Below are 141,612 nucleotides of genomic sequence, written 5' to 3'. Positions count from 1 at the left end.
CGTCGTTCGTTCCCTTACAAGAAACGCCCTCTCGGGGTTTCTCAATTCTTCTTTCCTTCCCCGGGAAATTTCATATCATTTTCACGGTCGCTCATAAAAAAATATGAAACTTTCATCGCCCGCCTCTCTGTTTAAAATTATGAAACTTTTTATCACGCGTCTTTTATTTCCGCTTCTTTTAAGGGTTCAGATGTGAAATCCCTCTCTCTCTTTCTCCGCACTTTCGAGCCCTCGAAGCCGACTTGGCCGCAACATTTCCGCATCCGGCACCCCCTCGAATCGTCATCTACCCTTAAGCATCATCCCCGAAACTATTCGCCAATTTCTCGGCCGCAACCCTTCTCGGATCATCATCTACCCCCAAGCATCATCCCCGAAACTATTCGCCAATTTCTCGGTCGCAGCCCTTTCACATCCGACACCCTCTCGAATCGTCATCTACCCTTAAGCATCATCCCCGAAACCATTCGCCAATTTCTCGGCCGCAACCCTTTCACATCAGACACCCTCTCGGATCATCATCTACCCCCAAGCATCATCCCCGAAACTATTCGCCAATTTCTCGGTCGCAGCCCTTTCACATCCGACACCCTCTCGAATCGTCATCTACCCTTAAGCATCATCCCCGAAACCATTCGCCAATTTTAGGGAGTCCCTCAACGGAGTATCTATTTACAGAAGCTCACGTTGCCGAGGGTCGACAAGAGAGCTCACATGCAAACAAGACTTGCATTCCCATCGACAAGCCCACACGAGAGAGGGTGCATCGATCATGGGATTTTCCGCAGGTGCGGCGGAGAATCCGCATGCGGGCGACCTGCGGGCCGACTGCGAAATACCTGGCCCGCGCTGCGGCTGATGCACCTCCGAAACACGCAATGCCGATCCTCGATTTGTCGGTGATAAGTTGATAACGAGGGACCAGGGTGTGACGATAAGAGGGAAGGAGATGAAAACTGGGGATTTATGGTGGATTTATAGGGAGTTTATAGGGGCTTTATAGACTTTTTTTATAGGACACCGCGCACAGGAGAAGAGGGAGATGAGTTGATAGAAAGGGTGGGACTTGATTTATCTCAACAATTATGCAAACTAGGGTCGAACTCCGGATGGAAATTTATTTCATAGACCGCGGAGCATTTATTAAGGAAATGTCCATTGCCGACTATCCGTCGGGGTGACTTTAATGCAATCCTATTACCCTCCGTTCCATCCGTGAATTTTTCTTTTTCTAATCTCACCTTAAGGTGATACGAAAGTGTCATACATACCAAAAAGTCCAGATATTAATAAAATTTTTCTCCAAATTGGGGGTGTGCCATATCATTCGAGGCTTTGTCAGGAGATTATGGAGGCCCTAAGGAAGAACCCGCTCGTGAAATTTCATTTTTTTATTGTACGAGACAAGTGGGAGAATTTTTTTTATTGATGAAAATTGAAGTTTCACGTGCAGCGCCTGGCCCTCTGTAATCACGTGTTAAACCCTCGGATGATTCGGTGCATCCAGTTTGGGGAAAAGTTTTATAAAGATTTAAACTTTTTCTTACGTATATGTAAGACTTTCATGTCACTTTAGTCAATTCTGCAATTTAATATTTATTATAGATCGGAACTCTGTAAGAGGAGGTACCGCGGGTCGCGGAAGAGCGCGGGCGCGCCCTCCTACCGAGTCCCATCCGCGGTCCCGCCTTACCAGCGGTGCGTGCCAGTCGAACGGCGACGCCGCGGCAGACCCAGCGAGGAAGAGTGGAGCCCTGGAGAAGACCGGCGTCGTCGACCGGGACCGGAAGAAAATCCAGAAATCGGCACCTCCCCGATAAACCTAGCCCCCAAAGCGCCCGATCGGGACCAGAAGTCCAAGAGTACCTCAGAGAGCCGGAGGATAAATCTCGATCCTGGGATCAATCCAGGAGAAACTATCTCCACACCCTAAGATAATTCCAGGACAATTATCCGTTTTAACCGGCGGGATACCAGGGGTACTAGTTTTTCATCTCTGATCGAAGGATCAGCGAAGAACTGAAGGTTTTGCTTCGAAGAGGCGTCGAGGTCGCCGAGGCGGATTTATTTGTTTTCGATCTTCGTAAACATTGATCCGAGGGAGGGGAAGGATCGACAGAGGGAACTGGGCTCCTTGGTTGGTTACTCGCAGAAGCGAGTTCGCAGTGACCGAGTGAGGTGTGCGCGAATTACGAACTGTTCAGAGTTCCATCAACGAGGGACCATGGCGGCGGCGGTCTCGCTGAGGGCCTTCTTCTTGCCGAGCTTCCTGACGGTCGTTTTGGTCTGCGTCGGTGAGTCATACGTTACAGTCCTAGTTCTTAGGATTTTCCCCAATTTCTAATGATTTTCCTGAATTTTTTCTCAATTTTTTACGATTTTTTCCCGAATTTTTTCCCATCGCGAAGGCGCAGGGAGGTACGTCTTCGTAGTTTCTTTTTTTTTTTCTTTTAAGATCTGTCCGCGTTTACACGTGCGCTAAAAGACGTTTATGATCTGCGGATGCGGAATATCGTAATATATGCGGTAAGGATGATTTCCTGGTTTCCAAGGATTTGTTTATAGTGAACTATTTGGTACTCGTAATGTGCGGGGAAAACCTCGGGAAAAAAGGGAAATTATCCAAGCCTGGACCTCGATGCGGATTATTCCACAAGCTGGACGCGAAACGCGGGCCGGTCGTTTCCGCGTCCCGACCGTGACACCGCGTTAGGTTTTCCGCAAATTTCGGGCGGACAGTCCGCGCGGACACGGCCGCTATCGGCCATCTGAAATGTATCCAATCGGCCTGCGCTTTTTTCCGGAATAATTCCGCCGTTCCTTCCGGCCTTTTTAATCCGCACAGTCGAAATTCCTGGCCTCGCTTCTATTCGAGAGAGGTCCCCAATTAGAGGCGCTTCATTAAGCGATCTCGACGAAAGCGAGCTCGCCGATTTCGAATGGGAGTGGCTGAATCGTCCCAGCAGGACGAAGAAAAACCGTGCTCGAATGGAGAAAAGCGGGGGAAAATGAAATAAAGGAGAGAAAAAATAGAAACAGGGCCGGAAAAAATTGGGAAAGAGTCCGCTCGGCGACCTCTAATTGCTGACCCTCGACCTGGTGACGAGAATTTTCGGACTGCACCCCGTTGTGGTCCAAGGATGGGTTTCGATCCACCCCCTGACGGGCCGGGAACGTCAACGGATGACGTAGGAATATTAAACACCCACCCTCGTGTCCGCAGGGCTGCCCTATACAATTTTTCTGACCCTTCGCTATTCATTCTTCGAGCGCTCTTTGGGGGAAAAAGTTGAAAAATGTATATAAAAAATGATATTAAGTGGAATTGAATATTTTTAATTTGGAATGGGTGCTCCTTAAAATTCCTTCGATCATTGGTCGTTAATTTCTTGAGTCTTCCTTTGTGAAGAAAATTTGGAAACGTGTTAAAAGAGTGATACAAAATGGAATGGAATATGAACTTCCTGACTTTTGGGGAAATCCGTGGATTTGAAAATTTTCGGCCGCTGGATAGTTTGTGCAAACTTCGGAAGTAATGGCCATATTGTTGCATCTAGAGTTAATCGCGAAACGGGGTTCGGCATTTTGCTCGAGTTGGATGCACATGCAGAAAGGGTATTAGGTGCACTCCTACCGGCCAGGCAGTAAGCCCTGGAGAACAACAAGTAGTTATCAACGATGCCTAATTATTTTGGGCCGTCCCAGATAGGGGGATGAATTATGCAGACTCCGACCTAGAGTAGAGTGGGCTCGAAAATTCCGAGGGGGGAGAGACAACTAACCGGATACCAAGGAGGGCAAAAAGAGGCATTAAGTATGGAGGAAGGGAGAAAAAGCGAATCCAAGATGGCGGCCGGGGCTTGCGGGACGCAATGCGACTCTTCCGGCTGGAACGAAGATGCACTCGATGCGCTCGATGCACTTTGCGAGGAAAGATGCGACCAATTTTTTTTCCGCCTGGTAGCACCTGTACACTCAATATTTAATTTAAATACTGAGAAGTGAGGGTTTTATCGGTCCATCGAGCCTTGGAGAACTGCAGATGCACTTTCCTGGCGGCATCGATGCACTTACCCGGGATAGCCTCGTTAAATTTTATAAAAAAATATGCATTCGCCTGGTTCCATCCGGTCCCTCGATTTTTGATCCAAAAAACGCACGCGGGATTCAGGGGGGGGATGAAATTGCAGGGTGGTCCCACATCAGGGGGGAGCGAAATAAATAAATTGGGCGAGCGATGCATCATTCACTTTTCACTCCACCCTGAGGAAAGGGACCGGAAACGCGATGGCGTGTATACATAAATTAGATTGTTCTACGTCTTGCCACTTTTCATTTTCCTAGAAGCTTTTCCCTTAATCTGGGGATATATTAAATCCCGCCGAGTCCGCTTTCGGCGATTCGATTTAAGGGTCGCGTTATCACGGCGTTATCACGGGGTTATCACCGCATCTTTAATCGCCTGGGGTATTGCGCCGGGGAAATCGAAGGCGGCCCACTTCCGGTTTCATCCCGAGAATATGAACGCCCTCCTGGAGGACCGGACCCTCTCGGGCCATGAAACTAATTTATGGGCTGGACGCACTTATTAGCCGTAACGTCATGTGCGCCGACGCACCCGATGCATCCGATGCATCCGATGCACCGGTTGGACCAGGGATGCTGCATCTGCGTCGATGTCGTATCCGTCATTGTTTGTCTTCATTAACGTCAGGCTTCGATCGCCACCAGGAGGGCCGAAATAAAAATCCACCCGGGCGCGAATTAAGCCGACGCAGAAGTGATAATAAATAAATCCATAACCGTGATAAATAAATTTCTCAAAATTCGATATTCATCGCCGCGGTTTAATTCGATCGGTTTGTTTACCCGCCCGAAGTTCGGGGCTAATTGATTAAATAATTAATTGATTAATGGCCGACACGGAGTGCATTTTAAGGGCCCTACCCGCCCGGGGCAAACATGGCGGATGAATATTAATTGCATAAGCAAATCCATCAGGGGGAAATAATTTGTTTTACAAGTGATGCGGCTCTCGGATGGAAATTGGATAAATGGCTCGCTCGAGGAGAAACGAATGTTTAATATGGATTTTAAATGGTATCGGGATGTTAACTCTGCCAGGATTTTTATTCACTTCCCACCCTTCGTCGCACCCTCCCCTATGAACAATCTGACATGTCGATTTAATCACCGGGATAATTACTTGCTCCCGGGAATTATTTACATTTTTTATCATTATGCATATACGATGATAACATGTTTTACGAATATTCTGCCGTGTACTTAGTTACTAATTAATGGACTGAATTGACGAATGATTTTTCTATGTGGAGTAGTGACAGTTTAGGGGTAGAATTGACATGTCGGGTCACTGTCAATGTCGCCGATGATCGTCGCGATTATGGTCGGCGATCGGGGATTTAATGGGACTGTAAATCATGGGACGATGATCCTTCGAGCCAAACTCTCATTGGCCAGGACGAGAGCGTATCCTGCACGCCGGATACGGTGAATCATTTTCATGGTATCCCTCCACATGTCCCCGACAATCCCGAATCGTTAATTATCATTCGCGGCTTGATATCGAAACGATACATTTTCCTGCTATCACTCGGGCCCGCTGATAGCGAGAACGGACGCGCCTTCGTTTCCGCGGAAAATGGCCAGTATCGAGGGGGATGAAAATTTCGAGGATCGGACCGTGAAACTCGCGATCGGTTCCACGGAAACATTCAGATCCATGAAAACTCCGAGATTGTAGATCCATTGATCGGCGTGAAATTATATCCGGAATAGGGAAATCGCCTTTTTCGAATTTCAGTCGAGCCCCGGCGGTAAATGGCGACAGATGGCGGGCGTCAGAGAGGGCGGAATATCCGTACACACGGGGTGGGAAATTATTCAAGGGGTAAGGTGGAAGTTATTCCGCCGATGTGGGGGAGAGTTATGGTAATTCTCGTGGAAATAAACTTAACAAACCTAGCCGTGCTCCAGTTCGCGGAGCGGTCCCACTTTTTGCGGGAGAATCTCGCGATCGGAGTCGCCCCCTCGGTGGGCGGTGGGTGGGAATAAAAGGGCGGAAAATCAGGGGAAAATGATTTTTCGGGGGAAAATATCGGCCCGGTGATTCGTCCTCTCTCTCTCCCCGTGATTTCTCGCCGAGCACGTTCCCGTCTCACTTTTATTTCAATTTGCGAGTGCGGGGAAATCGATGGAAAATCATTCGTTTGGAAAACTTCGGGTGGGAGGGGGTGGCGATATATCAGGCCGGGCATACTCGGACGGTCGACCATTCGATATTGACCCATTTGCCTTAGAGTAATTTCCGTTTAATTTTCGTGCTTACGGAGGCGCGGAGGTCCCTTCGGCTAGATTTCCCGCGAAAGCTCCGAGCTCGGCGAAGCTCGGCCAAAGCTGGAGGAGCCCTGAAAGAGAGCCTCTAATTTCGCCCTTAGGAAGACCGTAACACTGGAATAACGAGGGTGCACTTAGCCAGTCTTCCGCAAGGCGGGTAAGGATCGGCATAATTATGTACAGAGGATTCAATTGCGCGTGGGGCTACCTCGAAGGGGGTGGAAACTCGTGCCCCCTCTCGCACCGATGTTTAACTCCGGCATAAGGGGGTGGAAAAAGTCATTTCTTGAACCTGCCCCCGATATTCGCTAATGTCCTGAAGGGCTGCTTTCGCTGCGGAATTTCCGCTGCATCCTAGATCACTCGAGCTTACAGTTTGACAGTTCTCGATAGGGGATGAAAGCTCGGTGGGGGGATTTCCTGCGTGAGCTGGGGAACTTTTTGCCCCTTCCGGGGGGAATTAGGTGAATGAATCGTCCTGGCAATACTCCACGACAATAATGGCCCCCCGCGAAGGAACCATCAATTTTCCAGAGGCCGCGACTCGAAATCGAAGCCTTCGAGCTTGCGAGTCACGTGGCCAATTCGCGAAAGCTCGAGCTTTCCCGAAATTGCCGAAAATTAAGACATGACGAATCCTCGAGGAAAGAATCGAGATGACCAGGGGCTAACGGGGCGATTCGTCCTGACCGAGATAAAAAAGCTCGGCAGAGAAGGAAAGCTCAAAAAAAGAGAGACAGAGACGGATTGCTCGCGAGAAAAAGCTCGGAATATCCCCTGGACCGCTCTTCATATTCAATATGTCTTCCCGGGAGTACATCTCTCCAGAATAAATTCGGGACGAAGTCAAATATCCCGCCATGGAAAAGTGGAGCAACTGCTTCGACTCTTTTCTATTCTTCGCCCCTTGTCTAATTAAATTTATTTCTACGGTGTAACTAAATTTCATTAATTACTTCATGCACCGTTAAAAGTGTTCGTTAAGCTCGTATGTACTTGTGTATTTTCTTTATAGGTGTGCTTCATGTAATTGTGACAGTTCCTTTTAACAGTGTACCCAGGTTACGAGGAGACACTCGGTGCATCGCTTGTACCTCGTTCCGCGGATTTTCGGTACACAATCAGTGTCGATAATTACCGATACGCGTAACCCGTTAAGATAACCGCGGTTATCGATACATATTCCGAGTATGTACTACCCGACCCAGTATTACTCGAGTATAGGCAGGTCAGGAGTGGAGTAATGGAGGCCTAATATAATAATCGAACACCGAAGCACCTGTCGGTAACTCATTGCAGGCGATGCACCTAGCACTATTGATTAGCCGATAATGCGGAGGAGCACGCCGAGATAATAAAAATTTCATTGAACCAAAGAAATATTGCTTATGGGGTGGTGGAATATTTTTCTTAGTGTACGTGCATAAAAATTCGTAAAAAAAAAAAAGAAAACCACTCGAGGTGCAGGATTTCTTAGGAACGACCGGGAGAGAAATTTCTCGTTAAGTAGAATGTAAATGCAAATACGGCAAAGTCGGAACTCGGCCCCGAACTTCGGCGTCTTCTTCGGGGTGGCCGGAAGTTCCGCCTCCTCCTCGTTTCCGGGGCTCACGTGTGGCGTAAAATATCATTTCCTGGCAGTTCGAAAGTCGGGGGAATTTTTGGAAGGTCCTGCGAAAGGACACACGGCGTACTTTGTCCTCGAAGAGGGGCGAAAGTTTAGCCCGACATCGGGGCACCTCCGCGGGGGGTAAACGCCCCAGGGGTGAAGATCAGAAATACGGAGTGAGAAATAAAATGTAAAATTGGAGGATGAAGAATTAAAAGTGGAACGCTAAAAGTGCATAATGACGAGTTAGAGAAAATGAAACGTGAAAAGTGGGAGGAAACGGGAACGAGGGGGACCAGGGTAGCTCGGTGGATGGTGACATGTCGCGAATTTTTACGACCCCCGCAGCCCTCCACCTAGACCCCAAGGGACTCTCCAGGGGTTCCTCGGGATTCCGTGAATTATTCCCGGGATCGCGTCCCGGTAATCGGGCGCCGCGGCATCCGGTGATAAAGAACCGTCCCCGATTCCCGAGGGACTTGGAAAAATGTCCCGGCTTTCTACTCCGGGCTCTTTACCTTAAAGGATCGAACTGTCACCCGAGGGGCCTCGGGATGATGAAAAATTAGCAGAGGGTCCTGAAAGTGAGTCGCGGGTCCCCTAGGAAATTTACCCCTACACATGTAAATTCCTCGACTCCACTGGCACGAGACCAGTCGCCGTAACATGAAATGACGCGACAGGGATGAAGTAAATTAGCTGAAATCAAACAAACAAAATTAATAAAATCGTTAATATATATATAAAAAATCATAAACGACGCTATATATATTTAGAAGACGATAAGAAGTACATATGTAAATGAAATGCGCGTAACGAAATTTCTTCACCTTTCAACCGGAATTTCCTGACCGCCCCTAAACGGGTCGCAGCGGCGCATTTCTTTTTCAACCCTTTCGACTGGGGGAAAAGCTCGAGGATTTTTCCACGAGGAAGTGGAAAGGCCGTTCGGCGATTAAAGCGTAAAACGCAATAACGGGGCAGACGTTAATGTACGAGGAGGGCTGGGTGTTTACGATTTTACTCCACCTCGGCCGGCCCTGCCACCCCTAACTGTGCCCTCTCAGCGACGTTTACAGGGTTCTTAAACCTCCCCGGTAAATTATTCCCGGTCAGTTTTCATCGGCTTTATCGCGTTTCACGCGGTTCTTCAGTATCCGCCGATAAATCCCACTCTGGACGTCCTTCTCCTAATTCTTATCGACCTCCCCCAGGTACAGTTTCGGGTGATAGAGCGAGCCATGCCTCACCCTTAACGCATCCCCCTCGAAGTGCTCAATTTTTAACGGCATTACAAATAAATCGCCATCCCCGAAAAACCGGCTGAAATGGAAATCATTTCGTAGTTGAATAAAAATTAATTTGGTAATAATTAAAACGCCACTGGAAGGGATTTTAATTGTTATCGAAAATTTCCTTCCGGTAATTAGAGGTTTCATAATTTTGCGGTCGATCGATGGTGGTCGTTTTTTGAGGGGGAGGTTTATCCTTGGGGTATTTCAGTTTCTTTTTTTACCGAGGACTTTCCAATCTACGATTATCCTGGAGGGGTGGCGATAAATTTCCTTTTGCCAGGAATTAACGCGTTAATCCACCATGCCCTGGCCATGGTGGTAGGTTCCAATCCGGAGTCCATCTTGCCGGTAAATCCTCCTTCGGGAAACCACCCCGTTCGTCTTTCCCTCTTTTTCCTGTTTTCACCCCCTTCGCTGACCCATGGCCTCCTTGACCGACCCGGTCGCCGTGTCACCCATGTAAATATCACCTGAATTTATCAGACAGGGCTATCCGTCACCATGATTAACGTGGCTTCCAAGGGAAATGGAGGAGGCCACCCCCTGCGGCGTTAACTGGGTTAGGGTGCAGCGGGTGCATTCATTGTCTGTCTTGAGCTCGACGAATTTCCGGGCCCGTCACTCCGCTGCCGAATTGCCCCTCCGGACTGAGACCTCGACCTACCGCAACGATCCCTCTCGATAAGATATTAGAAGAGGTTTCCGTTTCGTTTCTTCCCCTTCGTGTTCATAGACAGGAGGGAAAAGTCGTCGTTCTAAGACGATATGATAGGCACTAAGAAATTTTCTTACGTGTCACCTTAATTTTTCCATATTTTTCCCAGAGAGGGGAAGGATTATTCCAAGGCGCCGAGTTATTCGATCGTTCGGATTATTTTTACGGGGTGAAGGGGGGGTCCTCGAGACCTGCAAATATTTGCGGGGTCCCGGCTAACTCGCGACGTTCGACGGGGGAAAGGATCGCGTCGAGGCGGTTTTAACGAGGGAAGTTGGTCCGGCATGAAATTGCATCCCCGGTAGGTAATAACTGCAAAAGCTCGACCCCGTTGTTCCGGAAACTCGACCTCAGGAGGCCCGCTTCCGGTTAATCCTTCCTCCCAGGAGCGATCCTCTTGTACGGCGTAGCACCTGGTGCCGCACCTGCTAACGCACCTGCCGGCACTCACCCTTGAACTTGCCGGGTCCTCTTCGGATACATTTCTTTTTTTTTTCCCCCCCGTGAAACCCTCTTGGCATCGATACTTTTGACAAGTCTGAAAAATTATGAAACGCAACCCTGGATATCAGTGGTCACCTTTAAATTTGCTGATTACTCCTAAAGCAACGGTCTCAGCATCCAACCCCCTTCCTATAATCGAGAGGATTGCTCGATTCCTTATCACCACCCCATGAAACACCTCTGGGGGTGGATTTTCGAAGCCGAGGGAAATTAGGTTGCGAGTGTTTGCCCTGCCGGAAATGACGTCCCTGGTCATCGACACTCTCCGGGCCTCGCCTTGACCCGGTGTCGCCTTGCTTTTTGTGTGGAGGTGTGACACCACCACCCCCCCCCGCGAGCTTTCGTTTATCTTTCCGCATAAGAAAGTCGCGATTCCCCGGCGAACCCTTTCGGTTTTCGCCTTTTATTCCCTCGTGAAGTCGTCGAAAAGTGTCGCCTCGAGTTTTCTCACCCCCTGGGAGGCGAGACCCATCTCGGCGGAGCCTTGACACCCTTCGGGGCGACTCCACCCCCCCATTGGTTTCTATTTTGCTTTTCAAAATTTCATAGGTTTCATTCCTGGGGGGGGATTCTTCCTGAAATTGAAGATGATGGACATTTTTGGTTTGCTCCAGTTTATTCTCCCTGAGCGCGGAAATGATTGACACTTTTATTCCGCTCCGTTTTACTGGTCTGCTTGATTTCGGCTCAACTTTCGCCCCCCTTTGATCGTTCTCGCCCACCCTCTGTGACTTCCCCTAATTATCTAGAGTGCGTTCACTCGTTGGGGGTTGCGGGGGTGGAGGGAGGCTGGCATAATCGATCCTCTCAATTTCGGCTTGTCGGGTGCAATAGTTTCCCCTATCCTCATACGGGAATGCGGATCTGACACTCGGGGGTGAAACGCCCCCCTTTTGCATTAATAGTCACATTTGACCCTATTTCGGCGCGAACTTTCTTACGTCACGGTAGGGGAAGTTCACAGGTGAAGAAATTAAAGTGACAGAGAGAGGGAGAAACCGACATGCCGATCTTATGTACCATATTTTAGACATCCCAAATTTTTTTCCATCCGCTCCTCTTTATTCCCGGCCGTGGAAAAGCGGAATTTTCCCGAGGGCACGTCGAGGGTGCCTCGTCAGGAGTCGATATCTCTCCTCTCATCCTTGCTCCTTTGAATTTGCCCTACTCCGAGGTAAACATCTTGCGAGTCCTTCCTCCGGGTCTTTCGTCCCGGGACACCTTGTCGAGGATGACGTACGCCACCCCTTCTTGCCGTAATTCCACCCCCGGCTGTCGCCTCCCCGAAGGGCGGGCTAGAGCCTTGGATTTAATTACTTCCCACTTTCCCGTAGATCTTGCAGCACGCCTTGCCAACAGCTGGTGCTTCCTCTTCCCCGAGAGCCCCAAAAAAGACCCCGAAGAAGACCCCGAAAACCGTCTTTCCCGCGATATTTCACCCCCCCGCGAACACTTTCCAGGTGGGAAATAGGTTTGGAGGGCTGCCAGTGTCAGGGAAGAGCCACCCCCTTGACCCACCCCCTCGCAGAAATTCCCTAGGGACCGATCCGTGGACATCGGGATCACGTCATGGGAGATTAATAATAACTCGCACCTGTCACCTGCGATCCTTCGGGATGCTGCGCCGATCTCGGTGATTTATTAGCGTCTCTGGGACCACCCTTTGCCGCCACCCTCTTCAAGGTCCGGAACTCGAAGGGCTCCTTTCGGGACGCCTCGACTTATCGCTGGAAACGACCGATACCCCGCGGAGTCATCAATTTTAAATTCCAACTTGTCCAGCAATTCTTCCCGGTGAAATTCCTCGTTACGAAAGGCGAAAGAAGCGTTTCACTTTTCGTTTCGCCCCTACTATTCCGCTCTTGGCGTAAGATCCGCGTGGAAAAGGAGTTGCTCTCGCGTCCGTTTAATCCATGGGACGTTTACCTTTCTCAAGGGATCATTTAATCCGCGAATCGAGTCATCGAGTTCGCGGCTTAATGGGGGATTCTTTATCGCGGGCGTCATTGTCAGGCAAACTAACCGAGCCCTCCACCTCGCCGACTCGTGCTCGCACATAGAACGCGCCGGAATGCGCGAGCTCGAAGAAAGGCGAGGCGCGGGGGTGGAGGAGCTCGCTGAAAAATAGAGCAGCCGAGCCGTATCGCCTACGGCCGTTAAAATCCGCGCCCTCCTCTCGAGAGGGACGTCACTCGCACCTAACCTTCCGAATGTTGGCACTCGCGAGGGGTGGAAGCCTCCGAGTCTCTTCGGTGGTGAGACACCCCTTTCCGCGATCCCGCGATTTCGGCCCCGACCCTCTTAACGATTCGCGACCTTCCCCAACCCTGAAACCGGTGAGGGGGTCCCCTTCGAGGCCTTCTTCGAGATCTTTTCACCTTTATCGCCCCTCGATACCTCCGTAGGGGCGAGTTGCATCTTCTTCACCCTGATCTTTATTTCGGGGTGAATGAGAAATTTTTTGGATTTTTATTTCCTAAGCGGTGGAGTAGCGGAATAGTGGAACCGTACGCCGGAACGGGGACAAGGAGTCGTCGGGGGCTTAGCTGGGGGTGGCAACCCTTTGCGAAATGCGCGTTTCCGCGGAATGCACCCGATGCAGATCGGCTCTGCACATCTTGCGCCTTTGGCCGGGGGGTTTGGGTGGCCCGGCTTTGTTTGGATATTCAGGGGTGTCCTGGGGGTGTTGAGGGTGGCCCGGGGGTGACAGGGTGCGCGGCTCGCCGACACTGGGCCCAGTCAGCCGGGTGAAATGTAGTTGGCACGTAGTTCGGAAAGCTAAAAGACAGAATGCTAGATTAGCCCGCGGTCGGGGGCGCCGAGATCGGGGGTGCCCTTTTGAAGAGACCTCGCCCGGCGCTCTTGCTCTTGACACTCCTGAAATATTAGAGTGCGAGGGACGTCGGGTCCAGAGCAGAGGACCGGCCGAGAGTCGCGGCTTCGGCTGGGCCTCTGCCATTTTCCGAAATCACTCGATCTACCCCTTTCGCGATCGGCGATGTTAAAGGCTCTCCTGGAAGATCTTCAGGAAACCTTCCATCGATTTCCTCGATCGCCTTTGTTAACCCCCCGCCGGGGAATTCCCTCGATTTAAGAATGCAGAGAGATCTGCTCTCCATCTAGGACATGCATGCCATGTACGCACATGGAAGTACAGGAACCGTGATCTCTATACTCGACGCACCCCTGTACTTGGCAATGTCTCTTTACACGGAGGCGTCTTTCAGGGGGGTTAAATCTCCCCCTGGTCATAAAATCCCTCGTTTTACGGGATACATATATATAAAAGAAAAAAAAGGAATTAGAATTGATTCCTTAATTGAGAATTTCTCTGTCCTTCCCACTTCTTTTAGCTGATTTCCCGCGCTTTGATGCTCCCGCTTTGCGTGGGGGCCACTCGCCCTGAAAGCCTCCCGGTGTCTGGGATGTTTCTTTAAGGGGCCCGTTTATTCTGGCTGGTTTCTCCCTTTCGCTTCTTCTTACCTAGGCTTTCTTCCCTCGCTCTGAAAGACTGGTATATCCGGGCCGATCTCTGCCGCGCGAAAGACCGCCGAGAGTAATGCCGCGCGTTTCAGTACCATTAGGGGCGAATGCACATTCAGGCATTCGCCTCGTGGCACCAGGCTGACACCCATTCACCATTGTCGCCCTGAAAATCCCAACAATGCACCCACCACCGAGCCCTGTCGGCAGCTTCGTTACGAATGCGCCACTAAGTAACCCCCGTGTCTCAGAAATGTGCACTCGCTCTCCTGCATTTTGACACGACCGGCCGTAGAGCGCGTTAAAGCTTAGGGAAGTTTAAGTTGCCCATCTTCTGGGCAAACGATCCTGGAAATTTGGATTTTTCGACTCTAATGGGTTCTATGACGTTAGGAAAATTCAGAGCCTCCCAGAACCTCGAGAATGTCGAAATGGTTATCTTCGGAATTTTTTTATTTTTCTTTTAACAGCTCTGATTTTTATCGCGGTTGTCAGTGATAAGTGAAAAAGGCCCTTTTCAGGGCGAATTGAAAATAGAAATCCTACCCTAGGTAACGTCGCTTGGAATATTAATTTTATTATTGGAACGTTCTTATCAGGAGATTTCTATTAGGGAAATTTGTCGAAAGGTCGATCGTCAATGGAAGGTCGATCGATGCAAATGGCCGGGCCGAGTGGTCTAATTAAATTATTCACGGTTATTACTTACCAATAAGTAAGGGGGGGTCGAGGGTGAACTCCGGCTTGCATAAATCGATTCGACAACTGGCATCGCATTAATGCCAGAAAAACGCCTAATTGAGGGGTGCCTCCCCTTCGGGGAATTATTATCCGCGATTCGGTAAGAACTTCGGGTTGAGGAAATAGCTCTGACCGAGATATCGCGGGGGGTCGAAAATTCACCCCTAATTCCGAGTCAATCTACGAAGAAGAGTTATACAGAAATCGAGGTACTTATTAATAGGCAGGACATCCTTCGGGACTGAAATAAATCCACCGATTCTCTTCTAACCGAGCGGGAAATTAATTCAAGTGCTCCCATAAATTTAACCCTCCAAAAGTGGACCGGCAATTTTATCGGAAAAATGTATTTGCCGTATTTCCGGAAGAAAAAAAAAAATAAACATCTGGCCAGAAAAAATTCAAGGCTACTTTGTTTGCCTTTGCATCGATTTGCGTTTAAAATTGCAAGGGCATGGTATTGTTAGCGATAAAAAAAAAATTGCAAATTTCTCCCTTTTTTTTTTAAGGACTTTGACTTTCGATGTTTGCTTCCTTTGTGCACGTGTTTCTGGGTCATTTTTGGCACTCCCGGTAATTTTTGGCAGATGCAGTTTGAGAGGGAAGTATAGAGTCCCTGTTTTCCTAGGCGATCGGTCACGACGTGTTCACCCCCCGTCGTTGCACTTCCGTCGTTGCACTTCCGTCGTTGCACCCCCGTCGTTGCACCCCCGTCGGAACGTGTCCAGAATCGAGAGGCATCCCGAAGATTGCATCCCTCGGGAAAGTTTTCCTCTCATCGGTGGCAGGATGTTTCGGTCATTGCCAAGAGGGGGAGAAAAAAAGAGAGGAACAGTAGGAAGAGGGACAAGAAGAGCTTTATCCAACTCGGGGACGTATTTTTCATTAACCGGAGTCGGCCCTGTCGAGGCTCGACGGAACCCTCGAAAAAGGGAACCCTCGTCAACAGCAACTTCGATCAGGACTCAATACTGAATTTAAATCACCCCGAAATTCCCTAAAAAGAGGAAAAAGCGAATGACCCTCCATCTCCCCTAAAACTGAAACATTCTCTATTTTCACCTCACACAGTCAATAATCAACTGACGCGTTTCACTCCTCTCGATGAAATGTCTTAAGGCGATGGGAAATATCATTTTTCACACCGGAATTAAAAATATCTATAAGCAGATTTTTAAACCTCGACACTGTGCCTCCGCATTGACAATTTCAAAGTGTCTCGAAGACGGATTCGGTACGCCCAGCTCGGAGGAAAAGTTTCGAAATCTCGATTTTCCAACGTGACTCCACTTTCGGATCGCCTTAACCCGGGGATCCGGAGGACACGCGAGAAGTTTCCCTAGAAAAGGAGGATCGGGATCTTCGGGGCGACGTCCTAGGGGATTTTCCGAGTCGAAGCCCGTCTGCGTGCAGTTATCCCCTAATTATCAGGATTCCCGGATTCCCTTTGCCCCCCCCTCGTTGTCTCAGGGCCCGCGGAAGTAATTTTCCTCTTTCCTGGGAGCCTGGACGAAAGTCAAAGTTTGCCGGAGGGGTTGCACGAAAGGGTTGGTTTCGAGAGGCCTGCGGCGAGCAGAGATTAAATCGTACCGCAGCAAAGAGCTAATCTATCTCCCTCCCCCCCGTGCCACCCTCCCGGGTCCTATAGAAGTGCCCCCGCGAAGAGGGTGTCCCGGGGGAAGGGGCTCGTCGCGGATCGTGAATCCAGAATCGGGACCCGGAAGAGTGGCCCTTCTCTCTTGTGACGAATATTACTTCCCTAATTTATGAAATCCTCCCCGTCCCTCCCCCCACTTCAGTTGATGGCTCCTCGCGAAATATAATGAGAGTGTCCACTCGAGGACCCGACTGGGGCGATAATTAATAATCCGGTGATTAGCGGATGTTAATAAATTTCTCTGGAGTGAGATTCCTCCCTTAACCCCTTCATCTGGGGGTGGGGGGATAAAAAAATGTGGCGCCATCATGGTGGATGGCTTACTGGCCGTATAAAAGATAAAAGGAAAAAAAGGGATTACACCTTTTCGACTTTTGTTATGAAACGTTTAATTAACGTTTTTGGATTGGCCGAAATATGTCGGGCTCCTTTTTCACGTCCCCGCCAGGACGAAATTCCTGGACAAAGTCCTGTAGGAGAGATAATTCACAAAGTACACGAGGGCCCGTTCGTCTCCCAAGAGCGACCTGGATGAGCCCCCTCCCCCTAGGAGTTGCCGAGTAAGTGCATCCCCCCTGCACCCCCGCGGAAATTCAATTATCGGGCTTCACCTTCAACTACCGGACTTTGAAGCTTGATCCTGAAGAGACCTCGTCCTGGTCCCTCTCATAGGAATTTTCGTAGATTTTAACGCGAACCGAGTACTCGAATGAAATGATATGTTCGGGGTGCAGCGATGCACCTGCACGTGTACCCTCGAACTCGCCTGTAAGCACTTGCATAATTTATTTCCCACGGTGCACGGGTGCACCCGTGCAAGAAGTCTCGTCGGACTCTCTTCAGAAATCTGTTGTTCCTTTTATATTTCTATTAGACCTCTTCCGTATTTCTCATTTCCCCCTAACATTCGGTATCTCGGGGTGCATCCCCTGCACCCGGGCATGTCCGTACACCGCGCAGTTGCATAATTTCTTTTCCTGGGCCTATGCACTCGCCATGCCGGACATGGCATCAATCCATGTCCCGAAATGACATTGTTCCTTTAGCGAGGGGTTAGGGGGAGGAATTTATATGGACATCCCCAGTCGACTCCGCGGTGCACCGGAGTGCACCAAGTGCATTCACTGTTATCTGGGTCAGTTTGCCCAACCCAGCTGAGGCGTCGCCCATGCCTCCACCCCTTTCCGCCACCCCCTACCCACCTGGGCAAACCCTCGCTCAGGTCTCTCTTATTTTTCACCTCCTCTGTACGTCAATTTTCCCATTCCCGCCCTCTCTCTCTCTCTCTCTCTCTCTCCCTCTCTTTCTTTCCGTACCCCCGTCCTGATGGGACGGAGAATTTTTAACGCAGCTCTAAGGAGGAAGCGGGGCCGACTTCTTGCATCCCCTGGACCCTTAGGTCTTCCCCATTTTTCCCTCCCGCCCTCTTTCCATTTTTTATCACCGAGGGGGGGGACTGAGAAACGCCACGTCGTTTTAGTTGATCGCCCGGAAATTCCCGAATCGGGGCCCATCCCTCGGGAATCTCGACGATCGCCTTCCTTACCGCCGGGAACGTGTCGGGAATCGACGAGGTCCCTTAGAGATTCACGGGGAACCCCCAGTACGCCATTCCCGAGGGAAGGAGGCGTTTCCCGGATTTTCCCCGGCGATCGAAATCCCGCGATTTACTTATCTCCGCGGTTGGAAATCGTTTAGATTTTTTTATTACCTAGGATCCGCCATATCCCGAGGGAACGTCGTTTTTCCCTAATCCGGGAGCGATCGACTTAGTGTGCGATTTCCATATCTCGCTTTGCTGGAATTAAAATGCATTGTTTTAAGTGAAGGGGAGAATATATTGTCTCGGTTGGTTTTTGATTCGAGGGGGAACTGGCACTTTCGGGGGGTAGGTCGTGGAACAGCTGATCGGGAACGGCACTTCGAACCTGTCCGGAACCGCATCCTCGGCGTCTTCTACGGCAATTTCGCCCCCCCCCCAGGAAGTTCGGGCCGCGCCCGCCAAACCGCTTCTCGGATTCGCGCATAATCTGTCCGGAAGCTCCGTCGATCGTTCCCGCCGGGCTTCGTACGTGTCCCGAATATGTTCCCGGAGGTGCGCGTACCGGTCCCGGAAGCGTATCACCGCGCACGGCGGAACTTCCGGGACAGCTTCCATATGCAATTGGGGTAATACGTCCGCGACTTAAGGGGGTAGGGATTTACGTACCGCGCAGTCATCCCCTGATTACGAGCCACTCCCTGGGGGCGAATCCATGAGAAGTTTTTCGGTAAGAGCCGGAAGTCGCGCGTCACTTTAAATTTCCGGCATAATCTGTCCAGAGGGAACCGTGGACGTGTCCAGAATGCGTTTGGGGGTGTGTGTCGGGGGGGCACCCCCGCGGTACAGGTGCACAAAGGAGCTGGAAGGCACCCCTTACCGAGATCTCGAGTCACCCCGTACGGCCCGACCACAGGGGGCATGAGGGGGTGCATTCGGATGCAATCGCATGCATTTGGATGCATGGGGGGGGGTCTCGATAAGGGGCGCGAGTGCGCGCGACGTCCAGCTTGGGGGGGTTGCATCGCACCCCTGCATACTGATCGTACTCCGGATGCTGCGCGAAGGAGCACCCTCCACCCCCCAGGGGCGATCCGTCCCAGTAGGTGAAGATTCGTTGAAGTCAAGGGAAAGAGTCCCGATTCTGTGTCGCGACCCCCCCGGGGGCCGACACCCCCCAAGGACGGGGGCATCGTGCCGCCCCAAAAAAAAAAAAAGGTTGGCCCTTAATAGCGACAGCTTTGAAACGTGCCGGTAAGGTTAAGAGGCCGATGTAAGGGTGGGTATGTGTGTGCGTGTGTACGGTGGTACCGCGATATTGAAGTGGCCGAGGTGCATTCATGCATTGCCCCAGGGTTTAGATGCAGATTAGGCACGGCCGTGGCCCCGGGTGGCCTCTTCCCGGCTACCACAGCTGGGCGGGATCTTCACTCGACAATGTGCATGTACCCTACCGAGCACTCGTCGGTGCTTAGCCAGCTAATTATTCCTTTCCTTCCTCTGGTTCCGCGATTTAGGGGTGGCCCCCGTCTTTGCGAAGACCCGGTTCGAGCCCTTCGCCCGGAAGTTCGAGGTCGGTCCGCGAAGGTGATCGGGCCGAAAAGGAAAAGGACTCTCCTCGGCGGTGAAGTGCATTTTGCGAGTTCGGACCCCTTTGTATATAAGGGCGGGGGGATGATAAAAACGAAAATCTGACCCTGATACGACGTTCCCTCGATCTCGGCCTTTTCTAAGGAAAGCGGATGAATCGGCCACGGGGTGGAGGGAAGAAATTGCGAGGAGAAGGAAATGGACCGTGGAGAATGAAATCCCATCATTCGGGAGTGTTAATTTCTCCGGTGAGCTCCACCTTTCTCTCTCTCTCCCAGTTTTCCTCCTTTTGCCCTCTCTTCACGTCGGGGGAAATAAAAGGCTCCGGAGACAGACGTTCCGCGAAAGTAGACAGCGGATGGGAAAAGTAAGTGGGGCCGAAATCCGGCGCAAAGGGGGACGGGGGAGGGATGCATAAAATGCAGGGCGCGCAATGCGGCAGGTTAGAGGAAATGCACCCGATCGTGTCGCGAGTGCATTAGTCACGTGGGGCCGAGGTAAGGGTGCACATTTACCGGCATCGCCGCCGTCGTGGGAAACAGTTGAAAGGGTAAGGGAGACGGTAGAGAGAGAGTAATTCAAAAGGTTGTTACCGGAAGGGAGGCTGCTCAGGAAGAGAGAGAGAGGGCAGGATGCGCCCCGGAAGTCGGAAGGGTCGCGGAAGAAGTGCATCCACGGTACACTCCTGCACCCTCGGAAACCGACCCAAGGAGGAGGATGCACCGAAAGGGTTAAATCCTTGCAGGTTCCTCCCAGGATCCTTTCCGCGGTGCATCGCGCGACAGGATGCACGGGAGGGTGCATAGTGCAGCGAACTGCATTTCGACCTCGAACGTGTTAAAAAAAAAAAAAAAATGTTATTACACCGGTACAACCCTGCCAATAGTTTTTGTTTAATTATTATTTTTGGCGTATGAAAAATTCCTTGCAATACCTGTATTTAAGATCGGGGAAATAAATATCCGGCTTCTCGTGTAGTTTTTCCCTTTCAGCGGCTTTGCAGGGGGATTCCTCTTAATTGGAGGTAATTGAGAGGTATGATCTTAACTGGTTAAAGAGGGAAGAGAGGCCGGCGGGGATTGATTTATATTTTAAGGAGGCGGAAATTGCTCCGCCGGAAGTCGGGCTAGAAACACAGAGGGTGTAAATGGCTAGAAATTGGCGTGGTTACCATTCGAGGAGGTCCCGGATCGGGTATCGAATCTCTGGAGTCGATACCTCGGGAAATTGGAAAAGTCGCCCATCGGCGAACAGGAAAGGGCGGGGGAGGGGGCGGAACGTGAAAGAGGACGTTCTGGCAAAGGGGAACGAAAACGTTGTGCCGGAAGTGCAGCCTCCGAAAGCATCCCCGAGGCACGAGAAAGCAAGGCCGAGGTGACGGTCGACTCTTGACCGGATAGACTCTGACAGGTTGATATCCGGTTATCGGAGCAACCTCCTTTATACCCGAAGAATGCCCGCAAAAATTGGCCCAGTTCAGTCTTCAGCCTTCATTGTCTTCCTTGACTTTTTCGCTGTCTACGTTCTTCGAAAAAAAAAAAAAAAAAAAAGAAATCGGCCGATAAGAGACACTCGCGCTCCGCGTCTTCACTTATCATTCTTAAAGGACACTTTTCCCCAGGAAAATTCAGATATCGGTGGAAATCGGCTAGCCTAGGTTGGTTTTCAGACTCTCTTGACGTCTTCTGCAATGCTTAGAGAAAACAAGGCGACGATGCACTTTCAATCCGGCCGCGAAAGAAAATCAAGGTGCGATGGGGATTTTATCAGATGTTAAAAACGAGCCCATAATTTTTTTAAGTATCTGTCTCGTCATGTGTCTAAAAAAAAACCGTGAAATTTTGGGTAAGCGACAAATCGTAGCGTTTAATCGGCTGCACTGTGCAGGGAAAACGGCGCGACATCGGTGCACTTCCAATCCGGCCGCGAAAACCAATTAAGGTACGATGGGAGGGTATCGAATGTTGGGAAATCGTTTCCGGCCGGTTTGCGGAAGAAAATTGGAGGTCGATCGGCCGAAATCGCGGATCGATCGGCAGCGGGGATTGATTTGCGAGTACCACCGACACGTGGCGAACGTCGACAATCCCGGTTTCGTATCCACGATGTGCCCTCCACCTGGACGGGCCCTCGAGTCCCCTCGTTGCCCTCGCGACCTCGTTACCATTAAATCTGCGTGGATACGCCAGATAATTGAGAGCGTGACAATCGTCGACTTGTTTCCCGGTTAGCGATTACGAGGGTCCGTCGTTATCCCGCGATCTCTTTCATTATCACCGGGACTTGCATAGGATGCACCGGGGTGGAGGGTGCATCCTAGATGCCCGACTTTGGACGGCCGCGGAAAAATTTAATTCGCTTAAACGTTATTCGTTTGAAAAAATGTTAAACACAGTTTGTTCGATGTAGGTGGGAATATTTATTCTTAGCGGTGGAATTGTTCCCGCGGTGAGAGGAATGATTTATCGGCCATGTTGTCCTCTCCTGGAAGTGTAAATTTATTCTCCTTTCCGCGCGGACGGTGGATTCTCGTTCTCGCCCCGGTAGATTTTCCTTGGCTGCTTTTCTCTCCCTTATTCATGGGAAAAATGGTCTCGCTTGTTTCAGGTACCTCGTACGGTCTCAGCTGTTTCAAGTGCGGCCAGTACAACGACGGCGTCGGCAGCATAACCCCCTGCATCAATTACACCGCGCACATGCACCTGAAGGAGTGTCCGCCCTCGGCCGAGTGGTGCATCGTGAGTACCTTTCCTTTTCCTAAAAAAGTAGTTACAACGAACGAGGGACTTATTTCCCGACAGGAGAAACAATATTAAGGCGATATGAAAGGCGCTGGGAAATTAAATCGAGGCCGATCAATTAAAATCCATCGACGAGGGAGAAATAGAATGGAGGGGGGCAGTCAAAGGTCTTACGTCGGAGGGTGGATTTTTAAGCCAGCCAAAAAATATGCCCGGGCATTTGTCGAGCTCTCGAGAGTCCCTCGGGAACCGTCGAATGGCCCGGATCGATTTTCGGGGCCAATCTGAATTTGATTGGGAATTTACGATCTGACTTACGTGGGCCGAGACTGCTGTCGTCCTGAATTAACAACCTCGATGAGGTCGACTGTATGCACCGAGTGCATTAAATTGCACTCGGTGAATTTACCGTCTCCCCTGGGTCGAGCCTTTGTGCAGTCGGCCACTTCTGTCTTGTATTAAATAACGAGCTTTAAAATTGCACTCGGTCGTATAATTAATTCGACGTTAATTCCCGCTCTGAAAATATTTATAACGAGTATTATCTCACTCCAGGTATTATTAAACGGTTACGGACATTCCGAATTTCTTTGCCGTTCATTTTCACTCTAAAAATATTTACAATAAACACTTGGCGTCTCCGATTAATATTAACACGAGGGACAATTAATTCCTACGACATTCCTTTTTACACTTGCATTAAATACTACCGAAAATTACGCCCCGCGAATTACTCCGAGAATTCCCATCGGGCCGAATTCCAGTTTCGGTGCATATATATGCACCCCATGCACCATGCACCACGGTGCATGCGGATTGCATTATTGCACGCATCCAGTCCGGCAATGATGCACCCGGGGGCGCGTTATAATTTCCCGGAATTCATAGATCTGTAGTTTCAACTTCAATAAGGCAATATTACAAATGGCGACAGTTCTTGTGCCCCGGAAATGCATCGCCGGAAATGGGAGCGCATCCGATGCAATTGAACCGAAGAAATGTGTAATTACGTGTTTTTATTAGCTTTCGGGGAATCTCTGCTTCCCGGGGGAGGGTGCAAAGCGATTCGGGGCAGAATAGCCCCGCAGGGGACGGGGGTGGAAATTTAATGACGAAGGATTCCCTTCGAATTGAATGACCACCCTACTCGGCTCCGTCTTTCAGAAACCAGAGGCTTATCCAGCTCGATTTCCCATCTCCATAGAGATCGAACCGAACCGTGAAAACTTAATATTCGTTAGGGGTCAGCGAAAGAGAATTTCCAGCCGGAAAAGCGTGTAGATGGGAGCTGGGGGGCAAATAATAGAAATGGCCATTTAGAGGGCCGCCGAATTGCCGTTTCCACGCCAGAGAGCTCGCTCCGCTCCGAAAGGTCTCGCATTTATTTTTCCTACACCCCCGGAGTCTCTGAAAAAATGATTTCCTCAACAAGGATGAAAAGTCACCTCGTTAACCCCCCTCAACATTTTTCCCCCACGCAGAGGAATGCCCCAGAAAAAATTATTTCCTGAAATTTGGAGTGGATTTCGTCCACGCCTTGAAGCGAGCTAATAAATAACCCTTTGAAATCCAACGTCTTGAAAATAATTGTTCCCAAAAAGAGGCACCTCGGAGATCAATTTCGACTCGTCCGTGGAATTTCGTCAGCTCGGGATAATCCCCCAGAGATTGGGGGAAAATGTGCAGAGTCAGATTTTTTGGGAGTAAATTTTCCGTCCCAGTAACCTCGAATTTGTCTTTCTCTCTCGCGGAGATCTCCGAATTTCCTCCATTTTTCTGGGTCCTCTCGTGAGAGGGTAGATTTTCCGTAAAATGGGGCGCGTTACTTATTTCCCTTTTTTTTTTTTTTTCTATTCCTGCGTTCTATTTCGGTGTACGATTTTAATGCCGGCTTGAGGAGGGGTGTTGGTATCAATTCGGAAATCGATTCGCCGATAGGTCCGCTTTACGTGGCAGAAATGTCAAGACCTTCGAACGACAGGGCCGATATCCCTGGAACGTATGTGCATACGTGTACGAGAAACTACCCCATGATGTATGAGCAAACCGAGGGGGTCGTATTTTAAGGGTGCTTCCCCGAAAAGGATCGCCAACATCCGCGTCAGGATCGCTTTTACCTAGGTACACGTAGATCGGGAGGAAAGGGGGGCATAGAAAATCCACTTCCGTTTTACGGATATGTTCGAGGAGTTCCAACCCCTCCGAAGAAGGGGTGAGTTTCAGGACTCGGTCCCCGTAAATGCGTCGGGGTTAGATTTTCAATCCGTCCCCCAAATTAAAGAAGAGTTCATCGTCGCCAATAACAATTGAAATATGCAAAGAAAATTGCATGAAGAAAAAAACATGGGAATTACGGTGGGAGGAGGGAGAAATATAAGATGGATTTTCAGGGAATTAATTACCGCCCTTAATTTTGCCCTCTTCCTATTTAATTCTCTTTTAAATCTATTATCTCCCTTGGGGGTGAGTTTTGATTCGGCGGGGGCGTCGTAAATTTGGAAAATATTCTCGGAGGTATTCTCACCCTCGGCTTATATCCGGAAGTCTCTCGGGGAGGATTTGATATTCCCGGCGAGGAGGGGAGGGGAAGAAAACGGGGTAACTTTTCCGAGATCTTGCTCCGGGAAGCAACCCCTTCCCTGGGGTTAGACGAATGCACCGAGCGGAAAGTCGGATCTTCAGAGATCGAGGAAAGGGAAGGGTTGCGACGACAACAGACCGAGACAACCCCTCTCGACTCGGTGTTTGCCGGGAGGGGCGCTTAATGTAAATCTTCTTGCCTTAGGGGTGAGTTACCCCCTCTATATACACCCACGCACGTATTTTTCTATATACTTTCGTGGCCGCGTATCGCCGATTATTCGGCAGGACCTCGCCGGAGACAAACAACGGAAATGACGAACTCCCCGACAAGTTCGTCCCGAAACTACTCCCGGAAGTCCTGGAGGGATCCCTGGAACTTCGTCGAGTCTCCTCGAGATTGGGAGATTCTTGAAAACCACCCCGAAACGTATTTTCCCGTTTCATCGGAGTTCCTCTGATCCTCTGGAACTTTTGCACTAGAAATACAAGTCCAGTTGAAATAAAAATTCCGATTATTTCAAATGGATTACATTTTTTTAATATGCTCATATTGTTCTGGTTGGCGGTACCAGGTTGCGCGGCCATGACGTACTAAAATTAAGGGGAGTTTTTTTTTTTAACGGTGGAGGCGCCTCAAAGGGACATGGGGGGTGCATCCTTTTATCGAGAGATATCGCTTTAGTGCATCTTCCCAAAGAGTCCTGTATGGAGATACGTAAGGATGCACCTCGTACATAATGTACATATGAATTTATATTTTCTCCTTCAGTCCCTCGACGAACCGATTCCGAGAAAGGGAGGCAAAGGGGGCGGTGATAAGGCGGTAAAGGGGTTGCTCGAGGGGAAGGAAAAGGATATCTGCCTCCAATACACCGGGGGTCAATGCAAGGGATGCATTGTACATAGGTACTTCGGGGGATCTGGGGTTGAGATAAAAATTTGAATATGAACGCCCCGAAGAAGGGGATGGCCGGGTCATGAATGAGATTCCCCACCTCCGGGATTTTCGCCCAGAGGAAAATTCACTGTCGGGGTAAATGCGCGTGTTAGGGGGTAAGTGGACGGATCTTACTTGCTCGAGTATCCTGCTGTTGTACCTGGAGAAATAAAAATGTCAAGGGGGTGCGTTCTCAACCCCAGGTAAGGGAAATTCATTCGAGATGGGGTAAGAAAAATTTCTAATCCGGGCTGGGGCCTCATGGCGGATTTTTCATAATTACCCTTTAGTGATATTTCCTAATTCCACATTGTCCTGGAACTCTAGGGAGACTAATTATGCGAGGGGTTGTTATTTCGACTTTTTTTGGTGGGCCTCTTGAGGAATATCCCGGATTTTCGCGTTTCTCCATGCGCCGATCGATCCGTCTTTTCCAGGAGTTTGTCCGCTCCTTCGGGACAACCGCGGGCCTCCGGTTATCCGAAGGATTTCCAGGATGCTGGAAGTTCAGCCCGGGAATCTCTGGAACTCCGTGCAGAATCCTGTATGCGACTATCAGAGAGAGAGAGAGAGACCTACTTGGCAATGTGTGTAATACCATACGGATACGCCGGGCTGCGCAAAACCGCCGGATAAACTGCACCCTCTGTGCACTTAATGCTCAGTTTACGTAAACCCCGTGATTTTATTACGAGATGCAGATTCCTGACGAGGAATACGGAATTTCCCGAATTTTTAGAAAAATTAGTGAGAAAACTCTCGGTTTTATTTCAGTAATTTCATACATATCTCACAGAGGTGCAGATCACGTTTCGTTAAATAATGTCGAATTTTCTATTTTGGAAATCGAAAACCAGGAGAGGAAAATCTCTCTTCATGGCGGTGGATGTGATTTTAAGCTGCAGCTTACGAAATTTCCGTGCTTTTATCAGGAATCGAAATATTATAATGAATAATATATAATAATGCTGGATTTTCCTAGTTTTTTTTTTAATACATTTTTAATAAATGAGTGTTAGATTAATTTAAGGGGGTTGTAAATCCCGTACTTTCAAATGATGTCGAAATTCCCTGTTTAGGAAATAGAGGAAAAAAGAGGGACAGGGAAAAATCGCCCCTCTCGGTTTGCACGTATTTCGGAGTGCAAAGTGTGGAGTTGCATCCATTCGGATGTTTACCAAGGGGTGTGTTTTCGACCGGCGAGCCCGGGGGATGCACCCTCGGTTTCTTCCTTTTTATTCACGCATGATTAACGGCCATGATCGATCGGGTGGCGAATCGTTTCCCGTTTGTCAGGAGACTTCAATGGACGTCGAAGCGACAGAGATCGCGGGGAGAAAGAAAAAAGAGAGACGGAGCGCGTGGCTGTCGATCAGCTGTTCGGGAGGTTTAATTAAAAAATAAGAAGAAAACCGTGCAAAAACTCGGAAATGAAACGGAAAGAGGTGTAAACCGGCAAGAATTAGCGGGATAATTTCAGAACGATCGGCAGCATCCTCTCGAAGGTGCAGTTGGCAGAATAATTCTGAAAGGGGAAAGGAAATCAATTGAAAATGAAAGGAAACGAAAGGAAAGCAGAGGAAGTTGAAACGAAGAGGGAAGGGCTTGACAATTAGCGAGATTATTCGAAGACGGTCAACAACGGAGTCTTCAGGGTGGAATTTATCGACGGTTTAAGCCCGAAGAGACAAAGGAAAATAAGAGGAGATGAAAGGAAAGCACTCGAGAATGAAATGGAATAAGAGAGGAAAGCGCGCCAGGGGGAATCAGGGGGATTATTCCTCGCCGGTCAACAGGGGCTTCTTCAGGGTGGAATTTAAACGGCAGTCTAATCCAGAAGACAAAGAGTGGAGAATGAAACGAAGTACGAGGAAGTGAAATAAACCGAATAAGAGGAGAAGCAGGAAGATTTGGCGAGATTACTCCGAGACGATCAGGGACATCTTCAAGGTGCTATTAACCGATATTCCGATTATCACGAGGAAAAGGTAAAGCCGCGAAGTAAGAAAAATCGATGGAAGTCAAACCGGGGGAAGAAGGAAGAACGCGAAAATAAGTGGAGTTATCCGAAGAGAGTCAACGGGGTCCTCTTCGGGGTGCAGATTACCGTGCGCCCGAAGACAAAGGGTTGACAAGGGGACGAAGTAGGAAGAAAAAGAAAATCAGAAACAAAGGAAATAAAAGGGGAAACGGGCGAGCAAGAATCGGGGGGATTATTCCGAGAGACGGTCAACAGCGTCTTCCCCAGAGCGGAGTCTATCAACCCTCTAATCCCCGAAGACAAAGGGTGGAGATAAAGTGTGCTTAATTTAAAGAACCGCCCGATTATCCCGGAGAACGTACACGGTCCTGAATTATCGCAATTAGCAAGCAAGTTGGGCCCTCTAATTATCTATTGATAGCATTTAAATTACGGTCGAAATATCGAGGGGGTGATAAAGCAGCGTTGAATAAAAATCAGCCGGACAAGGGAACGGATACGGTGCGGAATTAGTGCGGTTTTACGAAGGGGTTAATGGACAGTCCGACTGTATTTGGCACTCTGAGCAGCTTTTTGCACAAGGGGCTTTCCACCCTCGGCCCCTTCCAGTCTCTCGCCTCCAAGAACACGCCTCCACCACCACCCCCTTGAGGAGGGGTGGAAACCGAAAAGCCAATTTCTCGACACGTAACGAATCGCCAGGGATGTTCTAGGAGCCCCGAAGGGGTGAAATCGAGTTTCGAATGATCGGCCTGTAAAACACCCCCGGAGCGCGATAAACAACCCCCCTGTCGCCCCTCGGAATTGAAATCTCTAATACATCGGCCCCAAATCCCCCTCCACATTTCATCCCCCTCCTGCCTGAAGTAAATGCACCGAAATAAAGCTGAAATATTCCCGGCGGTAATATATGTCGGGAGCATTTTTCCGGGAAACGTGGTGAGTTTTGTCACCGTGGGGGAGGGGGCTGGGGGGGGGAGGCTTTGATCCAAACTGCGAGATCGCGTGTGAGGGGATTGCGAACCTGAAAGTGCATTCTCAGGACGACCTGCACCGCCGATGCACTCTGTCGATCGCCCCTTATCTGCCTTATCGGCGATCAATCCCCCCCCCCACTCCCTGGAATAAAAGCCACCCCCTTTATTTTTCTCTCTATTTTACCTTTTCATCCCGGTCGTTATTAATCGCCGAGGATCCTTCTGCCTCCGAGCTGCGACTGCGGAATCATTATCGGCTTAGAATTCATCTACAGATATGTACATACCTACCTGTTATACATATACTTTCATATATTTATCTCCCCGATATATTTCCGCGTTTCGACAAAAGGCCACCCCCCGGTTATATACATTCAGCGATGCAACTTCCTTACTTGCCTTCATTTCTCCCCCACTTGTTACCCATTTCGAGCCCCCCCTCGGAGATCGGAGGATCCACCCTATCCCAATATCAATATCAATACATATATATAATAGATATATATCACATATATATGTACACTTTTTATCTCTCGGCAAGCCTCGTTTTGAATTTCTTTTTCCCTCATTAATGGGACTAATTGCAATTTTCGCGAGGGATCGCGATATCAGATCGCGGGGGTATCCGCCCCTCACCCCCTGCCGGTCGATCGGGGGAAGTGACGTACGACCTGAATTCCCACTTCCGCGACCGAGTTTCTTTTTTCCCTTTTTTTTTTTCCCTCCCCCCGCAACCGCGGCGTCCTCAAAGGAGAAATTACTTTCGTCGCGCGGCATAATTACGGGCGCGTCGGGGGGGTGAGGGAGGGAAGGGGGGCTTTTTACATTCTAAATGCCTTTTGTCGCGTTTTTTACTCCGCTATCTGTCGGCTCGTTTCATCCTCCTGCCCGACTTGCCCCTTGACTCGTTTCCCTGCCCGAACTTTGCATCACTGCCAAAAGCTCATCGATCGGCGTCCCTCCCCCTCCCCCTGGGTCCATCGGGGGTGGAAGAAAAATGGGAAAAATGCTCGGAAACGGGGGGAGGACGCCAAGTGGATCTTCGCTTCAATCAGCCAAAAAGCTCGCGCGGACGTTTCCGTTACCTGGTGCAACTTGGACTTCATTGCACCCCCCGATGCAAAGTGACGGCCTCGTAATTCTCTACTGGCTGAGGGGGTGGTCGATGAAGATGCACGTAAATTTCGGGGCGCGAAGGGCCGTCCTTCTTTCGGGGGGTCGGAGTTTCCGGAAGACCGCTATCCCTTTTCTATCGCCCCGCAAACTAATGTGTATACAGGGGGTGGAATTTAGGGGTGGCTTGGCATCCTCTCTGCTCGTTACAGCGCGAAACCACTGGCTCCCCAGGAGGCTCGAAAGCTCGTTTGCAAGTTCCCCCTCGAGGTAGCGGAAAACGTTGCATTCCCCCCCGCCACCCCTTCGCGGGGGGTCTCTGCTAAACTTGCCAAATTCCGCTCATTTTCTTTTTCCCCCGATTTTTATAATGTCTCCACCTGGTCCCCCTTTTTGCCGCGAGCTCGTTACCGCAAGATGGCGGATAATGGAGTATTCATCCCTTGGCCAGGGTTGCTCGCCTTCCCGGGGATGCAGACGTGCCCCCCCCGCACTCTCCTCATATCCCCCCAGGACATGGCCGCCGACGCAAACGCGAATCATTGATTACCGTCGAGAATCGAATGGCAAGTTCCGAGGCCTGGCACGCCACTCAATCAGCTTCATGAGCTTTAATCAAGTTTCTAATTAGGCCGGGCCCTCGCACCCCTTCATAATGGAGACCGACCCCTTTTACCCTTCACACCTGCCCTGAGAAAAAAGATTGGTTGACAGAACATATACATATATATATATAATTGCAAGAAATAATTATTTTGTTCGGAAGAAAAATTTACGTTGTTTGTGTAATTGAATTTTGTTGTCGCAATCCATATTTCTATGAGTCGGAAAATTTTTTTTTCTTATAGGGTGATCGAGATTTCTCGATACCGAAGGAATCGAAACTACACCCCCATGCTCCTTTGTTTACCCAATTTCCTATGAGATGGTTTTCAACACTCCACCCCTCTTTTGATTTGACACCCCAGGGGGTGGCGCGATACACCCCCAAGGTATAGGGCGCAGTTACGTCCCCTCGTAACTCCCTGCAGTAAAACTATGGATTTCCGGCAAATTGCACGCGGATTTACGAGTCCGAGGAACGAGCCTTCCCGAATCGCGGAATATTTCATCCCTCCTGGGTAACTCCACCCCCGTGAGAAGGGCTCGTGTTGAACGTGTAGATTCGACGACCCCTTGCGGCGATTATGAATTTCGAACCACTCTGGGGAAACGGAAACGTTGTCACGTTAATGGGTAAAGCGAAGACAAACGGAAATTGACTGCGTGAGAAACTGGAAGGAGCGTTTCACTTTTCGTTACGCCCCCTTTTCTTCACTGTAGACATGAGAACAGGTGGCGGAGGAACTTTTACGTGAAAAGTCGGTTTCCAGGGGGTGGTTTCACCCCGAAAACGGTAATCCTCCCTTAGATTGGCGGCATAATGCCGATATCTAAGGGCCACAGTCGCCGAGGCGACTTCATCCCCCATTTCGTGAGTTCCAGCCGTTTTCAACCCTTGCTTGGGGGGTTGTTTCACAGGGGGTGGGTCAGGGTCGGAGCTGGAAAGCCCGGCAAAGGACTTTTCCTCACAAAGCTGGACCCACCCCGAGATTCGCCATCATATTCTGCATTATGGAGAGGACCCCCACGTACGTTTCCAGCATTCGAGCACTGAAACGGGATTGGGAACGCGAAAGGAAGGCAAATCCAGCCGGGAATTGTAAAAAGAGCCCCTCTACCCGGTTTTTCACTTTGAACGCAGTTCGCCGTTCCTCTGTTTTCGCTGTTAAACGAGTCATAATTAATCGATCGGGGTTCGGGAATGCCCCCCACCCCCGCGCGACACTCCTCGTTAAAAGGCACTTTTCACGCCATTATTTCCCCTTTTTCTCTCCCGGCGGTTCATTATATTCGAATTCCCCCTTTCAGGGGGCAAGTCGAACGCGCGATTGTTCAATTCTCCGGAATCAAGTTCGGTTTTTACCCGATTTTATTAAACACCGAAAGTAATTGTCTCGGCCCTCCCTAAGAGCCATTCGATCGCCTCAAAATCAGCATTTCCATTTTTTACCATAATTAATTCATCGATTTACCGATTTTCCCAGCCTTCCGCGACGCCCCTCCAAAGGCCTCATTCCCATTTATTAATTCCCCCTTTTATCAAGGGTTCATAATCCGGGAATTTTTTCTATTGTTATCCAAGGAGGTACAAAAAACTATTGTCGAGTTTTCTCTGATAAGCCCCCACCTTCCGGGTTATCGCGGGTTAAAAAGGCATCGTCTAGATTCTCTCCTCGTCCCTGAAGGACGCGAGTCGCTCCCCTTCATCCCGCGGGACTCCTTGGCCCATCGAGCGTGGCATTAGCGACAATTAACGGCGCATACTAATTACGCACCTAGAATCTCAGGCCCCGATTGGGGGCAACGTTCCCGACGTTTTTCGCCAATTAGGCCCGACTCATCCCGCGGGATGCAGCGAGAGGTCCAGGGATGCTGCCACTGCGATAAGTGGAGTAAAACAGGAGGGAAAGGTGGGAAATAAAGAGAGAGAAAAATAGGGGAAAAACGAGGGGTTCGTCGCGTGTTTACTCCCGCCTCTCGGGGGGCCTTAACGAATGCCGGCGAGGGGGTACAGGGGTAACAAGAGAGGTAAAGGGGTAATAAGAAAGGTAAATCGGCAGAGGGATGACGGGGGCTAAGGGGGTCCCCAGAAACCGCAGGAAGGACTTCCACTTCGGGTGACAGAAATTTACAATTAATTGGAAAAAGGGGTAAACTGCATAAGTGCGAATAGGGGTCTTAACGAAATTAATCTAAAATTATGAATTATATCCCCCGAGGAAAGAACTCGTATGCCGGCCTATTTGAGAGAAAATCCTGGTTTACTTTGCGGGGTGGGGAGGCGCATATGGGAGGGGGGTTATTTCGGTACTTCGTGTTTGTCTTCAATTACGGAGTCGGCACTCGTGCCGCCCCAGGCGTCTACTTATTCCCGCTCGCGCGTGCGATTGCAAGTATTTTCGGGGGGGTGCAAGACCCTCTGGGGGTGGGGGAGTCGCGAACATCACCCCCCACGATTCGCTCGGCCGCTCGCAATTAATAGAGAACTAGTCCGGAACTGGTCCGTGCTCCGGAAATTAATGGATCGCCCTCTGACTAGCGGAAAAATGGAGTCTGGGGGGAGGCTTCGAAATATGACGTATAATGCCAGAAAAAGGTCAGCCCGGGAGTGGAAATTAATTTTGTTTGCCCCAGGCCGCGCGATGCCTCCCCGAACCCCCAAGGGTGCATGCGGTGCACAGCGGTGCATAGAACTGCATCGCGGGGGGTCCCGAAGTCGCGGAAAAGCTCGACCGAGAGATATCGAAGAGGGATTTTTTTCTTTCTTATCAATTGAACATAAGGATACTAGGTCGCAGGATTTCATTTTCATCCTGCACGTCTTTTCGAGACTCTTTGGGAAATTCCAGCGAAAAGGAGAAGAATTTCCAGGGATTATCGTCCACTTTTTAAGCAGATCGAAATTAATGAGCGTTGTAATTTTCATAATTTGTCGGAATTGATCAGACACTCTGTTGGTGATTGCGGCGAAATCCCGGGATTTTTTTTCGGGAAGTCTGAGAAGGGTGATATTTTTCTTATTTTTTGGGTAGGTTTTCTAAAAGTCATTTGAGCTTCGGGAACAATCGCTTGTCATTTTGTGTAAGTGCTATAAATAGGGTCGCGAGTTTGGAGTCGATTATTAAGATTCTCCGACGACCCAAGTTTAATTTGACACACTTGTAATTCGGAGTGGAGGAGTGTCCTTAATATTTCGAAAGCGTCGGTGAGGTCAATTCGAAGTGCGCCTTCCGGAGGATCAAAGGAAAATTAGATTTGCCTATCGGGCGTAATTGCGTTTCCGCTTCTGGGACCTGCTAATTCGAGTCTTCGCCGCTCATCGAGCTGGCACGTTTGACCATCTCGATATACATATACCAATACTGATAACGCGACATGGCCCGGCTTATCAGGCCATGTGGATCCACTCGCGGAGAAAGTAATTTGCTAATTTGATCGGCGAATTTCCAATAGTATCGGTAAATTGCGTCCCTCGCCCTCGGATTCGACCTAATCAGCTGATCGCTCTTATCGGTTTATCCTTATCCCGTCCAAGACGATTTTCATAAATTTTCATAAGATTGCATAAATCATGAAAGGTCGATTTTGCGAGAAAATCAAGGGGCACTCGCCTTTAATAGGAAATTCTCATAGCGAATTTTTGCGAAACGAAAAGTTGCAACACCGAGGAGAAACATTGAAGAATTCTAATTTTTCAACATGTTAAGCTTGTTCATATCGGGAATTTACGGCCAGGGATTGTTCTTCGTGGGATAAGAGATACAAGAGATTGCAGTAATTCCGAAATCTTTGAAAATTTCAGTCCGTAGGGATGAAACGGTTGCGCTTATCAGGAGTATACAGCGAGGGGTAATCTCGCGGGAAGTAAGCAAAATCACCGCAGTAGTGGTAAATCGCTCGGAATTTCGTTTTTTTAATTAACAAACTGGTATTCTTAACACGGATGAGGGATAATCCCTTCCTGGGCTCTTTCCGCCGAGTTAACTTTTCCGGGATTCGTCCACTTTTTCCAGGAACGACGACACGCGTCCTGACACAGGCTCCGGGAAACAATGGGGACAATTTCAATTGATATATATCTGGAATAGAATTCGGGTCGGCGTATCGGGCTTAATTTCTCGCCGATGTAGGCGCGAATCTTCCTGGCTGCCGTTCATTTGTCTTCATTATTCTCCTATTATGACGTCACGTCCGGGCCAACTTTGGGTTATCGGAAATTCCGCAGGTGAGGGATGCGAAAGAAGGGCGGATAAGCCTCGCATTTCCTTCCTGAAAATTTTTCTAATTCCCCTGAAAATTCTTCCGTTTCCTCTCGTTTCTATTATTTTTTTTTTGATTATTAAAATAAAATCGAAAATAAAATCGCTGCCGATTTTATTTTCTTTTAATTTCGGCTCGTCGGAGATGTACTCCTCGGATGAGAAATGCGGGATAGGAATAAAATTCCATTATGCCGTGGAATTCTTTCTGGAAATTATTTCCTATATTAATACAGTCTATCTTAGTATTTTATTGCAATATATTATAGCCCGTGTGCTTTGGATATTAATAAAGGAATGTCCAGGACTTCGAAGGAATCCACGGTGTGCCGTCTGGGAAACTGCCTCCCGGTTTGCCAATAATAACGGAATAACGGCGGTCACGTCGGTAAAACGGAGTAGAGGAACAGAGGGGATATCTCGTTAAGTCCAGCCGAGTCGTGGCTTCGGTCCTGATTCGTTTCTGTCCCGGAAACGTTGCCGGCCAGAAACGGATTGCACCCGATGCAATAGTCCGGGCCCTTTATCGTTTAACGTCGGACCTAGATCCGTTTCCCTGACTTTTATACCCTGACTTTCATCCTTCGGGATGCCGCCCGGAAGAATAGCCCCGGAAATCCGTCGCGGTCAAAGATTACCCCCGACTGGATTTCCGTTTCCCTTCCTGGAGGATTTTCCGCGGCCCTCTGCGCAGCGGATGACAAACGGGGGGAGTTTAATTCCGTCGGCTCACGCCCGGAATTTCGGAATCGCGGTCCTAGAGGCCACGTATACTTTTTTCGACCTCTGTACAGGTCTTGCACGCGTGCCAGTGTAAGTACTAGGACGTGTACCGCTCGTGTACGGAGGCTCCCATGTCGGAATTCCGGGCGAGCCTCGATCCGTTGCTCCACTTCCGGTCGTTAAGGGTGCAGTCGTTTCTCGACAGTGTTCGACCCTCGTTACCGTAAATCAATTATCTCTACTTTGGCCAGTGGGTCGGTAAGACTTTTCCATTACTCTTTCCACGCCTGTCCGTTTAACGCTCCCTCGTCCACCATTTTCCTGTTTTTGGTACGTTCTTGTTAGTTGACTCTTTATTTTCTTACTCGCCACTTTCTTTGTTCGCCATTTGTACGTAAGCCGGCGAACCACCTTTTTGTTCATCGATTTTACACTCACCGTTCCTTCACCACCTCTCAATTCTTCGTCTTCCCGTCCGCCATCTTGGAATCCCTCTTTTCGCCGCCACGTTCTCTTTCGGCATTTCCCGTTCTCCAAACCTCCCTCGGTAGGATTCGGTGCTCGGGAATAAATAGAAACGTGAAATGTTAACGGGGCCGAGGATTCTCCATTACCCGGAAACGAGGGATCCCCCGGAAAGGAGGGACGTCGATTTAAATTAAAAAATTCACCCCTCGTCGCGTCGACAAGATGGCCGCCGCGCGGCCGCCCTCGACACGTGGCCGCATCTCGGGAATAATTAACAAACGATTAATAATTCCCGGCCATGCGGTGGCGCCGAACAATCTTCTTTTTTTCCCCTTTCTCTCTTCCGCAGTGCACGGAGGCACGTTTTGTACGCGTTGCGAAAATTCGAGCGGGAGGGGCCTTTTATATCGGGGGAAATTCATCTTCCGGTGCCGCCTCGCATATCCACCCGGTCATTATCAATTTCGTCACGTTTTTCCGCCCGACGTGGACGATAATCCGTCTGTGTTTAAATTCACTGAAATTTCATTCTCATCGGGCTTTCTGCCCCGGGAAATTGTCGCCTCGATGTCCTCCCGGATATCTTTTGTGCGGATCCGCGCGTGATAAGCTTCTCTTATTATTTCCCCTCTCTTCCTCCACCCGATGAAATTTCAGAAATGTATGAAACCTTGCATACAATTAATTCCAGTCTATCTCAACTGAAGCTCTTCGAATTGACGAGATATTTCTTCGGTTCAATGAACATTTTTACCTCGGTTTGACGAATGACTTTCACGTGGCGTATTAATTGCTTCCTTCTTTATGTCATTATGCATATTTTAGAGATCGTTGTTCCGTTTAAATAAATACTTACATGTGGTCCTTTTTCGCCTTTTCCAGAAATACGTCAGCGAGGGCTCCACAGTGCGTGACTGCGTTCCATCGTGTGTGGAGAAAGGTAAATGCATCGGCTCTCTGCAACATTCAAAGGGAGGGCCCAACGGGTGGTGCAATTTTTATCCACCTCCGATAATTGCATGGAATTCCCCCCATTGATCGAAAGAGAAGCACTACCGCCTAGAGGGCCGTGCAACATTGAAACTCGGATGCAATCAGGGGAAGTCGCAAATGGGCTCTATAGTGTTGACCTCCCCCTGGCAAGGGGAGCTCATTTTTCACCTAAATTACGGATAATTTCTCACTTAGAAGAAATTTACATCCGCGCATTTCCCATCCCATTTATCCCATCACGGTCCCCCGACGTCCTGTCGGGCACCTGTCGAGGCGGGAATAAAATTGAATGAAAAATTAATAAAGAAAAAAAAATCAAGAACAAACAAACAGTACCCAAGAGGTATATTTTTAATCCAAAGAATAATGATCAGGCTCAAATAAATTCTGATAATTCCGAAGGGACGTAGCATCGGATGCATTGGATTACAATCGAGTCAATTGATAAAATATTTCTCTGGATCGATGAAGATTTTATTGAGGCGCGTCAAAGGAGTGGGAGTACGATAGGAGGTTAAAAAGAGATAGGAATAATTTTTTTGAGTAGGTCTTAGAGTCGGTACCGGAGAAGGAAGAGCGATCGGGTGCTTTTCATCCTCGATTCGGATCGATCCTCGAACTCGTAACATCCGGGGCCGTTCTTCACGACCGATTTACGTCGCATCCGAAGAGGAAGTACCGGAAGAGCCCCTCGGTCCCTCGGGATGGGCATTTAAAATCTCATCGTTCGAGTTCAGAGATCAAAGACGTCACGTGCGCTTTTCCTTTCGCTTTGAGTCTTCGGCCTTTCGGGGCGACATTGAGATGGCGGTTGAATCTCCCGAACGTAAGGATGATCCTCGAAGGAATCAAATTCCGCCGCCCCGAGAGTAAGGGTTGGGCCGGGAATAAATTAGGGACGGCCGAGAGATAGGGGGAGGAAAGTTTTCCTTTCCTTGCCGGTGAATTTATTAAACAGGAAACCTCGGTCCGAGGGAGGATGGATGGCGACCTCGGAGATATCTGCTTTCGCGAAAAAGGAGGGACCGATCTGACCGGCGACGCCGGCGTCGCCGCTGACGTCAGCTGGGCGAAAATTAATGGGAAATAGATCGGAGTCAGCCAGGACTTCCGACAAATTCTTGGCGACTTCACCCTGGAGACCTCTGTCCGAGGAGTTGTCGCGCTTCTTCTCGGCGTCTTCCTGGTCCATTGTCTCGAGAAGACAAGAGGGGCGTCCGAATTCTGGCTGACCAGAGCGCGATCACTTCCACTCGAGACTCCCTTGGATAGAAAAAGAATAAGAGTTTGATCGGAAGAAAAATTGAAAAAAAAAAAAAACACGTCTACTCCAGGAGATTCCCTTGTAGGGTGTTAAAAGTTACAAAACTTTATCCCACGCAAGAAATGCATTTTCTTTCCTTAACATTCTCGACGTTTAGCGGGCTGACCAGGTCGCGATTACTTCCACTTGCCCGGAGAAAAATGGAATGACAAGTTAATCCGATGTACAACGGTTAATCTTAGTTTAACGTTCATTGGGTAATCCCGGGAGTCTTCGATGGTCCAGGGTCAAGGAAGGAGGTTGAGGAGCCTAATAAAAATGAAGCGAGCCCTAGGATTTTTTTTTTAAACCTTCCACCAGGGAGTTCCTTTCTTGGTTGGCAGGGTCTTTTGAAAGAGTCCCTCGGGAATTCGGGGCGAATAGACAGTACCGCAGTCGGGGGCGTCAAAAGGAAGGGGTTTCCGGGATGCATCCGATGGAAATCTCGTTCGCCTTTCGAAGGCCCTCGCAGGGGGCAGGGGGGCAGGTGCGACAGGGGGTCCCCTTTCGGCACGGGCTTGTCACCGACTCGGGCACGACGCGATTGAAATGTCATCGATTTCTGGTTAAGCTCGTCCTGGGCCGCTCGCTCCCCTTGAACAAAGCGAGACGGAGTCGAAAAAAGAGCACGAGGGGATCGAAAAGGTTCGGCGGAATCTGCCCCGAGGCCTCTCCGATCCTCGTATGTCGCTCGTTCTCTCCTTTTCCCTGGCCTCGTCCTCTGTTTCGCCTTCTTTTGACGCTCTCATTTCTCCACGGGTCCCTTTCCATCCGCCGCGATGCTTTTTCTCCCTCTTTCAGCGATTCCCCGACTAATAAAACCAGCCGCGTTGGCTCTATTAAACGCGTCGCCATTCTTCGAGGTGTCTTCCTTCCTTTCGCTTTCGACCCATTTATTTACCCTTAATAAGTGGTCCCTGCGCGTACCATTTCTTCTTTCCATTTCCCTGTCTCTTAAGACTCTCACTTCTTCGTTTCATTGTGTCAGCCTTGATCGTTCCTGTAAATTAATCTTGAAAATTCGAGGAATCATTTTTTAAAAGTCCCGACTAAGATTATTCAATCGGGATGGATTAGTGACTATTATAGAGGGGAGGGAATCTTTCGTCGGTTGTCGTTGGCCGGCCCATTTTCTTGAATTTCCTGGATTTCTTGCAGATTCCTGGAGCACGAGGACGTACTGCTGCAAGCAGGACGGCTGCAACTCCGGACCAGATCTCTCGGCATCTTCCGGTAGCCTCTGGTCTCTTGCACTGACCCTGGTCCTCCTGGGCTTAGGACGTCGTGGCTAATACTTCGAAAAGCTTCCCCCGAGCCCCGAATCGTGCGAGGCCCGTCTTCTTCAGGGCGCGATCCTGGAGAGAGGGCTCTTCGGCTCGGGCCACCTCGAGGAACGGCGATCATCCCGGACATCCGTAGTGCAAGACAGAGAGGAGCGTCGAGTGCCCAGGGCCTCGTCGAGGCTGCATTCTAAAAGAGATAAACATTAGCGAGAATTATTGCAAGTAGTCTTTCAGGAGAGGAAAGGGAGGCTGCGCGAGGAGCGAGAGGGAGACGAGAGAAGGACCTCGAAGAGCCCCAACAATCGACCTCGGAGGTCCTTAAGACCCGAAACATAAAATGATAACGAGTAACGGACAATTTTTCCAGACACTTTCAAGGCGAGATTATTCCCTGATTGTGCAAGATTTCCCGATGAAAAATTGCCCGGTCTTGTCAATTGTTTCAGGAGAAGATAACCCGGCCATGGAATGATGTTGCAAAGGATTGCCTTATCACGGAGTAATTATTCAGATGTTGCTTGATTATGCAGTTAGACGAAAAAAAAAAAAGAAAGAAAGAATCCAGGGAAGGTGCGTCTCGTCTCTGTCTTCGCTCGCGCTGTCCCCTGTTCTTCTGTCCTCTTCTCCCCTCATGTTTCCCCCTTTTTCACAAAAGTGGTTTGCCTCGTTTCCGTCGAACCTCCGTAAGCGGAAACTCGCTGTAAATACGTATAAGGGACTGTTTCGAATTTGGCTGCGGCGCTCCTAGCGGGGAAAACCAGAAGCTAACGGCTCGAAGAAGCGGAAGAAGTAGGGAAAACGTAAAAGACAGACTTCAATGGCACGTAAGAATGGGTTATAAACGGGAAAGGAGAACGATCGGTCGCGTTGCTCGATCTTGCAGGGGGGACGAGAGGAAGAGCGAGCAAGGATGGAAAATAAATTAAATAATAACTAGCACACGAGAGGGAAGCGAGTCACCTCGAAGACTCTCGCGAAGAGTTCCACACATCGACGCGCCCATTGGCTAAGGCCTTGCGACGTATTTTTAACAGTAAACTTAACATGTCGAGAGTACCGACGTACAGATAATACTAAAGACGAAGATTACACCTATTATTATTACTACTATTAATACATCATTATTACTACCGCTAACGACTTAGTCACGGATTCTAACGACCGAGGGACGCGCGGATCGCCCCGAGCCGCTCGGGATAAAAAATATTCCCCGTTCCCGGAAACCGACGGAAATAATTTCTTCGCCCGATCGAACACTTTTCCTGATGGCAACAATGGTCAGAAAAAATATGGGAACTCTGTATAATTTTTTTCCCCGGTTGAAAAGCAAAGAGAATCGCGCCTCCGCGCGCGGCTTCAGTTTTCCGGTGGAATCGTATCGATGGATCGGTCGGGAAATATTTTTTTGTTTTTCCGGGCGAAATGGAAAACACTTCCATCTGCCAGTCACGTTTCGATCCGGTGGTGCAATTTATAATATTCGCGAGGGATATTTATTTGAATATTATAAATATTCCCACCGGACGCGGGGCTGGCCTCGGGTACGTCTCCTCGCGAAGAAAATCGCTTGATTAGGGTGATAACGTTATTTAATAAAGAAATATATTATATACATAGGCAGAACCAGTCGCAGGTATGTATTTACGGTTGTTGCGTGAAGAGATATAAATTACGTTGCGTGTAAATGCGTGGACGCGTTGAATTTTGGGACCTGAAGGGTCGCACACGAATGAGGGACTTTCAAGTCGAAATAGCTTGAGCCTAGGGCAAAGAAAATGGCGGATAATTATGAGAAGCTGTCGGATAAATCGGAAATAAGTGGCTGGAGCTAATTTGTCCTGGAAACGGCAGAGACAGGATGGAAAATGCCGATTAGGCATTAAGAGTCGGTTTAGGACGAGCCACGATTGACACTATCCAATAACTTCGGGACTAGATCGAGTATTCTCCACTTATGAGTAGTCGCGAAAGCCTTAGACCATTATTGGCTCCTTTATTCGTTTTCCGACACGCCGTCGAGAGTCGTTAACAAAGAGCGAGGACTCTGGTCCCCCCCAAAAATAGAGAAGAGTCAAGCCAAGCCGCGAAAATTCGAGAAAAATGGACCGATTAATTTTCATCTTACTGCAGAAAATTCCCAAATAATTGTCGATCGATTGTTTATCAACGAGGGAATTTTCCGGTTAGGTGAAAAGTGCAATTGCACGTTTTCCTGCAGATTCTCGGGGCCCTTTCCTTCCGGCGACTTTCGGTTCTCCGGATTCACTTTCGATGGAAGGACCTGGCGACCATCCCAGGACCTCACCTCGTCCTTCCAACCCGAATCTCCGAGATTTCCTGTAAAAAGGATCTTCGATCCATTCATCGAGACGCGATGGCCGAGGACTAATCATACAGGACTCAGAGGGTTGACAAGGGTTCCGCCATATTGGAAACAAAAGCCGACCGGTGTAAGGAAGATGAATAATTACAGGAAAAAAAAATAATAATTAAGCTTCCTGCGAGCGGAGACAAATCAAGTATCAGTAAAACCCGAGACACTCGTCCTGGGACTCAGAAAAAAAAATGAATAAGACAGAGAGGCACTGATATCTGAAACAAAAGAGAGAATTATTAGTCCATCGGTTCGGCTTAAATTAAAGGAAGGAAATTCGGGAAGAAGGCGTGCCTGAGAGTCCTGAAAGTCCTGAGCATCGTAATCGGGAATTGCGAGGTCCATCGCGACTCCTGCCTCTCTTTTAGCTCTCTTTCTCTCTCTCTCTCCTTTTTCTACGGAATAAAACAAGTAAAGTTAATTAAAATCACCGAGGGACTGCCAAAGCGTCGGTACCACCTTGGCCAAGAAGGTGGGAGGGAAGTTCTCCAGGGGAAGTAATACCGGATATATTCTCACTTAATCACGCTTCTTAGGGGATTATCCTTGCCAGAGTTATCCTCTCTCATAGGACCTGATTATCCTTAGGGTAGGAAGAAAGCCGCCCCAAGAGCCGCGTCCTCGTCGATGGTCCTCGTCGATTTTCAATTTCAAAAATCGAGGCCCCCTTCCGGAAGTCCTCTCGACTCGTCCTCGTCCTCGAAGGACCTCTTCAGAAATCGACCCCGTCGTCTACAAGGACTCGGCTCGGGGGCGATGGTTTTAATATCGACCCTCTCGCCCGTATATTAAATCCGCTGAATATATTATTAATTATAACATAGAGAAATGGGGTGCGAGGTTCTTAGCCATGTAAGCTGATCATGTCCGACGAGTTGTACATTTATAATAGAACATGCAATAAAGACGTAACATTAAACTTGAACCGATCGGAAGGCTCGTCCAGGAACTCTCCTTTATTTTATACGTAATGGAATTTAGGAGAAAAGACATTGTTCTCTAATTTTTTTGTGAAATTTCACGAATAACGTCCTTCTTTAACCAACATTTGAGAGCTTTATATAAACATATACATCAAATATGACTCTTTCATATCACCTTAATCCCTCGATTCGAGTTTCCCGGGAATTTTCGCAAGCCTCGGAGATGCGGTCGCGAATGAATTTTGCATTAATCCTGGCGACAATTAACGTTACGTTCCATAATTGGCGACTAGTACTTGAGCCCTCTGTTCCAGAACATGGAAACTCGGTAACGAGGCTGATTTACTGAAATCGATTAATTTATTTCCCCCGCTTAATAATCGCGAAAGGCGTCTATCCAGAGAACGCGGACAATTAGAATGCTTTTCGCAGACACCTCCGCAGGGATTATTATTTTCTTTTGCAATTGGAAAGACAGGTGTAACAGCGAAGGAGCCGAGAAGGAAGGATACGAACCCGTGGACAGTGTTAGGATATTTATTTTAGAATTTGTACGCTCTGTTGTCCGAAACGATTTCACAGAGCGTACCGATTCTTTAATAAGTGTCGGCTAACAATGAGCAACAATCCGCCCCGGAGTCGCCCGTCGGTACGTAGAAGCCCCAGTACTCTATTAAAGTAGTTAAATTAAATTAATTAACACATTTCCTGCCATATCCGCCGCTTGCGAAACTTGTTTAATGGCGACGCCCGACATAAAGGACGTGCCATTGACGTCACCGGCGACGCACGGTATATAAAAAAACGCACATTTACGTCACGAGCGGGTAAGTGACGATATGGAAAATAGGGTAAAAAGTTGGGTAAATTGTACCGGGTTTAGAAACATGCCAATGGAAATCTTCTTGGCAGGAGGTTTTAGTAAACTAATTCATGTTTCATTCACCTGTGACATTCTACATGCAATGTATACACGTGCAAGTAAATGCTATTTAACACGGTAGACATTGAAATAAAATATTCCTTACAGGATTTAATATGAGAGATATTTTCCTAGCAATTTCAAGGTGGTTAAATCGCGTTTCAAGTAAATTATTGAAAATCTGGCACGAGGATGAGACCATAGAATTATTGAAATTAACCCTTTGTAGTCATATATCTATTCTCGGCCACCAAAACACCTATGTATACATTTAGTACAAAGGGTTAAACATTGAAAGAGATCAATTGTTTTGCGATAAATTTCTGGTTTGTTACATCAAGTGGCATCCATTAGAGTAAATTGCGGAAAGTGGCTCGAGGATGTGACCACATGGAGTGGTACTTTCCTAGTTAAGTCAGACCCGGAGACACTTTGTCGGATCCGAGTAACGAACAAGCCCCCGACTTGTCAGAAATGACGGATCGCCCATTTCAGGGTAAAGTGGATAAACCGGCCTTCTCGAATTTCGCGTTAGGTAATCTCGCCCCTCGTTGGGTGAAGTGTTCCACCGAAGCGTCGCCGGATATATAGAAAACGTATCTCGAAAAGTGACGTCTAATAAATATGCTAATACCCGAGGCGAGGCGATCCAAGAGCGGCCTCCAAGAAACTCGGCAAACGGGACGTCGAAGTCGTTATTAACATTAAACCTACGGACGATTTATACCCCCATTACAAGTACCATTTAAAATGGTCTATTTGACCCGCCGATAGTAGGTTTAGTGTTAACACATTAGCGACCGCTGACGTGAATTCACGTCCATAATGAAACACGATACAAGTTCGCGGCGAGCAGTTTCAGAATGTCATTATTTTCCCCGGTACTCAGGTATTTGACCCGGCAAAAATTTGCCGCTCGCGAATGTGTTAACAGGTCCCGCGAGAGGATATAAATGCGAAACAATAGTTTTACCCCTCTGGGGGGCGGTTAATGCCGAAATGCGGGGAGATTAATTCCCATCGGACACGGAGCCGCGATATGAACGGCGGTGATTATCGTTAACGAAGGACTGGATTGATTTTTTTTTCGCGGCGCCGCTGCTCGGAGGTTTAACCGCCGGTTAATCCGCGGGTTAAACGTTAACTGACCGGAAAGAGTCCCCGGTGTCGCGTGCCGTGCCGGGAAATAATTAAAAGCGTCTCAAGCGGCGCAGAATGGCGGGCTTTCGGTGTTTCTGACGTTTTAACGATTGGCCGACTTTAATTTAACGCCGACTAGCAGCCGCGCAAAAGCCGAGGTGTTAACGCCGGAATGGATGGCGCACACTTGTTAAAAACCTAAACAGCTTGTTTCCGAAAGGGGCGGTCATATTCGGTGTAAAGGCTCGCCTTATTCCCAGAAACCGCAATAGGATCCTTATCACGGAGAGGGTATTTCTCTTCTGTCGGGGAATAAGCTCATCAATTGTCCCACACCTGGGAACCGCAATTTCCGGTCTTCGTGACGGCGATCGCTTTTCTAGTGTTAAGCATCTCCATTGTGTTTCTTCGAAATATCCTTTTTATATTCTGGGAATGACGGAGGGTGGAAACGTTCCTGGGGGTCTGCACCTGGAAACGGTGCATCCTTATGAATTATTTATGAACGCGGGAAGAGTGTTTGCGAAAGTCGAAGGGTTACTCAAAATAGAAAAGATTTCTTTCTCTCACCTTGGTGATTAACTTAGCTGAATTAATCCCATTGTTTGAGGCGGGGGACGTGATCTTCATGGGGTGATAAAGCTCCGTCGGATTCTCATCGTAAGGATATGTTTGTCCTACAAATGACGCTTTCATTCTCTTTATACAAGGTAGAGAGAGAGAGACATAATTGTATGCAACGTTTCTTCAAAATTATGACAATCGCCATTGAATTAATTCCAGTCAAATAATTATTCCTCGAGCTGACAAAATATTTCTTTGGTGTTATTCGAAGAAATGCCGCTTTTATTTTTTTCTTTTTTTTCTTTTCTGGGTACCAATCGACACGGCGAGGATATTTTCATGGAATATGCAGATGGGGAAGTAAATTCATCAATTGCGCCGTAAGCTCCAGTCAATATCGTCCATTTTTCATTGTTAAGAGGGCCCATTGTGTTCCTTGGGAATATCCAGTCTATATCCTGGGGATGACGAAGGGCTGCAGTCCGGGATCTCCATGCACCTGGGGACGATCTACACTCATGAATGATGCAGGAACGCTCGGGTCCGTTTGTTTATGCGAATTCCTGGATCGCAAAAGGTCTCCAAAGCTTTCGCACGGATCACCGGGCGGAATTATGCCGAGGGAGAAATAATAATTCCGGGCCGGAGGCGTCGAGCTTGCGGAAAAGTTTCCCGCCGTCGCGCCGAATGGGAAATATCCCCCCAGCTTATTAATGTGCTTACGATAAATTCAAGGAAAAGCTTTGGCCACGCGTCCCGCCGAAGTCGAAGCACAGAAAGCTGGGAGGAAAAGCTGCCGGGTTCCTGGGGGAGGTTTTCGCCGCCTTTCCCGAGCCGGCCGACCCGGTTACATTTATTCCTGGGGGTGGACATTTTTCACGGGCTTCCTTTCGGCGGGTGGGAAATTAAAATTGATCGTCGCTTTAATTCCCGTATACCGTGAAAAGCTCCTCTTCGGTCTCGTGCCGCAAGCAAGACTGTGCCTAAACCTGGAACATATAAATAAATTGGTAACAAGGGCTCCGAACATAGTGCAACGAGGTATTACCGAAGACTTACTCGTGGTGAATCTCTGTCCAAAATTAAGATGCTTACGGTACACAATTATTATTAATATTGCTCACAGGCAAACAGGACGTGGACGTTAAGCGCGAAATAAATCAAGAATAAAATCTCCGAACCCGAAGTATCGTCATTTATTAATTTCACCTAATTATTCGAGGATATTACCGGTGTCCGGTTAATATTTTACAATGTTCCGCCGATAGGACAGGCTGATAATAAATGCAACTCGCGGCTAGCAGGAAGCCTCGCCGCCAATTTCCTCTTATCAGGTGTCCGCCTTGTAACGTAGCCGGCGTTCTCCTCGTTAATCAGCCGAGATTATAAAGGAGGCTCGTCCCCGGCTTAATTGGCAGCGTACCAGGTGTGCCATGGTGAATTCATGAGACCGGGTGCCACCTGAAATATGAGGAAACAAGCCGCGGAGGAATTAAAGTACTCGAGAGGATGCTACCGAAAGTCCGAAAAGTGAAGAAGACGAAGAGCATCCAGTTTTTACGAAATTTATTCAGGTAAACATAGCGCCCTACAGTCGTATCGCGAGCTTCGCGATCGATGGAGTCTCCTGTACTTCGTTCTACTATATTTCCTGTCGGACTTCGCCCCAACTATATTCCCTGTCGGACTTCTCCCTAACTATATATCCAGTCAGACTTCGTAAACGACGCCTTGAAGAGGGGCAATCTCGGAATCGTCCTCCTGGCGAGTCTTCGTCAAGTCGTCGGAGTCCTCTTCTAGGAAATCCCGAGGGAGCGACGGGATCGGGATCGATAATCCGGGATTTAACGGCGAAGTTGAAAAACTCGGCGAGGCCGTGAAACGACTTCCACGTGGAGGCTCCTCGTCAGGGTTCGGCTCGACGGAAGAGAGCCTCCCCTGGGAAGAGTCCTTTCCCTGGACCATCGGGTCCCTGGGGACCTCAGGGACCCTAGGGAACCCAGGTCCGAGGCAGGGTCCGAGGACGTCGAGCGGAAGCGAGGTCACTCGCCGACCTTCCGCTCGACGAGTCGGAACGTCTCTTCCCTTTTTCTTTCCTTCCGGCCCGGTCGTCACCAAAAGTCATGCTCCGTGATCTTTGCTCGACATAATTTACTAGAAAAAAAGGGAAAAATCGGTGTACTGTACAATTAAGGCTGACTCCGCGGTCCTCCCCGAGTTCCTCGACGATGCGGTTTCAGCCGCGGCGCGGCTCGCGCGCTTTCCACCGGCTCCGGTGCACGTCTTCTTTACTAATTGGCCTGGAACAAAATAATTAAAAGTCGAGGTGCCTTTTATTAACTTACTAATGGATAAATGAGGATCATAAATTATATTATAATTTAGTTCACTTCCTGAAGGGTGTGGTAAGGATATTTTTCAGGGACCCCGAAGTACGTTCCATTGTTCTAATTCCGCCAAGGCGGAAATTTCAGGGACTGTTAAAGGAACTTCGGCACGTCCTTCATCCATTTATCGGTGGTTCACCGACCTTGGGCGAGTCTCCGCCACCTAGGAAAACGAGGCCCGTGGCACCGGCGTACGCTAGCAGCGTGTCGACGGCCTGCTGCGTCTCCAGGAGGATCCTGGCTTCGTTCATCCAGTCCCTAGCGATGCACCGAGGAGCACCTTCCAGGAGGTTCAAGTACCGTAGGGTCATCCTGAAGTCGCCACGGTCCATCCAGTATCTAGAAAAAGGGAGCAGCTGTTAGAGGCCGCGAGATTACAGGACAATCTCGGGTCTAAAACCGATCGCTGATCGATCGAGGTCGAGGATGCGACCAGCCGAGACGGCCCAACAATCTGGCTATACTCGATTTATTAGCGAGTTCGCGGTACCGACATCGGGGGGTAACGCGTCTGCAGTTACTTGCAGTTACTTGCAGCTACTTGCAGTAACCACGCTCGACTGGCTAACCGGTGAATGCGTCCAACTTCGGGCCAGGAAGTTCCCCAAAGTGCGGGGAACTTGCAGGCCGCTCCTTTCCGCCCTGAAGTCCGTGGAAATGGCTTGACCGCGGTGGGATTAACGATCGAGAGACCGACCTCGACGAGTTCCCCGGGATTTTTCCCTCTTCAGGGTACCCTGGGAGGTTCGCATCCCTCATTTCAGGGCGCGGAAGGGTTGGACGTTCCTCGGATCCGATGCCAGCCTGGGGCACGTCTCTGATGGAGAGCTAGATGTTCCCCAGATGTTCATAAGGGGTGGTGGGTGGTTAGGGAATTAAATGCCCCAAGATGGCGTGGACAGAAAGAAATGTGCGAGTCTGAGAGAAATCCCGGGAAAGTCTGGGAGGGTAACAGAAAGACGTGGGGAAAACCTCTGGGCGAGTGTCAGAAAGTACTCCAGGAAAAGTCGCAAAGGGTTCCGGCCGCGAGGCTCGCTGCCAGGTCGGGGAATTATTTCGCAAGGCTATTAAAATCCCGGCCAAGTTAACCGGGCATTATGTTCGTCGTGTACACCGGAAAGGCTGGCTCCGCAAAATTCCCGGCAATTGATTCGACCGATTGTTCGAGTCCCCGGGCAGGTCCACGGAGACGGCTGACGTTTCCCGTGGGTGTACATTTTGCCTACGTGGGAGTACGTCCCGGGGGGGTCCCGGGATCCAAGAATATATGCATGTACCGGTGCATATGCCGGGCCATCTATACCAGGTATATACGCAGGCATATAGATATATTCGAGAGGCATTCGCCATTCCTAGGCGCAGTTCCGAGGGGGATCCCTATTTGCCATGCTACTCTCGTTGACGAACCGACTCGGTCTTACTCCGTTGACTGGCAGTATTTCTCTCGAGCAAAATCTTAAGGAAATCACGGCGCCCCCAGCTCGTTCCCGCACATCTCGGAGCAGCCTCTGCAGGATCGAGAGATGGATTCTTCCCGAGCGGGAACGGAAATCCCGGGAAATCGGGGTTCTTACGAATTCCCTGGATTTCCCGGGTGGGACGGGACGCCTTATACCGGGTATGTAGGATCTTTATCCGAGATCGGAATTCCTCAAAACAGGAGACCCGGGAAGCGATTCAGGGGAGGATGCCAGGATTCCGCACGGAGAAGTCCTCCGACGCCCTCCTCGGTTAAAGTCCTGGCAAATGGTCGCCCTGACCCGCCGCGGAATGCGTTCCATCGCGGCCCTTCTTCGGGGAAGTCGCGCTCAAGTTTCGGAGTTCTTGCGGTCCCTGGGGAAGAGGCGAACAGGAAAGGAGGTCGCGAAGAGGCCTGACCTCGCTCTGTGGAGGATGTCGTAGGTGTTGAGGGCCTCCACGTCGATGGGCTCGTCGTCCAGCTCGCTCTTCGGTATCGGGCCGACCGCCTTGACCAGCAGGAAGCTTTGCAGATAGCTGAGGACGTAGATCGGCAAGGACGCCCCGGTCTCCGGAACGAGGGCCAGCCTCCTCGCCATGTTCTCTACCTGACAACAATGGCCTGGTCATCAGCCGGGAATTTATGGGGACTCGGAGGGACCCGAATCGCCTCGTAAACCCGCAATCATCACCTGGAGGAACCTCTCTCTGAGCGCGTCTTCGGGGAAGACTCCTCGCTTATACGCCTCTTCGGGGATGCCTTCGATGGTCGCGCGCACCAGCTCGTCTCCTTTCGCTGAAACGAGATGTTAGGGTGATATGAAAGGCGCCGAGCAATTTAATCGAGGTCGATTAATCAAAATCGGAAGGACCCATTCCCATGATACGAATCAGGATGAGTCTTTCTTCTCTCTACTTACGAGCAGCCTTGGAGACGGCGTTGATCTCCGGCTCGAGGGGCCTGATAGCCTTATCAGGCGTGGCACCAGGTGGGGCGACTTTGACAGCTCTTGCCAAAGCTTGACAGGCTGCCCAGAGCATTTGCGCGTCGCAGGCACTCCTCTCCTCGTCCAGCCTCGCTGCAAATGCGAATGCAAATTGCGGGGGATTTAAAGGCCATTGCGGGAACGCAAAGTTCGAGGTTAATCGGAACTCATTGGCGAGAGGTGCAAGGAACTTCGGTACTTCCGAGTTGTCCCGCGGTATCGTCCGCAAAATCCGAGCCTCGTGGACAAATTAACGAAATTACCCCCGGATCCCGAGGGCGAGGCTCGTTACGGGACCAACGGAGATCCCGAGGGTTCGAATCGCCGGGAAGTTAAATCCTCTACCGATTTCCGCGAGGCCACATCCACGGAATCGCGTTGGGTAATTCTCTCCGAGAAGCGCGAACAAAAGGAAAAAAGAAAGAAAATCATTTTTCCAACAGATAGACCGGAAAGCTCTGAAACGTTTTTTCTTCTCTTCTTTTTCATAATATTAATATATTATCCCCGTTTCATATTTAATGCCAATACTCGCAGCGACCCCAACGGAAACGTTTACGGAAATTGCGCGAATCATCGTTTATTATTTTGTGTCCAATAACAAAACGTCATGGAGTTTACCGAATTAATTCACAATTGTCCGTACTTTTAACCGGAAAATTGGGAATAATTATGAATGGAATCAGTACACGAATTGGTATGACAAAAGTGTTAAAAGGAAATCCGAAGCGAAGTCGAAGTTCCAGTTGGTAAAATCCGAGGTCGAATTTCGAAGGCGACTGGTAAAATTCTAAAGCACGGTAAAAAGCTCGGCTAGGTGAGTGCCCGGAAAGGGAAAGCCCCGTGATTCCAGGGGATTAACGAAATTACCGGTGATCCCCCGGGTGTCACCTGCGGCGTTCCAGCTGAGGTTAAATCAGGAAGGGACTAAACCCCGAAACCCGGAGAGCTTTCGACGGTAGCGTTTCACGGTTGGAGTGCAAGCTCACCCGACCCTGGATCCCTCTCCGGTATCTCGGACTCTCTCTTTCTATTTTTGCACCAAGCGACGCGTCACAAAAGGGATGGATCGCACCGCCGGAGAGAAGCGCAAATTGACTCGAAACCCGACGGCACGCAATTTCCGGGCTGACTGGAAAATCGTAGAGGGAGAAAGCGAGGAAGGAATAAAAATATGGGGCGTAAAAAAGAGCCGGATATAAAAAAGGCCTTCATAGAAAAAAAAAAAAAAAAAGGCAGCGCCGCAGGTCCCCTGCTCCTCCCACGTGGAATGAAGGCGACACGGAAGCGACACATCCAGTCGATATCTCTAATCGAAAGATAATATAAATATAAATATAAACCTCGTTCCCGTTTCGGACACTATATTCAGCTAAAGGAATCGCTTTTACCGCCGATTAAATGCCTCGCCACGATAAAGGGAGCTTGCGGCGTAACGCGATAACATTGGCCGTCTCGATTCTGCGAGGGGGAGCTTTTCTTAAAGGGTGGCGGACATCCGAGGCGAGTTCGAAATATCGGATGCCAAAGCTTGGGGGGGAAAAGATCGCGAAAGCTAGCGGGAACAACGACTCGCTCGGAAAGCCCCGCGTAAAAGGCGGGAAAAGCTCCCCGCGAGGCTTTTAGAAGAGTATCCATTTACGCGTGGCTACGTTCCCGGCGCGCGGCTTACTTGCCCTTCCGACACGTATAATTCGAATCGCCCGGGACCGCGAAAGCTCAACCGGGAGGAGCTTCAAAGCTTCCTTCCAGCCGGCTCGCAAGCGCCCAACTAATTAGCAAACACTCCCCCGCGGGAGCATTCCGTCGATACGCGCTTTTCTCTCATCCGCCTCCCACATTTTCCGCCCCTTTGGACCCCTGAATCGCTTTTAGACTCGCCACTCGTTTGAGCTTTCCGTTCCCACGGGTCCTCCTCGCGGTTTTCCGCCGAATTAGCGGTTTGTAACAGGATTCGCGGTTTATCGCCAAACTCGGGATTTTTTTTTTTCACCAAATCCGCGTGTTACGCAAAATTCCCGGTTTATCGGCAAACTCGCGATTTTTCACGAAATTCGCAATTTTTCGCCATGTTTTACATTCCACGGCAGTATGTCGCAAATTTCCGCTGTTTTCCGCATTTTTCATGGTTTTTATCCTTCAAGCCCGTTTGCGGTTTTTCGCGGTTCCCCTCTCGGCGCAGGCTCTCCCTCTGAAATGCCGCCACAAAGAGAAAGAGGGCCAAGGAGGAAACTCCGACTGTAATTTCTGTCTCCTGTAATCGGCACGGTTAACCGGCCGAGTGGAATAAAATTGGATACGTCTCTGGATAAGACGTAAAAAAGCGGCTCTTTCTCTCTCTCTTTTTCGAGGCTTTCCCACCTTCCGGTGGCCCCGTTATCATCGCCGGAAGCGGGCGAGCGAGTTCGAGACCGATAGCTTTTTGTCCGGAGAACAGTCGTCGAAAGTTTGGCCCTGGTCGATGGTTATACGACTGCTTTTCCGTTTCCGGTGGGGGCCGCACCCCCCGAGACCACCCCTCCCGGTAATTTTCGCGTTTTACTGCTTAACTTTTCCAGACCGCCAAAATGGCAGCCGGGGAAAACGGCGGGTGGCATTTTCAATTTCCGCAATCCACTTAGCGAGCCCGGTTTTCCGGACAATTGGCCATTGCCGATTTTACGAGACCTCCAATTTTCCCCGGAATTAACAGGAATTAGATTAAAGTCTCGAGGGAAGAGAAGGGAGGAGGTAGTAAACGGGTCCGCATAAAATTTCACAATTTCCTCGATTTTCCTAAAAAGTCATCCGAACGAGGCTACTGGCGTAAGGATGGAGGGTCTGTCTCTTCCGGGAAAACACGGGAAAATATCCACCCCACATGGGTGGGTTTCCCGGTGGGGAAAAGAGGCAAAGAGAGAAAAGAAGAAATGTCGATCGATTAATCGAGCTTTTTAATAACTCGCGTTGAAAGCGGTCCTCTGGGGCGCGACGGGCCTCTGGGCTGATACGAGCCATCGACGGGGCTCTCGAGTGAGATTCAATAACGACGGGAATTCAATAAGGAAGTCCTGGAGGGGGTGTTCGGCCAAAGAGGCCCGACGTGTCAAAGACGAGGCCAACAAAGTGGCGAAAGGGGCCACGAGGGAGAGATATCCCGTGGGATAAGGGGCGCCACCCCCTGACGCACCCTCCCCGTAAACAAGGATGACTCTCTGCCTACTTTATCCCCCAGGATCCGGATACGGGGTTTCGGCACGTCCCGGGAAAGCTCGTCAACGTTCCCCAAAGCTCCGAAAGCCAATCCGGGTCGTCGGGTAGATTCGTAATTTATTTCCGAGGTACATCCAACTAGTACGGCTAAAAGTATCACCCCTTTCCCTGGCGTTCGCATCCCCGAAAAAGCTCAGCTTTATTTCCTGATCATTTCCTAATCCGCGGAGACCCTTAAAGAGGCTATTGCGGTTCTTTCTTTCGTTTCTACGACATTAGTCGTTCCATATTGATAACAGGCACTTTTCCCATTATCTTCCAAACGGCTCGAGCGATTCCTTTTAATCGGGGAACAGATTGCCAATAAAAAAAGCAGTAAACATTCCCGTTTGTTTAATTTGATTGCGCAGGAAGTCGTCGTGCCGGGTTAAAGGACATCTCCTGGGAAGCGATTCCGGATATGCGGAAGTCCTTTGGGAACAATTACCGGGATTTCCGAACGGCCGAGTTTTGCGGGGCTCGCGCATAAGCCACCTTAATGACACCCGGAGAGGTGATAAACGTTGAAAGTTATAATTGCAATACTTGCTGCATACATTATTCCAGGTGCAGCCGCGGGACCGCGACCTATCAGTCCATCTCGGCCGACAACGCAGCAGTTATCCGTTTTAGTTAGCAGCCCCTAAACTGCGCTCGCCGCCCCCCGGTAGGGGTAGTTTCGCCCGGGTTCCGCTATTATTGCGCCGGATTTATTGCTAATGTTTTTCCCCGGCATAAAGGATCCGCTAATTTACAAACACAGCCGAGTTGTTAACAGCGGCCATCCGGGGGTGTTTCTCACCCCTCGGCGGTCCATCTTGCCCCCGTCGAGCTTCCCAGCTTTTCAGCATTTTACGAACTACCGGGTACCATTTGTTTCCTCCCTCTGTTATCATTTCTCTAGACAAGTGATATGAAAAGTGTCTCATCTCCCACTCACAGGAGAATGCACCCTTAACGGGCCCGCCAGCACCCCTTTTCTGAAGTTTTGCAGGTCGGAAATGCCAGAATGACTGATCTCTTCGGGTCCCAGGGATCCTCTTGCTTCCATTTTCCCCCTGGAGCCAATCGGCCGGAAATTCCGGTCGATGCTTAACCCTGGAAGTGCTCGTACGTTTCGCCCGATGCATTCCATACTTCCCGAAGTGAGTAGCAATCCTTGGTATATCATCTTCCCCTGGCGAAGAGCCTCCGAGTGAATAAGTCAGATCCAGTGGAGTTACTGCGGCGAAGGCCTGGATCGATCCTAGAACTTGAAGACGGCCTCTTCGGTGAAATTTCATCCCTTGTTTCTCGCACCGCCTGGTGGAAGGGAAAGAGAAAGAGCAAATGGCGCAACGGTTCCCCGCGAAATCCCGTGGCAATCCTTTCCTGGTCCTGGTGGGTCCCCGAGTCACCCCGACGACTCTTCGAGGTCTTCGGCATCAAAGGGCGCCGACGACCTATCGAATCCTGGCCGAGACTTCATTAAAAGTTGGCCTTTTCCTGAGCATCCTGGCTAATTGAGGGAACGCCGAGTTTACAGGAGCTCCTAGTGGCGCCTAATGAGCGTTTAAGCTTCCCCGAGGAGTAATCGAGTCCCCGAGGACGAAGGCTCGCCCGAATTAACCGGCCCCCTTCGTGGCGTTAATCCGGACTTAAAGCGTCCGCTGATCCTCGGTGGTCGAGGAGTCTCTTCAGGGTTCTATTCGGGATTCCCTTCCCCGGGAGCGGATTTTCTACTCGCCGGTTTTCCAGCCCCGTTGACCAGCTTTCGGAAAGTATACCTTTAACGGAGGAGCGTGTTCGGCGCCTTCGGCTTTGGAGACCGGAAACGTGACCACTTCATGCGGAGCTAAACCCATTACGAGCTCCTATCCTAAAACACCAGGTCCGGGTACTTCTCCTCCTCTTCGTGATAATCTTCCTCTTCATTTCCAAGCACCAGGAATTATTCCCGTCGAAGAAGTCCAACCCTCGCCGCGACGTTCCCGTCTTTAACAGCTCACCAATCGAACATGGCTCAACATTTATATCCCCAGATAGAGCACTTATTACAAAGCCTGCCCAAGGCATCCACGAAGGGCAAAACAGGATAACGCGCGTCTTGCACGATTAAAATCGTCTTCAAGGTAGTCTTCAGCTCCCATCCCGGAGGTCGGTCGCGTTTCCTCCACTACCAGGTCACCTTTGTCATCCGCAGGAGCAATTCGAGGTAGAAACCGGCGGTAAAGCCCCTTACCTAGGTCCTATTCCTTTAAAGACCCATACCGTGGAAATAAAAGAACGCCATGCTCACCCTTAAGAGCGGCGTCCAGTCCCCGCAGTCTGCCGACAATGGAGGCGAGCTGTAATTTCGACCTGCCGGTCTCCAGCTCCACTTGTTCGCTTACAGTCCTGTTGACGAGCCTCTGGTGTTCCCTGTCCTTCTGTTCGAGGATCTCCTTGAGGTGGTCCGCGTGAACCTGGGCCTGGATCCTGAGTTGCCTCCTCATCTCGTCGTCGAAGGCCTTCTGCTCCTCGAGGAACTGAAACAAGAAGATCCCCTGGTAATTAATCGAAACAAGGGCAAGGATACCCGGAAAGGTGCCTCCTGGTTCTTAAGAGGTCGCAGATACCCCCCAAGCCCGAAGAAATCCGAACCCCCAGGTCCTTGAAGGACCCTCTTCGGCTTCGCTGGCTACTCGGCGACCCGTTAACGCGGAATCGACGGTCCCTGGAGCGACGCCCGTTAACATGGCCCTGGCTGTAACGAAACTTTGATTAATTATCCGCGTTTAAGCCCGGCCTCGTTGCCAAGTGACCCAGGCCTCTCGGAGAGGGTTCTCTTGTCCATTTCCTCGGGGCAGGACACGAGGATGTATTTTGTGTGCCCAGGGCCTACATCGCTCCTCCAGCTCATACATTTCCCTGCTGGTGGCATGTCGTGCCACCGGCACCCTCGTCTCTCCTCGGCGATTAACGCACCCAAGCCTGCACCCTGGGCGAAATAAAAACGAATCGCGAACGTCGAAACGTCCCTCTTGAAATAAGAAATCCCCTGGCTTCGGTAAAATGGATGACGGATCTCCATGGAAAAATAGATCATCCACGCGATGACACCTCGCCGGAGAACTGGCGAGGGTGTTTCGCTTCATTTTTTTGTCTCTCCCTCTTCCTTTTCAAAAGTCCCTTCGTCTCGTCAGGAAACTCCACACGGGGAACACGAAAGCGTTCGCTCACTCGGCTCCGGAACTCGAAAGTTTCCTGAGCGCGCGTAAACGCGCCCCCGGTCCTTTTGTACTTTTGCACCCTCGAACACGGGGATGCCGGCCTTGTTCTTGCCCTCCTGTACATTTATGCCCTAGGGGTTCCGTGAGAAAAGAGAACACACACACCTGGAGACATAGCGAGATACTTTTCCTAATTTTATCCCCCATAAATAATAAATCCTTTAATAATAGCCGATCCCAGCCGAGGAAAGTTGCATCCCTGATGCATCTCATCGGGGCAGAAATATGTCGAGGTTCCTCTATCGATTCGGCTCGAAATGGCTGGCACTATCCGGTGACCCGGACCGCCAGGGTATTAATACGAAGGGACGTCCTATCGGAGAACAAATCGACATCCGTCGGGGGAAAAAAAAATCAAAAAGGAAAGAAATCGCGCCCCCGAGGTGTGTGAATTAAAAATCTGCTCGATCCCCGTCATCTCTTTCTCCCCCTCCCGCCCTGGATGGACCATCGATCCTCCGGTCGCTCTTCCGGAAATTGCACGCTCGATCGGCCGGGATTTCTTTTATTTTTCTCCCCCGGGATTTTTCGACACTGGATTACAGGCCGTTGCCCCGACAGATTAGCGTCCAATGGTCCGCGTCCCTATCAGTCTATTGAAACCATAAAACGATCTAAAACTATCGAGACGACACCCCTGCAATCTAAGGGCGCAATAAGGAAGGCAACCGCGGATTTGTCCCGACAGTTCCTGGGTCGGATGATATCACAGAGCGCATCCGCGCGCGGGCAATACCGCAGGCTAGTCTAAAGAGATAATATTGCCTCCCGCTAGCGAAATATTGGCGAGGGGCCAAATAGAAATAGATAAAAACCGGGCAGAAGAGGAATACGAGTCGAAAGGGGTGCGCATATAGGGTGAGAGTGAGACGGGGCAGCTATGTGCGGAGGATACGGGATACGCCGTATGCCGGCCGTGTAGGCATACATAATTCCTGGATGTATGTCGCATCTATGTGGTTCCCGGACGTCGAGTAGGGAGCACATTCTTATACATATGTGCGAGGTATACAAGCAGTCGGTTAGCCATGTGTGCAAGGCCTCGGTAGCGCACCTGGGAGCGACCATGACAGACCGAGTACATATACCCACCGCGTATTATTCGGCAGTCGTCACGGAGCTTTGGAGCTTTCGCGATTTTGTTCGGATATTCCTGTACGGATCCTAACTCTGCATGTACCGACGTAAACGGATTAACGTGACTGCGGACTTTAAGCCTCGAAGGGAGGCCAAGCTCGGCATTATGCAGGCCGAAATCTCTGCCGGGGCTCCAGCCAGCTCTCCATGTTCGTTAAGGCGATGCGAAAGTGGCGCCAAATAATTCCCGCATATAGAACTTTCCTCCAAACTTTGGACGTTTACAGAATTTTTGTTATAAATAGCAAATTGAAATTTCATGGGTGTAGGGACATTCCTCACAACCTCCGTATTTAGGCTGCAAAGTTTGAAGCGATTCGGAACGTCCAGTTAGGAGAAAAGTTGCCGCTCGATGGCTGATCGTTCGAACGCCTGGAAGCTCTTCTCGAAGAGTCTTCGAATAATCTCTCGTACCTTCCGATCGAATTCTTCCTGCAGGATGCGCTTCTCCTTGTTGACTTCTGTGCATATTAACGCCTCGATCTTCTCCTGGTCTCCCTCCTCGCCGGTCGCCTTCAGCGCTGCCTTTAGTTTAGCGTCCTCTATTGTCTGGAACAAAGCGGAGGAGGGGATCGATGAAACGTATCCACATGCGGAGGATTAACTCCAGAAAACTCGGGGAAGAAAAATAATGCAGCCCGGTGGATTGTTTCCGGCTAGTTGGAAAATGGGCCGCTGCCTAATACGGCGCTAATGTACTCCTAGGCTTTATGTGGCAGATCCCGATGCATACGCTAGCCTATGTACCGGTTCGGCATTGTTCCAATTTAAATGGGTTAATCTACTCGACGATCGGCGACTCTTACCTGAAGCCTGGCCACTTCCTTCTGGAGGGAGTTGATCTTGTTGTACGCGTAGAGGACGAACAGGTCCAACGCCTCCTCCCGAATCGCCATTTCCTTGTCGTGGACGTTGATTCCTGGGAAGAGAATTTGCAGTTCCTCGTTGAAGGTTTCCCTGGCAGACTCGACCTGCTTCCAGAATTTCTCCGTCACGTTGGCAGAGCGCATGTCGTCCTCGAATTTTTTTTTCGCGAGCTCTACGTCGTCCACTATCTTTTTGACGTTCCTCTTGGCCACGGTCTTCACCACCCCGGAAGCTTCGAATTTGGGGTCTTCGATCAAGTTGTACATCCGTTCCAGAGAGTCCATCGCGTCCTTGGCATTCTCCTCGGCACTCTTCAGGGAGTCCTTTACCTTTATCGAGGCGTCTTTTAGCCTGAACCAAGAAGGGGTTGATACAAACTCTAGATTAGTCTCAAAAAACTCAAACTGCATTAATTTCGTAGGAGAGAGGTTTACCTGGCCCAGACTCCACTTCCAATGTCGCTCGCTGCATGTTCCAAGATGGTAATGATGTCTTTATTGTAGTCTTGTATTGCACAACTAGCTTTGTTGTACGCTGTAATGGCTCTTGACGCTGCCTGACCACAATACCCCTCAAGCTCGACGAGATTGGCAGGCAATAATTCATCGGGTATGTTCTTCGGAGGGGGCAGTGGTTTCTCTGCCACTAAGGAGCGGAAGAAAACTCTGATCGATCATTGAAGCAGTTGAAGTATTAAAAAATTGACAGATACTCTGAATATAATTAGTACGATGAAGCACACTAACTTTCCTATGGAGTAATTATTTTTTTTCAAATCACTTTGCAGTTACGCACCAACTTCGATTTCGTCTCCTTTCTCCTTGCTTAACCGAATTTCTGCATAGGGTTCGTTAATGGGCGGCTGCTTTATGTCCACCAGTGGTTCAAATGCTGGTTTTGGTGCTATATCACACATGACGGCTTGTTATGCAATAGTTATTAACAATGGTTACAGCAAAAAGTTTGCAGAAGCAAGTAAAGATTAGATTGACTATAATGAGTGACTAACATTTCTCACAAGGATTACATATTGTCGTATAAAATTTGGTTGATAAACAAGTGGGGAGCAGAGAGGAAATTATTAAAGTAGGATATGAATTAATAAGAGAGGAAAAGAATGGATAACGGGATGGGGCTCACGTGTATAATCATGAATCAAAGTCATGCAGTCATCTTTCTTATAATTATGCTGACCTCCTTTCTCTTGTGTCTTTGGGAAGATGAAGTCCATTATCCTGCAGTTAAATAAATAATCTGGGTTAGTTGATTAATATTAAGTATTCCGTACTACAGACCGAGATACTCACGTTTCTTTCAATGACTCGAAGAAACTGCTTAGAAACTCGAGGTAAGTTGCCTCTTCTTGGAATATAATCCGAATAGCGTGGTCTGTACCAGGAACCCATTCTTCTAATGTTGCCCTAAAGTCTGGATTCTTCTTTGCAAAGGCTAATAATCCTAATGCACCAAGCGTCACGGCACTGATTGTCATCAAAGTACCAGTACCCCGTGTCTTCTCACTTTTGGATTTCCAAATGTCTTAGAGCTCATATGCAAACGGGCTTGTACGTCAAAGTATTGCATGCGATTCATTGACTTATTACAAGCATTTTTAATAATCATGCACTAATGTAATTCTCTTTTATTTTCATGTAGAAATAAATATAAAGTGGCAATCACAAATTCAATACAGTATCCATCGAGGATTAAACTCTTAGATTAAATACCTTTTCGGTGAGTCAGTTGAAAACTTAAGTCCAGAAAACCTGGACGTAAGTTTGGCTTCCTTGAAAAGCCTAAAACCAGGTACATTACTTTAGCAAGAAAAAGAATAAAATATAATCTACATTAACGGATTTATTGTCAAGCTTTCATTGTCATGAATTTATTGATCCAGAAGTTAGCTTTATCGTTCCTTATCTCCATGTGTCTGTCAAAGACAGATTAATGCTCAATATAGTCTACAGAGTACTTTGGAGCACAGCCCAAAAAGAGCACAGAGACATATATCTGTTACGCACAATAAACCCAAATCAAAATACCCCGCATCGAGCCGCCAATACAGTTCACTCGATACCCTCTTGTCTCACCTGCCTTCGGGTTCGCACTTGACACGAGCCCTCGTCTCATAGTACCTGGCCGTTAAGTAGAGCTTGGAATATCCGTGTTTCTTAACCTGCAAGCATAATCTCATTAAGCACGTCTGAAATTATGTAAGCGCCTATATTGAAGCCATCTTGTCACATTATGCCCACAACCTGCAGCTGACATTAATTTCAATAATATTCAATGACAACTGCCAAACCTTGTCGACAAACCATTGCGTAAACCTCTGACAATCGTCCCGTCATCCTGTGATGATCTCAATAATCTCAAAGTCGACATAATAAGACGAATTGAAGGAAATAAACGTCCCGTGTCTAAGAATGGCAGTTCACAACGCCAGTCGCCCCACGGTTTTCAGGTTAATATTAACCATGAAATCGTAGGGAGACATAACCAAGTCAAGGAGCGGTATTTAATAGAAGACTGGCACTTATTTTACATACCCGATTTAGACCGTTGCACGGAAATTTTAATCCAATTCGGAACATCTTTCGGGTGGCCGGTCGGACAGCCGAGGAAAAAGGGAACGACGGCACAAAACAGCTGGCCACCGACCGACGTGTCGACCGAAGGAACGCGCCCCGAAAAGAAGAATGTTGCGTATTGTTAGCGCCGTGATTCGAGGTAAATATCGACGTCAAGACGCTCGTATTTCCTCCGGTCGAGTGTTTTAAAACGCTGTTGAAGAAGTGGGCCTCGTCTCCATGCTCGGTGCGCGAAATCCGCGGGTAATTCGAGCGAAACGAGCTAGAGCGAGTTCTGCTTTGGAGGTTAGGCACGCCGAGGGCGGGCCGCCATCTTGGATCAGCTGAACAGCGGAATAGCGAATTCGCAATGGCCGCCAGATTTGAACGCCAATGCGTTCTTTACCTGACTCGATCGAATGATTTTGTTTGTCGAATGTGTCTGCACATAACAAGTGTCAAAGATTACACATAATTAGCCTCTTGCTTTAACTTTTCAGCGAGCAATGGCCGATTATTTGCAACAAGTTCTAATGCTTCGAAATCACTTATCGGTACCAACGTAGAGCAGACCCGGTCATTAGTAACATTTTCGCCAAGATTGTCGATGCAAGATGCTTGCAGATGGAGTAATCATGGAACATTATTGAGGTAAAATTTAGTTCTGTAGATTTTTCAACTCTTGCAACGGGATTAATACTAAATTGATTTCAGTGAACCATTGACGTCAAAGATTCTTTCATTGACAATGCCTACACCAACGTTATCGAGAACACTTACCAAGTTTTCCCTTCGGAAAGGGAAGAGGAAAGCAGTGAAACCTGTCATTAAAAGATTCTATAGACTAGACTGGTATCAATGATTATAGACATTTAGTATATCCGATATCGGAGAGGAGGTTAAGGAGGGGTTATTACAATTCATTATTTTTAGGGGCATTTGGATCCGTACAATGGCTGGACGGCACAAGCGTATGTGGTTAAAATCCAGAGATCGGAAACGACGTATGCGTAAACACGTTTTCACAAATGCTACGCAGTCCTGGTTGCTCGACAAAATGGTTACAAAGTTTTGGAAGAAGAGGAGGCACTATCCAGAGGATCCCTACGAGCCGTACCACTTGAGAGAAGAGTACCACAAAACAAGGAAATACCCTGCACCTATACCTGAGAAAGTTACGCCTTAGTGTCACAACTTGAGCATCGATACCTAACTTAAGAGAATACAATTATACAGTTATGCAGCTTCGAAACTCGTTCTCACAGACATTATTCTTTCTAACGAGTCACCCTCACTAAAATATTCCAATAACTAAATCAGCAGAAGTCTCACCTTGTGTCCCACCCCAAGAGTTAAATCTCCATCGTACCTCTGCCCACGAATCTATTAGCTAAGTGCAAAATTAATATTACATTTCCCCATTATCTCTTTTAACATTCACATTGGAAAATTAATAAATACACCCATTTATTACATATCGTCACACTTGGCGTTGGTGCTGGCGACTCGAATTTGGGGTCTAATTTCATCTGGAAAAATCGCGAAAAAATTCAGTCAACTGCTCCGGGCTGTTTTGGGGAAGTTGCCGAGGTCCGGGAAAAACCGGCTTGGGTGTATCGTGAAATTATTCCAGTTTTTTATCGCCGCGTAAACCCCTCCCCGCGGCACGCGAGAGTCGCGGAGTGCGAGTGTCCTCTCAGTCGACCCTCGTCTTTCCCGGTGCACGTGTCTCGTATCTTACCTTCTTTCCCTACGCCGATTTTTCGCCCCACGGCGGACTTTTTCCCTGTATTATCGCGTTATCGATACTCGACTTTACAGAGGAAGATGCCCTACAGGGGAAGACTTCGTCTGTTGGGTAGACTCTGCTCTGCCTCGAGGTCGACGCCGGCCAACAAGTCAAGACGTGCCGGCGTCGCGGCGCAATTAGCGGACTTCGAGGCGAGACGCTTCTCGACGAGTACGCCACTCGATATGAGGTGAGCTCAAACTCCTTCAAGTTTTATCAAGTTTTATGATCAATTTGACAGCTCCCAACTTGCCAAATCCGTCATGTATTAGTGACAGTTGAATATTCAAACCCCAGGACATCAATCCAGTGCCGTACGTACTTTGTCAATTAATTTATGTTTTTATTTACAGGCAGCGTATGAGGAAAAAGTTCTGTACTACGCAGAGCTGTTACAGGTGTTAAATAGAGAGCGAGATAATATCGGGTGGATTAAGTCTTCGGCGAGAGAAGCGAGAAATTAATTTGTATATTTATTATTGAAGAGGGTACTCGAAGGGAATTATTTTTTGAGTAACTTTACTATCGGGGTCCTATTTTAGAAATGGTAGATACATCCATTTCTTCTATTTAGAGGTCTGAAGTAGGCCTAGGGAGATACGAGCAAGAGAGAGATTTCTTAAATTATGGATGTGTATGTAGGATTAAAATTTCAACTTGGGCGTGTCTATTTTCTGAAGGCAGTTTTGGAGATTAGCTTGAGAGCGGGTATCTCTTATAGAGAAATTGCAATTGTTATTGAATGGACTGTGAAAATTACATTTTTTCTTTTGCAGGTTCGTACAGTTTGTCGGGAAAAATGGAGGTCCTCAGCATCTGGGGGTACAGCTCAAGCAAGGAGGAGACATCATCGCCGTGTCTGCGGTGGATTCAAGGATTCCGAATAATCTGAAGAAGTTCTTAGACGGTGGCGAGGAACTGCTGAAAAAAGCCAAACGGTAAAGCCTGTGGGGAAATACCTTAACTAATCTATCTCGGCTAGATATTATTTATCTGTATATTTATATGCATGAACGTGTAAACTGGACCCGTTTGCGGAACAGCCAGATTAGCGAATCACCCGGGCGTGTTCAAACGCGATAATGGTTTTTACATTATCTTTCGAAGATCTATTAACTATCTCCGGTTTAAAGGCCCCTCTTTACTGTCCCCAGGGACGACGATTTCGACCTGAGGAGTGCAGTCGAAAGGTTCGTGGCTAGTAGCCCTGGAAATGTTTTAAAAAATCCCCTGGCCTGCTGTTTATTAATTCTTTCATTTTCAAGACCTCTTAATCACAATTTTCAGTCTATTTAAAGCGATCGGGTACTTGATGTTATTGGCCAAGTTTACACAGCGTTATCGATATATGCTCTTTCGGAATAAGAAAAAAGAAAACTTAAGCACTTCTGGCATTATCGGCCAGCGCTCGTAATTTCTTCATTACCGCATGTTATGCTTTCAGTTTTTTCTGGTTTAATCGAGTGGCCTCGTATCGCCGGCAAGAACCAAACAATATCGCTAACTTTGAACATGCTAAACCTCCTGCAATCGAACGCTGATAAGTCACGCGTTATCGGATAGCAAATTAATAGAAACGTTGACCTTATCAGGAGCATTTCCTTCGACGAGGGATCGAATGCTCGATTTCGCGTTAACTCGACGTTCGATTGGCCGACGATTAACATTTTTTCCTCCTTTTTTTTTCGTTTATTTTTTTTTACAACTTATCCCCAGCATGACAATTAGAGAGACTGTTTCAGAAATATTTACCGGCGCTCGTTGGGAAAATAAAACTCTAATCGCGTATCGGTTAATGAATAGTCAAGAGAAACAATGCCCAATGAGGAAAGAAATCTGCGGGCTTATCGCGGCAATTCTCGGCGCTGATAAAAAAAAAAAAAAAGGAAAGAAACAGAAAAAAAAGAATTTTCCTTTGGAACCCTTTCATTTATGCGGAGGAAAAGAATTAATAAATTGTTGCTCGTTTGCAGGATTGTGGCTCAGGGCCGAAGCGTGACCAGAGAGGAAGATGTTCATTTTTTGGCCCCGATCACGCAGATGGACAAAGTCGCGTGTGTCGGTCTCAATTACGTCGGTCATTGCAAAGAGCAGAATAAAGAGCCTCCGACGAGTCCAATGATCTTCAGTAAATTCCCTAGCAACATTGTTGGCCCCACCGACGATGTAACATTGCCTACTATATCCGACGTAAGTTGGCTCGATTAAAAGTCCCGTAGAACTTATCGAACAATAATCCTGCCAGGTGGAGGAGAATATTTTGCAACATTTTTCCTTCTCTACTCTGTATTGTATCGTGACGAGTTTCATTTAATTTCCTACACGCAAGGTCTTCCATCGCCGTTCCCGTCGTAAATGCTTGTTGCGTAAAATCCTAGTTACGGAAAGTTGCGAAGGTATTATCAGCATAGTTGAAGTCACGTAAGCATTGTTGATGTTCGACGTGGCACTGAGAAAAGACCTCTCTTTTATTCGGGGAAAATTGTTTCCTTGAATAATGATTATTTGAGTGTTTCTATTTTCTTTTTTTTCTGAGTCAACGTCGAGGCTTACAGGATTCCGACATGAGGTTCACGGTTGAAGATGGTATTTTTAGGCGACTCTTTTCCCGCCCGGTTGCGCAACGAGATAATGAACTTTCGGCCTAATTTTAGCGCGACTCGGTACCGCGGTATATTTCTAATGTTTCTTTTAAGAGAGGGAAAATATTTGCAGTACTTTTGAGGCACTTAAAGGACACGATTGGTCTGGTCTTAATGCTCTTTGGTTTATTCCCCAGAAAGTCGACTGGGAAGCTGAACTTGCGATCGTTATTGGTAAAAAGTGCAAGGGCTTGGACAATCACGAGGCCGAGGATTGTATATTCGGATACACGGTGGCTCAAGATCTCTCGGCGAGGGACTGGCAGAGGAAAAATGGCGGCCAGTTTCTGCTGGGCAAGGCTATGGACACTTTCTGCCCACTGGGACCGGCTGTGGTTGCGAAAGAAGCGATTTGCGACGTTAATAATCTATCCGTTAAGACGTGGGTAAACGGAGATTTAAAGCAAAATGGGAATACGTCCGAGCTCGTCTTCAAGCCTCGCGACATTGTCGCCTACCTTTCTCAGTTGGTCTCGTTATACAAAATATATTTACGTATAGATGTATACAATTTGTATAAACATTTTATGTACCTTGCAGATTCTTCACACTGTTACCGGGTGATCTCATCCTGACGGGCACTCCTGCTGGAGTGGGATTTGCTCGGAAACCGCCGGAGTATTTAAAGGTAAGATGCCGAGGGCATCTAAAAGTAAGAATGTCTCTGGAAATAAATATGTTTAAATAATTTTAAACCTCTCTCCGCTCGTAGAAAGGAGACTGCCTGGTGACCGAGATCGAAAGTCTCGGCCGACTCACGAATAACATTCTTTGATCGAGCTGAGATGGACGAAGGCCGCTATTGAAACGCGCGTTCCGGCATGACTTGGATATGCCGGAGCCGAGGGTTGGTTCCTACTAATAAGTCGACAACGTTTACGATCTGATTTCTCGCAAAATGGAAATGCTAATACGACGGAAAAGCCTCGAGTCCTCAGCGAACAGCGACGACCCCGTGACGTGCCCTCGAAATGGATAAATGCCCGTTCCGAATGCGCAAATTATGACTACCGGCGAGCGAACGCAATTTTAGCAATAGTTTTCGATACTGTATTATTAAAAAGAACAATTTTACAATGTTTGTATCTCCACGAGGTGGTTCGGATCATTTTAAATGCCTGCGATCGTCTCCCTGGTATGGATAACGAACTAAACTTTTATAGTTTGTACGTGTATCAATTTTAAACGAACCGCGCCGACGCCATCTTGGACGCGTCGCCATTGGTGACGCCGTATCGAACCAAACGAATACATTAAATCTCGTCAAAAAAAAGGCCTTTTAACTCGTGCCAATTCGTTAATGACCGTGACCCGCTTCGAAATTTGTTATTTATACATGTTTTATTAACTTGTTTTAGTTTTTACGGATAAATACGTACCATTTGTAAGTGGCGCCCTCGGCAACGTCTGCGAGGAAGAACCGAACCATCTGCTGGAAATCTCTCCCATGGTAATCATGGACTTAGTTGGAAGAGAGAGGCTGCGAACTCTCTTGGGAACGTTGAAAGACAATCACTTTGACTAAAGAATCAATAAAAAAGAACCTCGAGACCGAATTTTTCAAGAGCGCTTCGATGATCAGAATTTATGGCCGCGGTGTGGAGGCGTCTTTGCGTGCGCGTATGTAGTACGTATAACGTTGTCATTATTAACATTTTGTTGCACTTTCACGTGTCACGATAACATCTAGCCTTTTGTGCTTATTCCACAGGGCGTGCGATCATTTTATTGGCAGGCCTCCTGAATCGCCGAAGGGGCATAAAAGGGAATGCAATACCATCGGACAAAGATTACCGGTAATAAGCAGATGGTAATGTCCTTTCCATCCCCTACACAATAGGGCGGAGTAAGGGTGGCTACTGGGCACCGACAAACAGAATTCAAATGGACCCAGCTAGACGCAATCGCGATTTTATCTAGACCTGTCAAGGGTGGCTTCCCCAGGTTGCTCTTACTCTGCCAACCCCGACACCCTAAGCCCCCTACTCTGCCTATAAATTCAGATTCAAATCCGGTACTGAACATTTTTTTTTGGTTTCATTTTCTCTTCCATTTCCAGGTCCAGCACTTCATTGGGAGGAAAGTCATGGCAAGGAGGTCTCGTTTTTCAAACTCCTTGGAAATGGGTATACCGAATTCGTTTTAAACTTTACAATGTGAATATGGCGACTACTAGGAAGGTCCCGACACCCATGAAATTTCCATTCTTTCTTGATTTCTTTATGGACATTTTAAAAACTTCTCATAAGGAATTAAATTTCACGGGTGTCAGGACGGATTTCATCGAATCAGGCGGCACTTTCAAATCATCATAATTGGCTCAATATCTGATGGTAACGTGAAACGCAGTCTGGGGAAATTTCATTTTCGAAATTGGGCTTCTTTTGTAAGTGCATGCCGTGTTAGGAAAGTCGCTCGATAGGAACTAATTTGCTGTTTGCGCGAAAGTGGCTCGACTGAGGTTCGAAACTGTTCTGGACTCATAACGCTTGTCGTCCGCCACGTGCCGAGGGATGTTATGTGCCACGTGGCGGCCAATCTAAATCTAATAACGCAAACAGCCGCACAATAATGCCTTGTACCCGAGGATGTTTGGGGACCGGAGGTAATTGGACACCATGTGAACTAATCGTTCCGAAGTGGTCCTCTAGAAGGTATCTCGTTTCGTTATCTGTCGATCCCAGGTCGATTCAGTGGGAAACTGGGGTCTCGATACCGCAGCCAGATATTAGAGAAAAATCATCCATTATGAGAATGTCCGACCGATGAAGGTTTCCTTGAAAGTAATTTCCAGGGGCCATTGTACTACCCGGTGTCGCTTAGAACTAAGGCCTCTCTCTTTAATTCTCAAAAATGTAAGTTTAATGTATATATTAATATACATCGAGGTGTGTGCGTGGTAGTGAGGTGGAAGAAGTTTCTCATATCGAGATACAATGGCGCGAAATCATCGAAATCCGTCGGTGAACGAAAGCTTCCAAGGCTTTTGCAGGGAAGCCCGCAAGTCTCGAGGTACTTATTTTCGCGAATAAGAAGTACCTTTTTGGGACTCGCGAGCTGCCTGGATATTTGGATGAACAATTTGACCGGTATCTCGAAGATCGATATCAAAATTCGTCCGGGCTTAGTCATGACGTGGAATCATTTCTCAGAGACGCAGACCTTGTCCAGAGAACATCCGGATTTCCCTCGGGAGATATTTCGGTTTTCGTATACTTTTGTGAAATGTCAGAATTCCCTCGGGTCGGCTTACGAAACGATCGAAATTATAACTATACTTTTCCCCACGCATACGACCGGGTCGAACTTTGCGACACGCGGAAGCCCCTTTTCGGGGACAAATTGGAAAATTCGAGCCGGGAAAACGGCGACTCTTGGAATCCTTCTTCCGGGTCGGAAAGCTCGACCCATTCGCATCGCGTCTATAGGTGGTAGTCTACAGGTGTGCTAAGATTATTTACATCTATTTATAATAACATTAGCTCTACAATTGCGCTACATCGTTTCGTTGGGCTCTTGGAAATAGTTATTTTTGTACATCGCAACGATATTTACAGGTATCATACAAGTCACACGTTACTCTCTACCTATCCGATATTAGTCTCTTACAGGGTAGGGTAGGAAGTTAAAATTTCGAAATCGAAAAATCCTCTCTCTAAAACTATGGAGTCTGTATTATTCGTTTATAAGCGATATGTCCGTCTAGTGGATCCTCCCTCGATCGACCCTTCCTTGCCCGTGATATCCGGGAGATAAAAAACCCTCCAAAATCTTCACCCCCCCGCCCCAAATAAAAAACTCCGGCTCAAACTCGAAGAGTATCCATCGAAGAGTTCTCCCCTTCGGATGAACAAAAAAGGGAGGACCCTTCGACCCGATACTCCCTATCAACAATTCGAAATGTACAATTACACGCTCTCCATGCAACCTCAGCCCGAATGTGCCCGAAAGAAAAGTAACCAAGAAAAAAAAAAAAAAAATAGGAGAATCAATCATTTGGATACTGAAATGCTAATCGATTCACCCGATCGCACTCAGGGCCTCGTTCGATAAAACTGTGCCGATATATGCAAATCCCCCTCGCAAACGCGACTCGATATGTATAATTCCGTATCTCGAATTTGCGCTTAACTTCCGTCCGGCCTGATGACGGTTAATTTTTTAATTTTTCAATGTCTCTCAAGAGATGTACTAATTTACATGGGCGTTCCTTAGGAACGCTTGCCGGGATTTCTTTCCCCCAGTTCCGGTGGATTGGGCCCCCCGGAACTGGGGGAAAGAAGAGAGAGAAAGAGAGAGAGAGAGATAGTCGGAGGACTTGGGCTAGGGATTTTCATTGAAATTCTCAATTTCAGGAACGCCGACACCTCGCAGAGATCTTTCTCTGGTCGCTGAAGAAGTCTTCTGGGCTCGAGGGTCACTTCCTCTTCCGGAAGCCTACATCTCGTGCTATTTCCCTGTCGAGGAGAGCAACGGACTTCCGGTGGCCGAGTAGCTCTGGCTGCAGGTCGGCAACATAAACGGATTCATGTTGAACGGCGATCCCATCATGTCCCCTAGCCCTGCAACATGGCCACTGTCAATTATACGTTAGTCAACGTCCTCTCTTTAATTTAATATTTGAACATCCGACGAGAGCACGGTAAACGGCCCTCATGAAGCAAGATCAGTTATTACAAAATTATCCCTTTAAAAATATTCGTATCGATTATTGTTTAATTGTCCCGTTTGTAATTATTTTATTATTTCTTAATAATTGATCTTTCATGTAGTAGCCGTATTTCATGGCTGAGCCTAGGGAAATGGCGTAAATTCAGCGGAATATTTATTATCTCTGTGCGTTAGTTGGCCAAGCGTCATACCTACTCTCTTTTTCTCGGTCTCTCGTCTCTCGGTGGGACGATTCCCTAAAGGTTTATCGCAGTGCATGGGACGGACGATTTAGCGGTTTTACTGAGCGGCTGTGGCGAGGTGGTGCTGTGTGGGCCAGTGCGGTGGGACTGAGGTGGTCGGTGGTCGGACTACGGGCGCGAATGCGCTCCCGTCCCCGGACGAATAGAAAATGCCATACTGTTCGTGCGCTAAAACGAAAAATCCACAAGGGGAAACCATAAGTGGGGGCGCATCCCGAGTCCCGAGGGAGGGAGTCCCGAGAGGCTCGGATCGGGGACCGGCGACTTGCGAAGCGCATGCGCGTGCCATGCTCGACGCAGTAATGGCGGCGATGGGGACGTAATCATGTTTCTTTTTATCTTCGACTAACGATAGGAACCGGAACCGACGGATCGGATGGAAGGTCTTGCGATTTTCACGGTTCTAGAACTACTTCATTTGATATTACATACCTCGGTATGGTACACTTATTTCAGGAGGGTTATTGGAAATTATATTTCCGGGGGGTGGACATTTTGGAGTACTTCAAAAAGTATACATCCTAGTATGTATCATTTTAGAGTACTTCGAAAAGTATATAAGCATGACACTTTGCAGAAGTACCCTTGGAATTAAATTTTGTGTTTCACGGTTCGAGGGTGGTATATACTCTGGGACGTACTTCGAGACTGCGAAGAATATAAAGGGTCGATTTCCACCTTTTTAAGGGCGAGAAACAGGGACGATAAGTGATTTAAGAAATACCCGCCTTAAGAACCGCACCAGGAACTCGAAAAATGGACTCTTCGAGGAGTACTCGAGTACTCGGGGGAACGAGGATATAAATTGTCGCAAGACCTTCCGGCCGATACGGCGGTTCTCTAGGGAATTCGGCAGAGCTCAGGACACCCCCCGGGGGCGGCTCTCGACTTACGCGAGGTGTAGAGGGTCGGACTCCCGGTGTAGGGGTTGGCGACGGAGTAGCTCCCGCTGGTGCTGTGGCTGTGGGGGGTGCTCGCGGAACTCCCGCAGTAGCCGCCCCCGGTCACGACGCCCCTCGGGCTCGCACTTCCGCTCTGCCGGTAGGCGTCGGCGCTGCCCCCGACGCTGCCCCCGGCCCCGGCGCCCGCGGGCGCCCCCGCGGTCACGGCGCCCCCGTCTAGAAATAGAAACCTGCCCGTAAGATCGACTCGTCAGTATCCGTCATCAAGATGGGGAGAGGCCTCGACCTAAGGGCTACCCGAAAACGCGGCGGACGAAACGCACCGGATGGTCCGAGATCATGGAATGACGTTCACGCGCATCGGACGGATGGACGTAGAATTTCTGACATTTAAGATGACACGACAGGCGCTGGGAAATCTCATCGAGGAAGATTAATTAAAATTCATATATACCCATTTCTGTAGCAACGTCATTTTGAATACTCAAGTGTTAACATAAGCTGGCGCGTCTCGTTACCGACATTTATATTTACGTTAAAGTCTTTTATAGTCTACTTTGAGAATTGTCCTTAAAGGAGAATTGTCACCTTAAAGGCGTCCGATCTGGTCTCGTCCGACACGCGTGAAACGAGGCGACGAAACAACCCCAGAAACTCGGGGAAGTTAGTAAAAAACCTAGGGGGCATTCACTCGTGAAATGGTGCGTTTTAAAAATCAATCAGCCGGAAGTCATCGCACTACGTAATGATAATTCGAGGGCGAAGAGAACCGCGAATAGGATAACAGAATTCCCTAGAAATGGTCGGAAATCCTAGAAACATCGTCGCGGGAAATTTAAGGGCACACGTCCCTCGTTACGAAATCGCGGGTGGTTATCGATAACGCGAAATCAATGGAGAAGTTTTTGTCAAAGGAGGACTTTACTGATTTTCGAGTGAATCGCCCCTGGGTGATAAAACAATCCCGCCTCGAGACTTTTGTTCGATCGCTCTGCTTCTTTTTTCGTTTTTGTATTTTTCTTTTTCTTTTGTTGTTCCTTTTGTTCTCGCAAGCTCACCGTCCGTCCACTTGGCAGCGCTGCCATTCTCCTGCACCGTCACTGCCAACTGGCCGGTGTAGGAGTTGAAGGCGGTAGCCGCCCCGGAAGTCGGGGGCGCCGGCGGATGTCCGGTCCCCGGACTCCTGGGGCCGCCGGAAATGCCGGCGTTCCCGCTCCTCGGCATGCTGTAGAGCGCCTCCGCCAAGTCCGCCGCCCTTTTCAGGATGATCTCCTTCGGCAGCTTCTCCGGGTCACCCGGGTGGCGCGGTATCAGCTTCTGGAGCCTCTGGAACCCGTAGTCGATCGTCGGCTCGTTCAGCGCTGAAAGCCGACCGTCTATCTTTAGCGTGACCATCGCCTACAGGGACACCGAGATTCATACACTTTTCCTCGGTACTTTTCCGAATTATCGCCACTTACAGACGTAGACGAATCTGCCTGGCGCGCCTTTGCAGAACTGCTTGCTTTTGTACGAGAGCGTCACCTCCACCACCCCCGGTATCTGTCGCGGGGGCGTTTGCACCCTTATTGCGTGCGCTGTTATCAGCTGGAAGAGTGATTAGTGAATACTTTCTCTGATTTTCAGAGGGATCGCCAAGAGACTTTCCACTTAATATCGGGGATTTACCTCGCTCCAGACCAACATCGTGCCGAAGACCACCTGGAGGCCGTCGAAGAAGTTGTCCCCGATGATGATGACGGTCGACCCGCCCGACGTCCACCCCTCGCTCGGGGATATCGCCTTAATGCAGGGAGTCGCCACAGGAAGTGGTGAGTAGAGACCTGGTGATAAAAGGAAATCCTCGATAAAAAAAAATCAACCCTCTGTAACGATCTCTCCATCCCCTTTGTTACACGTCTATATCGAGAGAATGGATTTAATGAGACCGAACTTAAAAAGAATGTCGGTACTTATGATTTGCCGTAATTGCATTAGGTGTAATCGATAAGAGTTGCTCGCTCGAGCGAAGAATTTCCGTTTTTCGCTCGGGGGGATGGGGATGAAAAAAAAAAGTGGAGCGAAATCGGCCGCCGTAACGGATCGAGGGGTGCTTCTCGAGGGTGGAGGGATATGGAAAATTATCTGAATATTCTGTTTATTCGGTTGAGGCCGAGTGGCAGATATATTTTCCGGGGTGGCAGCGAGCACGGCTCGCGGGGGTGGGAATCGCGAAGAAGGGGGCGAAACGGGTAGAGGGTAAACGACGAAGAGGAAGTACTCGAAGAGTGGAAGGCGCGAGAGGGAGAGGCACGGAATGCGCCGGAAAGGAGGAGAGAGAGAGATAGGCAGGAGGGGTGGAGAGGGAGCAAGACCAGGGAAGGGTTGTAACAAGAAGGAGAGGGCGATCGGGCCGCCAGTGTCTCTGCTTGGAATTTATAACCCAATGATATCATTTTGTACCCCGGCGAAGCCAAGCCACCCCCGGCAGCGCCAACCCTGCCAGAGCGGAGCCACGGCAGAGTGGCTGACATCATGGTATATTGCCCCCAGTGATCCTCAAACACTTCCTGTTTCCGGAAGTCAGCCGGGAATAAATCTCGGGGATTAACGAAGGACGAGCCACCCCTCCTGGGCCACCCCGGATTGAAGGATCTTCGATCAAGGATCGCGATCGGCCGCGGCTCTTCGGGGCTGATCGACTCGGTATATGAGAGGGAATTACTCGAGAGGGGGATTACCTCGGAATGATTTACTCATTAAATTTTGGGATACGTTATTGATATTTAGAAACGAAAATCCTCAGTTTACGGGCCGCCCCAAAATTTTGATGAATTATTAAAAGGAACTATACCACCGTGAACGTCGAAAAGATTACACATTTTTGACAATTTTCTTTCTCTTCAAGGTATCCTCGGTGGGGGGAAATGTCCAAATTCGCCGTTTCTAAAAATGATTAATACCGCGTTTAAAAATTATTAATACCGCAGCCTAGGAAGAGGGATTTAATGTCGAACTGTCATTCTTCAAGATTGGTTCGCCAAGATCGGGCATGGCCTTGGACAGGTCCAGGGTGTTTAACATGGCCAGAGGGAGGATCCGCGAAGGGAGTCGGCCGCGTTGGCAACCATCCTGGATAGAGAATTGTCGAGATGGCGAGGGGGTGGGTCGGGGGGTGCTTGAAAAGAGGGATTCAACGGAGGAGGCCGGAACAAGCGTACCAACCTGGAATAAATAAAATCCCCCGCGCCGGCGGATACTACCCCTTTCCGACCCCCTGCACCCCCTGGCCCGGAACATCCCCTGCCGGGGACGTCGGGGTAGCACTGCACCCTTCCGGCCCGATTCTTCGATCAGCCCGAGATCTCTTTTCGCGGCTAACTTCGTTTCGCGCGACAACCGCGGAATTCTCCCCGGGAAGAATTATTCCCCGTGGGAGGGCCGCCGAGTCGGGGGTTAGATTTCGGATTAAATCACCGGGAAAAGCGGGGGCTTAGCGAGGCGATCTTCGAGGAAATTCATTTAGAATTTTTACGCGCCTCCGGGACTCTTTACACGAATTAAGTACATGAATTAAGAGCGAGGAGTCATCTCCTATTTGGAATTTCAATGCAAAGTCGGGAATTTTTAATATAAATCATAAGAGCCATCCCTCGACGTACCTAAGCATCGTCCGGATTCATCCCTCGCGGAGATCCCGTCGACTTTTCTTTCTTTAGACAATTTTCCGGGAAATTCATTTACAATTGATCATTCCACCGGCAAGTGGGGATTGTTACAAAAAATTATACAAATCTTAGGGATTAACGCTAACCGCACCCCCTGCGAGGAGTTCGGCCTTGGCCCGTTTGCGGATTTTTACCCAGCCTCCCCATGAGCTCGGAACGATCGTCGGGATTTCCGGGCTCGGGATCGGCATTCCTGGAGGAAGGAGAACCTGGAGGAAGCTCTTAGAAAGCCTGGAAGAATCCTCGTCCGGATCGGGCCTCATTGGTATGCCCGTTCCGGCGTCGCGGGGGGTCTACTCGTCGCAGGGTGGCGTTACGAGCGAGAGGGTTGGTCGGACCTGGGGGATGAAGGGGCTCCCCGAGATAGCTTAAACTTAGCATTCACAAACCAGCGCTCCTGCTTCTCGGCCAGGAGAGGCAGGAAAGTCAGGAAAGTCAGGGCGAGGGGAGGAGGGCCAATTCCGAGGCCGGTGTCTTTACGCTCGGCGGCAGCCAACCAGACAAAAGGCCAGGAGGGTGCGGGATTGGGCGTTGCGGGGGATCCGAGGTCGAGAGGAACCCCGCCAGGGGAGGGAATGGAATGGCGGATCCTTCGTTTTTCCGCTCCCATTGATTTACATCTTGTCTTGGCTCCTGTAGCCGAGAGCCGAGGGGGGAGCGGCGATATCGGCCGTTTGTATGCGCGGCCAAAGCCAAACTTTGCTGAATAGCCCTATGACTCCTTGCCCCCCTTCTTGCCCCCCGGATCCCCTCTGGAAAGTATCCTCGAGGCCGGGGGACTCCTCGGGAAAGTCCTAACCACGACTGAGACAACACCCAGTCATTTTGTCCCGCGGGGTGATGCCGCGTTTTTTTTCTCTTTTTTTTTTTCTATCTTTCGACCCCGAGATAATGATGTGCGACGGGGTTCGACAGATTTTCACGTAATCGTAGAATTTTCGGAAATTTGTTTTGCCTCGTCAAGTGAGTAACGATCGTTAGAAGTTTATAACGCGAATTTCAGGTGTACCGAGGATTATATCTGTCGGGATAACGAACGGTGGGAGGGATTGGCCGGCTCCAGGATGGGCAACAGGGAGACCGCTTAAACTCGCATAACGCCGTCATAATCACCTCTGTAACGCGTCGCTCCGTCCGCGGTGCAGTACACCGTATAGTATTCTGCGAACACACCGGAAGGCACATTTGTAATGCTCTGATGACACTTGGACGCGATAGGCAAGTTTAAGCGGACGCGGTTTGGACAATTCGGGGAGCCCCTTCTCCGGGGTGCACTTCAGGGTACCCTTCAGGGTGCATTTCGGGACCGAGCTCTCGATAAAAATTTCCCCCTCCGTCCCCGAAAATGACTCTCGAGGTGTCCACTGATTCGATAAATCTCTTCTAAACAAAAGGAACAAACAATAATTACGCACTGTTGTACTCGCCAGGGTCGCTGGGGTCTAGCCTCTTCGCTCTTCGTCCGTGCTTGCTGTTGTTGTGGACGAACATGTTGTCCGAGACCGCCAACAGTGGGCCCTCCACGCCGACCTGGGTGGAGATGATCACCTGAAGGACAGAGGAGGACGTTTCACTTTCGCTGAGATTCGTAGGAGAATGAAAAATAGAGATCATTTGGGGAAGGTTTGCCTTCTAAGGGGTTTCAAAATGGCCGACGGGGGCGCGAGGCCTCGAAGAAAGGGGAGGAAAGTTTCCTGCCGATTCCTGGGCAACTTCCCTCCTCGCAAGGACACTTAGCCCAGGATCGCGGCTTGCAAAGTTGGACCGCGATCTCGTTCGGGAGCTGACTTCACCCTCCGGAGGGTTAATTCGCAACTTCGCCCCGGCCATCCCCGAAGAAATTCGTAAGTGCGATAAATATTTTAATTCCGGTCGCGCGGCGCCTCGGCCGCTTTTTCGGGCAATTTCTTTTTTAATTCTGCCTTTTGTTCCGGCCCACTCCTCGGCGGGGTGGGACGAAGACACGGAGGGGTTGTTACGCCGGATAAGGGATGAAACGAGGAGAGGGCGGTGGTAGCTGATGCCGTGCTGAGCTAATTGCTAGCCTCCTGGATTACAAGTCTCCTCGCGAGGGCTCTCAACTTTCTGCGGTTCCTAGTCGTCCTGGAACTCTTCCAGAGCATCTCCGAGGAAAGATTTGCCTATTTTAAGGGCCTACGAAATCGACATCCCGGACTTGATGGTTCGTCACGCTATCGCGTTCTTCCTTAAGATCTCCGTAATCACGTGCCAGAGGTTAAGATGAATTCAGTGCATCCGGTTTGGGGAAAATTTTTATATAATATTTTCATGTTTTGATACGTATAGAATGATCAGATATATATAGGCCTCGGCACCCGTGAACCTCCATGTTATAAGCAATATTTTAATTTCTAAAAATTCAAACCATTCCGTACACTCAGTTTGGAGGAAAGTTTCATAACTTTCCACGAGGCGGTACTTTCGTATCGCCTTAATTTTGGCCATTAATATATATTTTACGGTCGCGTCGCTCTCACCTGGAATCGCCTCATGTCCCGCGGGTTGCCGGCGTTCTTCAGGCAGTTCTGATTGCACTTCAGGAAGAACTTTAGGAAGAACCTGTAAGCAGAAAAGTGGAGTAACTCAGGGAGGTTTAGGGAGCCGACTAAGCGGTTGACAAGGTACTTAACACTCTTCCGGGAAAATTTAATTAGTAGGCGAACTCGGCCGAAAGCCTAGCGTGAATACTGCATCAGCCAATCGGAGCGCGGCTCGCTCGGCTCTATTATTCAGCATTTCTCTAGATTAAACCCACCTCCCTTACGTGTCTCCCGACCTTTAGGATCCTCCTAGAGCCGGGGACCGTGGGTGGCGCGAAGACCCCCTTAAATGTCACGAGGGAATAAAGGACCTCCAAGAGAATCACTGGAAATTTTCGGGAATATTTCCAATTGAATTTAATATCTACACATCCATTCACATGGAAGTTAACACTGTATCGATTAGAATGTATTGAACATACTTTAGTGTATATTGTACATACAATCCCGGAATACGTCTAATCGAGGAAAATAGTTTAAGGGGTTTCATCCCTTATTTCTTAGGAGTTTCCTGCCCGGCCGACTCCTCGCATCCAAGGGACCCTAGGCATTTCGGTTTCTAGGGAAACTCGGAAGTCCCTGGAAACCGAAGGAGTCGGGAAAATGTCGACGCTTTCCCGAGGGTGACACAGGGGCGAAGGTGGCCGAAGGGGTGGAGGGCGAGGGGGTGGCAGCCCTGCAGACGAGGCACTCCGAGCGGCGCGGCCGAAAAGCCGGCGGCTCAATTTTCATGAATTATGTAGAATATCGGGGGATATTGAATTCAGGGAATTTTTCGTAGTACCTAGATGTCGGCAGGGGGTGGCTCGGCGAGGGGTGGGCGGAAGCGGGGGGGCCGGTCGGCCGGATCTGCGGATCCAGGAGAATCGGGACGCGGAGGAGACGCGCAGGAAACAATCAGGAGGGCCGGATAGGCGAGACGAGCGGGATGGGGTGGCTCGCCCCTTTGAGAAGGGATGGTCGGTAGGCCTTCGATCCCGTGGGACGCCATTGTCATTCCCCAGTGGAATACGTCGCGACTCGATCCGGGACTCTATGGAAAAATCAACCGCCCCGTAACTTCGAGTCGATCTTCGATCGATCGGAGGATCGATCGGCCTACGGGGCCCTCTGCTCTCCCTTTACCTTCATTCTGGACAAAAACATTCCCGGGATGCCGGGAAACGCTTGATTTTACCCCCAAAATTATTAAAGTCGACCGTTTCCACTGGAGATCCGATTTACTTTTCAGAGGCTGACCACGTTAGAGAGTTTATACCGTCTTTTAGGCTCGAGAGGGGGGATGGGATTTTTATTCAATAATCGTCGACACGTATAATTGCATTTTCTTTCCTGCGTTCTCCTTCGCGATGATCACGATGGCGCGGAAAAATTTTTATTTCGGATGAGAAAAATATGAAATCCCCCTCTTGGTCTGACTCGTCGTCGACCGTTTCCCCTGGAGAACTCTACTCCGCGTCTGACCACCCTCGAGACCTTCCACTGCCCCGCTGCTGGAATAAATTCCAGGAATATTCGGGGCATATCGAATTATCATAATTTCTGTCGGGCCACTTCCGATACCGGAGGAAGGGTGCGTATCAATTTTCCAGTGAATTATTCTCACTTTAAAGACACTTCCGGTCGGATAAAGGGCGACTCGAGAGGCGGCGCAAGACGCGCCGGAGTTTCCTCGCAGTCGGGCGGATTTAATTTTGTTTACTCTCGAGCCGGCGTTAAGATGCTATCTGGATGCTGGATGGGTATTCAAAGCATTGTACCAACTTATCGGCGAGGTAGGATCTCGCCCCGGAAACGGAGCCGTCTACTTCTCGTAGGCGGCGAAGTACTCCGGCATCGCGCCGATAATGCCTCCATCGCAGCTGATAACAAGAGAGCAATGCTAATCAGCTGATCCGGGAGGCGCGGGAACCGATATCGACTTGCACCTATTCTTTCTTTTTTTATTCCCCCCCCCCCCCCCTTCCGACGAAATAATTCAGAAAGCTTCAAAGTCCCGCCCTCGTCGTCACGAAGTCCTCCCTTTGTCCCTTGCCATTTTATATCCTGGAATTAGGATAAGTCCCCGTGCATGAAGTCGTTCGAAGCGTTATCCTAAGAGTGCAAAGAGACTCTTCGATGAAGCGCCACCCATGGGGGGTCGAAATCCCCCCTCGGATCAGGGGGTGTAAGGGGATGATACACTAATCGCCGGTGACACCCCTTAGCTTCGCCCACTATTTTTCGCAGCTCCGTTTCTTCCATCCTCCCGCGAAGTATTGGCTGTTAGGACCTAATGGATTGCGTTACCGGCTTGATTCAAATGCGAGCCGGATTTCATTCCGCCATCCGAGATGGTGTCGGGGGCGTCGCTTTCCCGAAAGAGGGTGCCGGGGGTGTTAAACTCGATTCCGAATCTATTAGATTTTTCCTACGGAGAACGCCAGCCCGATACAGCCCGACGCGCGAGCAGAGCTTGAATTCCTTTGACGGAAAAAAAAGAAATAAAAATAAAAAGACAAAAAAAAAAGAATATGTTCACATCCAGGACATGGGAACGGATTAAACGGAACCGTCGCGAGAAATTTAACGGATAAACAGAGGATGAGGTGGACAGAGAGGGAGAGTAAAAAATAATGAAAACCACGTAAACGTCCCACCGTGGGTCCGAAATTCGGAGTGGGTGAAAAAAAATGGCAGCGGCCGGAATTTTGCGAAAAAAGTCCGGCGGGATTACCCGAGTGGATTTGAAAAAATCGGAGGGGTGCTTCTCAGCTGCTGGGGTTTATATATATATATATATAGAAAAAATGGAAAAAAAAATGGAGAACTCCCCGCCCTCCCGCGAATCCGTTAATTGGTACACCGGAGTACAAACAAACTGGCTTGGCGAGTGTCGACGATTTATTGGTAGGCCTGATTGAATTTATTCAACTTTGTTTGCCCTCGGCCGCGGCGGCCCTATGGCACCCCCCCATCTCCCCCGATATTTAGCTTTTTTAATCTACACACGCCGTTTATTTTTCTGATGCCGAAGCTATGGCTCGCGCAAGCGCTGGAAAAAGCCCGAAACAGCGACTCGCGTCTCGCTCCTCTGTGCACGGTTTCGTTTTATTTGATTTCATTCCACGGCGGAGGGCCAACCCCATTCGCTCCTGTATATGCGCCGAGGGATGATTTTGCAATCGGGCCGTTCAACCCCCGACCATCCCAGTCAATTTTCCTCTGTGTCAATTCGTTAGTGGCCGAGGAACGGGCCGAACGATTTGCCCAAAGCCGGAAAGTCGTCTCCTTAGATCGACCCTTAACGAGATACTGTTATCAATTTTCCTCGGGATATTTAATTAATTACAGAGCACCGAAATTGCGGTTTGTTAGGCTCAGAGAGAAAAAAGACAAAGGAAAGATTCATTGATCCCATGGAATTTTTCTTTGAACGGCATCGGAGAAATATTTCAGAGTTAATAAAAAAGGGGGTGGAACTTCCTAAATACACTTCCAAGGGTGAAGTCGAAGGGGGTGACACGTCCCGGATTGATTCCCGTAATTGCGCCAAATAGGGTGACACCATTCGCGTCGAGAGTCCATCTCGAGGGCGAATCCTTAATCGCGTTTCCAGGACCTTTTTACAGCGTCCCTCGACTTCATCCCTCAGGAAAAAAGGGACCCCTCGGATTTCTCGGGGCGAGGTTTTCGGGCCCTCTGCTTCGATCGCATTGTTTTTTCGTTGCCTTTCTCGAAGGCGCGCGAGGGAATCGATACTTCTCCCGAAAATACCCGCTCCTGCGGGATTAATTCCCCGGATGCGGCCCGGAGTCCTGCGGGAAGAAACGGGAGTTAAGGGACCGGCCACTCAGCAAGGTGGAGGGCGTGACTGGATGGACCGTGCTAATCACCTATTAATACGATTCTACCCCCTCAGGAGTGCTATTGACTAACTCTCCGTTATCGAGACCATTTCTGTGGGGTTCCCAACCATCCCCAATCCCTTATCGAGCGCTATCGCGAATAGGTAAAAGTCATTGAAAATATTTATCAGATGTTTTCCATGGCGGGTTAGTAATCCGGACGCACTACGGACAGGAGGGGAAGAGTTTCTCGGCGTTCTTCGGAATCCGCCTTAAGGATATTTTCATTGTGAACTACTCGCAGGACCGGATGGGGATTCTCAGGGAAGCCAGGAAACACCCCGGGAGTAATCCTGTACCGGATGCATAATGCAGCCGGCCAAGACGTCAATTAATAAGAATGTGTACGGAGGTCTGTACGTTATACGCGACCACCTAGAGCTGTATGCCTTGCATACACCTTAACTAGGGTTAGTAAGGGGTTAGCAAGGTATCAGGGGATGTTTAATGTTTAACCAGCCTCCATTACGCCCCCGCCCCCGTCCTGCAATACTCGTTGCCGCCTCGAATCCTCCCAGGAAGTCTTAAGGGTTCGGCAAGGGTCCGACAGGATCAAGGGACCCTCGATGGACCCATGGAAGATCCCCTTCAGAATTTACCCAAAGAAAATTTCCTTAGCGAGATACAGCCTAAGGACTGTTCTTTTTCTTTCTCATATTTTATTCCCGAGTACAAGAGTAAATTCGGGACTGTATTGTAATTTTCTAGGGATGGCTATCTTTTCAGGGTTGCCGGGAGGACCTTGCTCCACGTAAACCGGAGGGCACCGAGTACTCCGTAGCGAAGCTCGTTAACCAAATTCTTGTCGAAAAGCGGAAGCATTTGCCTCGGGACCGAGAGAGGCTACCCAGGAAGCCGGCTACGGAGGAGAGCTACGAGGGTCCTCCATAATTCATAGCTAAGTAATACGTCTTACTAGGGTTGGTAGCAGAACCGAGGGGGTTGTCGTGGGCTACCTTGTATCATGCAACCCCACTTCCATCACGGTCCGTCGTCCGATACGGAGATACCCTAATGGCAGTCTATCACATTAGTTGCAGGAGGCTAGCAAGTTGCAACCACCCGATGCACCGGCTAGGGGATGCATTAGCCCTCGATCGATCGTGCCCATAGATTTTACCGGGAAAGAAAAAAATATAATCCAATCCCTCCTCCCCACTTTAAATTGCAAAAAAAATAGTATGGGGTCTTCAGGGGTCTGGGTAATGATATAAAAATGAAATCCAGGTATTTATAGGCACCCGGAGGAGGGGGGGGGCGGGAAAAGTTCGACCGGGATGCAAAACGCTCGGCCGGGTATTACGGCGCGTTATTTCCGAGCAACGGCTCTGCGAAATTACTAAATTATCTTAACGCCTTGGGCTATACGGACAAGGTCCGGCTCATTTACATAAACGCGTAGGAAGCTCCGTAACTGACTTACACCCTGCCCCTCCACGGGGTACGAGCCTATGTACACCTAGGGGTGTATTAATACGTGTCACTTGGTTATATCGCGTGCATTACGTGGGGGTGTATACGCGTCGTAGGTACGATTTATTAATGCCCGAATTTGGACCTCCCGGGGGATTTAAGGGCGCTGGGACCCTCTTAAGTAGGTCGTCAAGCTTTAACAAAAACGCCCATAAGTCAGACAAGAGGAACACCCCCGTAACACACGCGCCCCCGGGGCGGGAAGTGCGAGGAGTCTATATTTAAGCATTTACAGCGTTATTCCCCGGCGTCGTTCACCCCCTCTTCCCCGAGTCGTCAGATTTCTAAGAGCGAAGAACTTTCCCGAATTTCTTCCGGAATGCTACCCGAGACCGGGAATTAATTTACGAGGGATGGGTGACTTCCTTCCCTCGAGGTATTTTTAAACATTTTTCTCGACCCCCCTTTTCAGGTAAATTAATTTTTTTTTTCTTTCGATCCACGGAGCTGAAAGGGGTGACAGAGGCTCCGGAAATTTTTGGCATGGAAATTAATCCACGAAGGGTGGAGGGCTCTTCTAACCTTCCATGTATTTTCATAGAATTTTGGAGGCGCATCCTTTTTTTCTTCTTGGAGGGTTCAGGGCGCAAGGGACGCAAGGATGCAGATTACGCGTTGAATCAATTTGTTGGATCGGGCCGCGGGCTAATCCGGCTTAAATTCGTTGTCGCAAGCTTACTTAATCCCGACTAATCTCGTTCCGGCAGTTTGCCGAACGAGGCCAAAATGTGATTTTAATATTCGCGGCTCCTTTGAGGGAGGCTCGCGCAAGTCGCTAACTGGCTTAGAGAACTCGCATCCGGCAAGGGCCAGGACGCTGCGCTTTGAGGAGTTGGAAACTCGGTAAAATCCTCGACTGCACGCTTGGGAACTCCTTCCGTTTCCGGCCCCCCGGCCCCCGAGAACCCGGCCATGGGCTTTACATTCTTTATTCTCGCACGGGGGTCCCATTTCGAAGTCTCCTTCCGCCCTTTCAACTTTGAAAATTACCCCTAAAGCGAGCTACGATTTCCGGCCCTGGCCTCGAGTCCTGCGCGAAGGATCAATTCCTCCAGGCGCGCTTCGCCTCCTATCAGCTCCTCTTGTCACTTATACCCTAAATAGAAAGTCCAGGTAAAGGAAGAAAAGTGGAGTTCCGGTTATTTCACCTGGATTCGATTATTAGATCTATCTAGTAACATCAACTGGAAGTTTTGTTCAGTGCGGGGTATCGTTTAAAAATCGGGAAATTTTATACATTCGTATAAGGGGTCGATTGATTTTACTCCTTTGTGGAGAGGAACACGATGGAGATAGGGGAGGGTCCTTCTCTCTCCACTCGGACGCGAATCGAAATCGAGGAAAGTTCCCTGGCGACCATTTTTCGCCCCGGAGTCCCGCTTTTCTCCCGTTCTCTTTCCCCCTAGTACTAGGGAATTAATTCCGACTAGGGACGATCCGCGGCCCTCGCCCCTCCCGGAGGAGGTATTAAAAAGGTGGCCCCGGGCGAAATTAAGACATATTTTTTAATAAAGCCTGATTGCAATCGAGTTAGCGTTACCGCGGCTACCTTCGGCGGGGCATTTGAATAATTGCCACCTGCCGGGGATCGGGAGAGAAATAGAGAGGGACCCCGGAGGACGGGGAGCATCGGCGCGGGGATTGATTTCCAGGATAAAGAGTCGCCCTTAATAAAAATTCCCTCGAGCAAGGACTACTCCTCTTGCTTCCCTCTAAATCCCTCGGATAAAAAATCCTGCAACTCAAAACTCCGGGAGCGGGGAAATTAATAATGCCCTGGCGCGCCGGTAAAATCCTTGAAATTCTCGATGCTTAAGGAAAGGTCCTTCAAAGGAGAGTGGGGAAATTATCTTCGCGGGGATTTTTCCTAGCGTCGGGGATGATAAGATTTTTCCCGGCGAGGATACAATTTCCGTCCAAGGACGACTCCGTTATCCTGGCTAAGACTCGAGTTTCGGAGGTTAGCAGTCGCCATGCTGGCAGGACATGGAAGCACGCAGGACACGACGCCGTGGCGGCCCGTGCGGGGGTTGCCATGGTGATCTCAGGGGTGGGTTTCGCCCTCTCTCACCCTCAGCGGATGATAATGCTCGCCTGCCTTTCTACCAATGTTGGTACTACTGCCGCGATATCAGGGAGCCCCGATAAAGCGAGCGTGCGTCGTCTCGCGCGCTCAGACGCCGACACCTTCGGAAACAACCCCCGCGGTCCTTGCCGAGGGCTTTAACCACCGTCCAAATTTTCCCGGACAAACCTTCCGTACAAAGACGAGTAGTACCTATCGCATTTCCCCAAAATCAATTTTCACTCCCGATGAGAAATTCCGGAAATAATTATTAATCCTTCGCACAGTCCAGTCGCCAGCGATAAAGTAGTTCCAACCTTCAGATTTTTAAAAAATCAATCTCAATCCTTGAAGGAAAAATTGTGGAAACGATTTTTAAATTCATTTAGTCCTTCCTCTCCTTCAGGGGGTGCGGGTTTCAAGTGGGCGCCGATTTCTGGGCTCGCTCCAGGGAAGTTTACAGAATTTTTAAAGCGTCCCCCGCCCCCGCCCCCCGGGACAAGACGCGGCCGCCACGTCGAAGTGTCGTCGTATTTTCGGTTTACGGCGTCTGAGGGGCTGCAAGTTGCGGGGGTGGGCACCTGAGCGCTTCGGAGTCCGCAGGGGTGGAACGGCCCGGGGAGGATACGGTTCCCAAAGGTGTCGTTACAATTAGACAGCGCTGCCAACTGCTGTGGCCTCAACCGCTAAATAACTTACCGGTGCTGACAACCCGACCGCACGCCGTTACCCCCCCGGCCACCTATCCGATCTCTGCGGGGGGCCGAAAGTGCCGAGATATTTCGAAGGAACCCCTCGCTCACGAGATCTGATTTCCGGTGGCGCCCTCCCGTTCCCTACTCCTTGGAAAAGAGGATTTCTAAAAATGGGCCCGCTCCTAGAAAATTTCTTATGTTCCCTGCTGCGAGTCGTCGCCTCCCTTATCGGGTTAGAATTTTTAACAAATGGACCAAGATAACGTCTTGGTCCTGCGATTGCGGTCCTGCACTTTCTCTATTTCAGAAGGAAACGAAAATGTTGATATTGGTTATTTCACTGGTGGGAAGTTGATTTTTTTTCTTTTCTTTCCTCTCTATTTCTTGAGAAATCTCGAAATTCTAGGGGAAGAGGGGAGAAGGTTTTCGGGAGATAGAGCGAATATCGCGATAAGGGGGTGACGGGGAGTAAATAGTGAGCCCGTAGTGCGGAGGCAAGGATAAGTAGTAAAGGTCCGTATCTAATCGGACGGCCCCTTCAGCCCTGCAGCGCGTCCGCCCAGCGCGGGGGTGCACTACTTCGGCCGGTCGCGCTTTCGATCTTCACCTGTTTTTTTTTTTTTCCGGAGAGGAAGTCGATAAATAATGCCAATAATTATCGATCGCTCATCGCTCGACAAGGGATGATTCTTCCATCCCGACGGATTTACGCGATACCGATTTACTTCGGTGCTTTCTATCCCCTAAAGACTGCCATTCGCGATTTTACGGTGAAACAGGTTCATTGAATCGAAAAAATAAATAAATAAAGAAAGAAATTCTTTGATACCGTTCGGTTCGATGAAAGCATCCTTTTTGGTATGGGGCATGAGACGGAACTTCGGTTTCTGATATTTCACTTGATCGTCGAAATTCGTCAGTCGTTACCGTAGAAACGTCTCGAGATGAGGCACTTTTAAGTGGCCCCTAATTGTCGGGGAAGTAACACCTAAGAGGTTTAGCGTCGGGTTGCAAAGCCGCGAGTCTTTCCCCCGATGAATAAGAACGGAAAGGAGGGCACCCCCGCGCACGCGCAGACCGTTTAAGAGTGGAGTTCCGGGAGAAAGAGATGACGGGGGATTGGGTGGCGGAAGACGGGGCGCGGAGAAGGCGAATGGTGTCCCTGGAGTATCGACTTGCCCCTCGGGACTCGGCAGTCGATAGTCCCGAGGGATTCTCCCTCTGCGTCCCTCCCGCGCGAGGGCCGCTCTTTGCGTCTCTTTTCCGCCCCCGTTCCGCGCCGCTTCCGCCCGGGCGGCGAGGAGGGCGGAAAGCGGGAGTTTCCTCAAGATTGTATGAAATTATACGGCTTGTATTGCAGTCCGACGCCCACCCCCCGGGCGCTGCTCTCGAGAATTATCCGCGCAACTTGCAACCCCCATTTTTTTATCCGCCCCGGATTCGCCGCCCCTGCGCCCCCGGCCCCGGGGGGCGGCTGGAAAATGAAAGTGAATCTTGAAACGTTATTCGGTACACGCGGGGCTGTAGGACGGCGCGACGTTCTAAATAATTGAGGACACCCTCTATGCGGACGGTGCCAACCCCCCCGTCAAGCTTTTCGAAACGAATTTTCGGGCAGGACTTATTCCCCGCCGCTTTCCCGATTCCTTGGCTTCCTTTGTTTAGGGGTTGAGATACTTTCCTCTTGTATATATATTTTCCTTTTTTTTCTTACGAGGGAACTGAGGGTGAATTTTTCAATGATTTTCACGACGCGCGATATCGTTGGACGGCGCGACGTTCCATATAATGGAGGACACCCTCGAAACGAATTTTCGGCAAGTCTTATTTTCCGCCGCTTTCCGGCTTCTGGAGGCCCTTTTTTTAGGAGTTGCCAATTCCTTTCTTTCTCTCCTTACCGTCTTTTTTTTTTTTGCGAACTTCCTCCCGAGCAGTTCCGAGGGGTCGTTTCAAGCCGATCCCTCCGAGTCGCGGGGGTGGGATCCTTTGACTGGCGAAGTGTTAGGGGTAAGAGTCGTCGGGAAAATGGCGTCCCGGGGAAGAAAAAATCGAAAGCCATCTCTAGCTCCTATAGAGATATTGGCGAGAACGTACGTGCGGTCGTAGAAATAAAGGGAACCCTCCTCGCGAGGATCCGGAGGGTGCGCACCCTCCTTATTCTCCCTCCTACCTCCTGCGTCACTCTTTCGCCCGATTCCTGCTCCTCTCTCTCTCTTTCTCGGTCCCTCTCCCCCCGAAATTCGCAAAATGTCCTCCGTTTGGTAATACGTTACGCGCCCTGGGAAACTATCGTCCGGCGAATCATCCCTTCCCCGAAAACCACCCCTGGGCTCCCGGACAACAGTTAGTCACTCGCTGGTCTCCTGAGACTTCCATTTTGACTCTAGGGGATTACACGTGACTCCGCCCATCTAGGGGAAAGTTTTGTCTACCGACAGGGAGCCAACGGCCGGAAGCAAAAGCCACGGGATATCGATGACTTCTTTCTTTCGCAGCCCCGGAGAAGAAAGCTCGGCCCACCCCTCTTATACACGCCCCCGGGACGCGGTTACTCAAGACGAGGCCGAAATTATTGCCCTTCCATGTTTTATTATTTTATCCCATATACTCCCCCACTTTTTCCATACCACTTCATTCCGTACGTCTTCCACATCTTCGTTACTTCGTTATCCGCAATTTTTCCGTAACAATTTCCTCCCCTTCTCAATTCCTATCATTATCATTTCGTAAATTCTCCATTTTTTTTCGCATATCTTGAATTCTTTCGTTATTATTCTGTAAATTCTCAATTTTTTTTTTTCGGTTAATATCTTTTAGAAGGATCTTCTCCGACCTCCAGCGAATATCGACGCTTATCGATCCCTAACGAAAGGGCGATTCAATGGCGGCCGCCTTGCGGAATCCGCAGTCGTCGGGGGTTGGTCGGACAACGGCATCATAAGTCGAGAGTGGTATGGGTGGTTGGGGTGGCAAAGCCCCCAAGGGGCGGCAGGCTAAATATATCCACCCCCGACAACCCTCGGGGGAGAATGTCAAGACAACATGGCCGACGCCCGTCATCCTACCGACCCCGTGTGTACACTAGCCGTGTTCGACCACCCCCGTTCCAAGAACGTTCCAAGACACCCTCGGCTTGCTACACACAGGCCGTTTCAAAATCCACGCCGCCCCTGGCCGCCCCCGAAAACCCCCCCAAAATGCCCCGGCAATCCCTCAAGAGAGGGGCGTTCGATCGCGAGATTCCGCAGGGGTGGACTCCGTCTGAGAGTTTCGCCAAGAGGGTGAAAAAAGAAAGGAATAAAGGGGAGAGGCGAGTCGACGTCTCGAGGGTGGGAAGAACGGGTTAAAATTAGTCGCCCTCGAGATTACCTTGAATTAACAAATTGAAAAAACCCACCCCCTCCCGTTTCGCCCTTAAAGCTGCCCGTCCGTTAACCCGGGTCTTATCGAGCTCCTTTCATCCCCCGAAGACAGAAGAAATTCCTTAATTCTATGACAAATTATATATATATATCTCACGAGCTTCCCTATATTAAACAATTGCCATTTATTATGACAAGATGCCATAAACATATTTGTCTAAGGATTGCAGTTATTTTAAGCAACTCTTTGTATTTCGGGATTTTCCCTCCGCAGTCGGAAACTGTCGCGAGGGAATAACCGATTGGGGGTGATTTCGAGGGGGTTGAGGGTGGCGTGCCCTTTGAAATTCCTTGCTCCGAAGACGAGCGTCGTGACCGACAATCGAGGCGTCGGCGTCGGGTGGAGATACGTGCCTCGACTTTCGAGTCTTCCTTCGAGTCTCTTTTCGGGGGTGGTCCGAGAGGGTTGGCAGGCGGCATGAAATAACTGCACCGGTGAATTGTCTGCATAAAATATTCAGAGAGGGATGGGGCGCGTCTCAGGAAGAACCTGTTAGTTCGAGAGATCCCCGGAAGGGGATGTTTCAGGGGGATGATTTCGCCACGTGGAGTGGAAACGTCAAGGGTCGAACGTCAAAAGTGAGGCCTGTCATCCGGTGGTCTATCTGGATCTAGGGGAGGAATTTTCCCCCATACCGATGACCCACTCCCACCCGGGGTAGTTTCCTAAGAGGAGACCTCGGCAGAAAGGCTGAGACACTTTAATCGAGAATAATTTCGGAATAATTTAATTCCGATGGAACGGCCATGACTCCACCCTGCCCCGTTGTCCGGGTAGACCTCGCCGCCTCGAAGACGACGCACCCCCTGCTAGGGTCGCGGCTCTAAACTTTAGAGGGCAAAACTTGGAGCAGAAACGAGGGTCGGTTTGTACATTGAGAGGGCCCGGGGGGAGAAAAAGCGAGGACGAAAGAGGGACAAGCCAGGGACGGACCAAGCGGAGAGTGGCCATAAACTCGGATGTCGTTTGCGTTTTCTATTTAGCCATTTCACTTTGTAACGCCGCCCGAACCACCCCCGGGGCATCGCCGTGCCGAGTCCGACTTAGGGCGAATTGAATCTTGCCGAGCTTCGAGCCCTCCCCGTTTCTCTTAACGGCAATCCTGCGAAAGGATATGACGATCCTGGTCTGCGCCCCGAAGAGAGCCAGCCGAAATAAGAAGAGATTAACATCTACTTTCAACCCCCATTCTCCTCTTACTTTTTATTTCCCAAAAATCCGACCGAAAATCGGAAGAGTCGAAATATATCTCACCCCTTTTTTCCACCCCCAGGGGGGAGGAGTTCCACGCGAGAACGAGGCGAAAAAGGAGGTCGCGGGAAACGAAGTTTCGCCGCGAGGCGATACCATCCCTTCCTGGGACTAATACGTTTGAAAATTCAAGGGTGGAGGCCACCCCCTTTTCCCGCCATCCTTTATCGGGGCTTTTTGCGCCGTATCGAAGGTGGAGGCGCGCCTACGTACTCGCGTGCCCTCCCTGGGAGGGGTTGGACCTCCCGCGAGGGTGTCTATCGGGAACGCCGTTTGCCGTACATTTATTGCCTCCGCCACCCTTCGCGCTTTCCCGGGGTTACGACGTTATATTTGATATTGGATAGACTCCGTATACGTATCATTGGCCTCGTAAAACCTGCCGTAAATAATATTAAATAAATGTAATACCGCGATGCGAAGCGCCGCTTAAACGACCCCCCGTCGCGCAGCGAGCCTTTAAACGGAAAATTGTCCCCGTCGTAGAGAGGGTGGCCCTTAACATTTTCGAGAGGCCGGCTATCTCAAAAACTTACCCCCTTTTTTAATATACTAGTTTAATGCCCTTTAATAAAATTCCGCTTAATTATCCACCGGTTAGAGAAATTGATTGGACATTTCCTGGATTCATGAAATGCCGGCGGGGCTCGATTTCATGGCGGAGTACTTTCAGAAATTTCCGGGGTGGGTTTTTACTATCTACGGGGCCGGTAATCGGTTTGTCCTGCAATACCGAAGTATTTACTGCGCCCGTAAAGCTGCAGGGTTAATTGAATACCTGGCCGACCTGCAGGTGACAGTAAAGTGCACCTCGTGTACGGAATGTCCAAATGCACCCTTCGCGATGCACTCGAGTTTTTTTCCAGGGAAGCGACGTCCACCCTGGAGATGAGATCTACTTCGGCAGGACTTTGATGTATGAATTTCCCGGATATCCGGTTAATTGCGCGATGCCATTATGCACCGTTCATCGTTTCCCGAGATCTCGCTAAATAGGACATCGCGTGACGAGAAGGTCCATTACGTAAATAGACAGGAAAAAGAAAGCGCCCATGTCGAGGTGCACTTTCTGTACCGAGAGGAAGAGAAAAAAAAAGAAAAAGATTGTCATTGAACCAGAGAAATATTTCGTTAATTCGAGGAATAATAATTTGATTGAAATAAACCTGGAATAAATAGGACGCTACTTCGGAGTTGCGACAATTTCAAAAGGAAAATTCCAAAAGGATTTTTTTTTTGCCCCCAGGAAGGTGTCAACTTCCGAATCGGATTTCCGAGGAGGGAAAACACGTTTCTCCAATTTGAGGTCCTTGTCGAGGTTTTCGACTCGATGACGGGCAGGACACGTGGACGCGTTTACGGAAGGCGCGACTCCTGTCAGGACGAACGGTCCACGTGGCCCGGGACTAAGTGCCTTAACACCGGATACCATAAAACACTTAAGGACTAATTTCGGGAGCAGGGGTCGGGCCGCATCCTGGGAGAGTTCCAGGACCACTGGTCACGCAGGACCTGTCATCGGGGTGGGAGACTCGTGGTCGAGGTTTTGACAGGCCGTTGACAAATGGCGAGCCGATTCCGGAGACACGGGATTCCTGTAGGAAGGGGCGAAAGGACCCCTCGGGACGTCTCTGCGTCTCGTCGCCGGCGAAGGACACTTCCTTCGGGAGGACGGCTCCTTTGACGCCCTCTTGGGTCCTCTCGAATGACACCAGGGACATTATCCCTGCAATTAGGGGAATCGGAAGCGCCCCTAACGCCTGCGGGACGATTTCTCCCGCGAGTCCTTTTTTTTTTCTCTCTTCTTATCCCTCTTCCTTTCGTTCCGCGTCTCGGGAATACCGATTTCTGGAGTTGCGGACATCGGGCGCGTCGTTCACGCACTTTTCACGTCCTTTCCTCGTTCCTGGCGTTTTGGGAACGAGTCCTGGAAAATCCTGGAGTCGCAAGAGTCCTTCGGATTGGTATCCTTCTTCAATCCTCTTCCTTTTCCAATTTCCTGCGTTTAACGGAGTCGCGAAACGCTGCCGAGTCCTTCGCGGCTTCTTCGACCTCTTCTTCCTCTCCTCGTTTCCTGCGTCTCAGGAATAAGTCCAGGAGTCGCGAAATATCGGCGAGGCTCCGCAGGACGCGACAGGAGTCTGCAATGAAGTCGAGTTGCGCGGAGGCTCCTCTATTTTCTCCACGTCGTTAACCCGTAACGGCTTCCTGATGGATGGTCGGATGGACGGATGGACCGGGTCCGGTTGTACATCTAGATCGGTTACACGTACCTGGCTAATTGGATGACCGTTAACGACGCGTTTTCGGCTGTGCAGGGGGAAAGTCAAAACGAGGCAGGAGAGGTCTCCAGACCCCACCGATATGTCGGTGGAAACAAATGAACGCCATTTTTCAGACGACTTTCGCCGCCCATTGTCCGGAAATTTCTCTAACCTCTCCACAAGGACCCAATAAAAGTACCATCCAAGCTGCACTATCATACCCCAAATCCGCGAAAATTTCCTAGATAACCTAACACCTGGCACTAAATACCCACAAGCAGGATATTTCCAAAATGGCGACGCTAACCATATGAAAAATGGGCAAAAAAAAATGGTACAAGACCTCTGCCTCGAATTTCGATCAGACATTTTTGGAAGCTGCAAAAACGTCCGGATAAACTGATATCCACGCGAGAAATACGTAATAACAAGAAACGAGTTAATAAATTTGCCCAGTCCCAGATCGGTCTCGTCGGTCCCATCGGCAGGAACCGATCGGCCTATCGAGTGGGCGTCAATCCTCGGGCGTCGATAAATAACCGAAAGAAGCGTGATTTTTTCTGCGGTTTCTTCTTCGGGGGCCTCGACAGGGTCCGATAAGCCGTACTTTCGGGCACTTTCCCAGTGCCGGTCCATCTCTTCGGGGTCCAGATGCCCGGCGGATATCAGGCGCGAGATAACCGGCAGCCTTCCCCGGTTAAATGCCCTCATAACTAACTCAATCCCGGGTCCCTAATTAAATATCTATCGTTTAATTAAGAATGATTTACCGTCGTCAGCCGACCGGGCGTACGGAGGCTGCGTGTACCATTCGATGGCCGGCCAATCAATGCAGGAATTATCCTCATTAGGTCGATCCGCGGCCGGCCGGGTTCGCCTCTGGCTCTCGTCGTCTCTCTCTCTCCCCCGAGGCTCTCCGCTGGCTCCGTCCTTCTCTTTCTGTTTTACCGACCGGGGGGAAGAGACGAGAGAGTGAGCCAGCTATTAGATCGAGAGCTGGTTGCGCGCGGCTGGGAGAAAAACTGGAAATCCGCGGCTCTCGGCGGGCCTGGGGGGGGGCTGGGGGGCTAGGGGACCAAGGGATCTGGGGGAAAGGAACCCAGGGGGCCCTAGCCCGGCTCCTCGGGGGCAAAAAGGAGTCGCTGAGCTCCGAGTGACAACTTAGCGAGCCGGAGCTCACCTCGCCGAGGCCACACACACCGCAGCGTCTTCGCCGTCGCGGAATCCTCCCGGAAGTCGGCCCTCGACTGGCTGATTTTTCACAGCCGGCGAAAATGGTCCCTCTGATTTTCTTCTCAGGCAGTAACGCGGATTTCCTCAAATTCTGAGATCTTTTTTATACTCGTCCCTCTACAGAATTTCCTCGGCGCATTTTTTTTCTTCTTTTTTTTTCGCCAGTTTAACATCGATCTCTTCGTATATACTTTACGGAAATGACATATGGAACGCTTCGGTTCGTATCATTGTCAACGTAGACTGTAAATGAGTTTAACATAAATATAAATGTCGGAAATAGGACGCGCCAGCTTATGTTCCCCCTCGAGTATTCGAAACGACATTCCCACCAAATAGGGTACGGATGAATTTTAATTAATCGACCTCGATTGAATTTCTCAGCGCCTTTGGGGCATCCTCATTGGACGGGAAAATAATTCGGGGGAATGTCCGTAAAACTGGAAATTTCGATCGTGGGCCTCTTCGGGCTCCTCTTCAGGGCCCAGTTAGCGGGCGTTTTACCGGCCCTTCCCGAGGGAATCGTTTGACGGCTTCGTAATGCCGCGTAAAGAAACGACTGCGGACCAGTCCGGGCTCGGTTTATGCCCGGTCATATGGCCGCATGAAAATGTGCACGCGTAGGAGAGGTCGGGGGTGCAGCCATATGCGCCCCTTCCGTAGCGCCGCCCGAGGCGTCCTTCTCCTCCTGGAACCCTGAAAATTTCCACCCCTGAATTTCGTCCTTCCTTCCTCGGCGATGCCAGGACGCGAATCTTTCTCTCTTCCTCCCCGCAGGAACAGCAGATAATGCCATTCCGATTTACATACATGCCCCGAGTCGATGCGCGCGATATGCGACTTCCTCCACCCCCGAGATGAAATTTATTCCTTATTTGGGAATTTTACGACCCTCCTCACCCGGAAGACCACGACGAAGAGGTCGTTCTTTTACCTCCCATTGTGTTGTCGTTTCGAAAAATTCGGATGACCATACCGAGGCAAATCGAGTCCGACCGAAAGTTACCAGATGGGTTTCCTGGTCACACTTATCCGGATAAGTCCTGGCTTTGGTCAGGGTGGACCTCGCGCCCGGAATGTCCTGTAATTGATAGCGCACACTGGGCTCGACGAGCCGTACGAAAATAATAAGCCCGTCTAGGATCCGGGGTGGAAAAGGCGGAATTATTGGCTCTAGGGGTGTTATACCAGCGGCCGAGGGTGTAGACCCCCTGCGACCGATGTATGCACCCCTAAGCGGCCTCGACATACCGTCTTGGGGTGCCCCATGGATGTCTATATCCCAAATGTGCCCCCTGGACCAGCTCCCGCAAAGAGTAACAAAAAGCGAGGTTACCCAAATTTATAGATAATTATCCAAAACTATTAAGAATTATTACCTCACTTTTTTTTTTTTTCGTTTATGGAAGTTGTGGGAAAAAATTCCCTCAATCACCAATAATTGATAGAACAGATTTTCCTTTTGTAAAAAGCGTGGAAAAATTATTCACATCCTTGGCAGAGGAAAAACGTCATCGACTGGTTTTTCGACTTCACCGTGGGAAGCTTCATCGTCCCAAGACTCGACTCCCAAAAATCGCAAATAATTAACACAACAAATTTTCCCTTTATAAAAATCGCGGAAAAATTATTCCCATCCTTGGGAGAGGAAAAACGTCACCGACTGGTTTTTCGACTTCACCATGGAAAGTCCCCCCGGGAGGCTTCATCGGGCGAATTAGCTTCCGGCGTAGGGTCAATCTCTCGTGAAATCGGAAGGGGTGGCTGCTCTCGCTTTTTGTTTCGCGGCAAGCGGAAGTGAGAGCCCCGAATCGGACCTAACGGAGGGATAATGACTCCGGCGATCGGCTCTATCCAGGATCATTCGATTCCGTATCGCGTTAGCGAGGCGCAAATCTAATAGAGCCGCCTGCAGCATCGAATGTCACGTCGGGGCCGAGAGACAGAGGGAGTTGTGCCATTGTAGTTTTTGATTGGCTAATCCACCCTAATCTAATCGAGGCCTTCCAACCGTTTCCCGTGCCCCTGCCGGGGTGCGTCGGCATTACATCACCGGCCCTGGACCAGATTGGATTATCTTATGGCGTGCTTAGGCCATGCTCGGCCGCGTCGCAAGATCCTCCACCGTCCTGGAGATACTCCCGTGATATACGGCGATTCCCCCCAAAATCCCCCCTCCCCGAGGCATGGGAAAATTTACAAAAAATTCCTGCACCACCGTAACGCCTCTTGATACTAAATCCTAAATGCAGAAAATTGTAGAAACGTCTGGTCGGGTCTTTTAAGATGAAAAGAAACTGACACCCCCTGTGGTCCGCTGAGAAAAGACCTTCGAGGAAGATGTGCATATTCAAAAATCCAGGGAGAGTCTGAAACACGTCGGAATTTTTATCACCTGGGTCGTGCACTCGAAATTGAGTTACTCCATTTTGCGGGGATATCTTTCGCCGGAAGTCGATTAAATGGAATTTCCCTTGGCCGACAGGAGTCGAAATCGGAGCCAGGAGTACAAAGTGAAAGAAAAAGAAAAAGAGAAAAAAAAATTGATGTAGGGTTTAAGGCACGGCGGTTTGGATTTATACACGCAATTTCGACATCGGGCCACTATTCGAGAGCCCCGGGAAGAGAAATCGACGCCATCTGTCGTTACGGGGCGTCGTTGTCTCCCGACGTCCATCATTTCGAGAAATCCGACTCTCCACTTTATCCCCCCACAAAAGAACCCGAGGACCCGCCTCGGAAGGAACAATTAACCGAATTTGCATTATATCTCTATCAAATTACCAGATTCGTATTATTGATAAAATTGCCAATTTGGGGTGCCCCTTACCCTAGAGGAGGGAGAGACCGAGAGCTCGCGTGTTCATTTAATGTCGATATTTCGAGGGTGCGCACCTTATGGGGTTACGACCAGGACCGGCTCCATACCCCAAGTCCCCCATATCATCCCTTAAAAAAAATCCCCACCTCCCCCGATACGATCCAGAAAATAATACATCCCCGTGCATGAAATTTGACGGTTCCCTTATGAAGATTCAATTTTTTTTTTTTTCACGTATTTCACAAGTACACCGTTAGATAATTAGGTACGGTACTAACTGTAATAAGTAGTGGATTTAATCCGCGTACGAAATTTTCGCGATTTCGCTGTAATGCTGAAATTTTTTCATGGCTTGGTCGATATTTCGAGTCAATTTTTTCGCTGGGATGGGGCCCCATAAGCAGTGTACGGTACTGGGCGGGTAACAGGGACCAGTGGAGGGTGACAGGACGATTGTAGTGTCACCGGCTTGTAACGTTGTAACTTGACACTAGGGTATACGCCCCTCGCACACGCTCCGCAACGCTATCGCCACCAGACGAGAACGTGCATACGAGCTCCCTCCTCGTCTCTCTCGCACTCCCGGCCCCGCCATATGCGCGGTCTCTCTCGCGCCCACTGACGTTTCTCGCGCAAATTAGCCGGAGAATCGCAACGATGGTAAACATAAAGAGTGGCGGGATCCTCTCTCCTAACGGCACGCCGTTTCGCGCCCGTCACGAGATTATCGCCGACGCGAGCGCCGTTATCGTCGCCGTTATCACGGCGGCCCTATCGCGATATCCCGACCCGGTATTTCCACATCGTTCACATTCGGAATGGAAATAAAGCGCGTCATTATAATCGCATATGGGAATTCTTCCCGAACAGCTGATTAAGCATTTCCAAAATGTCAGAATGATCGATCACGAGGAACATTGGCAAATGGGACCGGCCTCATATCCTTATTCGTTAATTCCTTCTCTTATCGGGCAATTCGTAGGGGTGATAAAAAAAAATCTCACGTTCAAATTCCAAGTTGACATTTTTTTTTCAACCGCCCCGAAATGCTCCTCGGTTACTTTCTCATTATTTCTCCCGGCATTCGGGAATTACTCAGAGATATTAATCGCAAGCGAAGGGCGAAGTGCACGCGTGACCGTGAGGGGATTATCGCTAACGAGTCACGTTATCACCGCTAATCGGGGTGCATCCCGAGTGCATCGTGACCACGGTGCACCTCCTTCACGCGACGCTCCTTCTGGGGATGAACAAGGGTAGTTAATTAGCCGTAACGCCGATTTGCATGAGGCGTCACGGCATCGCGATTTGCCCCCGAATTAAATCCCCCGGTCGTCAGGAAAAACCCTCGAGGAAATTCCGCGCCCCATTTTTGCCCTGCGATATGTACATATATACACACATATATATATGTATATATATCGATCGAGGTCGTTACCGGTGATGTATTCCCGTAGCTACAACAAATGCCACGTAAATGATAATGCAGTCCACGTGGCCGGAGGTTCGGAAGGGCACAGATGGTCGCCCTGGGCACTTACCGGGTAGCCGCCCCTGGCCAGGAAGGGATCCACCGGCCACTAACCAAATTTATTCACGGAGCCTAACCCAAATTTTCGAGCCCCGGGATATCCGGGTCAGAAGACGGGGGGCACCCCTCCGTGCCCCAGGAAAATCGCCCCCGAAATTGCTCCCCACCGGGGAGAACGTACAGAGAGTTCCTCGATTTTCGTCGTTAAAAAATCCCCGTACAATTATAAATTCATCGAGCCAACGTGAAATTAATCCAACGAGCTTACCTGAGATTTTCGAAACACGGGGGGGTTCCTCATCCCCTGGAAAATCCGCCCCCCCAAAACGTCTCAACTGCGCGGCCACTAATTTTAATTCCAGGCGAACTTCCGTAATCGCGTTAGAAAATCGCCGCGAAAATTGCGGGCCGAGATGAAGCTTTAACGCGGGGGCGGAAGAAGGAAAGAAAAAGAGAGGGAAAGAAAAAAAAAAATTGTTCGCGCGTTCGCGGGACTCGAACACGCGCACCCCCGGATCGGCCGGGGATCGCCGGCAAGTGGGCCCGGGCGCAACAGATAAGTGTGATTTATTTTAATTTCTCGGCCGAGACTCTCTCTCTCTCCCTCTCTTGGGGGTGAGTTACCGCCGAGTTATTTTCGAGTTCGGCCGTGATTTACGGCGAGCTTTTCCCGGCGTCGCGGGGAGCTTGCTTCCTCGTTACCCGTCGGGGGTAAACAGGTGAGAGGCCGGCCCGGCTCTCGCAAGGGATGAAGCTGATCGCGAGAGAGCAGGGCCGTAAAAATCCCGACCGGAGACTCGGGTATCGGAAAGAGATATCTCCCTCCGAGTATCCGGCTCCGCAGGATCCCTCCGATCCTCCCGATCGCCGTAATTACGAATCAAAATCCACCCTCGGACTCCTCGTTAACGGAGCGACGCGAAAGTGCCATCCGTGGGGTCGATCGTTATATGACGTTTTTTATCATTATTTCACCTGGGGTTTTATCACTTGAATACGGAGGCTTTAAGGATAATCCCGACACTGATAACACGTGGAAAAAAAACCCTTATTTTTTTTTAAACGAAACTCCACGAGCATCACGTTCTTTCGTAAGGCCTCCACGTGTTAAAGTTTCTGACTCGGTTCACCCAATTTGGCGGTAGGTTTTATATATATTTTGACGTTTCGTTATATAGGATATATATCGCCTTAAGGGTGGCAGGATGTAAATTTCTAATTTCATTGCAATTTTACGTTAGAAATGTGTTCGAATTGCGCGATCGTTTTAAGGGTGCTGCGTGGCACTTGGACTTCTAGCTCACGGATCAAAATGGATGGAATGAATAAAATGGATAAAAACGATAACGAAGTCTTCTCGACTTATCTGGGGGCGTCACTTGACGCGACCTGCCCTTAATATCCGTCGGTGAAAATTTAAGGAGGTCGGGACACAGAGAGAGAGAGAGAGAGTCGAACTTCGCGCCGCGGTGTTTGTCGTAGGGCGAAGTTGTTGCGGTCGGTTCCCAGAGTGGAACGGAGTTTCGGGGTTTCAGGGTTTCAGGGGGTGATTGCCACCGTGTACGACCGGGAGGAAGGGGTCGGGTCAGTCGAGTAGTTGTTCGCGACATTAATCATAGAATCACCCTTGCCCTTGCCAACTTCCTCCTCCAGGAGGTGGAGGAGATTGCGAAGCTGTGCACTCGAGATACGATACAACTGCGTATCGCATCCATATCTCTGGACCAGCCCCAAACCTCCCCCGTCCTGGGCCTCTGCCTTATTCCAGGACCGACCCCTTGGCACCCACACAAAATATCGGATATTCAAGAAATATAAGATAATTAAGATATTTAAGATATTTGTGGAGTTCACTATTAACTAATTCGCTAGGGCCGCAGTTTGAAGAAAAGAGGTGATAAACGATTTCGGCCGGTTTCGCGTCGCCTTAATTTCGGCGATTAATGCAATTCTCGGGGAAGAGGGTCGAGATCGCGGCTGCACCCCGCAGGGGGTGCACTTCCCAGGGCGGCGCGAAACTTCCGGTTAAGTCAAACACCGCGTAAAGTCGCGGCGGGAGGCTCCTAGGGTGAACTTTCGAACTTGGCAAGTACCAATGAGGCGTGTAACGCCATTAAAGGGAATCTTATTACGGGACGGTGCCCTAATGCCGAGCGCCCCGGCGCTCGCAACAAGTATTCTCGTAATTAAGTCCCGATTAATTCGTCCTCCCCCCCTGGGGGCGCCATCTTGGCCGCCTAACCTAAGCCCCGCAAATGGCGCGCGTCTGCACGGAATTAACCTCGTAAAAGGGCCGCCACCAGGCGGCATATCCCGAAGGTTCGACCCGGAGTGGCCAGGAAAGCTCGCAAGAGAAGCAGGATAACTCCGTGCAGTGGAATAATCCGGGACAAGTAGCTCGGTGCAACCGAATTACGTCCGCGGTCCTTACTCGCCAAGTTTGGAACGACGCGGTACACTAAGCTCGGAGAAAAGTCTCAGACCTCCTCGCGGGACTTTCGCATCGCCTTAACGCTAAAAGTGAGATACGAGTGAGGACCTAAGAAACGAAATACCCCCCGAGGAGTTTAGCGGATTAAAAATCGATTCCCAAAGTCGAAAGTCGGGTTAGAGTCCGGAGTGAACATAGCGAGGCCCCGCCACCCGGTCCGAGCGTATCGGCCGCGAAAGTAAGCTTTTTCCGCGTGCGGCGGTACCGCCAAGTGTCCGGCGCTCCCGTAAAGGGTTAAGGGCGGCCCGGGTCCGGGGGGCAAGAAACCGGGGGACACGTTTAATAGCTTAATTTATAATTCTCGCGCCGGGCCGCAAGAAGGGGCCCGAGGCCGGAGAAACGGGGGCCCGTAATGGCGGAGGCTGGCGTCCCTTTATAAGGAGCCCGGGGCCCCGTGGGTGGTCCCGGTTGGACGTCGCCAGGGCGTCACCTGGTCCCCTGTCGGGGCCCGGGCCCCCTTTGAGAACCTCTGGGCCCCGTGGACCTAGAAGGCAGTGGAGAGTGAGACCGGGCCGCGACGCGCACTGAATCACTCATCGTCTCGAGTCCTCCAGAGGCGAGCTATTAACTCGCGAGCTGGTACCTCCTAGCATTCTACAAGGTTACATTATTTACTACACTCCTCCCTGTCTAACGCTAAACTTATTACGATCGGCCGATACGGGCCCCGAGAGCACCGGTCGCTGCTTCTACGGAGACCGGATCGACTCTGCCCGGGCATCTGGGAGAAGCGGAATGCTAACGCGGGAACTGCCCCGGACAAGGGGAACGCGATCTGGAATGGACCGAGCACAGGTTCTGCTCTCCAGGGCCCGGTCTCGAGGGGGGCCCTAGAGATCCCGACCTGGCGAGCGATCTTCCCCGATCGAACCTTCCAGCCTCATCTCGAATTTCATTTCGATTTCTCGATCGAGCGATCACTCCCAGGAATGAGTCTTCGGGATAAGGACGCGACCTCCGGGCCATTTTCACATTTCATCGAATCCTATACCGTGTAGCGAGGTAAACTCGCGATGCAGATTAACCTGACGAATGACTAATCGAACCCGCGAGGCGAAGTCGAGATGGAAGTCCTCGCGCTCTTCTCCCGCCGGTCCAGATACCGGAAGAAGAGGAGTCCTCGCAGCACCCTGCGGAGGCCTCCCCTCTAAAATCCGGCGATTCTTTCGGGCGTCTTCGGAGATGATATTTGCTCGGATCAATCCATATGGTCGCCATGGCAACCGGTCAGCCTGTCCACCCCCGGGAGAGAAGAGAGAGGAGACTCCGGAAGGCCGGCCGGCTCGGACGAATGGTCGGATGACGGTCGGATGTTGCGGAGAGTTCGCGCCCGCCCCGGCTGAGCCGGAGGGTGGACCGAGCTTTGACGGGTCGAAGAGGCCGAAGGTCCCCTTTCCCCCCGAAATCGTATTTCCGAACGTCCCCCCCACCAAGTAGAAATTTCCAGGATTTTCTCCCGGGCCCGCGGAAAGTGAAAACCCGGACGTCAAGGCGCTCTTCGGGGCACCCTTCAGGGCCCGCGATCAAGAAGATCGGACAATTTGGCGGTTCGCTGTCGAGGGCCCGGAACAGTCCTGGGAACACCTTCTCCGAAGACTCGGCCGTCCAGCGGTCAGTCTAAGGCAAATGTATTCATGAGCCTTTGTTTGCGAAACCGTCCACGCAGCTCCTTTGTCCCTTCCGTCGGCGGCGCGCAGGGCGTCTCTCTCGCCCCCACGGCCCGTCGCATCGCTCGGTCTCTCTCGCACTCACGGGCCGCCCCCCGAGGAGGCGCGGACATCCTCGAGAGAGACCGAGTCGTAACAACCGACCCGACAAACTCGACGCCGGCGATTGACTCGTTCCCCGCGACGAGAGGGACGGAGGACCAAGAAAGGGGGAGGGTGTCGGGGGGTTGGGGGGGACACCTTTCGGAAGAGCACCGAGAATAATGCTCCTCCCGTGGACGAGCCCCGTTTCCCCGGGAGGATCTTCCTCCTTTTCTTCCTTTTTTCGGCCGCCGCGGAATTCCTCCGCCCCCCTTTCTCCTGGTGACAAATCCCGCGGAGGGTCTCCGGTCACCCCCGAATTAGTCCCCTGGTGGTGCTTCTCCTGGATAGTGCACTTACTGCACTTTTCGGGGAGAAAATGAAAATCCCGAACGTAGGCGGTTCCTTTGGGGGGGTTTCCCCCCGCGGGACTCGATCGATTCTCGCGGAGGGGCTCCGACTTTTGAGGTTGCCGGTTTGGATAGCGTCTTGGGAGGGGGCGATTTTCTTGGGGGTGGTTTTCGGGTTTCGGGGATTTCTAGCGTCCTTGGGAGGCGGAGGTCCCGTTTTCGGGATGAAAGGCGCCGACTTCGCGCCCCTCGGCGATGGAGAACCTCTAAGTATTCTACATGCAAATTTATAGAGAGAGAGAGGGAGATCCTTCGGACACGGCGCACGAAGGGTATATCCTCCTGGGTATATCCTCCGGGGACTACGCCACCGGGACTAAGAGCGCTTCCTTGTTCTGTCACTCCGCTCCGCTCGAATCAATCGCGCGAATCTCTCGAGCGAGCCCATCGATCCATCGCATCCAGATTCGGAGCCCTCCCTTTCGAATTTTATCCCCTCCCTGATCGCCCCCCCCCCTGCGATATCGAATAATGCACTCGGAGGACGGGTCACGCCCGGGGGTCGCGCCTGGTCCCTGCAGGAATTCCTTGAGAAAAAGGAAAATCCAGACTTTCGGGAACGCACGAACTCATCCGACGACACCGAATTGCGGATCGAAATTTCCGATACGAGGGTTGAAGTTAAAAAAGAAAAGAAAAAAGGGTACGAACGAATCCATGGATCACTGATAGCGCTCCCAGGCGAGGTCCTCCCCCGAATTCCGAGGTCGATCGGACAAAATGGCCGATAGAGGATCGAGGATTTCCGAGCCGCTTCTCGCATTCCTAAAAAGACGGAAGACCGGCCCGAGGGCTCGCGAGAGGTGCGCGACGTGCGGAGATAGAGCAGTGGATCATCATTAACCGGGTGTCGCAAAACCCCGGACGTCTGATTGACAGGCCGGCGCAAAGAGGCGGCGTTTTTCCGGGAGGCGAGGGGGGGCCGCGTTTAGTTCCCGGTACCCCGGGACCTTCTGGGATCCGGGCCCGGACGGCCCGGGACTCGTTACGAGAGGCCCGGGAGCTGTCGGAGGCGCCAAGCTATTCCAGCAATTCGACGGCCGCGCCGCGTGCACCTTGCGCGCGCACCGGGCACAAAATTCCTGGTGCACGCGCGAGAGTGCCCGTCGGGCCCACCGATAACCACCGGGGATTCCGAGACGTCAGTCTCCGCACCGCGACAGCGGAATTCCCTCGGATTCCGCGGGTTCCCTCCCCGGAGGACGGAACGGCCGGACCGGATTCGTTAAAGGGAAACGCAAACTCGAGACGATCCCTCCTTGTGGAGCGGCCCTTCGGAGCCTCTACGAGGAATTCCTCCACACCTGGTGAAATTAACGGGAAATTAAGATCCTCGGACTCTCCGTGCCGGAATTAACGACCCGGGCGAGGTCGCGCCGCAGGGGGTCGACCGAGGACCTTCGTCCTCGTCGACCCTCCTCGACCGCGTCCGACCGATATCCCGGACCCCGGGGAACCGAGTCGTCCTTCTTCCTGCCGAAGGGTCCACGAGGAAGGGAAAGGAGCACCGTGATAACTGTATTATCATTTTTCAAATACACGATTTTCTCACGCCGAGAGAAAGATTCAATTGAACCGGAGCGATGTTTCTTCGAATGGCACCAAAGGAACGTTTAATAAAGGAATAATCATTTCACTCGAATTGGAGTCCAGTAATTGATCTTTGAATTACCAAAATATTTCTCCGAATTACCGAGATATTTCATCGGCTCCCTCCTAAGGAGTATTCCTTTGGTGCAATGAATTCTCTCTCTCGGTCCAGCAATCTGGCCTCCCGGGGGACGATGACACTCTCCGGTGATCCCGGACGAGGACGCGGCGTATTTCGGAGGAGAGTAATCGAGTCCGCCACGCGACTCTTAGAGTGGCCAGCCTGCTGCGTGGGGTGGCCACCCTGCGGCTCCTCTCTGGTAACCACCTGTTTCGAGTGGAGCCACGCGTGCGCGCTTTTTCCACGCGCATGCGTGCGAGTAGAAACGCTCTCGGGGTGCGTCGGTGGCAAGGGGGTGGCTTTGAATCGAGCGTTTGACATACGGCCGATGGGCGCCGCTTTGCAACCCCCAAAACGCGCCGCGCACCCCTGACCACCACAATGCGATACGCCCTCGATGTGTTTGCGCTTCTTCTTTATTGGAATAAACACTCCGGATGGGTATGGCGTGCCAAGGGGGGTTGAGCGGGACGCCGCCAGGATTTCCACCCCCGAGTGCCCCCCCTCAATTTTTCAACAATTCGCCGTAAAAAAATTCAAGACTTTCGACCCGAAAGAAATCTTCCATCGAGTCGAAGTCGCTTGTATCGATAATTCTCGACCCCCCCGTCCACTCCATATTTTTTAATTTTAATTTCCGGTTAATTCCTCCCTCCTCTCCCTAGGAAAATAATTTTCTAACCCCCCCCAATTCATTTTTCCAACCCACCCTCCATGATACTGAGTCATTTTTTTTTAATCCGATCGATAAATCCCAATCCCTCTCTTGATTACGGGGCATCCACCCCCACAGGTCCAAGTAGCCCCCTCCCCCGAGTAGCTCCCCCCGTCGAAGTTCCGCGAGGAGGGATCCAATCCTTTCTTCCGGAGGGCTCACGGAGAATGAAAATCGGGAGCTCCTTCCTGGGGCGTGAAAAGTCGGGGGGGTCGATCTTCACCCCCCCGTTCGGGGGCGCCTTCCGCCATTTAGAGTCATCCAGCGTGTCTCAATCTGGAGAGCACCCTTCCAGCCCTCGGCGACCCGTGACGCCTGGCATCTGTTCCGCGGGGGTTGGTAGCCCCTTCTCACCGGCGGGGGCGCTAGCCCCCGTGCCGGCCACCTCGCCGTCTGACAGGGGACGGGTTTTGGCAAATGCCAGGCCGTATGCGCGCGTGTGTCGCGACGCCAAGAGAGAGCTTCACGAGCGATTTGCGACGGTAATCGGGCGGAAACATTCGAGCCCGGAAACGATCCGCGAGGATGGCCTAAGTGATTCGTGCAACCCCCCCCAGAAAATGGGGTTAATCGCCGCCGAATTGGTCGGCTCGGAAAAGGGAAAAATTTCTTGTGTGAAATCACGCATACATATGTATACGTATTTGTCCCGAGACTCTGCCAAGTTCCTCGACCGGAAGGGGGGTTCGACCGAAGTACCTCCGAGGCGTCGAAGGAAGGGGTAGCCGCCCCATCTCGAGGGTGGATCGATGGCGATTTTTCACTCACTTAGCCCGACTCGCATCAATATGCATTAAGCTGATCGGTTCCCCCTATTGGGTATTCTCCGCTCCTCGCGGGGGCTTGGGGGGAGGATTCGCCCTCTCTCTCTCTTGCCCCCGAAATAAAGCGCTAAGGAAGGACCAGAAGGAAGGGCGGAAATCTTCGCAGGGGACGCGTTAAGGTATCCTTCGGAAATAAGGACACCGTATCGCGGGTAATTCTCCGCGAGGCGGAATAACCGTAACCGGATCGGGGCCCGGAGAATTCCGCAAAGATTCCGCAAAGATTCCGCGGCTTGAGATGGCACTCGAGGGTGTCTTTTGGAAGCCGAGACCGACCCCCCCCCCCAGGCTTCCTGGGGGTCGCGAGACTCGTTCGCGCCCGCCCCAATTCCGTCCACCTGTTCCGAAATCATCCCCCCAAGAGACCCACACCCCTAAAGGGAGAATTTGCATACGCGCGTGAATACGAAACGATTTCCCTTCATCTTCGTCTCTCTCGAGGATTTTTCTTGATAAGAAATAGGATGTCGAGGAAATTTCGCGATTTTTTTTTAGCAGGCCCGAGTGCTATTCCATAAATTAATTCCAGGGTTCTGAAAATCCTCAGGGGGTGGGAGAACTCGTAGAGAGGAGGTGCGCTTTTCGAGTTATCAGGAATTTATCAAAAGTTTCATTTTTTTTTCCTTTTTTTTTGTAGAAGCCAAATCCTATCTCGTAGATGAATCACCGAGTGCCAAACGACCTGTCGACGAAAGCACTCCTCGGGGTGGGGAAAATCGACCGAAAGTTCCATTTTTCAGGAGGCCCGTCATCCGTTCGATGAATCGAACGGGCGATCGATTCGGGGATACCGAACGACCCCTCGGCACCGCCACAAGAGGGACGCACCTCAGGGCACCGTTCCCCGATGTCGACCTCCGAGTGCACTGGACCCCCTCCCCTGTACGATTTACCATAAGTTTTCCATTAGGAGTCCGGATTAAATCGAGATATCGATAATATCCAATATACATTCCGCGAGTACCCGCGCCTCGTTTGCGGGCCGCTCCTCGGCGACGTCGGGCTCTCCTCGCCGAAACTCCCCTCCGTTTCTCGGACTAATTGGAAGTATTTACGAGGGCCATCGGGCCATTTTCTGATACCGACGGGTCTTAACGATGAGAATCCCAAAATACCGGCGAAAAACCGGAGCAGCATCGCGTGGCCTCGTCAACTCGCCTCGGACCCTCGAAGAGATGAGCGCGAGGTGGAACGAGGTCGCGTTTCCCGTAAAGAAACTCGATAGAGTCTCGCGCCAAGTACATATATACCCGGAGATAATGCCTAACGAGCCTCGGTACAGGCGTTACTATCAGTCACCGAGTAGTTCGCTAGCAGCAACAAATTTCGTCTCGGTTATTATAATTCGAGTACAATCGAATATATTTTTTCCCCTAACTTTTGACGAGTCTTTGGGTATATTAACGATTCCCGTTTCCGGACATCGGCGAGAGGAGAAATAATTAGCCGAGCAAATAGGCTCGTTTATTTATCGGGCGATTTCTCGCTCCGGCGAGTCGCCCTCTTCAGGGTTGGCCCCCCGAACATTTATTTTCGAGGCTTGTGGGGTTGCCTCCCCCCGCCCGAAAGATGGGCTCCCATATGCTCCCCATGCGAGTGTGTTTTGATTTCTCTAATAGACCAGGCCAACACCAGGGGAAATGCCCGCTCCTGGAGAACCGACCGGGACCAACAAAGAGCAGCAGAGAACTGAATTAAATTGTAGGGTAAAGTTAGGTAAATTGTACCGGGTTTACAGAAATGACAATAGAAACGTCTCTTGGCGGGATATTTTAGTTAACGAATTCATATTTCATTTACTTGCGAGATTCGGCACGCAATGTACACACATGCAAGTACATAAAATTTACACATAATATGACATTTTTTTTTTATGATTAAACGTGACATTTGTTTTAAGTACATTTTGCTGGTAAAATTTGACCGACGGTACGATATCCCCTACTTTACCTTACAGTCGGAGTTAACTCAAGCCTGGCCCAATTAACCGAGATCGATCGCGACCGAGAGATACCCCATTATGTGCGTCGATACATATCGATCTCGCAATAAGCGTCACCGATCGACTTTCTCCTGTCGAGGAAACCCGGGTACCGGGGCCCGCGATAATTACGGCACTGCTAGGCTCGGTACTCGTATTGTCGAGTAATTGGTCGTACGGCATTGCGATCGGAGAAAGGTAATGATAATTCCCGGTTAGCCTGGGCTAATTCCTGCCATTTCTGCGATCCCCTCCGATGGCGCACTGCAAAACGTTCCTCAAGGTGTTCCTGAACTCTTTCAGCGCTACGGACTCATAAGTGCGACGTTTGGTCGAATATTGCTGGGACGTCCTGACGAAATTCGCCCATACGCCAATAGGGCTTAGCGCTGAAAGGGTCAAGGTGATTTTCCAAGGCGTTCTCTGAGACAATTTTAAGGAGCTTTTTTAAGCCGTTTTTGAGATTGGGAAAATAAATAAATAAAAAAAAAAGAAGAAATTATCGGCAAATGTTGGCGGAGACGCGCGCGCGCTCGGAAGGACAACGCTTTGGCAGTTCGCTCGGATTTGCATGCATTAACGCCACAAGCGCGACTGATTGACAATCCGTACGTCATTGTGACGTCAGTCAAACCATCCCGAGCGTTCTCCATCAGTTGCAATCAATTAAGGTAACGATTGATTGTTACGCGCCTCGACCCGGCGGGGAACATCGTTCCCCGAAATTGCGCCAGGGAGATGGACAGCGACGAGGAGGCCCGACCGATGTCCCAAATCCCGATCGATAATGCCGATCGATTTGTCGAGCGACACGTCGCGGTACGAAATTCCCGGAAATCGAGGAAAAAGAGTCGCCCCTCCGACTCGCGGGGGACATGTGGAAATCTCCGTCGAGAAAAATCTCCCCTTAATAAATATCCCCTACCCGGAGCGAAAATCCCGAAAAAGAAAAAGAAAAAAAAAAAAGAGAGAGAGAGAAAAATCATTTTCGAGCGGAGCGATGCACCCCATAAATTCATAGGGCTGAATTCTAGTCGGTGCCCCCGTCGAAATTCCCCTCACCTGGTTTTTATTTTTCCCCGCCAGTTCCTCGGTTTCACTTGCACCCGGTTCGAGAGGAGAGGATTTTTGAAAACATTCTCCCTTGAATAAATATCACGGATCTGAATTGGCAAAATCCTGAAAAGGAATCATTTTCTATCGTAACGTCATTCCCCATCTATTTGAAGGGTTCGAATTCGAGTCGGCCAATGGGAGCATTTTTCAAAAATTCTCTCCCCAGCAAAAAGTTTCATTCAAACCCGAAAATCCCGAAAAAGAATAATTTCCAATCATTGCGCAGCACCCTATGAATTTAAAGGGTCCGAATTCGAGTCGGCCAATGGTCCATCCACGGGATGACGGACCACTCTCGGTTCCACCTTCAAAATTCCCCCTCCCCGATTTCTTTTTTTTTTCCTTTTTTTTTCGGCAGTTTCCTGGTTTCCCTAGCATCGGGTTTGAGCGGAGAGGATTTTCGTAATTATGGAAGGCCGTCCCGCTCCCCGGGGAACGGAGGGCCGTGGGCACCGCGCTCGGCCCACGACAATGCCATTTTAATTATGCATGTTAATTGGTTTTCGAGTCCAGTGGTAATACCGGCTTCTCCTGGGCCGCTCCTGGACGGCGCCTGCGATTGGCCGAGGATCGGACTTCCGGCCGGGATCGATCCGTCGACCGATCCCGCCGAGGAGCTCCTCCCGTCTTCCTGTCATAAATTATTCATAAAGTTAACAACGACCTGCCCCGCTATTACTGCCTCCATCGGAATTCGAGAATTCGCGATGCGATCCTGCCACTAACCGGGATGCCCCCCCGCCCAATCGATCGATCCATCGAATTGATTTTTCCGGATTTTTCTCCCTTTTTCTTTCCCCCGTGTTAAATTTCTTACCACCGCAAGGGCAACTTGATTTTTAAGCGAAACTTCTGGTGCCACTGATACCGCAATTTCACGTGTCGAAGTTTCAAATGATCCGGTGCGCTTAGTTTGGAGAAAAGTGCTATCAATACTCTGACGTTCCGGCACATAGAATGACCCTCGAGCAAGGGTTCCACATCGAGAAGAGCATTTATTTATTTTTTTTTTTAATTCTAGGGATTGTTTATCAAGGCCCTCTTCATTGGAAATGGGGGGAGTCGGGAATTTGGAATAATTTTTTCGGGGTACCGAGGGGTCGAGACGAAGTGGCCTGGGGGGCGTGTCGGGGCCTTTGTGCCCCCGTCAGGTGGGGACGTCGCGTCGCGTTGTACTTTCGGCACAGCCGAGTGAGCATGTCACAATCGACGAGGACCGCCTCAATCAAAGTGGCATTGATACCCCGGGTCTCCGGCCACCCCCCCGACATTGTGGTTTTGTGCGCGCAAAAGTCTATTAGCCTCGCGATATTTTCCCGGCCAGATACGAGAGCTCGGTGGAAAGCACTAACAGCCAATAAGGTTCGATCTCAGGGGGTGGCTCGACAAGTCGGCCCGACTTGAAGTGCCAGGACCACTCCGGGTGGAGTCGCCCCCAATTGAAAAAAAAAAAAAAAATAGACGAAAGAGAACCAACAATCTATCCTGCCGACTCCAGTCCCTTAACCCTTTGGCTATTAACCCAGATGTAAACCTACCCCCCATACACAGCCTCCTAAATTTCTAAACCCCTTTCACCCCCTTCGGTCCTCCTTCGGCCGATATTAATTAAACTCGAGTATATAAAAATCCCCGATTCCCAGTCTTAGGTAATAAGAGCCGATAAGATTTCGATAGGAAGCGAGGGGGTGGGTTGGGGAGAGGATCCTCGTCGAGGATGGCGATGTGTTCGCTAAATGAAGTCGCCACCCCACGGGGTGGCACGCGACACGCGACCGGTCGGCATCGTGGCTGCGTGTCGCCGAAAGGGGGGAGACCAGGGGGTGGGACATTTTCGAAATTAATTTTTTTATCGTTACCCCCGATCGTACCGCGACCACGTAACCTCGTTCGAGACGAACGTCACCGGTGTAATTACGTCCTCGTCGATCGGATCGATGTGGTTTCCCGATGCACCGATAACTCTCGAAGTGCGCCTCCGACAAGGGAGAATCGACCGCTCAGAAGTGACAGCCCTTTGTAATATATTTCCCTCCCTCCCCTATATTTAATTCTTACCCACGTGTCCCGGGAAGAACATCGAAGGAATCACCGAGGCTCGTTTAGGAAATGCCCGTCCGAAAATCCCCATATCCAGGGGTATTTCTTTTCCCCCAAAGTCATCGGAGAGCGCGTTATCACTGAACGTACGTGCGTTCGCGTAATCCGAGGTTTCCTCGAAAATGCGGAAAATTCCCCGAGCCTTCCTGTGAGTCTCGAGATTTCGTCCTTCTACCGGACACTTTAACTCGGACGAATGGAATATTAATTATTAATTTGATGAAATGTGTCTGGAATTACTTTTTTTTTTCCCCTTCGCGAGGGGCACGTCGGAATCCGGGGGTGGAATTTAGATTTCGAGTATCGAGGGTTGAGCATCCCTGGGCTCAAGATGTCCTCCTGAAGACTATCTCGGCCCGGGTCCCGCGGGAAACCTCTTCCTTCCTACCTTCCTATCTCAGGACACTCTATAGCCTATTCAGATACCCGGTCTCCCAACCCCCGGCGTTAGCCGGAGCCTGTGTTCCGAGTACGGGCCACCCCTTGCACGGGGGTGAGTACGAGCCACCCCTTACACGGGGGTGAGTACGCCTCGGTACGGGTACTCTTCCGCCACCCTGCCGACCCCCTCAGACAACGTATTTTGCAAGCCTAAATATGCCAGGGCCTTCCTCGTGTGCTCCCCCGAGTATGCGAATCCGTCCTCGATATTTTCGCACGATTTTTTACAATTAAAAAGACAAAAAAAAAAGAAGAAGAAGAAGAAGAAACACCGCATTTCCCATAAATAATAGTTTCGAAACGCTATGGATAAGAAAGATCGTCAGCGACTTAATGTCCATCTTTCAGGTGACACCTTTCAAGTCGCGAGGGCGTAAACAAAATGATTTCAAATCGAATCCCCATGATAATTGGCATTACCAGTCGCAATGCAGCATTCACGCTATTCCCATGAACAATACTTTAGGGATAATTCTGTTAATCGTTGTCACTCACCGGTCGATGATAACAGGATCGCTGGGCGTCTCGTTCCTGTTGCCGCAGCTTTTCTTGTCGCAGCAACGACTGAAACAATAAAGATTTTCGTGTTTCGGTGAGTCCATGGGGGTGAGATAAAATTCCCCCGTACCTCCCCCTGCAGGGTAATGGTGGAAACTCGAGCCTTGACAAGGGGACGGGGAGTCAAAGAACGAGTTCCGAGATCGGCGAAAAACTCCCCAGGCCCTAGGGACTTCGGGGTTCTAGTTATGTACCGTGGCGCTACAGTCGAAGTCCCATGGGCCAGTGAGTCAGCCACCCCCTCGAGTATGCACCCTCGGTATGCCTCGTTACGTTTATGGTTTACTACCGCAAGGGTGGCTGCCTGCGGTACGGAGTGGATTGAGCCACTACTTACGTGCACACTCGTTTCGACTATGACGTACGTGCACGGATGTAAGTACTCGAGATGCGTTAAAAGAAATCCCTGATAAACTAAAGTAAGAAAATTTGCAAACAACGCGTACCAAATGACTTTGGAATATCAAATTTATCATTTCTCTCCGCGATGTCACGGAATTACAATACGGTGTAACAGTGAATTCACTTAGAATTTCATAATAAATGTATATCAATTCATTGTTAAGACGGCGAAATTTATAATTTCACTCCAACTTTATGTACCAAAAGTGTATGTGAATTTTATGAAATTTTTCAACAGTGAAATTGAGTTTGTTAAGAAGTCTCACGTGGGGGGGTGACGTGAAATGTCAAAGGAAGGATGTCTCACCTGCACATCACCTCGTGGGTCAGCAGGACCCTGCACATCTCGGGGTTCTTGTCCTGGCCCTCGTACATGATGGCCTGTAAAAAAAAAGAAAAGGTGTTTCCCCCGTAAAGTAGACGAAGTAACGTTTCAGGGATGTTTATAAGATCCGGCAAGAGAGGGTCAATTAGTCCTGGGATAGTTACAGGTCCCCGGATTTGAGCGAGCTAGTGGAGAGATCCCGAGGATCCTCCAGGACCCTCGGCAGGACCTAAGCCATGGGCGGCCCTGGCAAATCCGCTAAGCCTGCCTTACGACCTCCTGATTGATTTTTATTTAATGACAACGCATCGCTGCGTCGACTCCATGTATTTATGTATGGGGTCCTTAAGCCGGGGGATTACCCGCGGAATAATAAAGGCTCGCGGGTCCTTTGATCCGGCGCCGCGGCGGAACGCGTCGGGGAAGGACCTCCGAATTTTCCCGCGGAGTATTTACCGGAAATCCTCGAATCGGAAACGGATCGGCGATCGCGATTAAATGTAAATCGCGTGAAATACAATATCCTGGGGAGTTTGCCCCGGCGTGACGTTGGCAGGATAACGTTGATAATGATATCAAACGCAAAGGGGTGGCAGTCGCGATGCGAGAGGGGACCGCAAACGCCAGTTCCGATTGCCGAAAAAATTCCCCGGGAAAGTTTTCCGCTGTTTTCCGGTCTTTCCCGACGTTTTCGGGAAACCTTAAACGGGGGGGACAAAGGAAGCGGAAATGGAGACGGGTTAAGTGAGACAGGATCCGCAGGGTTACGTGTGCTCAGCTCGTTACCGGGGCAGTCCTTAATAGTAAAAAGTCATGCGAACTTATTTGTTCCTCGAACAATTAACATAAGTATCCGCAAGGCGGATATTAACCCTCCAGGAGATAAGGGTGACGTTCACGCCGGAAGGGGAGTTCTTGGTGCATCGCCCTTAGAATTGCATCGAAGGATTTTCCTATCTATCTTTTTTTTACTCCTTATTATTTTTACTTGGATACGTTATTTATGTACAAACTAAATGGTTAGAAAGACGTGGACCCTGATGGTCCTTGATTCGGGAGTTTCTTTTTCAGGAAGAAGGTCCTGGGTGACACTTCGCACCTGGACAGGTACAGCGAGTACATCGCGGGATGGCTGTTCAAACAGAGACAATGGACGGTGTGGTGCAACATGCGATAAGTGTTTGTTTAGAGTCAATTTGCCAGGCGGGGGCGAGACTCCGTTATTTGTTTCTCCTTCGACACTACTTACGAACAATTTCCAACAATTACACCAGGGCACTGGCTAACCTGCGACGTGAATTTTTCACCGCGACGACAAACAAAGAGAGAAAAAAAGAGAATAGGTACTACGCGACACCTCGATAAGATGATTCCAATCGCAGGAAGAAAAAAGAATGGCAAAATCTTCAGGGGAATTCAAGAGAACCTATCAATCGGAGTATTGATTGTCGATACCTATAAGATGATTACGTATAGGTATTGCGGACATGTAGGTAAATCCTATAATAGTAAGGACGTGACCCAGGACCCCGAGGAAAGGAAATTACATTCGACTCCACCCTGACAAAGATGACCCGATTAAAAGTGATCGATTTTACCGTAAGGAGGAGTTATAGTTGCGATATTAGAAGCTATCGACTCATATCAGTCGTATAAGAAGACCTGGGAGGCTAGGAGTCGAGGTGTCGACTCTCGGAGGAAATGACGTATCCTCAGTCGAAGAGGTCCCGTCCGGGAAAGAAGCATCGACCTGGGGACCAGGAGGAGTCTAGTCGGTCCGAGGACTGGTCCCGGAAGTGTCGGCATGGGTGCCCTGGGGTTTCAGGGGGATATGCCCCATATATACAACCGGACTCGAGGGGGTGGAGGAGACCGGGAGGTGGAAGAGAGCGACGTCAGACGCGTCCTGAGGGTGCGACCAGTCGAATCGTTCCCCCGGGGCTCTCCTTCGGCTTCCGGAAGTCCCATCGGGCGTTTGCTTACCGCCTCGTCTAATTCCCACGGGAATTACTTGCCGAGGACTAATAGAGCCGATCTCCTCGGATTCCCCGGAAAGGACAAGTCGCCTCTATCCCGGCCATCGGGATTCTCTCCAGAGATATTTCTCAAGGAGATATGAAACAATCTTTATCAAAGGCTGGACCGAGGAAATCAATCGATAGAAATTACGCGCACGGAGTAAGAGGCGCCCCTTTGCAGGGATTTTCCTTCTCTACCAGGGAGAAAATTTTTATCGAAAGCCGGAATTAGAAAGTAAACAAATAGAAATTATATTCAGGGGAGACAAACATTTTTCATAGAAGACTAGAGTGTGAAAAGACGAATAAAAATGGTAGGCACGGAGTAAGAGGCGCCCATTTGCAGGGAACTTGCGGGGGATTAGACATTAGCCTAAGCCCGATAGGTTCGCGGGGGGGCATTTAAATCTCGAACCATGATTTCCATGGCGAATCGATTATTCCGCGGTCCCATGGGATTCGCCCTTTTCCTGGCGTGTCCCGGCTTTTAGCCCCCTCCCTACGATTTCTGGTCCTTCGCCTCTACACGAGACAACACGTATGAACAATGTCGGCCTCTCTCGTCTCCCCTCGAGATAGCGGAGATCTACTGCCCCAATCTTTCTTCCCTTATCCGGCCGGGGGATTAACTTATCTGCAGCTTATTATTTCCCCGATCTACGTTTAAATAGTCATATTTCGGCATTAGCATCGCATACGCCGCCAAACAGCCCCCGATAAGCGCCTTCCGGGACCCGATAGCCGATCTCTGAATCCACGTTCCCATGAAGAATTGCTCCACTCGACGTCAGAGAAATATATTTATCGCGCCCCAGAAAAAAAAATAAAAAAAAAAAAAATAAAAAAGGAGAAAAAACCTGCGAATTTGGAAAATCACCTCTTATCGGTGACATCCCCCTTTTTTTTATTGCCTCATCAGACAGCGCGGAAAATATTTTACGCATTTTCGAGGTTATGTAAGCAATTATTTTTCCGGGAATTTCGATCGCGGCCCAAAAAGAAAGCACCGCCGAATTTGGAAAACCACCCCTTGTCGAGTCTAACACCTTTGCGGGATATTCTACACAGCCTCCTTTTAATCGGTACAAGTCAGCTAGGGGGGTGGAAAACGGGTGGGAAATCGACTCGATTGGATCCCCATGAGCGAATCCGCGATTTGGCACACGGTTTTCTCGATTCCCGGCCCTCTCGGCAGGTCCGAGTGCGGAATATTAAACCTGCATAGGCGGTGATTGGTTCCGAGCTCGTTTTTCCCTATCCCGGTCTCCTTTACCGGGAGAGCCCGGTTATCCCGCGGGATCCGTACACGAACAAGGCATTATTTGACACGGCTCCTGTCCCCCCTCTCCCCCTTGGGGGGTGGGAGGCAGATGCAGCCGACCATTGAAAATAATTTCCGCCGCCTTCGCGTTTAATTCCGCCCCGGAAAATGCATCCCGCTGCAAGGGGTAGGCGAGATGCACGCAATAGCGTGTTGCATCCACCATGGGAATCCATATACATCCCTGTGTCTTGAGCTTAGTTTTTCGGGGGAAAAAAAAAATTATTAACGACTTTTAAGAAAAAATTTCAAAGAATTCACGGAAACGTTTGCTTTACCTTTGAGCGGCGGTAATTCGTTTTCTCAAGTCAGGTGAAATTGCGGGAATTGCATCGCCGTGCTTATCTCGCGAGGGATAGGGAGATGCAACCGGCGGTGCATCGGGAAGGGAGTTTTCAACGGCGTTTATTATCCCCCGCTATGTAACTCCGTTAACGCGTACCCTTCGGGATCGTACCGCTAACGTTCTTACCGGGGATCTAATTAGCATTTACCGCTTCCACCCCGGGAAAATAACCCCGTAATAACTTGGCGAACGAGCGGCCAGGACGTTCTCCAGGGGACATTCGACCCCCGGCCGGAGGTGCACCAAAAGAGGATATATCCCAGTTACGGGGACTTCCAATTTCCTTTTAATTACTCTTTCCTTTGGTCCCGGCTATCGAAAGCTATCGCATTTACCGGGGGATGACTCGCCCCTGAAATCCAGATCTAGGGAGGGATCGAGAGGAAAAATGGCGACCCCCTTCCGATCCTCCAAACACGGAGTTTCCGCGGCGCTCTACATTTCCGCAGATCCTCCTTCCGGCAGAGAATCCCTCGAAGAAACGAAGACGAGGCTTCAATCGAGGCTTTGATGTATAAATTGCAGCTCTCTCTCGTTTTCGATTCTACCCCTTTGGCCAGATCGATCCATCGGGGCTGCCCGGGGGGTGGGGCTCGACTGCGATCACCGTTTTCCACCCCTCGACTTGTACCTCCCTCGTGCTCAACCGGGAGAACAAAGGGAAGAGTGTCTTCCCTGTATCCCCTGTTTCTTTACCTTTCATTTTTTTTATTTCTTCATCTTTTAAGTGGATATATCACATCCGATGGCGAAACAACCCTCGAGTTAAGGGGGGGGGCGAAAGTGGCATGTTAGGTATCAATGATGATTAGCTATCAATATGAAACTTTTCACCGAACCGGGTGTACCGAAACGTCTCAAAATTTGCATCGTCAATTTTAAGGCTGTAACGAAGGTCTCGAGGGGCGTAAAATTTCAATTTTTCCCCAGAGTACTTTAAATGTCTACAATTTTTTTTCGTAACCCAGCACGGAGAAATGTTTCCGCGAACCACTTCGCCAGTTTTACGTCACCTTAAGGTGGGAGTTGCGCCTCGATTAATAAAAGGAATTGAACGGCGAATCGAGAACACCCCTGCGTCTGCCCGAGCAAGGCCACCGCGGCTTAGTAATTTAATCAGCTAAAACTAACATCGGCCATGTTTCTTCAGCCCCTCGGAGCCTTCGCCGGTAACAGACCTCGAGATGATTTAATCTTGCTAAAACGGCGCGCCCTCGGCCACAGGTTGACTCGCAACCTACCCCAAGGTGGTCTTCGCAATCCGACCGAGAGGTCCAAAGGAACCTTGAAAAAGCCTCCGAAGAAGGCCCCGCCAATTCTCCGAGCCCCGTTCAACAGCCCTCGCAAATATCCCCAGGAAACGGGGAAAAATTAATTCCTTTTCGAGGTATTTTGAGGTTAGTTTTTTTCTTCTTCCTTTTTTCTCCCTCTCCAAATCGAAACGAGTACATGGAAAGATAGGAAGTTAGAGCATGATAAGGTACTCGTGATCTAAACAGGGAGAACATTTTTATTTCGGCCCTTTGGATGGAATTTCGAGGTTATCCTTTTAACCGGGGCGGTAGGTGTAAGACCCGAAAGTCAGAGCAAAAGAGGTGCGAACTGCCGTTCGGTTTCCACCGGGGGGAAAAAGTCGGGGGTGGTCCGGCCCGAGGGGGGTGTCCACCCCCTGAGCATAAAGCCTTATCCGGGTCGTAATCTGCCGGCGTATTTGCGTTCGCCGGGAGGTTATGATCCTTCTTTCGGCCTATCATCCCGCAGGATCTCCGGTCCCGCGTCCTGACAGGATGCAGGGGGCGCCACGTGGCGGAGATAACGGCCGGGGGTCGCCAAAGTGGAGGATCGCTCTCGGAGGGGCAGAAGCCAACCCCCTGGAAAATTAAAGGCTTGCGGGCCGACCGATAGCGTGCATTTATTCCGGGCGCCCACCCACCCCGAGGAGAGGCCCGCGTATCTGAATTTCAGCTAGATTCTCACCTGCTTTGTCACCGAGTCGATCAGCCTGACGAAGATGTCCTGCTCCTGCCTGACGCCTGAAATCAAACGACATTCAAAGTCTCAATCTAAGTGGACAAATCGACGAGATGAAATAACACCAACCGAGTAAATTAAATTAATTAAAAAAAAATATAAATTGTAGGCTCGAGAAAAAAAAAAATCATCAATAATCGAAGCCGACCCTCCGGGTCATTTCTTTGCGTTTCGTCCGGGACATTTTTCCCGTAAAATCAAAAAAAAAAAAATTAACCTGAAAAGATCGTTCCTCGATCTCCGGTACTCTCTCCGGAGCATAACGCGTCGAGGAGTCGGCGAGTCTGGATATCGACAAGAAGTCCCACATTAAAATCCACTTAAGACTCGTCCAAGCCCCCGGCGGTCCCCGGGGACGTATGCACAATCGGCCGATTCGCTTTTTGCGGAATCGCGGGTCCCCGCTCGAGGTAAGCCTGCGTGGCAATTTTTAGCGGTAGTCCAGAGAAAAGCCCACGGGATATGAGGTCCGGTCGCGCACGTGCTCCTCTCGGGGATCATTAATTTTTATCCCCGAGACGCGCCGGCTATGCTCGCGGAATAACTATTGCTCTCGTTATTTGTGTCCCCGTCGACAGGGTCCGGACTTTCCGACGTGTTCCTTGGCTTTTCGCCCAGAGATTTATCGCCCCTTCCCGGATACCCGAAGAGGTGTCCACGTACTGCGCACTGGCCCTCCCGATTTGTCCTATCAATTTTTCGGCGCCTCCATTTTTTCCGGAATTTATTTATATATTTTTTAACCGAGAGGAGGAGGACATTCATACGATAGAGGTCCGAGGTCCTTTATGGATTTCGCAAGCTCTTCTAGTCCCTGTTCATCATTTCATGTCACTCGAGGATTTCCAAAAATTCGTCATATCACAAAATAGGATTACTCTATTTTTCCATATCACTCGAGGATTTCGAAAAATTCATCATATCGCGAACCAGAATCACTCTCTTCGGGATCTCTGGACAATCTCTCGGTTCTTTTCCGACCAGTTCCTCGGCTTTCGGGGGGCAGTGCTCTCATTACGGGCCCAGTAATCCATGTAATCCCGACATAAGACTGTCCGAGGACGGAGGCCACCGGTGGTCCGGTACCGGACCACGTTGGTCCAGCTCGGTGCATAATGCCGGAGCTTCGGCTTAGCCAGCCCTAAACCAGCTGACAAATTATCCAAAGAAAGGCTGCCGGAGGCTTTGCCCAAACTTCCCGAAACGACCGGGGCTGGAAATCTCTCCCGGAGATTCGCCCAAATTCAGGATTTAAACTCCATGCCCGCAGTTACCAAAGAATAGATCCCAGGATCGACTTCTGCGCCTCGAAGGACGCTTCCGTATAGAGAGATCGACGACGGGCCTCGGATCGATTCAGGCCTGTCATTGGCAATCGAGGTGACACCTCGACACTCGTTCTCTCGATATCTAGGCCCTCGTTATTTATAGCCGACCGCTTTTTTAACCACTTCGGGAGGCGCAAGGACGGGAAAATTTCCTCTACAGATAAGCTGCTCGATTTCCTGAATAGAGAGAGTCTCCAATCCCGATAATATATATATATATATATATATATTAATTTATTGGAATAACGCATTGAAAGTGGGTAACGAAAAACTGTAATCTGCGGTAATTGGCTGTAAGAGGGAAATAAATTAATCCAGGTAGCGATAGTAATTTTAGCCGCGACTTTGACGTCGACTTCGCCAAGGCGAACGGAAAAAAAAGGGGGGAAAAAAAAACAGGAAATTCACCAGCGTCCCGTCTAATCTAATTTCCGTCCACCAGGTACCCTGGAGCTCTTCCCTGAAATAGTTCCATCCCGTTCTTGCGATCCCCCTCCTTTGGAAACGCGTAATCGCGATACCAGGCGCGGAAAGGGTAGTCGGAGAACGCGGACAAAAAGGGGTAACCCCCGATATGGCTAGACTTTGCCGTCACTCCTGGCTGGCCGATCGCTCCTTATTTATTATTTAATTATAGATTTATTGCCCGACCGATCGGCGGATAAACGACTCTTCAGCCCGGCAATTTGTCGAGCGATTCCCGTCCTTCGGGGAATGCATAGCTGCGACGATCACCTCCAAGAAGAAGAAGCACTAAACACCTTCTTCCCCCTATTTTTTAATCCACGATTCCTTGCACCTCGCTTCCGTAAAGGTGCATCGGATTAGTTGAAAAATAGAGAAAAATCGGAGGACCCCTCGATAAAAAGGAAAGAAACAATGTAAAAAAAAAATAGACCATAGAAAGACACCATGGTAGCAGCCGATGCTCCCTCGACAATGTGTAACTTTTTTTTTTAATTAACATTCGAAATAGAAAGCAGAGAACACTCGGTGATAAGGAAGGGCGGGGTGTTTCACTTTTCGTTTCATGCGATCCTAGCGTTAATGGAATTTCATCCCGTAGCCGCTGAAGCTTCGCCGAAGAAAGGGAAATAAGGACACCGATAAGGGGTGAATTATCAGGATTTGTTTTAACGAACGAGGATATTAATTTATGGAAGATGCGGATGGAGGATGAGAGGGGGGAATGGAGGCATAAATCGGCGCGAGGGATCCAGATCCTCAGATCTGGAGGATAATGTTCCAGGAGGAGCGCGCGTCGGTATATACCTTACTTTGCAACAGTTAGTTATTTCTTGTTAGCGATGTTGGCAACACGTTTTAGTGCCCATAGATGGCAGGGCGGCCCCTTCAGTCGGGCCCGCGAACGCAAAAATCCCGGACTGATTGATCGGATCCCACCACCAGGAGCAAGAAAACCGGGAGATGCCTCGGGCCCGAGGGAGGAGGGGAGAAAAAGAGGGGAAAAGAGGGAGATAAGTGCACGCGTGTGTACGTGGTAGGGGGAGCTCGAATACCCGCTCACCATCCGGAAGGACCAAAGATGAGATGGGGATGGGACTTATTCAGGGATTGCTCTCAAAATGTTCTCTTAAATCCCGAGAATTTAACGCGGATCGTTACATGGAACGTCTTTCAAGACATTTTTAACGATTTACAAGATACGCCAATTTTTTGGGACCTCACTTAAAAAATCACCGGGAGGATAATGTCTTTCGAGGTTTTCTTCTTCATTTTTTTTTTTTAATATCTTTACGATAGCCGCGTTTTTCGGGGCCTCATTCGAAATATCACCGGGAGGATAGTGCCTTTCAAGGGTTTTTAATACGTCCATAATGCGCTCGCTTTTTGGGGGCCCCGCGCGGCGCCTCGTCACACTCTGGTCCCAAAACCGCGGGCCCTCTTTTTGCGGGGGGTGGCACCCCGCAGCTCGGGTGACGTAAAATATGTCTCTGTTGAGAGTGCCGCGAAACTCGGGAACTTTTTAGCGGCCATTCGAGTCGGGTGTCGCCTTGGAATGTTGATGGCCCGTCATAGTAGGGCCCCGTTCGCCATGGCGGCTTCGGCCTTTGTAACTTAGCCTCTCTATCACCGATCGATAACGCAACAAATCGACATTCTCCCAACTAAGGAGTATCCCAAAAATTCAAGAAAAAAAAACAAGAAACCCAGGAACAACAGAGAAAAATCGTGGAAAATCCGGAGACATCTCGAGAAATTATGAAAATTGTTAAACGGACAACAAAAAGTGTATATATATATAATTTGTTCTCACCATTCGCGTAGAGTAGCTGCAGTCGGTACTGAATGCCATTGTTGGTCTTCTGGCCCTCGGACTCCTGAAATCAGGAGAGAGAAAAATTTGGTTAATCGTTTTCCTTTTCCTTTCTGGAGATCCAAGGTCAAGAGGAATTGCCGATCAATCGGTTAGGTCCTTTCCCTGTACCTTTCGGAAAGTGCGGAATCGCCTCTCGCGAGGATTTCCCCCTCGGCAGGATTTAAGGCGGTGCCTCGAGCGGGCGAGCTCCTTCGGCAAAGTCGCTATTATCCTTAATTAATTGTCGAGTCGCGCGGCCCGGAGGCGATCTCACGCTAATTATTAATTTCTTGATGCGCGCCTAAGAGCCGCGCACCATTTACGTATTGCGTGGTGCGCCGCGATGCATAATTATCCGGCCCGTTGACGAGTCATGCGTGCAGCGCGCCATATGCCGCGGCGAGGTAATGCATTTTCAACAACCCACCCCCTTAGGCGCGATCAACCCCTAAGAGTGCCTTAGACCATCTCGAATATTGGCCGACGTCCTTCCAATTTTATACCTTACGTCACTTCCCCCTAGAAGAGGGGACGGAGGTTCCCCGGGACCTAGCGAAAAAAATCACTTCCTCTAGCGAGATAGGGAAAAAAAAAAATAAAAAAAATAAACCCGAGTCGTTCACTCGAGAAGTATGGAAAATACTTTCACCCTCTCACCTACTTCTCAAGGTAGACTGTAAAGGATTTAAACGTAATTATAAATGTCGGTACCGGGACGCGCCACCTTATGCTCCCACCTGGGTATTCAAAATGACGTTCCCACCAAAAAGGGTATAGATGAATTTCAATTTATCGACGTCGATTTAGTATCTCGGCGCCTTTCGTATCATCTTAGGGGGGTCGAAGAGAGTCACCGATGGAATTTATCTCGATTTATCAGGGGGTAAGAATGTCGGGGCGCGATTAAATTCCGCCCTGGACGGGAATGACCGGGTCCGGCTTAATCAGGAGTAACCTACCACCGGGTGAAATGGGAGACTTTTAATTAGCGCGAACGACGGAAAATGGGAAAGGGATGGAAACTTCATACAAAACGGACTTCGGGGCCCTTCGCGACCCCTTGTACCCCATCTACCCCCTTGTAATCCCCACCAGCCCGGGCAAGCTTTTAAGGGAATGCCTCGCCGATAAGGGCGCCGCTGTTATCGCCCCAAAGTGGAATCCTTTCTTAAATAATTGAATGACGGGAAAATATGTAAATGCCCGCCCGGCCGGACGTTGGGTCGAGCTCGCCCTACTTGATGTATGCTCTCGGTGCATGACCCTAATTAATAGGAGGCCACGCGATGCAACTGTCCGGCCTTCCGTGAATTATGCACGCGTGTACACCGCCCGGCGATATCCTTGTCACGAGTCGACTTTGCATCCCGTCGACGAACCGTCGAACCGTCTCATCTCCCGATCGGAGGAGAGATCGAAGGGCCGATAAAACTGCACAGTTATGGGACGGTGCAAAAGAAAAATATTAATTACTCCTTCGGGGAGTCTCGATAGGATCGATAAAAGTACCTGATTACTCAGTAAGAAGGTAAACGAAAATGCCTTCTTCTGCAAGTATTTCCTTCATCCTCGTTGCAACTAATCGGGAGATTAACGCGACAATCTCCTCGGATTGATAAGAGGCATCGCGTGAGCTTACCTCGCTCCCCTTTTTCCCTCCTTTTTCGGCCCGGCAGGAATTACATTGCCCGGTGTACGGAGTAATTAGGTGCCTACACGTGTAAGCCGTGTACACGCGAGTGTAAACTCCGCCACGTGGCGAGAGGCTCAATCAGTTAAAGAGTTCCGCTTTTCCCTTTTCCTCCTATTTTAGGAAAGCCCCGAGAGGACGCGGCGGGAACTGTCCTCGACAACAGGGATTCAAATTCGAAGGTCCTTTTTACACGTACCAGGACATCATTTCCGCTCTCAACATCCGCCTCGAATTACCTTGAGCGTACTTCTCCCATTAAATTTCACCATTGAATTTATTCCAATTAATTTCTCCGCTTAATTTCCATACTTTCATGACTTTGCCAATTAATTTCCCCATCGAATCTCTGTATTACATTTCTATGTCGAACCTGACCATTTAATTTCCATACTTCCAAGTGAACGTCATGTACTTTTAGAGAGAATAGTGCGAGATTCGCGAAGAAAACCAGGATATACCGTCGAATTTCCAAATTGGAGGGTTCCTCGCCCCCCTCGGGCGAAGGGGTGAAAAATTCCACGATCTCGCAGGGCAAATGGATTTATCGAGGCCCCCCATTACCGGGGGAGGGCGACGGGGGAGGGCGGGGGGAGATGCGTAAGGCGAGAAATTTGAATTTCTAATCGACCCTTAAAGGCGAATCCACGATTCCCGAGTTACGTCCGGACGCTCTCAGAGGGGTAATAGCTCTTGCCGGTGGATAAACCGGCAAATCCGTCGCGTCCCTAACGATTTCTCTTGCGCAAGAGGTCGTACATAGAGAGTATGTACACGTACGTCCGAGGTACATACCCGCGTACATGCCGACTCGCCTTAAAAAGACGTACTAATTGACCAAGGAAAGCCGGGCGCGTCCCCGTAAGACAATTGCACGTCCCACTTCGGGGGGAATTCCCATTGATAAGTACCGACTGATAAGGTCCTATTAATCCCAGATTTCATCGATATCCCTGATAACACCCATAATGCTTGGCGATGGTTCTCCCAAAAACCGGGAAACCATTTGAAATTCCGCCACGTAGAGTACCCTCGCTTCTTCGATTGATTTCCACGTGTCGGCCCCAATCGGCGGAAAAGCCCTCGGAAAAGTTTTCCTCCTCTTTAATATTCGAGGCCGGCCCGATGGCCGCGGCAATTATCGCGATAACACCCGCGAGGTGATATCCGATGCCGACAGGAAGACCGCCTCGGGAAGGCTCAAAAAATTGCCGATTGGTATCGCCACTTAGCATGATTATATCCCTAGGAGCACCCAATCGAGCACTCCCACCGGGAGAGACGATTCCGAAAACCCTGGATTTAATGATAACAAATAATTTCGCAGGGTGTCCTGGCAATTTCGAAAATTCGCCTTAAAGCGCACTTTCTCGGCTTATCGTCAGCTTGTCGTGGTAATCACGATCAAAGGTATCGCGAACGGCACCTTCGATACCGCCTTAATATTAAAAATCGAGGACTCACCTGGTCTTTCTCGACGAAGCCGATAAAGGCCGTCCTCTCGATCTCGATGGGCTGGCCGGCCCGATCGTAAAGGGCGATCACGAAGTGGAAGAAGTTGCTCTTCCTCAGGTTGCTCGGGGGTTGCTTCTCAAAATGCGCCCTGCCAACCCCGACACTGTAACGAGAAAGAAGCAACGTTCCTTTTCAAACTAAATCCCCGAGACAAGAAATGAGCCTACTCGAAGAAACGCATCACCGATCAAATTTTCAAACAAAATGTACAACATATATTATAAATTTAGTACACATGCGTAATAAAATTATAACATATGTTATAAATTTTCTATCGTCTCGGCACATGATATTGAACGTTAATTTTACTACGACCTTAAATATTAGTGGCGTTAATGAATTTTGTGAATTTTTTTTTAACAGGGTAAAAACTGCCCCTCCCAAAAATTCGGAAACTTTCTTCCGAAGAGGGTTATTGTTTCTTGTATAATTGTATGCATCTCGGGCAACGATATGTATATGTATATATGTACGTCAGTAATTTCTTCGAGAGAACTGACTCTTTTTTCCTCCCTGTCAGTGTCCTGGAGGGTGGCCCTAAAAAACTCGATTTTCGACGATCGATGGTGGGCAAATTCTCGCTAAGGGAGGGGAGGGGGAGGGTCGGGGTACATAATACGGTCTTGAATAGAATAAGAATGTCCAGGGGTGGAAAGACAAACGAGATCGACCTACAGCCCCGTTCGCGCGCAGGTGGCCTCGACGCCTTAAAATCCCATTAAGGTCTCATGTGCCGAGATTAGGCCGCCGGACTGCGGCGCCATCTTTGAGTAATGGCACGGAAAGTCCCCTCTAGGTTGCTTAATAGTCCGTGGACTTGTCGCGAAATGGGAGATCTCCTCCGAGGAGAGAACCCGAAGACATGCCAGGGGGGCAAAACTGCCAAAATCACGACCTTCCCAAAATGGTAAAATTTTTCACCCTTTGCGGATTACCGCCGCATGTATGCGTCCGACGTTCGGTCCAATATTGCCTGCACGTATTCACGAATCTCGCCCATATGTCAATAGAGCTCAGACTGTTAATCAAGACGCGACGTTCCAGTGAAATTTCCCTACGAGTTACTTGACAGCCGAGAAAATATGAAATTCAGAAATTCCGAGGAAATTCTATCCTGATACTTACGCGAGCAATTGGCCTGATATATTTTTTATTTCTCGGATATTTTAATATCCTAGATGGGTCGATCGATTTGGTTAACGTTAATCGAGAAGACCTGGGAGGACGCCCTCAGAGGGTCCTCCGGACATTTTCCCTGGAGGAGGTTCCACGAAAGAGGGAAATTCGAGGGCCGGTGTCGGCGGAATCCGAAGATATCCCGAGGGACGCGCCATCGGTCAATTTCGAAAACGTGGAGTCGCACTCCCCGGTCCTCGGGAAAAGTAGGGACCTCCCAACAAAGGGCCCCAGCGAAAATCGGGGAAGAGGTACCCCGCCCCAGGCGGGGAACAATTTGCCGACAATTTTTCAAAACCGTCCAAATATCCCCGGACGTCCATCCCGCGGGAGTGTTTTACTCGGCAGTGTTCAATTTCTGTTGTTTTTAATGTTGTTGTTTGTTTTTTTTCCCCGCTTTTTTTCCCGTTCCGTCCAGGAGAGGGAGAGGAGGGGGTCAGCATTGCTCGAAGGCTCGTACACGTTCCAGGCCTCGTATGTTTTTCCGATTTTCCATTTTTCCCCCGAAAAATTGGCGGCTCTCGAAGAAGCCCCCTATGTTTCTCAAAATTTAATTTTAACAAATGAAATTTCGGGCCTCTGGTATTACGGGGAAAAAAAAAAAATCAATCGAGAAGAAACACGTCAGACATCCGAAATGACCCAATGGAATTAATTAGTGCACTTTTTATATCCGGGAATAAATTGTAGGGAAATTCGGTAGAAGATGGATTAGTTGGATGTGGCGTTTCCTCCGATCTCGGGGGGTTAATTCTCGCAGAGAGGCGACGCGTAAGATCGATACGTCGGATAATTATTGCCAAATTAATCCTCGGCGGAGACGGGAGAGTTCAACGCCTGGGGATAGGGTGTATAGCCGACGTTTTTACTAATTTATTCGACCAGGTCGGGAGGAAGGGAGGCCTTGACGAGTTAGCGCGGTCCGCGCAATTCCGGCTCCTCCGTAAGGTTAAGGGGGCTGATTTTGTCGCCTTTTTCCCGCAATTAAGGCCCGCGCCCTGAATATTTAACGCTACGCCAACGAGACGTCCCGACGCCTCGTCCTCGCCGACATTTCGCCGTCCCTTCGCGTTTACTCTTCTCGCCGAGTGCCCTCTTCCGCCTCTTGCGCCCTCCCACCCCCCGAGGACACCTCCGCAAAACTTAAAAAGACACCGCCATCCATTTCACCGATAAAACCTCAAGAAATTCTCTATCACCTGCCAAAAATCCCGGAACTCCGGACCGAGTTCCAAAAATTCAAAATACCAATCCCTCTCACCCCCAAAAAAGCAATAAAATAAAAAGCCTCGCGTATGGAGTCGTCTTCTCAAAAATTCCAAATTTCATTCCACGGGACCGGAAGATCGGCGTCCCTTATCGATTACTCAAGAAGTAAGAGACACGACGTCGGGACTTCGCGGGGGGTAGCGGCGTCGCCCCCGTATGGGAGGGCGGAAAACTGAATCGACTCCGGAAAATGAATAGCGGCAGTTTTGCAGCGCATTTGTGAAATAAATGATGGTATCGGCGGTGCGTTTGTCACGGCAGCGGGTATAGGGAGGAGGGCCGGGGAGAGACGGGGCGCCGGCGTCCATGTTGGGCGTCGGGGGGATGAACGGGGTGAGGGGGGGCTTGATGTACTGCCCGTGTCGATAATTATCGGTGGCTGATTAACCGGCCGCCGGTTCGCGCCCCATAACTCTCGACGTCCGATTATTTTGCCCCCGTTCGGGGTGCACCAATTCCTATGGCGCGGGCCCTGCGTCCTAACCTGCGCCGCATTACGCCGCGAGGAGGACACAGGCCATTGGTTAATTGTCCCCGGTCGGCGATACGTCGATATCGCGCCTCCCCCCCGTCCCGGGAATAATTGCAATCCCGAGGAAAAATACGCCGATTTCGTAAGGGGGGTGGAAACGATTTTTCGAATTTTTCGAATTTTAGCGGCCGCTTTCGAGCGCCTCCGACTTCGGTCCTCGGGGTACGACTAGAAAATCGGGGGAAATCATTTTTTTCTTTCTTTTTTATTATATCATTTAGAAGAGCGACCACTTGAAAATCGGTTAGGACAATAGCTATCGTTGTTTCCCTTCCCGAGGATATTCAAAAGAAAATGAATCCGATCGAAAGGGAAGCGGGTTGTTTCTATCTATATTCCCCCACGTGGGCCAGAGTCCGTGTAACCGCTCGTCCCGGGAACTTCGTTACATCCCCGACATCCCCCGTAAACGTTCCCTCCGCCTCCTGGTATGCACCCCGTCGGACGGTAGGGAGGAAGGCCAATCTACCAGCGCGGAATAATTATAATCACGCCGGGAGTAAAAGCACTTCCGGCCAATATTCCCCGATTAACGGGGCCATTTTTCGGGCCATTTCGTTATTCGCGGGCGGTACCGTTTTTCCCGCGGCCTCCGGAACACGTGCCGAGGGTACGGTGTCGGAAATCGGGATTTTCGCCTCCTCCCCCCCTCCTCGCGGATTTTCCACCGACAATGAGCTCCGGGGTAAATTAATTGGGCCGGCAATGCCGCGCCGTAACGATACCGATAAGTACTCGGGGCCAATTCGCGGTTATCGCGTCATCTGCCGGGCCCGGGATCCGAATTTTCCGGGGGGAAGTTTCCCCCCACCCCCGACGGCCGTCGATTATCCGCCGATTGCGGCCGTTCCGGGCCGGTACGAGCGCGGATTTTCCGCGGATTCGCCGAATGCGGAACGGGGGGGGACCGGCAATCGCGCCCGTGGAATTACAATAAATCTGCACTTAATGCGCCCCGCCGCGCCGGGCCTTCGTTATTATGAGTTAGCCGAAGCGCACTCTATTTACGCCGGGCTCGGCGTGATTCATAATGCGTGCCCCGAGATAATGAGCAATCTGTAATATATCTGAATATAATCCGAGCCGGGCCGCGGGTGTGAATCCGCGGGCCAATGGGAGAGAGCTTAATTTGCCGCGAGCCCCTGCAACGTGCTTTACGCCCTATCTTCGAATCCACGAATCACCCCCCGAGAACCCCCCAAGAGGACCCCTAAATCTCGGCCAGGACCCCGGCCACCCACCCGAACCTGCCCTCGCCGGAATCCTCCGACCTCCGTTTCACTCCGCGACTCGAAATTTCGAGTTACACGTGGTTCTACCATTTAAATGGGATTTTTCGACATCATACCGAATTTCCGGGGTAGCTTTTCACGGGGTTCCGAGAGAGACGGCAAATTCTCTCCCTCTGGATCTCCCTTGAAATTCCGACCTCCACCTTTACCCCCCCGAACGTCAAGTTCCACCCCGAAGAAAAAGGAAATTTCATCTAACCATAGGAATTCCCCGTAAATGTTACCTCCCACTCATAGGAATTTATTTATCTTCGTGAAATAATTCTTCCTCGAGTTATCGAAATATTTCTCTATGCAAATCTTGCCTGGTATCGCATTTGGCGTGCAGCCGATCGCGAGGTGTAAGTACACGATTTGAACGCGCTAAATTTACGTAAACTGCTTAAAATCCGTCAAGGTAAGCTTTTTGATATATGACAATGCAATCTGGAAATTTCGCCCGCCACTTTTAGGCCCGCGACACAAACGGGGTGCGCGTCTTCCCGGGGGTTGTTTGCGGATCTCGCGTCGGGGTTTAATATTTCATTAGGCGGTCTAACGTTCCAAGGGTTTTTCAAAAGCTCCGAGGGGGTTGGGGGTTGCGCTCGTTTCCCAGCGAATTTTAAAACGTCCCCACCCCCCAAGGGCTCCGGGGGTGCGAAAACCGCGGCGGATTACGGGCCGTCCTCGACCTGGGGAAACTTCGACGACGAGGCTGCAAAATGGACGAGGACGTCGGGGGGCGTCGAGAGGTCCCGATTAGAAAATCGAGCCGCATTCGGGGAGGTCCTGATTTATGCCACCGAGTCCTGCCGACCTCACCGACGGCGGTAATAATCGCCGAGGCGCGACATTATTGGCCCTAGGAACCTAAATCACCCCCGGGGCCGTTATCAGGACTATTATCGTCGCATTATCGACAATCCATGGATCGCTCGATGATCGAAGATCGCGACCCTCGACTCGGGCCCCTCGCCTTCCTTATGAAAAATCTGACCACCCTCCACCGGGTATCAAGATTGATTAAAATGAAAAAAAAAAAAAAAACATAAGAATGAGGTCCGGAAATTTTTCTTAAGCCGTGTAAAGTCAACGTATCCGATAAAAGTGGGCCGTTTAATTAACGCGAGGGGTGAGGATTTCGAAAGCTACCATTAAACCACCCCTAATCGTGTACTCTTCTCCCGGTAAAAAGAAACGTCGCCGCCCGAGGGACTTCTGATCAAATGATACTGACGATTCTGATCAAATATACTGACGATTTTCTTTTCTTTTTTTTTTTCTTCTTCTCTTTCGGAGTCGGAACTTCGAAATCGGGCAAGGCCGACCGGAAAGTTGGCAACCGTTCCCCAATTACATTAGCTCGATTTTACTTGGGACCCGCGTCACCGTACCGAGAGGGGTTAGTTAAGGGAACCACTATTGGATTAGAGAACCACCTACAGATTTACCTCGGCGCGAGAGGGCAAGAGGGCTGGCGGCAACGGGAGAGAACGAGACGGAGCGATCGGCCCGGCCGTGAGTGCGAGAGAGAGGGGGCGAGGCCCCCTATCTGCGCCTCCGCAGTTTACACGTCGTACAAATCCGTTAAGCGAAACTGCAATAAACCGCGGTTTATTGTTCGTCCCGTGACTTCGGTTTACGCCCGGCGTCGAAACAGCCCGGCGTCGAATGCTCATTCGAGATAAGCCGTATCGAGCGACGATTCGATTAGAGATCCCGACCGATTAAGCCCGACTAACGCCCTCCTAAAACCCCGGAAAATTTCGGAAAACGACCCACCACGGAGCCGAGGAAATATTTCTATTCTCCCTTTCCCGAAGGAAATTCCGCGAAACCCGAACACTCCCTCCTTCCATTCTCGGATTAACTGGAGCGATAATGGAGAAAATTGAAAAAGTCCTTTGAAAAGTTAGGGAGAAATCTCACGTAAGAAATAATGCTCTCCGATGGGGAATCGAGCCGACGGATCGAGGACACGACGACTACGAAGGATATATCAATTGATTTTAAACAGGATCTCTTCCTGTTGTTTTCCTTTTTTTCTTTTCATTTTTTACCGCAATTGGGAGGGAATCAATTTAATCCGTTACTAAGTATGACTTTAGGGGTCTTGCTCGAGGTCCGACGGGTGGAGGCGGATGCTTCCCCTAGGTCACTTCACTTTCGTGACGACTTTCTATTCCTGACCCTGGTTATACTAATATTGACATGATTTTTTAGCGATAAGGACTTGAAAAGGGTGGAGGGCTTGCAGTCGTCCGAGTCGACGCGCGATCCGTCGGCCCGCAGTAGTAACGCTCGGCGAGATCGTTCTTCGCATTCGTAACATCCTAAAATCCTTAAAAAAAAAAAATAACACAAAACCCCCGGTAATTGAAAAGCCTCTTTGAATCGTTAGAAAAATTTCTTCATATAAATAAAACGACGATATCCCGGGCACTGGATCTTCCAACATTCGACTCGACGCGTCGGACCGCTCTTTGCTTATTTCTTGTGACTTCGTGAAATATAAAGAAACTATGTACAACCACTTCTTCGCACGCTGCCTCTACAGCCCACTATAAACACCTCTCCATCTCGGTATAAAACTGCGGAATATAAAAAAATCGACGAGATTCCAGGCCCTCGATTCCGTCGACACTCGACTCGACGAGTCGTACATCACTCCAGGTACCCGAGAACGATAGGGAGGCGATAAAGGATATTAAATCATATTAAAAAATATAAAGATAACAAATCCCCCGAATATCCATCACTTCCTTATTTTCCCTTCATTAAGCCCCCTCGGGTCTCGGCAAAGCATAAAAGATGTATAAAAGTGGATTTTCAGGACGTCAAAGCCATTATCACGGGGGGGAGATAAGCGAAAAGGAGATCTACTCACGTTCCGTTATCGGCGAGGGCAGGCTGCGGCCAGGCGCGAGGCACGGGCTCCTCCTTGAGGATCTGGCGCATGTCCTGGGGGGCGAAGACGAGGGGGGCCCTGGGGTGGTGATGGGGCGGCGGGGGCGGCGGCGCGACGCTGGCCCCGTAGAGCTTGCGGCCCCAGGGGCCCTCGAGCTCGACGGGGCTGCCGCCCCCGGTGGTGGCGGCGGCGCCGCCCCCGGCCCCCAGGCCCAGCCATGGCGAGCCGCCAGCGCCCACGATGGTGGAGCTGGGCAGGAGACCGTTCCACTCGTCGGACCGCGTCGTGAGGCCGGGGCGCTCTCAGGGGTGGGTGGGAGGGTCCTCTCGACCGCGACCCGGGGTCCTCGAGCTGGGGTCCGGAGATCACTGGGTCGTCGCGCGCGCGGCGACCTTCAGAGGGGGCCACGCCGACGCGCCGGGACCATGACCTCGGACAGCCTCGAACAGGTGGCACCACAACACTACCTCGCGGACATCCTCGGAGACGAGCGTCCTCTGGTCCTCCCTCCGCGCAGGCCCCTCGGTGCCACCTCGGCCCTCGAGGACGTCGTCGGGACGCCGGCGGCGCCCAAGTGGCGCAGAAGGGTGCGAGTCGCCGGAAGACGTCCTCCGGAGGTCCCCAGCCGCGCGTTGCTTCCCGTTACGGCGCCGCTTGTCGAATGTGTCACGGCCGCCGCGGCCGGCGTGCTCCGGGTCCCCCGGGGTCGCCCCCGGCCGGGGAAAGGCGGGGCCTATGGGCGCCCCGCGTCGCGACGCCGCGCCGCGCCGACGGCGACCCGCCCTGCGGCGCCCACCAATCCCGCGGGTCGACGCCGGCCAATCGAGCCCGGCGACGGCGTCGGCCACGACCACGGGGCGCGACGCCGCGAACGGTGGCGCCGCCGCGGACCGACGCCGAGGCTCCCATTCCGGCCCCGGCCGCCGACGTGGTGGGAGCTCGCGAACGGCGCTCGCCCCGGGACTCGCCGGAATGGCGAACCCGACTCGATTTTTTTCACCCTCGATATGACCGGTGTTCGAAAACGTTTATGAACATTTTTTGGGTATGATGGATTATGCCGAGGGATTTATGGGATTATGGGATATTCCCTCGGGATGTCGCGGATTTTAATTATCGCAGGCAGATATTAAGTCAAGTGGGAGGATATCACCGAACTGCGTTATCGTTTATCGGGGGAAATCAAAGGTAAGGGGTATCAGGGAGGGGGTTTTAATGATCCGTCGCGGGGAAACCTGCTGGAAATCGTATACAGAGATTTATGGAAATCGTCGAAGGCCGGGATCGATTTTGCTCCCCGGTAGCGCGAAGTCGCCGATCGGCGCGAAATACTTTATATTCTAAAATCGTTTTTAGAGCGAGGTGTCTCTTCCCTAGAAGGCGAGCTGGTCCCATCGAGGAGATGACGGACGCGGTCGGTTTTTACCGAGGATGCTGCATTAAGTGTGGAGAACGACCGATCTCTCCCTCAGGTCCTCTTCGGATTGTTTTGCCTTGCCGATTCCTCCGATAAACCCGTCCGTTCGTCCTGTGGCTGATTTCGGAAAAAAAAAAAATAAACAAAAAACAAAATGGGCGACCGAGTCGCTGAATTAATTAAGCTCTCCTCTTCTGGGAAGAAAATGGACCACGAGGGAGGCGCGCGATGCCGTTGCGATAAGGTGTCGATATGTGCCAAAATGGCTATTTTTGCAGAAAAAAAAAAAAATGGAAAGCTCGTCGCCAAAATATTTCTCCGGCACGATGGGAATTTCTTTCGCGAACGAAAGTCGATCCGATCTTCGAGAGCACATCGGAAGTCGCGACCTGGCACAGGGGGTGATTCGGGGTGGGCCAAATTACCCGGCACAGAACACATTATCTCTACTTGATAGGATCCTCACCCCCGCAAGGGGTGCTCGATCCACCACCCCTTGCGAGAAATCGGCACGCCTGTCCGCCGTTCTCCACCTGGGGCGAGGGAGAACCTCTGGCCTCCTTTTTCTTTTCCCTCCTAAATTCACGATTGCCTCCCCCTTCACCCTCATAAATTTATTCAAACAAATTCTATAATTACTTTTTCGAAGCAAGTGGCCCTCGCCCCGAGATTTATGCGGTCCCTTTCGCCCCGATTTTACCTCAGGAGGTCTTAAGAGCGAATCCTCCCCCCGAACCCCAAAATTCCGTGCACTTCTCATTTGCAAAAAAAAGGGGGATGCTACTTTTTCATAAATGTTAAAATATCACGATGTATTACTTAATAAGGCGCATTATGGGGGGATTTGCAGGTGGAGGAGAGGACACTTGATGTTTGGCAATATTTTATCAATTGGAAATTCTACAGTGTGGAGTCGGCTTCCATGGATGGTAAGAGGGCTCGAGCTGTTCCGATATCACTAAACACGTTATCTCGGGGGGGAACGGTAAAGCTCGAGCTGTGATTAATGCAGGTCGACTGGGATAATAAAGCTTAACGAGATGCGAACCTGCTCGTTAAGGGATGCTGGATGCTGCAGAGGCTCGCGTGCCGGACCGGTTCGAATCTCCTTTTTCGAGCTCTTAAAAGTCACCTCTCCCTTCTTCACCCTCTCCAGCATCCCGTGATTCATGGGATCTCTCTCTTCGCTGCCCAACGGCCTGTAACATTGCCGCCTTATGGCGTCGTGAGAGAGATCCCATTTAAGAGCGCAGCTTCCGTCTCGAGGTTTTCCGCGAGGTCCATCTTCCCCATAATCGGGATATCCTTCGAGCAATTGCATCCAAACGAAATAAACAATGGCATTATTAGTAGACATTTTTTTCGAGATCCTCCGGGAAACGTAAATTTCGTTGGACAAATTTAGTGGTAGTGGTTTTTTGTAGATATTTCATGAAACGTGAATTTTGCTGGACAAATTTAGTGGTAGTGGTTTTTTGTAGGTATTTCATGAAACGTGAATTTCGACGGACAAATTTAGTGATAGTCCTTTTTTGTAGATATTTCATTTGAATCGTAGCGAGAGGGATTTTAGGGAGTTTCTGGGGATCTTTGGGAAGGTCCTGTCAACCGAGCATCCTGGAGGAGCCTTCCTAAATGCCCCAATGATGTCAAATGAACATCACCGGGCAAATCCAATTATTCGGGGGAGCAAGTCTCAATGTTGTTACATCCCGGCCGACCCCGACCATAGGACTGTTAAGCCTATTACGGGACTATGATAATAAATGCCGATCCTGGCCTTCCTATTTGTCCTGCCGTCCACTGGACGCACCCTTACATATGTCGAAAGGAGAAGATGAAACTGTCATCATCGGGACCGGGTGACGAACCTCCTCCAGGTTCCTCTAATCGAATTCTGCTGACAATTTCTGTATCCTTATCAGACCTCCCTAACGACGTTCCCTCGGTTTCGCAAAATGAACGTTAAATTTCGGAGCTCTTATCGAAAGAAGGGGAGAAATTTTCCTCGTTTCCAAAAAATATCTAAAAACCCATAAATTTCTATTCAGGCATGGTGATAAAATTCCCTATCCTCTGGAAATAATATAGTCTCATAGTTTTCATCCAGAGTCGACGACAAGGTGTACTCGCGTCGGCGATAAGAGAGGGTTGCAGTCCTCCCCCTCGGGATCCGATTCGCGGTGCCCCGTGGTTTCGTTTGCCAATCGGAGCCCGGGGTCCCGAGGGAACGCATACGCAAGATCTCCGCGAAAGGAGGAATAATGAAGCGGCCTCTTCAGGAGCCGGGTCGGCGGTCGCAAACAAACTCCGTCATAGAATTCCGGACACTTCTGTTGGGCGCACATGTCCCGATCGCGTTCGCCGTTCGTATTGGCAGCTCGTGTGTGCACAGGGGATGCTACCCCATAAGCATCGCATATGTCAGTCCCCTTTGGGGAGCCCTCCATCCCCGGCACCGTATAGGTACACCATATATGCGCCCTGCGGACCGAATTCGCCGTGCACGCGTGAACGTACGCACGTGAAAGTGTACACGTGAACGCGTGCACCATGCGTAGGTACACGGCGCAGGGTGCAGGATGTAGGGTACAGGGTGCAGGATACAGGGTGCAGGGTGCAGGGTGCAGGATACAGGATACAAGAGATAGGCAAGTGCCTCACCATTTTGGATCTGAAAAATCATCCCTCTCACGGGAAGGGGGAGGATCTGAGGAGGAACCCCTGGGACCCCAGGACTTTTTGGATACAAGATCCTAGGATGTGAAATGCATCGACTGCAAACTGCTGCACTTACCCCCCGGCGGGAGTGCAAAACCTTTAAATCGGTTGAATTCAATGAGACATTTTTTAAGGGTGTTTCCAATTACCCACGGAAGAATTAAGGAGTGGTGTCATTTTGGAAAATAAAATTCAGGAAAATCTGGGATCGATGGAGATGGATTTGGGGTCTGACAAGATTCTTCTAAGAATGTTTCAGGATGTAGAGGGTGCACCGCGGGGGGCTTGGGGGTGCCTAAAACGCAGGACACAAAGCACGGCGGTAGTTTAGCATTTGGCAGGACAATACAGCTGATCAGCGCATCGTTGCGCAATTATAATGATAATGGCCACCCTAGTGTCGATATCGCCGAGAGGGGGTGAAATGCCGGAGGGGGGTTCAAGTTTTTCGGCTCGAGTTTTCGATGCAGATGCGACTGCACACGGGATCCCATCCATTAAAGTCTTCCACCATGCACGCCCATTCATTGGTCGTCGGACAACAGGTCCTTCCTCGTTAACGTCATTAACGAGGGGTTGATTCCCCCAAAAATGGGGGCGGCAAGCGAGCAGTTCCGATTTTAACCAATGAAGATTATCCGAATAATGAATTCCCGGTCCTGGATTTTTTTTTATGTGTTTTTATGTATCTTTATGATTTTTTAAGGACCTCGAGGACGCTGAGCTAAGAGGGCATCCTTATCACTCGGGACGGTTTTCTTGCATCGATTCATGATTTGTTCCAGACGTTCCCCCAACTCGTCGGTCTCTTTACCCGGGATCCGAGGAAGAGGCGAAGAGGGACGCGTCTGTTTCCATAAACCAAATTATTTTTATATCCCAGGATCTGCGCTGCCGTGAATTAATGATAAGCCAGGGACGGTCATTCGGCGGGATCCTATTGGTCCGAGAACCGTGTCCGGCTCGCGTGATATATCCGAGTAAATAGAGGCCGACGCATTTGGCCCTTACCAATTCCATCGGGTTCCTGAAATATGGAAGATTTACTTTACTTATTGTGCACTTATAGGACCCCGGGTCCTATCGATTGTCCATTTGCCGATGGAAGAAGGGACCGGCTCTTCCGGGGCGATCGCCCCCGGATTATGAGCCGCGCGGTAGCGAAGTATTCCGGAAAATACATTCGCTCGTCGATTTTCTACCCCCGTAATTTTTCCTACCCTTAACGTGATTTCAGTTACCAGAGAAAAATCCCAGCGTTCCCAAAAACCGCCCCCAAGATGGGTAAAAAAATGTAAACCCACCCCCGAGGTCGAAGGACACGAGTCTTCCTAGACAGTGAGTAGGGAGAAATTCTGTATAAACCTTCACGAGCAAATTTCCCCGTGTAATATTTTTTACCCCATTTTACCCGAGCTAACTTAACGGGTGAAAATCCGAGCTGCCTCGGAAACCCTCCAGGAAAAAAGGGAAAAATGAGGAACGACCCCGGAGGAGCCAATCGCGGGGGTGAAAAATGATACCGACCGACACCTCGCGAATGGCAAACGTCAGCGGGGTACCCGAGGACGACTTCCCCGGCAATTTTCCCGCGGGGGTGGGTTTTTCCGAGCGAGGGTCGCGTGTGCCGGCTCGTTAGGGGTAGTTTTCGGGGGCCGCGGGAAAACTCGACCGGTTAACCAAAGTGTAACGGCGAGCTCGAGGAACGACTCTTCCCGGAGGAGCCGGGTTCGGGGCTTGGGGGAGGGGGTGGATAGGGCACCCCTGAGGGCAGTCCTCGGACGCACGGGAACTCCGCACGCACTCACGCACCCCTAGGAAGGATAACTTATTTCCGAGGGACTGCCTGGTAAGCTGCGACCTGCTAATCGAGTCTCAAAATTGCGGATCGCTTGCGGAACGTTTTCTCTCCTTTTCTTTTTTTTGCACTTGAAGGTGCCATGTAATTATTCCATGAATAATGGCTGTTCGAACCCTGGGACGTTCGACTTTCCTCATCGTCTTCGCGGCGTAAATAATAAATTACTGAATATTCACACACACACACATATATGTTATTGTTTTTTATGTTATGTTTCGGTGACGTCAGAGCGTTCCGCAAGGGCTCTCGGCAAGTTTCGGAACCCGCGCTCCCTTAGTCTCGAGGCCGCGCTCTCGGGCCGCTGAATAATTCAGGGTAGCAAGACGCGCACATCCGCGGGACTCCGGCGAATCGGATTTCGAGTGAGGTCTTAACCGAATTAGTCGGACGAACTGGCACGGAACCGCTTCGACGTGCACGCCATCTATCCGCTCCTCGAGCTGCCTTGAGTGCCCAGAGAGGAGATCCGCTCCGGCAGGTCAAACACCAGTCAACTGCGCATCGAATCTAAGTCTGATTATTGAAATTATTATCAGAAAAATCATTACCACCAGGTGTTGTCGGGTATCGGGTATCATCGATACGGGGCAATGTACGCACACTGTGTAAACAAATTGTGTGAATTTTATAACCACTGAGTTACATAGCCAAATTTAAGAAATGAAATTCGGATAATTCTAATTAATTATGAAAAAAAAAAAAAGGAAATAAGTCGAATCAGCGAAATTAACGATCGTTAATGGAATACAGCTGCGTTGAGTTTCCGCGTTTTCAAAATGTGATTCAGAAGAGAGTAATTAATTTCGAGATGAGAAAGAGATAGAAAAAAAGGAAAAGAATGAAATTGCGAAATTCCGCGTCGGAGGTTTCGCCGGGGATGCGTGACAACGAGCAGGGCCCGACTTTCGGCCAGGGCCACAAATTTCGGAAAACGTACGAGGGGTCGCGACGAAACGCGGACACGTCACGCAGCCGGGAGCGGAGAGTCCGCTGCGGATCGGCCGCGGGAGAGCCGCGGCGGGGGAGCCGGCTGGTTAGTCGGGACACGAAGCCGGGTCCGCGGCCTCGTTCCCGGATCCCCGAGGGACGGCGGAACCGCCATCTTGTTCCGCATCGGCGGAATCTCCGCGCGGCCCGACATACTTTGCATAACCTAACGAACGATCGATGACGCCGGGGCGGAATCGCCGTCTCCGCGGGAATAACTTTCGAGCCTCCTATCCCGGAATTTGCATTTCCGCGATGGCGGAATCCGCCGCGTTTCTTTTATACCGCGGAGAACCTTCCCCTTCGAGAACGTCGATTTCCGCAAACGCGGTAATTACCCGCGCCCGATGCATCGCGGCTATATAATTAGTTGGAAAAATTCCGCGCGTTAACGACGCGTGCATTATCCGGGGTGCGTTTCCGAACGCGGAATCCTGGAAATGGCCGCGTTTCCGTGCAATTACCCGGCGGGCATTTCGCGCCGATCGGCGACTCTCATCTTCCGGAAGAAGACGTCGAAATTCCGCGTTTAATATTAGGGAAGAAATATTTGCGGCCATTCCGGGTCCTTCAAAATGGCGTTTCTTCAAATTGGAATTCATTTAGGGATGCGGGGAAGCGCGGGAAAGTGATTTCCGGTGGATTTGTCGGGATTTGCGATAATTGAACGGGTATAGAAGAGTTTTCAATTTTTTTCCGGCGCACCCCATGCGGCCGAAATCGCGCGTTTGAGAACCCGCTATGGGTTCCTGTAAATAACGGGTTGAAAATCAATGGCATTACGGGATTATACGCGTTTATTAGCGCGGCTACGGTGCCCGGCAGTACCCGGAGCAGTAATATCGAGTAATTGCGTAAACGCACCCCGCACCCCTTCGTGTCGGTGCCTTTTCATCCCCCGAAACTCGCCCACCCCCGAGCGCGAACTGTGGAGCGTGCTATTTCAAAAATGAAAAAAAAAGGAAGGAAAAACAAAAATCAAGGGAAAAAGGAATTCGTCCTTCCCCGAACCTGCGCCCGGCAGGACGATCAACAGGTTTTCCCCGGAAAAGTGAAGAAAAACCCGATTTCCGGAAATCCGCCCCCAACTGGGAAGGACTTTTCTCGAGTACTTCCTCCCTCGGACGAAATGACATTGATTTTTCAAATTGATTTCCTCTCTTACGAAATCACGCGATTTAATTGTGGATATCCCAAGAAAATCTGGTAAACAAATTAAACTCATCATTTGGAGCATCGTTGAATTTTTGAAATTTACTTCTATTATTTTCGGCCAATTTGCAAATTTAATGTAATATGTCACTTTACCGATGTTCATTGTTTATTGTAAATCACTGGAAATCGTCGGGATTTCCGAAAGGCTGTCAGAGAGATTTCAACGATCACGTCGCGTTTATTCGGAGGGTGTACAGTGAATTTTCATCGGTACATGAAAATTGTCTTGAAAATTGCGATCCGGGCCGCGTAATTAGTAGCTTAATTACTCGTGTGCACCCTGCAACTAAATTCTCATTTCCGAGGAAACGAAAATCGATATCAACTATGTACAGTGAACTAGGATCGGTACATGATAATTGTCTTGAAAATTGCGATCCGGGCCGCGTAATTAGTGCCTTAATTACTCATGTGCACACGTCGAGAGTGGTTCGAATCGCCT

General features: G+C 50.0%; 5 protein-coding genes across 7 annotated transcripts; 3 read left to right on the top strand and 2 right to left on the bottom strand.

The window, feature by feature from the left end:
- The first annotated feature begins 907 nt into the window (after window positions 1-907).
- On the top strand, window positions 908-42,718 carry LOC105700395. Of its 2 annotated transcripts, XM_012426201.2 has the most exons (4): window positions 908-2,294; window positions 22,099-22,229; window positions 36,759-36,816; window positions 39,331-42,718. In XM_012426201.2, exons 1-4 carry the CDS (start codon window positions 2,225-2,227, stop codon window positions 39,462-39,464), a joined length of 393 nt encoding a protein of 130 aa, XP_012281624.1. In that variant the 5' UTR covers window positions 908-2,224; the 3' UTR covers window positions 39,465-42,718. The 2 variants fall into 2 exon arrangements, with proteins under 2 accessions (XP_012281624.1, XP_023290266.1); XM_023434498.1 differs by lacking the exon at window positions 908-2,294 and having other exon boundaries at window positions 21,812-22,229.
- A 4,209-nt stretch (window positions 42,719-46,927) lies between these two features.
- Window positions 46,928-61,364, bottom strand: LOC105700366 (MICOS complex subunit Mic60). 2 transcript variants are annotated; one of them, XM_012426144.1, is made up of 15 exons: window positions 61,245-61,364; window positions 60,786-60,871; window positions 60,423-60,491; window positions 60,003-60,215; window positions 59,890-59,930; window positions 59,491-59,598; window positions 59,130-59,340; window positions 58,635-59,046; window positions 58,243-58,377; window positions 55,719-55,947; window positions 50,144-50,302; window positions 49,916-50,019; window positions 49,644-49,831; window positions 47,909-48,104; window positions 46,928-47,678 (listed from the first exon to the last, which is right to left on the bottom strand). In XM_012426144.1, exons 1-15 carry the CDS (start codon window positions 61,287-61,289, stop codon window positions 47,670-47,672), a joined length of 2,205 nt encoding a protein of 734 aa, XP_012281567.1. In that variant the 5' UTR covers window positions 61,290-61,364; the 3' UTR covers window positions 46,928-47,669. The 2 variants fall into 2 exon arrangements, with proteins under 2 accessions (XP_012281567.1, XP_012281566.1); XM_012426143.1 differs by lacking the exon at window positions 59,491-59,598.
- Window positions 61,290-62,742, top strand: LOC105700369 (39S ribosomal protein L35, mitochondrial). Its single transcript, XM_012426147.2, has 4 exons — window positions 61,290-61,425; window positions 61,766-61,916; window positions 61,980-62,117; window positions 62,199-62,742. Exons 1-4 carry the CDS (start codon window positions 61,395-61,397, stop codon window positions 62,449-62,451), a joined length of 573 nt encoding a protein of 190 aa, XP_012281570.1. The 5' UTR covers window positions 61,290-61,394; the 3' UTR covers window positions 62,452-62,742.
- A 104-nt stretch (window positions 62,743-62,846) lies between these two features.
- Window positions 62,847-66,787, top strand: LOC105700367 (fumarylacetoacetate hydrolase domain-containing protein 2A). Its single transcript, XM_012426145.2, has 6 exons — window positions 62,847-63,244; window positions 63,831-63,992; window positions 65,028-65,244; window positions 65,834-66,162; window positions 66,237-66,324; window positions 66,409-66,787. Exons 1-6 carry the CDS (start codon window positions 63,093-63,095, stop codon window positions 66,469-66,471), a joined length of 1,011 nt encoding a protein of 336 aa, XP_012281568.1. The 5' UTR covers window positions 62,847-63,092; the 3' UTR covers window positions 66,472-66,787.
- A 1,807-nt stretch (window positions 66,788-68,594) lies between these two features.
- LOC105700256 (transcription factor collier) lies at window positions 68,595-133,034 on the bottom strand. Its single transcript, XM_012425930.1, has 13 exons — window positions 132,949-133,034; window positions 125,763-125,916; window positions 122,567-122,630; window positions 118,907-118,962; window positions 113,227-113,300; window positions 112,455-112,523; window positions 77,717-77,798; window positions 76,634-76,766; window positions 73,180-73,334; window positions 72,972-73,098; window positions 72,570-72,872; window positions 71,503-71,727; window positions 68,595-70,258 (listed from the first exon to the last, which is right to left on the bottom strand). The coding sequence occupies exons 1-13, from the start codon at window positions 133,017-133,019 to the stop codon at window positions 70,146-70,148; spliced, it is 1,626 nt and encodes a 541-aa protein (XP_012281353.1). The 5' UTR covers window positions 133,020-133,034; the 3' UTR covers window positions 68,595-70,145.
- Window positions 133,035-141,612: the final 8,578 nt, after the last annotated feature.

This window comes from Orussus abietinus, unplaced genomic scaffold, assembly GCF_000612105.2.
Source record: "Orussus abietinus isolate OABI.00-Male unplaced genomic scaffold, Oabi_2.0 scaffold18, whole genome shotgun sequence".
NCBI lineage: Eukaryota > Metazoa > Arthropoda > Insecta > Hymenoptera > Orussidae > Orussus > Orussus abietinus.
Note: the sequence above shows the minus strand (reverse complement) of the source record. Positions and strands in the feature narration are given on the sequence as shown.

Bases quoted from the DNA above. Each gene is read 5' to 3' on its own strand.
- LOC105700369 (XM_012426147.2), top strand. From the start codon at position 61,395: ATGTTGCGTATTGTTAGCGCCGTGATTCGAG. The intron at 61,426-61,765 runs GTAAATATCGAC...TTAACTTTTCAG, and splicing joins TGTTAGCGCCGTGATTCGAG to CGAGCAATGGCCGATTATTT. The intron at 61,917-61,979 runs GTAAAATTTAGT...AATTGATTTCAG, and splicing joins AATCATGGAACATTATTGAG to TGAACCATTGACGTCAAAGA.
- LOC105700395 (XM_023434498.1), top strand. From the start codon at position 21,963: ATGTTGTCCTCTCCTGGAAGTGTAAATTTATTCTCCTTTCCGCGCGGA. The intron at 22,230-36,758 runs GTGAGTACCTTT...CGCCTTTTCCAG, and splicing joins CCTCGGCCGAGTGGTGCATC to AAATACGTCAGCGAGGGCTC. The intron at 36,817-39,330 runs GTAAATGCATCG...GATTTCTTGCAG, and splicing joins TCCATCGTGTGTGGAGAAAG to ATTCCTGGAGCACGAGGACG.
- LOC105700367 (XM_012426145.2), top strand. From the start codon at position 63,093: ATGCCCTACAGGGGAAGACTTCGTCTGTTGGGTAGACTCTGCTCTGCC. The intron at 63,245-63,830 runs GTGAGCTCAAAC...TTTCTTTTGCAG, and splicing joins AGTACGCCACTCGATATGAG to GTTCGTACAGTTTGTCGGGA. The intron at 65,245-65,833 runs GTAAGTTGGCTC...TTTATTCCCCAG, and splicing joins CATTGCCTACTATATCCGAC to AAAGTCGACTGGGAAGCTGA.
- LOC105700256 (XM_012425930.1), bottom strand. From the start codon at position 133,019: ATGCGCCAGATCCTCAAGGAGGAGCCCGTGCCTCGCGCCTGGCCGCAG. The intron at 118,963-122,566 runs GTGAGAACAAAT...GTTTGATTTCAG, and splicing joins GCAGCTACTCTACGCGAATG to GCGTCAGGCAGGAGCAGGAC. The intron at 113,301-118,906 runs GTGAGAATCTAG...TTTTTTTTACAG, and splicing joins TCGACTCGGTGACAAAGCAG to GCCATCATGTACGAGGGCCA.
- LOC105700366 (XM_012426144.1), bottom strand. From the start codon at position 61,289: ATGTTCCGAATTGGATTAAAATTTCCGTGCAACGGTCTAAATCGG. The intron at 59,599-59,889 runs GTCAGCATAATT...TGTGTGATATAG, and splicing joins AAAGACACAAGAGAAAGGAG to CACCAAAACCAGCATTTGAA. The intron at 49,832-49,915 runs GTGATGATTGCG...CATTGTTGTCAG, and splicing joins TCAGAGAGAGGTTCCTCCAG to GTAGAGAACATGGCGAGGAG.